The following is a 144179-nucleotide window of genomic DNA, read 5'->3' as shown; positions in this document are numbered from 1 at the left end:
TGCCCTTTGCGACCGACCCAAAAGTATGAAATTCTACGGTCGGCATTTTAAAAAAAAATTTTTTTTTTAACCGTTTTTTTTTTAAATTTATTTTTTTATTAATGAATAAAAAAAATATGTATTTTGTTTGTTTAAATAGGATATAAATGCATGATATGAATATTCCCAAATTCTCACTTGTCTTCTGCCCTAGTTTCAAAATCCTTAAATAGAGGAATGATGACGCTGAAACACATGTATTAGAGCAATAAAAATTGAGAAATATCAGCCAAAAGAGAGCGGAGGAAAAAAGCACGAAAAAACAAACAGTCAAATTGAAAAAGAGAGGGCGACAAAAAAAAGTTTAAAAAAATAAAAATTCCGACCGATCGACCCTTTTTTAGGCATCTAAAGGGCAATACAACAAGTTAACTAAGGCACCTGCTAGAGATTAAAAAGGGCACTTATGAGAATGGAAAATGGACACTGCAAAGGAAAATGGGAGCTTGTCGAAGGAAAAGGGGCACATGTCCAAATAAAAGGGGCACTCATCAGAGTTGAAAAGGGGAAGAGGCACTTTTACAAATTAATAGGGGCACTTGTCAAAGTAAAAGGGGCACTATTCCTATGTAAAAAGGGGCACTTCTTACAAAGTAAAAGGGGCACTTTTCGGGTGCTTGAAAAAGTGGGGTGGCACTGTGCCCCCTCCCATGCCCCCGGGAATGCCGCCTCTGATCGTATCTATTTCTTGTGCGTTTGAAATTCCCAAATAGGCCTTTCATAAGAATCTTCAGTCAATTTGAAGGAGGCAGACTTCATCATCAGAAGAAGAAAGAAAACAAAAACAGCCAAGTACAAACATACAAAATTATTGATCGACCTACGGATCTGAAGCGATTTGGTTATTTAATACTTTTTTGTAATTGCCAAAGCTCAAATCCGTATGAGCAGATATGTTCTAGGCTAGGTAGTTACGGGAGAATCCAAGGAAGGGTCGACCCACCCCCCCCCCCCCCCACCCCCTTTCTCTCCCCGAAAGAAATACAAAATATTCGCAATATTATTTTCAGTTGGATTGTAGTCTATGTATCTAGGCCCATCATGATTTCTTTCTCTAATCGGTTAATTGTTATTTTATGTTCAATCTCCTTTCAAAGAAGAAAAGATATCTGTTATAATTTTATGTAACATTCTCTTTCAAATATTTTTTAAAAATAAATATTATGTTATGTAAAATTAAGATAAAAATTAAAAACCATTTGGCTTTTCTGTACAAATTGGGAGAACTAATAGGACCTGTAAGATTAGACTAGAAACTCATTCCCGGAATTAAGTAAATCGACCCGAAACGACAACCGACGCTGAAAACCTGACAACGCAACGTTTTCAAAAATTAGACGAGAAGAAGATAATGTACTAAAAGAGTAGAATTAAAGATGTTTAAAAAGTCTACCTCCAGAAAAAAAGGGACGGCAACCTCTTCGAGACATCGCAAGGAAGTGGAAAACAGAGGCCATCATGGAAGAGGTGTCCAATCAACGATTCAAACTCGTTCGATTGAAAGGGCTCTTGCTCCGATTGCAGCACAGGTACGATCAGCGAGCCACAAAGAGGATTTACGCCCGGAGCGTAGGGGACGCTGAATGCCATAAACCCGCTATGACTAGGCATATGGCTGCGCTGCGCTGCTCCTGAGATGCGCTAGCCTGTCGCTAGCAAAATGGTTTTAATGCAATGACTCTCAAAAAGAGACTGAAACTCAATTTATTAAGTATTGCACTATTGCAGTAAATGTTTCATTGCTTTATCAATTTTTTGATCCTCCAAATATGAGAAAAACTACCGCTTGCCTTTATTCTGGCTTTTTTTTTTTAAATTGAAGTCTTGAATTATTTAACTTGTTTAAAACTTTAAGGTTAGAGTTAGGCCTACTCTAGACCGAATTTTCCGTCTCTTTCGTTCGTTAGCCTCTTATTGGGGTAGGGTCGGCTCTCTCTTTAGAGACGGAAACAGTCTATACACATTCCCTTGATAACGCCACGGCCATTTCAGGTCGTAGCGTTTTGCCCCCAAAATGTCATTTTACCACATGCATTGATTATTTAAAAAATAGGAGAAAGTTATACTACATCGGTTCCACTTACCAACTTGACTGAAATAATCCGTTTAATGGTCCCTTTTAAGGAAATTATGGGTCAAAATCGACATCCATGTTGAAATCTTGCAAGCCGTGTTAAACTCTCGCTGCGCACGGAGTCATCTAGATCTAAATCAATCTCATCCCTTCTAGTCTACGCCGAAGGCAAAACGATTATGAAGGAAAAACTGTGATAACGCCATTACGAACGTGTAGATGGCGCACAGTAAGTGGAACCGATGTAGTATAACCTTCTCCTTATTTTAAATAATCAATGCATGAGGTAAAATGACATTTTGGGGGATTTTGGGGGCAAAACCCTACGACCTGAAATGGCCGTGGCGTTATCAAGGGAATGTGTATAGACGGTTTCCGTCTCTAAAGAGAGAGCCGACCCTACCCCAATAAGAGGCTAACGAACGAAAGAGACGGAAAATTCGGTCTAGATCTAGGCCTACTCGGGCTTCAGGGCCGGGGCATAGTTTCATTACAAAGTGAAAATTAACCAATATCCCATTAAAACATGTGTTGAATTTAATACATGCATTTCAACAAGTTGTCAGTTCACTTGTACTGTACATGTCTAATGACGGTTTAGTGAAACGCTGCCCAGGCCCAGTTTGATAGTGAATGTTTGTCCGGTGTGTGACTGAGCTGAGAGGGTGTATGCCTGTGTGATAATCTCTCATTTTGTAGAAGTTTAATCTTGAGTTGGGTATGGAATTATGATTTTTATGTTTATTTTAAACTTGATTTAATCTCATGAATTCAAAATGGTAGCTGCTGATCTCCAGAAGAAGAAAGAAATGCTGTTTTAAAATGGAGATATTTTGCATGTTAAATGAATGGCAGGTGAATGTTAAAAAAAAAGGGGGGGGGGGATGCACAAAACTGCCCTGACCTGAGCATTATTCATTCAGTTACAGAAAAATGAAGGATGTCACATTCTATTTCTGTATGTGCTAGGAATGAATTTTAAAAGTTTTGGATAGGCACGATTGAAAAGCTGCTATTTTTTAGACCAACAGCACTGACGCTTGGCTTTATGCTACATTCTACATCGTTGAGTCCAGGGGTCCAGCGATTATCGGATGTGACACAGGCTTGAAACTGAAGCTGCTTACTCTACACACACGCATCAACGAGATCAAGCATTCAGCACAGATAAGCTCTACTGATGACCTAGTAAGGCAGTATCCAGACCAGTTTGACAAAATTGGCAACTTCCCAGGAGAATATCGTATTGTTCTTGATCCAGACGTTCAGCCTGTTGTCCATGCTCCTAGACGGTGCCCAATCCACCTACGAGATGAACTGAAGCGTGAGTTTGATGACATGGAAGGTAATGGCGTGATCACTAAAGTCATTGAGCCTTCAGCATGGGTCAGCAGCATCGCTGTTTCAAGGAAGTCGAATGGCAAACTCCGTGTCTGCTTGGATCCCAAGGATCTCAACCGAGCTATTCGACGTTGCCATTATCGCACTATCACGACAGATGAGGTGATACACAAGCTATCAGGTGCTCGACACTTCAGCAAACTCGATGCCAAGAACGGTTATTGGTCTATCAAGCTCGACCATGACAGTTCACTTCTGACTACCTTCAACAGTCCCTTTGGACGGTACAGATATCTCAGGATGCCTTTTGGTCTAGCAATGTCTCAGGATGTATTCCAGCAGCGAATGGACGAAATCCTCGAAGGTTGCCCCGGCACAATAGGGATCGCTGACGATATTGTTGTGTTCGGCAAGAGTGAAGCAGAGCACGATCAGAATCTGCACCACCTCATGTCCAAAGCTGTGAAGTATGGTCTGCAGTTCAACAGTGGCAAGTGCAGCATCAAGGTCAACCAGATTTCCTTCTTCGGTATGATCTACGATGCAGATGGCGTCCATCCGGATCCTCACAAGGTCGAGGCAATCAAGTCAATGTCTCCACCTGAGAACAAGAGCCAGCTTCGTGAGTTCCTTGGTATGATAACCTACCTTAGCCCATTCATACCAAATCTTTCAGCCCAGACTGCAAGCCTACGTGGTCTTTTGAAGCAGGACGCTGAATTCCAATGGACTCCAACGCACCAGTCTGCCTTCAATGATTTACGTGACAAGGTATGTCACGATGCAACTCGGGCGTATTTCGATGTTAACAAGCCTACGGTACTGCAGGTAGATGCTTCTCTGCAGGGCTTGGGAGCGACTCTACTGCAGGATGGAAAGGGTATCGCATTTGCATCAAAGGCCCTCAGTGATGCAGAGACGAGGTACGCCAACATAGAGCGAGAGCTGCTTGCAGTGGTCTTCGGCTGTGAACGATTCCACATCTTCCTGTACGGGAAAAGTTTCATAGTTGAGACGGACCACAAGCCCCTGGAGATGATCCAGCATAAGCACCTGGCAGCGGCTCCACCTAGACTCCAGCGTATGCTCCTTCGTCTACAGCCATACAAGCTGACAATTGTCTACAAGCCTGGTAAGGATGTACCAGTAGCTGACTGCCTATCCAGACGTCCTCTTGGTCCTCCAGAACACATCCACCTTGACCTGCAAATCAACTTTGTACAGTTTGCTCCAGACCGTTTGAGTCAGTTGAAGGAGGAAACAGCCAAGAATGCAGAGTTTGCAGCACTACAGACGGTGATTGTGAAAGGGTGGCCAGAGAAGAGACGTGAGCTACCACGGCAGCTGCAGAGATACTGGGCCTTTCGAGATCAACTTGCAGTTGAGGATGGACTGATCCTGAATGGTGAACGAATCCTTATTCCACACTCCATGAGGGAGTACATACTGAGCAAGCTCCACGAAGGTCATCAAGGTATCGAGAAGACACGACTTCGGGCTAAGGCTTCTGTGTACTGGGAATCAATCAATGACGATATCGAGGTCCTGGTGAAAGGCTGCTCAGTCTGCCAAGAGTACAAGCCCTCGCAGCCCCATGAGACTCTTCTCCAGCACGAGATACCCACACGATCCTGGCAAGTCTTAGGTACAGACTTATTTCACTTTGAAGGGAACAATTATCTCATCATTGCAGATTACTTCTCAAAGTTCCCTTTCATCCGGAAAATGCCTCAAGAGTGTACCAGTGCTGCAGTAGTCAATGCGACCCGTCAGGTGTTCGCAGAACAAGGAGTTCCAGAAAGAATCGTTAGCGACAACGGAAGACATTTTGACTCCTCAACATACAGAGACTTTGCTACACAGTGGGGATTCAGCCATGTTACATCCTCTCCCCACTACCCCAGGTCAAATGGCTTCATTGAGCGAATGATTCAAACTGTCAAGAATACGCTCAAGAAAGCTAAAGTGAGTGGTATCGACCCCAACATGGCTCTACTATGTATCCGTGCCACTCCAATTGACAGCCGCATTCCAAGCCCAGCTGAGCTTCTTTACGGGAGGAAGATGAAGGACAACTTACCAACTCGAATCCGCAACAACTCCCCTGGTCGTGATGATGTTAACCATCGTATGCAGCTTCGACAGCAGAGCCAGAAGTATCATCACGACAAATCAGCCCATGACCTAGCACCACTCTCACCTGGGCAGCTTGTGAGAGTCCAAGACCAGACATCACGTCACTGGATAACAGCTACTGTTCGTGAGCAATGCCATGAGCCTAGGTCATATCTCGTCGAGACGCCTAATGGAAGGGTGCTACGCAGAAACCGGCAACACCTCGCTGATATTGAGCCCAGGCGTATCCATCATGATGAGGAGGTAACCAAGACACCCGATCCTCATACACGCGAAGAGATGACGCTTGATCCAACGCCCGACATCAGAGGTTCTCCTGCCCCAACCCCTGCCCCAAACCCTGTCCCAATCCCCAACCACCAGCAGACCACCCGCAGTGGCCGGGTAATCAAGAAGCCAGAAAAACTGACTTATTGATAGGACTTCATCTTTGGATACTTCAAGTTTGGACATTATGGACTCAGTTTATTTTTCTGTAAGGGGGATGTAATATGTGATCTTATACATTGACTCAATGCTACATGCTATACACACATACACACAGTTAATGTACACTGTGGTGTATGGGCTCTTCTATACACAATATAACCAGTCATGCTGGATTGCAACTTCACTCTGATGTTTCTCTATGTGTCTTCATTTGAGTACTAACCATACAGCTAAACAACCCCACATTATAGATTGAGCAAGATAGAGTCTAGTAATGACTGGTAGTAATAAAGGTGCTTTGTCATGAAAGTACCAACTTGCAAGTTGCAATACAACTAATCTAAAAACTAGAGTAATATTTCAAGCCTGCCAGATGCAGAAAATGTTCCATTATACATAAGCTAATGTATATCGTGACCCGTCTTAGACTTTTCTTCAACCAAAATTGCTTAAAATACCCCTTACACTCGATATTGTGTAATCATTCTGGACCTTTATTAGAAAGAAAACAGATTTTCTTAAATTTCATGTCTTATCCCCTCTGTTTTCGATACAAGCTCGGGTTCAGGGGAAATGCTCCGCTTTTTTGGACTACAACATTAAGTAGAGGCCTACGCATAGGAGAGTCAAACCCTATGCATGTTAATAACACTTCTCGCAAAGAAAGATCTTTGTGATAGGCTGCATAGCCCTTTGAAGAATAACAAGAAGAAAAAGAATATCTTTAAAGGTGCAGTCATATTCCTTCAATAAGGTGTGTGGTGGTACTATTTATACATTTTTCTATTTTTAATATAGGAAATCTAGAGAAACGTTTCATTTTGGTTTATAAACATCTACTTGTAGGTATCTCAGCTTATCATCCTGAATGAGACAGCAGAGAGGGAGGGGGGCAAGTTGCCCAATCTTATTCCATTTGCCCAGACTGTCCTGAGAGCTACAGAAGAACTTGTGCAGGTTGGTCACAAAATGGCAAGAGATACAGATGATGAGGTACTTATATATTTAAATCCATTATTTGTAACTACAAAATGTTGTACAGTCCAAATTTCAGTGTATCACAGATTTATAGTTTATTTTGAACACTGAAAAGAAAGTTATATGAAGCAATTCAAAGCTCTGCCTAGACATGGAAAAAGAAATACAAATTTAATTTTTCCTCTTCTATAAGAAAAGAAAATGATATGTCTTAAATTTTCCAGATATACTGTGTATTTTGATTGAACTGAAGTTGTCATTCAGCCTTAATATAATCATAATAAAAATGTGCATGTTCTATAAAATGCATATCTGCTGGCAGAGAGAATTTTGGATTTTAAGAAAGTATTTGTTTGAAAAAAAAATATCCTGAGACAGGTGGATTACAATATTTAAACTCATAACTTGGGGGATTATCCAAGCTGGTTTGCTTGATCATCTAACACTAGTTCAAATTCTTCACAGTTGAAGAATGATCCATGGAAAATTAAATAACCTAATTAGCACAACCAATTATGGCTTTGCTTTGCAGAAACTACAGAGAGAAATGCCAGAGGTATGTGATGCAAGCATAGCTGCTGGTCGAAGCATGTTGATGGCAGTACAGCGTCTTCAGGCTGAACCCCTCTCGGAGCCAGCGAGAGACAACATGGTTACCGCAGCAAGGAGATTGCTAGAGACTACCATGAAGGTATGTACATGTAGAGGTAGTCCCTAGCTTAGGACTAAGTATGTAGGTTTCATACTTGTGCTAAACCTCTTTCTGACCAAGATAGAGACAGTATAGTGACTGCAGCAAGGAGACTGCTAGAGACTACCATGAATGTACACCTGATTATGTAAATATAGTCTCTAGAATAGGATTTATTGTGTAGGTCCCCTAATTGCATACATTCTGACATGGGCTTTTTTCATGAGAAGATATTTCATAAACTGAATATATCCTTTGTTTTAGGTCCTTCTTATTTCTGATGATGCAGAGGTTCATCGGATCCTAGATACCTGTGATTGGGTGACAGAGGGACTACAGAACATGAGAGCTGTAGGCTCCATGAAGGAATTAGTGACTACATTCAAGGTATGTTGATTACAAATATAATTACTTCTCCCCATCAATCATGTTTTTGTGATTTATGATGTTTGTTCTGTTTTTATTTTTCTTCAATTATTTGAACCACAGTGGTCTATGTACCCTGAGTATCATCTGGCATTGGTATATTTTTAACATCGTATTTTCTTTTCTTTTTATGCCTCCGCCACCGAAGGTGGTGCCGGAGGCATCATGTTTTCGGGTTGTCCGTCCGTACGTCCGTCCGTCCGTACGTCCGTCCGTCCGTCCGTCCCGTTTGACCGTTATCACAATATCTCAGGAACCATTTAAGATTTAAACTTAAGACTCGGGAATAGTATTTAACACCATAGGAAGACGATCTGATTAGATTTTGGAGTACATAGGTCAAAGGTCACAGGTCACAGAGGTCAACTTATGAAATTCCTTGTATTGAGTTTGTTAGCGCGATATCTCAAGAACCATTCGAGATTTAAACTTCAAACTTAAGGATAGTATGTATCACCATAGGAAGACGATCTGATTAGATTTTGGAGCACGTATGTCAAAGGTCAAGGGTCACAGAGGTCAACTTATGAAATTCCATACATTGAGATTGTTATCATGATATCTCAAGAACCGCTGGAGATTTAAACTTCAAACTTAGTGATAGTGTGTATCACTATAGGAAAACAATCTGATTACATTTTGGGTCACGAGGTCAAAGGTTAAAGGTCACAGGGCTCATTATGTATGCAAAAACAGCTTGTGATCGCGTTATCTGAACAACCGATTGATGGATTCCTGCCAAACTTTGGTCATGTATGTATCTTGCAGAGCTGATGAACTGATTAGATTTTGGGGTCACGAAGTCAAAGGTCACAGGGCTCATTATGTATGCAAAAACAGCTTGTGATCGCGTTATCTGAACAACCGATTGATGGATTCCTGCCAAACTTTGGTCATGTATGTATCTTGCAAAGCCAATGAACTGATTAGATTTGGGGTCACGAGGTCAAAGGTCACAGCGCACATTGTGTATGCAAAAACAGCTCGTGATCGCCTTATCTCAAGAACCGATTGATGGATTCCTGCCAAACTTAGGTCATGTATGTTACTTGCAGAGCTGATGAACTGATTAGATTTTGGGGTCATGAGGTAAAGGTCAAGGTCATGCGGCTCATTATGTATGCAAAAATAGCTTGTGATCGTATTATCATTAGAACAGATTGATGGATTCCTGCCAAACTTAGATCATTTATGTATCTTGCAGAGCCAATGAATGGTTCATAAGATCAAAGGTCATGGGCTCATTATGTATGCAAAAATAGCTTGTGGATGCATTCTCATTAGAACTGACAGATGGATTACTATTTAACCCAGGAAATCTTGCAGAGCCAATGAACTGAGTAGATTTTAGGGTCATGAGGTCAAAGATCAAAGGGTCATATATGTATATGAGAAATTGCTTGTAATCACGATATTCTGAGAACATGTTAATGGATAACAATTGAACTTGAATTTGAAAACTTTCTTCCGTTTCGGTTTGTAAAATTGCTCTATGACGGAGGCATCATTTTCGACTGCGCGCAGTCGAATTCCATCTAGTTTATAACTTGGTTGTAAAATGTGAACGACGCAGCTATTGGCTGCTAATCATAATTTTTGTTATTATACCATGATTAAAAAAATTAAGGGGAGCCCTTAGTGAATCCTTTTAGATGTAAGCTTTTATATGTCACATACTCAAGAAACATACATCGGACAATTACATTTTTCGCATACTTAAAAAATTCCAATACTTAGTAACAGGATGAATAAACATTGTGAAGATGTAGAGTGAAATTATATTTACACTTAAACTATGTTGAAACTTACATTTATCATTTACTCTGTTACAGCTGATTAAAAAGTGTTCATTGTATTTGTACTTAAGCCATAATGAAGCTATATTCAGAATCTACGTCACATTTTTTCATATTTTATGCTCTTTTTCTCTCTAGGACTTCACAGAGTCTGTTCTCACGCTATGTGATCTGTGTGACAAAAGGCAGCAGGATCTCAACGACCCTCAAAAGAAAGAAAGGATACTCTCCGCTCTGTCGGGACTCAAGAGGGCGATGCCTCTCCTCAACTCTTCAATGCAAAGCTACGTCAAGTACCCAACCAATGTACAGGCAAAGGTATGATGATAATAATAATAATAATACACAACATTTATTAGGCGCTTAACACGGGTGTTTCTTAGCGCACCATTGTCTGATTAAAATTTACTGACCAAAACTTATAATAAACAAATATAAATCTGTTCTTTATTCAATAAATCATGCATATATGATGATAAAAATAAAAATGAGATCAAACACATAAGATCAAGATCAAACAGACAAGGAATAAAATGGTGTGCACCTCCGTGATGGTCTATTTTGATTGGCTGTTTGATCTGTGCTTTAATCATTCATTTCAGATTACAGCTTTCCAATGAAGAAAATAACTTTATTATAGTTGTGCCTGCAAGATGATTTGATTCAAATTACTATTGAGATTATTCTCTTATTAGTAAAGGAGAGTGAATAAAAATGTTCTTTAATGTGCAATTATCTAAACTGCTATTTAATACACTATGGATTTCTGGAAACTTTGCAGAGAAGGACTTATCCCAATACCGTACTGTAGGTATTATTACGCAAAGATTATATTATTTGATTTCTTATTTGAATTTAAGAAAACGTGTATGAGCACTAGTTGAATTGTATTTACAAAGAGACACAGTCAGTAACAGTTAGAAGAATACACTAGATCAAAATCATGGATCATGTATGAATGAAGATTGAAATTAGTTTTGTCAGTTTGACATTACATTGTTAAATATATTTTGTATGCTTTGTATCTTTTTTTGGTTTTTGTTTGTCACTGCTTTGATGTAGTGATGTAAACATTTATTTATTTATTTGATATATTTTTTTCCCATTTGCTATGTTTTTCTTTATATATATATATATATATATATATACCGGGTATATGTTTTTGAATGCTTTTTTATATGATTGTATGTTTGATGAAAACTTGCATTTTTAGTCTTTGGACTTTTTGACGAGATTTAATAAAACCTAATTTGAGTTGAATTGAATGGAATTAATCGGTTTTCTGTTGATACCAGGCGAGTCGAGACTACTCATGCAAACAGGTTGGGGAGTGTGTGAGGCAGATCACAGAAGCTTTAACACAGGCTTCCAGCAGAGGGCAGAACACAGTTACTCATGAGAGACCGGGCCACTTCGCTCATAACATGGAAAAGGTATTGAATTGTTTGGAGAAGATCCCAAACATGTTGCTATTCTTTATTAGGTCTGGTCAATGTATTAGGGATAATTTTGTTTTCTGAGCTACCTCAGTAGAATTAGCTTCTCTTAATGTGTTTTCAATCAAATTCTTTTTACTTTGATCTTTTGATTATCATTTCCAAATTTCCTGATTTAAGAAGCGGCCAAGTTTCCTGTCAATGTCAAATCCAAATCCTTAAACCAGTACATGTATACATCTTTGTGATACCCATTTCACAAATATGGTTTCGATCAAGTTTTAGTGCTATACAGAAGAAATGTTGTGAAATCACTATCTGCACATAAGTTAAACTTAAAGTTTAGTTTAATGTTAGTGATTGCAACAGCGCAGCAATTATTGTTCTTTTTTCATCATTCCCATTAGAAGTATTGATACAGAGCAATATTTTCTTAGTAACTGTTTTCATACTAAAACCGGGGTAGTAATATGATTGCAGGGCCCTCAGGGAGAACAGTATGAACACTGATGAGGCTACCCTGGGTGAACAAGACATATTATTATTTTGTTAATGTATTTTGTTATTGTTATTATTATTGTTGTTGTTGTTGTTATTATTGTTGTTGTTGATATTATTGTTATTAATTTCTTTATAGTTAGTGGAGCTGCTGTCACCCAACATGAGATTCAAACTAGACAAAGGTTTTGATGATGTCTTGGAGCAGACCGTCAGACACGGCATGAGCATCGCTGCTTCTTCTCGAGAAGATATCAGAGATGAAATAGTCTCTGTTTGCAAACAGGTGAGGATGATGGTCAAGATCGAAAGTATGAACAGGGTGAAGGGCCAATGCCATGGGTTAGATGTATTTAGAAGATTGCTGCCTATCATAGAGGGTCTATGTGAACAGGGCCTTCTGGCTTATCCATACTAGATAGATCATGTTTGTGTGTGTGGTTCTGTAATTGGGTTTTTACAGACCTACATGTATATCAATCGGCCTCCTTGTATCACTTTCTTTTAAACGTTGTACACTAGATGTAGCACCTCAATTACCATCTCAAATCACACCCCTACCTTCCTGTAACTTATCTGTAGGTTCAAGGACATTATATCCTTTGCAAAAGATAATTTATATTATATTATCTGCTATGAGAGGCATCGCTGTTTCTATATAGGCTCAAGGGGAGGTTACATCCTGATATGACCCTGAGGCGAAAGTATAGAAACGGCTATGCTTTGAATATTAAAGCAGTCGATATATTGGGGCAATGGGCATCTTTTAAAAAACTATTGACCGGTAGGCGGGCATGGCTAAAATGATGACTCCAATTGCAACCAATCAGATGACTAGATTTATTTAACATACCGTACTAAAGAGAAGTAAAATCTATCTTTGGTCATCATTTTTGAATTTTTATTGGATTGTAGATATTACAACTCAGATCAGATGTGATGAAGGACCTTGAAGCATTACAAGATAACCCCTCGTACAGCCAGCTCAACTCAGACTTCAAGGAGTCTTGCGAGCGATTAGCCCATGACCTCTTGACCCTGGAGAGTTTAGCGAAGGGCGCCCTTGTTCATCAGGTGGTAGATGCCTTCACGGAGACGACGGAGCCGCTGGATCGGCTGGTGAAGACGTCCACAGTGAGGTTAAAGGTGAATAGGAATGTCTGACATTGGAAACAAAATTTCAGTCCCGTTTCATTTATCCCATTTCAGTGCTGTCATTGCATTGACACTTTTACCTGTCAATGTTAAATTATCCTGATGTTATAGGACAAGTCCACTCCAAAAATAACTTGCTTTCAATAGAAGCAGAAAAATCAGACAAACCAATCAAAAAAAGTTTGAGCAAAATCGGATATCTAATAAGAAAGTTATGATTTTTTGAAAAAGTTTGTAAAACTATAGAACAATGGAAATCACTACACAAATTGCCAATTTGTTTTTCAGTTTGTGACGTCATGTCCTCACTATTCATCAATTGCTTTATATAGTTAAATCCCATTAATTTCTCTTTTTATCCCCCAAAACTTGATTTCTCCATGCCTTTGCCCAGGTTATATGATTTCCATCATATTGCGTGCATGACATTACATTAAACATAATTCACCAGAACTAATGGATAGGAAGCAGAATTAACTAATATTATCCTGATTTAACCAATATTTTACCAGAGTCAACCTTGTATTTTATTCAGGAGAAAGGTCCATTGAGAGAGGACATCTGTACCAAGCTACTCCAGCCTTTGGATGATGCCTTTCATGATCATGCAGACGGACTACTTCAGATGGCTAGCTTTGTGGCAGCCAGCTGTGTGGACAGCAATCGTGAGTTTAAATTTTCATAAAATGATAGCTGTATACATATAGCATAAATTGATAATACATGTGGATCATTTGTTTGTCTAAGAATAGCAAGAAATATAGACGTACAGGTACTACAGCTTTTTGTCTTGCGCTCATCAGAGTAAATCGCAAGAATGAACAGAAAGCCAAAACCAGACAAAATAAACGAAAGCTGAAGGAGCAAAGTGCACAACAAAATTATTTTACTGTTTTTAATCCTATGCATGAATGTTTCTAAAAACTCAAATTGGGTTAAGTCCAAAAAGTGCATAAGCATTGGAAAATCAAAATGCTTTCTACTCTGTAAAAAGTAATGATGTAAATCTACAATATTTTTGGCTGCATGGACTGTGAGCTGTAGAATTCTGGTGGACTTTTATAAGATATAGGCCATTTTTCTTCAAAACTTTGTTGAATTATTGAAAACATTCTGATTCAGAGTACATGAATTCTGTTTAAACATTTATTGAGAATATAGCCTTTCTAAAAGTAGAGACTTGAGTAGGTACTAGAGTTGTGTTTTTTTCAAGAGAATTGTAAGTTCAGCTAGCACTTCTAGCAGATGATTTGTTAATTTTTACAGTGCTACTACTCTGAACATATGCCCTAAATAAACCAGAAATTGTGCATCTCTTACCTAAATGCAGAGGGACAGGAAATCCTTACTCTCGTCAGCAATATGGAGCAGTTGGATGCCGATGTCTTCCCATCATGCCTTGCAGTGCGTAGAGATCTAACCAATAAAGGAGCCGTAGAGCATCTCAAGTTGGTCAGACGGGAGTGGCACAGCGGCGTGCACCAGTTGGTGGACATCGTCGACGCCCTGATCGAAGCCAGAAGATTCCTTGAAGTATCGGGTGAGATGTAATTCTGCTTCTTAGACGTATGCCCTAGAGTAGAAGGTAAAGGTGTGAGGAGGGAGGTGCATCTGAATGGGCTGCAGACCCCCATCCCCCCCCCCCCCCCCCATCCCACCCCCCAAAAAAAAAAAAAAAAAATGTTCGGGCAATCACTACTTATTATTTTGGCAGTGTGGTGGATTATTTGCAATCTTGTGTAAGTAGTCATACATAACAGACTCCAAATTTTGCTGATATTTGTATCCTTTATCCTTTTATCGCTTATTGTATGTACTCAACTATCCAGTATTGTCTATCAATCTTATTAGGTAGACATTATATATTTTGAGCGTTTATAATAACAGCAATATTAAAAAAAAAATTGTTTTAATGAAATTTTAAATGAAGGTACATGGTATCAAAATACATGTACAGCCTAAGTTTGATTTCTTAGTATATAGGTCAAAGGTGAAAGGTTATACATGTAGCTCATTAAATATGCAAAAACACCTAATTATATAATTATGTGAAAATGTGGTTAACTTCCTTGCCTAGTAATATAAAAGTATAGGCCAATGGAGGTAACTTGTTCTGACGTACAGTGTATATAGGCCATTTGTACCCTGCGAGGGGATGCTACGCTTTGCGTTGACTTGTTCATTTTAAAAAGACATACTGTTTTAATGATATCAACTTGTCTGAATGACAATTATACATTGACTTTAGAAGAATTGAGCCATTTTTATGTGTAATATCTACCTTAATGCATTAGAATCCTGCCTCGAAAAGGACGTTGAGGAGTGTCGCCAAGCTGGTCTCATCAGTGATGCGGAACTCCTGTCCGAGGCAGTTAGTAATATTCTCGGACGGTGCAAGAGGGTGCTACAGGTTGCTAAGCAACACCAGGACCAAAATGAGGATGCGGTATATAGAAATGGTCTTCAGGTCTTTATCTCACAGCTAGAGAATGGTAGGTGCAAGAAAGTTGTTTCTGTCTTTTTGTTAAATCGTCTTCTTCAAAAAAAATTGACGAGGTAGTAGATGGAGTTACTGACTATAAAAGCCCAACAATGATTGATAATAATGATATTCATGTGATTATAATGACATTTCTGAAGTGCTTAAAACAAAATATTTCATATTGCTGGTACATGTAAATGTATTTCTAAGACTATTTTTGTATAGATGATAGCAAATCAAATTTATTTATTTCCACTCTAAAGATATTGGAACTTTACAAAATCATTGTGATAGGAGTGGTGGAATTGTAGAAGGTACAAATAAGGCTGATTATAATGCCAATAAACCTCAGTAATAAGAGAAAAAAAGTCAAACGGAGAAATCAGGGTGAAACAAATATCTGTATTTATGATTAAGGATTTCACTCCCCCCTTTCTCTTTCTCTCTCCCTCTCTCTCTCTCTCTCTCTCTCTCTCTCTCCCTCCCTCCCTCTCTCTCTCCTCACTCTCTCTCTCTTTTTCTATATTTCAAAATCCACTTCCATAACTTTTAAATTTGCTGTAATCATTGTATATCATGTGTACTCAAAGACAAGTGTTTAAATACTGTTTGTTCTTTATAGTCATGGTAAATGGGCTTCAGCAAAAACAATTAATTGACCCAATATTTGATAATAAGAGGCGAGGGCACATAACGGAGGCAGTTCTGTACATTGCGTTTTACTAGCCCTAATCTTTTCAAGTTCCTGTCATGCCCCTTCTCATTTGTGTTTATTTTCCCTCATTTGTTTTCCTCCCCGAATCATCAGCCCTCCCTCTAGTCAAGAATGGTGGCCATTACTCGGTGGGTAACATCCAGAACAAGAGAGCGATGGCGGCCCTGTCGGAACACAACTACCATCTCATGCAGTGCGTGCACAACTTGTGCTCTGGGTTAGACGCCTCTAACCACCCAGACATTCTCAGTCCGCTTAGAGGAGGGGTCAGGGGTCACCAGGCTACAGCAAATCAAGACTCGTTAGGTTAGTCCCAGGTCTGACAATTAAGCTTACTGACAATTACACAATTTAAATCGGTTCCCCCTTTTTTTTTCTCCCGATTTTATCAGATTTTCCCTTTTTTTACCCTTATTTTCCCAATTTTCTTGCTCAGAAGGGGGGGGGGGGAATTTGTTAGATGCCATTCCCACTCCCCCCCCCCCCCCCAAATCTTTTTTTTTTTTTACTCAAGGGGAGGGGGGGGGGGGGTGGGGGGTGAGAGTGGTTGAGGAAAAAGACAAACTATTTTTTGTTAGTGCTCACTATCACCCCTGAAGTCCTGAATATTTAAGTGCATTCTTTGTACATGTTGTAAGTAATCATTATTATAAACATTGCAAGTCAATAAAAAGGAAACAATATCTTAAAAAACCAAGTAAAATTGCTGGAATATGATAATGGTACACTGTATTATATTTTGATGATGTCTCCTTTTTTTAATAGGTTCCTCAACAAAATATTTCCAGATTAATTTTTCTTGTCATTCTAAATTTGCAATTTTTGTATAATTTTTTCCTGTTATTGTATTTTACTTGGATCTGTTTTTGTTCCCTCTGATTGTAATTTTTATATGTTTAAAAAAATGTAAATTCAGTGACAATGCAACCGAAAAGTAAATCGTATAAAAAAAAAAGAATCTGAAAACATGTTGACTAAATACTGGCCATTTTTTAAAAGCATGCCAAAATCATGGTTGTCCAAGTTTGGGATGAATGGTTTTCAGGGGTTGCTTTCATTGTGTGTGAGTGCATTCATTTCCTATGATTGAAGGCTACCATGTATGGAGATGTTACTGTATGTTATTTATTATTATAAGATGATGACGTAGATCCTAATCAAATGATTGGTTGAGAGCATACATGTGACCAGGCATTAATTTTGCCTAACACTTAATTTGGATAATAACCGGTCATTATCAAATCCTAATGACAGGTCATTATCAAAATCATGTTATAAAACATCATTTTATAAAAACAAATAAAACATAATCTTATAAAACAAATAAAACTCATCATTTTGTTCGGGAAGTAGTAAAATTACCCACACTCGGTACCTTCAAAACAGTCCAAACACACTCGGCTATCGCCTCAGGCGTGTTAGACTGTTCCAAAGGTACCTTGTGTGGGTACTTCTTACTAATGCCATCACTGCTGTGTATTGTTTGTATACTATTTTCCTATTTCAAGGTTTCCTATTTCCTATTTCAAGTGCAACTCCAAATATCTCAGAAGCCTTTCTCAACCACGCCTCTTATCTATCACACTTCAAGACTTTCTTAAAGGTCTTCCTAGTGAATCTCCTGCTCAAAGACTCCCGCTGACACCCAAGTCCAGGCAACATTCCAAAGACCACTCCCCGGAAGATTACTCGAGCAAGTCAGTCAGGTATCTGTCTCTCTTGGATTCCACTCCGTCTTTTCTCCTGCCCTCGGATGCGGTGTCTACTCCACATGGGGCGCCATTCGTTCGGCCAAAACGCAGAGATGCTGCTGGAATGGGCAATGGGATTCTCACCGAGGATCACCCACTACCAGCTAGGAAGATTACGAAAGGTTTGTTAAACTTAAGATCAGTCATGACTACTCTGACTTGGTTCAAATAGATTTAAAGATGGTCTGTTCCTTTTGCAGACCTAAAAACTTAAAGTTCCGTTAATCATGTGGTATATTGAAGAAGTCTATTATTAGGAACCCTCCTACCAAATACAAAAAATGGAAACTGGCTTCCAACAAATAAAATTTGAATGTTTACTTCCAGATATTTATTTCCTAGACTTGCTCTACAGCAGTATGAAAAAAAGGCTAGGTTTTCATTTCTTACAAAGAGGTTTCAGAACTGATGGTCGTAAAATTTCACACATGAAATTTGAAGGATATAATTTAAACACTCACAAAGTATCATGGAGTTTACACAAGTCTGCAAATGGAAATTACAGCCTTAGTTACAGAATTACAGAATTAGTTACAGCATAAAATGAAACAATATTATGATACTACGTATGGGAACTCATATATTCATTCCACTTCATCAGATATGATACAGAGGTTGGAGATGGCCTATCCAATGAATGAGCTTATGAGGGCGCTGTTCACAAGGCAACGAGATCAGGTAGCCTTGTTGTGTCGATACACGATGGAGAAAATGAACCAATACCGTCGTTTGATGACAAGGATGCACAGCCTGAAACTGGACAACCAAAAAGTCAGGTTAGTTTTGTTTTTAGAACACATTCTTGTTTTAAAGGGAGTGTAGCTCGGCAAATACTGCTTAACGCCATCTACGTCTTCTTTTGGACAACTGCACGTAAACGAATGGACTTGATTAACGGAAGTTAGTAGCAACTTAATCTCTACATGTTCAGCGTTCATGAAACAGACTGAAGTTCTCCTCACGCTTCGGTTTCGCATATGTTTCACGCACATGATTGCTGTGGTCGGGACGTCCATAGTCGTATTATACCCGATTGGCCCAGAGTTAGGCCACGAGAAAGACACATAGTCTCGTCAGGCTTCATTCCCTTTAACTTATGAAGCAGTTGTAATAATGATGATTGTTTCATCTTCTCATAATTATTATTATTACAGTAAACTGATCAAAGTCCTTATACAACAAAAACACGAAATTAACTTGGAATAATATCATATGTACATATGGGTTCGAATCCACAAAGGAGGTTTGTACAAACCTTGGTTTGAAACGCATCTTATGACGCACATAAACCTGTAGGTTTGTTGACAAACCTCCTTTATGAATTCGGGCCATTGTGTTTAGCAGTAAATGTAGTAAATATCAATGTACAAATGTTGGGCATAATATTCATTACAATTATTAAATATAGGGATATAACGGTAGCGACAGCATAGATACATGTATGTACATCACCTTGCCTTATGAGAACCAGAGACATTTATCACAGAGTTGACACCTCGCCATCTCATAGCAGCAAAACGATCAAACTTGACTTATTTATGACGGGAAGAATTGGGTTGTGAGTTTCTTTTGAAAGTTTTGTTGTTGTTGAAAGTATTTTGCCTAGGCGGAGATGTTGTGTTAAAGCATTCCAGATAGCCGGTCCTGCGTATGAGAATGAGCATTTGACTGCCTGGTGTTTGTGCATGGAATTTGAAGTAATGTTTTAGCTTTCTTTGAACAGGGATGATATTTAGAAATTGTAAGGGTTTTCTGGGGATCAGAGAGGCACTGCAGAGCAATATTCATCAAGCATCTATTGACCATAAGTGCCAGATTATATTCAATGGGTTCTTTGATGGGAATTAGCCAGTGCAGTTGTTTCAACGGCGGAGCACTGCGTTCTCTTTTCCCTGCACCAAACGACAGACGTGCCGCTCGATTTTGGATTGTCTGGAGCTTTTTCACATCGCTAGCATTCGTATTTGCCAGGAGAGAATTCCCATAATCAAGCCTGCTAAAAATAAGAGAGCGCTCTGCATGATTACATGCGCCATCCATAAGATACTTCCTAACATGGTGAAGTGTATTTACAATAAGAATTAATCCAGTGCATACGATGTATGCTTTCAGGCAATGGTGGTTGTTTACAGCTGTCTCTCTTGACCCAGATCGTTAGTAATTTCTAAAACTAAAATAGTTCAAAAGTTCATAGACCCAATTATATTGTCATTTAGCTATATTAGAACAATTTTGTCATTCGATCTTTTCAATCACTTTCATAAATCATGATTAAGTGTCTATATTTGAAGACAAAAATTTATTTACCATGACTTTGCCCTTCTTACCAGATCGACCGAGGCCAGGGTCACTGACCTCCAGGATATGACCTCTGACCTCATTCGCCACTTTGAAGCATCTCTCCATGGCAACGACAGCGACAAGGCAGACGCTGTGATCAGAGCAGAGAAATGGAGCAGTCACATGACCGAGGTGGCAGCAGAAGCGAGAGAGCTGATTGGTTGGTGTGGGGAATTAGGCAGTGTGGTACCAATGCATGATGGGAATGGTCACATGACTACCTTGCAGTCACAGGTATGAACCAAGCGTAAGATTGGATCATACTTGAAAGTGTCTTCTATTGCTATCTGCTTGAGAAAATCATGTTGCAAAAATAGTCCAAAATGTAATGGGATGCAAGATTATTTGTGGTTCACATTTAGAAGACTTATCCAGTAGACTTCAACACCTCTATATATTCTATATTTCAATAATTGCATGTGAAGAAATAAAAATGAATGAAACTTGAACATCTGGGGGGCGTTTCATAAAACTTGTCATTAGTGACAAATGACAGTTTTTGTTATGAGCTACTGAAATCCTTGCTTCTGATTGGTTATCAGCAGATTTGTCACTGATTTTTGTCATTTGTCATTGAGAAAAAGGCTTTTTGAAATGGGCCCCATGCAGACCTTCACTCCTTGTTTATTGAGCTTGAGATTTATTTATGCTTAATAAATTTGTGGACTTTTTTTTAATAGATTGATCAGGTCACCACTGTGAAGGCCGATGTCATGAGGTTGATTAGTGTCACCGTTGGTTGGAAGGAATCTCTACAGGCTGCAGATGGAGGAGACACACCCACTCATGCCATGCATATTCAACAGATGCAGAGCAGGGCCTCAGATTGGTCCAGGGTGACCTATGACCTACACTCATTAGCCAATGAGAGTTTGATAAGCCCAGGTAGGTTTCATGCTCTCTCTCTCTCTCTTTCTCTTTCTCTCCTTCATATCATTATACACTGTATGACAATGATATACACATATGTATAGATTTGTAAGACATTTTGTGTATATCCTAGAGTAGAAGGTACATGTATAATAGCATGTTTCATTCTATTCAATTTTTTTTTTTTTTTTTGCTGCAGATGATCGCGAGCTTGCAGACAAACTGGAGCGTCTCAGCTTGAGCTGGTCCGTAGGTACCAAGGAGCTCTTAATCACGTTTGATGACATCATCTTGGGTCAAAGGTCAAGGGAGTTTGTTGGCGTGGTGACGGCAATCAGGTCGGGGCAAGAAGATCAGGTCATGCAGGAGGTCAAAGGGCTCAATGTGAGATGTAAGAAGTTGAAAGAGCAGTCCAGAAAAGCAATTACAAGGTCAGTATTATATCTTTCTGCTTTATAAATAAATAAATAAATAATATTCTGCTTTTATATTCCGATTTCAATTGTCTCTCAGTGCTTTACAGATATAATATTATAGGCAGCTTGTATGAGTTTATTTACATGTAGGTACATCATTACCGGTATTACAGTAGTTTTGTAAAATTGTAAAATGAAGAACAAGGGAATTACTCAAAATTCCCATCAGCCTTGAGAATTTGTCCAAATCCTTGCCATACTTAAAAAAACAAAATTGTAAAGAGGTTTCCAGAAGTCATGGGGGAATGAGAGTCATTGTGTGTGGCCGATGAACAGACTGCTTGCAAAGTTGCAGAAGTTGTATTTTAACCATGCTTGCTGCAGTCAATATCCTACACTCAACAAATTATCAACTTCAACCATAGACTAAACACTGTACCCAACCCTAACCCCAAACCTAAACCCAAGTTTTAACTCATATCCTGTAACACAGAGCTAATGAGTTAATCAGGTATTTATAAGAAATGAAGCTACAATTATGGTTATGGAAATTGTCTTGATACTTTAGGATAAAAAGTATTTTAATCATATGGATTGAAGGAACTCTTATGCTTTGATCCCGAAGAAATTATCGTAATTTTGCTTACTATTTTTTTTAATTAAAAAAAAAGTTGTGGCGATGCTGCTAAAGAGTTGGACCTTAACAAGGCATTGCAGGAGATGGAGAATTGTACATCGTCACTCGCAACATCTTCCATTTCCATGGCAACTGCTTTGAAGGGTCAGGGGTCAACAGTCGATGGCTTCAGGCTCCAGAGGATTGGTTTACTACAGAGAGAATGGATCGTTAAGGTTTGTAAAGAAACAGTTAAATTCAAAATCAGAAACGCCATATTTGCACTGAAGATCTTGCTACATGTGATCTAACCGACATTAAGTTATCAGTTTGTTTGTTTTCAAACTTCAATTAAAACACTGTATGGTACATAGAATAAACAAACAAGTTTGGAATGCTATATGTATTAAAACTAACTACAAACCAAACTATACCACAATTGTATATATGAATGAAAAAGTCAAATGTCAAATACCTAGCAGTTTACAGGATTATTGCTTTTTGTTGAAATTCCATTTGAGAGCAAATATGTGATAATGAGTGTAACGGCCAGTTTCTACTTAGAAATTAGCATAAATTGTAAAATGCTTGATGAGGAGCTTCATGCTTTTGCACCCTTTTTTGCTCTTAGACACAAGTAGTGGAGTGCATGCTAGAAGGTCTAATCATTGAGATGTTGATACCGCTTGACCGACTGACCGGGACAGCTCTGGCCGCCAGACAAGCTCAAGGTAGGTAGCTGAACGTTGTGTGAATTTTTTTTAATACACTCAAACCTGTCTATAGTGACCACACAAGGGTCACTATAACACCAAAAGTGGTCTTTGTAGACGGGTTCCTTTAGTACCTGTTTCAATGAGAAAACATTTTCATCTTATGGTTGTCGTGTGTGAAATTGCATTTTGTTAATTGCTCTATTAAAGTGTCTCGGTAACATTGCCTCAGATTCTGCAATAAAATCCTGGATTTAGCTCATGCTGCGATCATAATTATAATTATTTTGCAAGCACATCGGCTGTCTGATTATCAAGATATTTATGATTGGAAATTGAAATTTAATTTTGCGTTTTCCTAGCTGTTTTTATAACACTACAGTCTAGTGTGGGGTATGCGTATGGTAAAACCGGTCACTCAATTTTTTAAAACTTTTTTGAGGCACTTCATGATCATTTTAAAGCGTAATTTATGTTTAGGTCTACAATATTACACCATATCACAGACACTGATAACAGGTAGGGCCATGCATCTCAGATTTAACATTGTTCCTTTAAATGAAATGGTAAACAAAGTTAAAATGTGATTTTCACAGGAACTATTCATAATTGTATCCATCTAATTTGGCATATTATTGATTGCTCTTTCATTTTCGTATGTTCCATCTTACTCCAACTCTTTTGTTTATAATGCAGGTGGTTTTATGTGATTTCCTTTTTCTCTTCTCACAAGTGCGCTTTGAGCATTTGATTTCAAATGGATTTGGCGTCTTACAAATCTCAGATGTTATTATTTGTGCACTCTTGTTTTATTTTCTGATTGAACTGTATTTGGAAGAGAACACGACACGTCCAAGAACAAAAGTGACATGATATGCAATAATCACTTAAAAATCAAACAAATTCGTCTCAAGAGTGGGGTTTGGGGTTCAGAAAAATTCTTCAACAATGTCCACTGATGAAACTACTAAAGAGGAGAAAAGACAGCATTTTCAAATTGCGTGTGGCAGGACACAGCTATGTAGGCCTTTGCATGCGGTACACACAGCCAGCTTCAGATCAAAACCCAAGACGTTCTTGTATATCTCAGTCACCTTCCCAATGACAGAAGACATCACCAAACAGACCATAAAGAAAGAATTGTAAAACATGAATTGATTTTAAGATATTGACATCGGTGTTCTTGTGCATGCAAGGATTACAGGCCCTGATTACTTACAACAATTGATAACAAAATATCGCCCGGCAAGAAAAAGCTCTCAGACGTTCAAAATCTTTGGTAGTTCCTTCCTCAATTTCAGCAAATTACTATGGTGCGAGATCTTTTCAACTGGCAGCTGCAGAGTTATGGAATACATTACCTGGTCATCTTAAGCAGGTTGATACAGTAGAAAATTTTAAGAGTCTCTGAAAGACACATTTGTTTGCTTGTTAAATTAGTACAATGTTATCACAAAGCAGTTATTCTTTCTCTTCTCTTCCCTCATGTCTGCTATTATTCCTTCTTTTCTTTTTTTCTGAGCGCATAGGGACTTTCATTTTTTTTTTTTTTTGATATGCGCTATATAAGAATGGTTTATAATTATCCCCTCGCTGACAAAGTCGGAGGGAATAAAGTAACGCTGCCGTGCGTCGGTGCGTGCGTCCGTCTGTCCGTCCGTAACAAATTTGGTTTCCGATCGATTACTTCAGTAATGTTTGATGAATTTTAATGAAATTTGATATGAAGGTACATGATTTCAAGATACAGGCTAAGTTCGATTTTGAAGTACGTAGGTCAAAGGTGAAAGGTCATAGCTCATTAAATATGCAAAAAACACCTACTTATATGTGAAAATGTGGTTAACTTCCTTGCCTAGTAATATAATAGTAAAGTCTAATGGAAGTAACTTGTTCTGACGTATATAGGCCTGTACCCTGCGAGGGGATGCTACGCTTTGAGTCGACTTATTATTGTTATTAATGTGTCTTTTTGTGTTGCTCTTTAGGAGCATCCAGACAGCAGATCATGGAGGAGTTCCAGGCCCAGGCCGAAGGGTTGACCCAGGCAGTAACGAAGATCAAGAATGACTGTGCTGTGCTACTCCAGGGAGTCTTCAACCTACCAGAGAAGGACACCATCCTGCAGAGCACCGATGCATTGTCAAGGATAACACCGGGGGTGGTTGCGAAGCTGAGGATGATAGCAGGTGATATTATATTGTCCATCTGTTTGTGTGTGTGTTTGTTTTAGACATTGTACAGTCAACCATGTCTATAGCGACCGTCCAAGGGAAACACAAAAAGTGGTCTTTGTAGACAGGATCCTTTAGTACATGTTTCAATGAGAAACCATTTTCAAGGGAAACAAAAAATGTGGTCTTTGTAGACAGGTGGTCACTAAAGCAGGTTTGACTGTATAAAATACTATCTTGCGATCTAAATCCGTTAGACAGGTCATGACATTCGCATGAAAAAGGAGCGCCTGCCAAAGCAAACCTTCTGCGGAGAATTGATAATAGGTAAAAAATCTGTTGCAGTACCCTTTCTTCATAACCAGGACACCTTGGAGAGGCAGCTGAAGCTTTACAATGCGTCACTGAAAAAACAGAATTATCAATGTTTTATCATAACTTAATAACTTTTAAAATTAGAAATGACATATATTTGTAAAGCTTAGATCCTCCTCTTTCATTTGATGCAACTCATATGATGCATATTTCATGCTTGAGTGATTAAATTCAATTCGAAGAGAGGGGACCAAAAAGTCATTCAAAGAGAAAATCACATTTCTAGAAAGTTCAGTTTCTGCCCTTTCCTATGACACCTCAATCAGGCAAAATGAGCCAGGAATAGCAAAGTTCTGTTTGTTTAAAGTAATGCTTGCATTTCCATAATTTGATATTAAAAGATCGTTTTCACTGGTTGCCTGCCGTAGCAACAAACAGAATCGACAAAAGACTAAACTCTGTTTCATAGACGATCAGACTTCATGCATGGCTGATTGTCAATGAAACGGAGTTAAATCTTTTGATCTCCCCTGACTTACTTGAGTAGTCGCACAGGATGGAGGCAACCTGTTGCTCCAGCAGCCAATACAGAAGAAACAGAGCGCCATCAAGCTGCTGAGAGCAAGAGAGATGCCAAGCATACCGCGGAAATCTGCCGTCTTAAATCTATTGAAAATCTCATGGTTTCAAAGTGTGTGGCTTCTGAAGTGCCAGCAGAATTGGACTGTGGAGCCCTGCAAGAAAACAATGAAGGATTTTTTCATGTCGTCATCATTAATGATGGACTGCCAACAGATTTACATTGCTTCTCAACAAAGCCATACAGTGAACATGTAAATTTAAAGGATTTGAAACGATTAAGATTATGATAAGAAAATAATATGAACAAGTCTCAAGCACTAAATAACATTATTTCCCTGGCCTTAATTCACCTGGAATTATATATTATTTATATATATATAATTATATATAAACAATTTGTTTTCCTCCTGGTTTTTATGCTGGTAGAGATATTTTTTCTTCTGTTTTGTCTTTTTTCAAGAGGGGCATGACTAGACCCCTAATATTATATGATGTACATTTTCTTCTTTACATTGACTTGAAAGCATCATTCATCTAATGATAATTTCAATTGTTCTTTTCTTCTTTCTTGTTATGATAGATCATTCTTCAATGAGTTCCAATGATGATCTGATGAATCAGAAGAGAGAATGGGCATGTAATGCCAAGGCTCTTATCCAAGGCCTTAATAATCTTCCAGGAGTCGATTATGCTTTAAAACAAGGTGAGACCATTTTAACTCTCTTGAAATGAAGATAACATCTTTATTCATAGTTACTTCTCTTAATACGCTTTAATTAATTTTTGTTTGTCATGGTAATATTTAAATTTTCAATCTAACTAAGATTTGAAAAAGAATCTTCTAAAATTGTCAAATTTCTGTAACATCACAGTGCTTTTTTCACTGGTGTGCATGATAGTAAATCTTTGATTTTAAACCATCAAATGAAAAAAACATACATTGATATCTTCAGATTTATAATACATTACTTAAGAAAATCTTTGTAAACATTTAACATTGAGAGAGATATATTTGGCAAAAGATAAAGATTTCTTTTTAATCAGAAATCTTGGGATTTTAAAAATATATAATCGAGGAAGATAATATTTTGCAAAGCAGATATTTGAAAGATTTGCATGTACAGGGTCAATAATATTCTTGAAGATGTTACTTGATCAATTTTAAGATGTATTTAACATGGTAATGTCACTAGTCGTGTTCATGATCATCATTTAGATAGTGGTAACTTTTTCCCCTTCTTTTCTTCTTCCATCCATCCTAATCTTGTTTACTTCTATCCTTCTCACAGAGATGACCCGGTCTCTGCTCCAGGATCATTCTCCGCCCCCCTCGTCAGCCTCCTCGACCATCATGTACCCCAGCCCAGGGGGAGGGGTGGGAGGCGGACTTGGGGGTACCTTTAACCCCCTGACCGTACCACAGCTCACCCCAGAGCAGTGGAGAGTCCTTCAGTCCTTACCCCAGCATGGTGAGTATACACCACTGGTTCGTTTACTTAAAGCCCGTCTGCACTAGTTTGGCCAGGGGGGATTAGACCTCCGTGAAGGTCACTGCCAGGTGGTTATCTCATCAAATCAGCTCTCAATTAACATAAGAAAAAGGGGATCATGGGGGACCAACAGGAACCGATTAGGCATTGTTTGCTATATAGAGGGCGCAAGTAGCTATAAGTAGTGCAGTGGGGCTTTAAATTATTATTATTGAAAGGTTGAGGGTTCAAATCCCAGTCAGGCACGAATGTATTTAGTGAGACAATTGATAACACCCAGGTACATGTACATGTATGAATGGGGACCTGCTATGCTTGATCATTACCGTTAGGCTGCTTGGTTTTTACTTTGCTAGTAACATTTGTTTGTTTGTTTGTTTTACCTGACTGCTAAGAAACAGTGTTAATGCTTGTAAAATTAAGCAACCAGGAGTCTGACAGCTTTAAGTCCTCTTTGAGGGACTAATGCAGAGATGCCAACTAGTACGGATTTCCCGTAATTTCTACGGGAAATCGGCCAATTACGGGCGGTACGGTTTTCATACCATAAATCCCGGATTTTGCCGATTTCAAAATTAGCACTTTAAGGTTTAGCACGTACCGGTACTTTTGACTATTGCAGCGCAGCCATCCTTGAATCCATGCATAGAAATCCCATAGCGCTTCCGATCGGACAATTTGTTATCTAGCACACCCCTTTCACAGCGCAGGTGCATACATGTGCTTCGCGAGCGGGGGCCGGGTGAAATACCTCTCTTGGCCGCGCCGCTACCGCCGGGCCAGCGCCAGGCCTCGCTACGCTAGCGCCGTGTACACTGTCGGATTTCTCACAGGCTGTCACAGCGTTCGTCGATTTTCGTCGACAATCTGAACTCATGTTGGTTGGATTTAGATATCAATCATCATGTCTTCCACAACTAAGAAGCGTGGCAAGAAGTTACAGACTTTTAAAGAAGAATACAGTAAGAAATGGAAATGCATCGTGTAACACCAACTAATGAACAGGTATGTTACTTTTATTTAACTTGTTGTGCTATCGCGCTTGCCTGCGAGCTGCGCTTGCCAGCGTGCAGAAAAATTTGCGTCGCGCAGAAAATTACGGATTTTGTCTCCAAATTACGGATTTTTAGCCTTACGATTACTGATTTGTGCTCTGAAAGGTTGGCATCCCTGCTAATGAGGATTAATGCCTCACCAAAGGACACTAGCTCATTAACCTGGTTTTGAACCCTGGACCTCCCGGGTTCAAAACCACTGGTCTACCACTGAGCCAATGCGCCTCATTAAAGTGTCAGGAACAGAATGGAGTGAGTTATCTTCTTGTAAAAGTCATGGGATTCCTGACTAACCTAAAGGTGTAAAATTATGGTTGCAGCATGAGTTAAATCCATGAATTTGTTTCAGAATCTGAGGCAATGTTACAGAGTCACTTTAAGGACTGGCACAGAGATGATTTGTGATCCAGTATAAAAAGCTTCTGAGGAAGATTCCTCATTTTGTTCTCGACCAGTTTGACAAATGTCCTCGTGTCCTTGTCCTCCTTTCCTCTGATAATCCTCCAGGCCTTCAGTTGATCCAGACACCATCTGGAGCGGCTTCACCTTATTACCATGGCAACTTCCATCATCATGTGACCTCTGGTATGACCACGCCCAATCATCCTGGAGTATCCCCGAGGCTTTTTGAACCCTCTTCATCACCAAGGTATGCTGGTCAGATATTTTAGCACTCATCAAATACACATACCTCTTGCCCCCGCTTGAAGAATCATTCATCAAATGCTACTTCTGTTTAGCAGAGTGATATGGGTTATTCCATAAATTAGGTACCCACTTTGTGACATTTTTAATGTCCCTGTTACATAAGGAACCCACACGTATTTGTGACTCTGAGTAAAGACTTCAATAAGAGAGTGAGATTTTAAAGTGATTTCCAAGCATAATATTGCATCCTCGTACCTAGAATCACTTAAACAATCATACTCCACTATTTAAGTCTTTACTCAGAGCCACAAATATGTGTGGGTTCCTTATGTAACAGGGACATAAAAAATGTCACAAAGTGGGTCCCTAAATTATGGAATTACCCATATACTGTGTCACAAATTATGATGCAATCATCATTTTTTAGTAGATGCTCGCATTTTTACCTCTTTACCGCTCATGTTTTCTAAATGAAATTATTTGAGTGGAATTTTATAATGTGTTGCAGATTGCATTATCTATTGATCCTTTGGAGTTGAAATGGATACACCTTTGCAGCTCCTGATTTGTCTCTTGCTCTCAGCTTACAATATCATGTTTATATATGCCTATGTTTATGTTGTGGAAAACAAATTGCTGTTTTGATATGGACAATCTCATGTCAGCTGTATGTTAGAAGCAGGCTGTATTAAAGGAATATTATTTATTGTATGCCAAACTGTATCAAACAACAGGTAACAACACAATGATGTCTAAGGTATTAAAACCCATGAAGTTGCAAAAAATGCAGAGTTCAAATATGAATTATACTCCAAGCATTGTTCAACACATTTTGTGGTATGTTTACAACAGAACTGGGAAGTGTTTCACAAAGAGTAAGATCGACTTTAAGTAGGACTTAACTATGGTAGCCATTCATGCCACTGTTCGCTCTCACCATTATGATCTTTAGATAATATTTTTTCCTTCAATAATGATTTATCAAAAAAATGTAAATTTTTTAGATTTGTGACCATGATTTGTACGTCCCTTGAGAGACCAATGCCAGTATATGGTGAGAGCAAACAATGGCATGAACGGCCTGCCATATTTAAGTCCAACTTAAAGTCGATCTTAGTCTTTGTGAAACACTCCCCTGATTTATTCCCTCACAAACGAAAACGAAATGATTCTTGTGCCTCAATCTTCTTTTTGCAGAGCAATTCTCGACTGCAATCAAGGTTCTTGTATAGAATTGTGACCAATGGTATTATATGGCTGCCTCCAGCTTGGTAGTTCTAGTTCAAATAATTTGTAAGAGCATCAAAAGTTGTGTGTATACATGTAGATTGAAAGTGAGGGGTCATGTATGCAGTGCTATAGGTACAGTGTTGAATTTTTGTTCTTCCTGTGTTTGATTTCTGCACAAATACAAGTTAGATATTTCGAAATACAAGTTGGATATTTTGAAATACACCTTAGGAAAAGTATCAATAAGTATGCGCATCTAAAAGTGATCTTTCCTGGACATGACATGAAGTCATGAAGATAATTGACGTGAAACTTGCAGTGATTATCAAGATATGATTGCATTGGGGGAAGAATTACTGTTGCACGTCCCATTTGTTTTCATTATTGTGTTCCTGCCTGCATGTAGCACTTTGGACCAATTTTACTCTGTGTTTCAAATACATTCAGCAAGGAGAACACATCACTCTGGGTTGTTTGCAGCCCTAAAAGCACAGAACAAGGTCAAAGTATGTGTGATATTGTATAAACACGCCAACATCATAACCGATTTGTCCTTCTAGGGAACTTCAAATTCTACATGTTGCAAGGTTGTCAAGCAAAGAACAGTTCTCAATTGACATAAGAAAAAGGGGATCATGGGGGACCAACAGGCACCGATTAGGCATTGTTTGCTATATAGAGGGCGCAAGTGGCTATAAGTAGTACAGTGGGGCTTTAACAAAGAAAAGGACTAGAAATGCGCGGAAAGGGGATTTAAGAACGGAAGAAATGGAGTGCAAAAGTAAAGAGAATTACCCTTGCAGCCAGATAAAATATTAACCAATGGACTGATCTTATTAACTCCTTTCACAAACTTTTATTTGGCTTTTATAATGTTTATCCAGACAACAAGTCGCTGCATCTCATGACCTTTCACCTGGTCGATTACGGTCTCTACATCAGAGTCATCTCAGTGGGAGAGGAGCTGACGATGATCAGAAGACATCGCCGACCAAGAAGTCTTCTCCCCAGTCGGAAGGGACACCAGGGTAAGGATGCTGACCATTTACATCAGTCATTAGGCCATTAAAAAAAATATACTTGTTTTAGCGTCCCCGCCCGCTTCATTTTTGGGGGCCGCCTCCTACTTTGATTTTTTTTTGATTTTTAAAAAAAAAAAAAAAAATGTGTAAAACACTGCTAAAATGGATCTATTTCTTATCTTAAAAAAATATTTAAAAAATGTACCGAGCGGCCATTTTGAAAGAAAAAAAAAGGGCCTCCTCCTTCCTATTTTTCGAAAAAACAGGACGCTAAACATGTTTGTTTTTTTTGGGGGGGGGGGCCTTAGGTATGTCTTCATCAGCTCAACATTGCCAAATAGCCTGTTATTTCTGATTTGGGAAATAAGCCCAAAGTTACAAATCGCGTCTTCATCCGCTCGAGACTCGACATCGAAACTCAAGCTCAAGAAATTAGCTCGAAATATTTTGCTCAGCATAGTAAGAGTCTTTGGGCTGGTGATGACGCACCAGAAAAATAGCGGAATAATTTGCAAACTAGCCCAAGATATCTTGGGATGATTATCTCGACCAAATATCCCGCTAATTGCAACTGCGGGTTGATGAAGACGTAAATTAGCTAGATAATTTGCGATCGGGATAGTTAAAATAGCGGGTGGCAATCTCAAGCTGATAAAGACAGGTCTATTGACATTTCACATCAAGAGATACACGTGAACCGTTGATACAGAATTTCAGACAGACGGCTGTTGTTTGAAGCGAAATGTATCAGTGGAATTAATGATAATTTTGTTTTCTGTTTCATTTCTGCAGACCCTACAGAAGTCGAACACTGGGAGTGAATGAGTAAGGAAAGCAATTATTTCAGTAGTTATCTTCAAAGTAGGAAATTCCTCCCATGTACAATTCAGAGCAAAATGAAGAACTTATTCCCTGCCTCGACCATACCATACTGTCACTAAATAGTGTCTACAGAGTGAGACCATGCAATGTAAATACCAATTTCTGGTGTGTAAGAAAGAGAAATTAGAAAGAAAAAGATCATTGAATCTTTGGTAGCTACATTAAATGCACTTTGATATTGGTAGCAGTCTTTCTGATGGTATTGTATGTACAAGTAGAATATGTTATTAAGCAACACAAACTCTGTTCCCCCTTCTTTAATGTGCAAAAAAAGCGTATCAGTACATCGCAGAAGACCGATTTTCAGACTTCTTCATCAACCTGAGTTACATATACACCTAAAGACTTTTTGTGTGTCTATATGGTTTAATAGACTCCCATGTACACTCTAATAAGAATTAATTATCTATGAGGTCTGTGAAACTGTAATAATAATATTAATATTCCACTTTTATATAGCGCTTAATACAAATGTCTCTGAGCACCATTACTCCAGTCATACCATTACTCCAGTCATTGGATTAAAAAACTGTTTGACCAACAATGACGGTCGCATCCTACCGGGTACCCATTTAACACTGGGTGGAGAGTAGCAAGTGCCGTGTTGGGATTCGAACCCTCGACCTTCGCATCTCCAGTCAAGCGCCTTAAACCACTCGGCCACGACACTCCTACCTGTACAGTAGTCTGTTTTAGTGAACATCTATCTTGTCATTTATATTCAGTAAATTATGTCGTGCGGTTCTTACATCATTCTCGTTGTGGTTTCTTTCACAGAATCACTAAATCTCTGAAGCTGAAATCTGCCAGTACATCAAGCCTTCATTCTCTAAATAGTACTGCCATGTCAGAAAGTGGATCGGTGAAATACTCCAACTCGATTACCGTAAGTAATCATGACTTTGAAGTGCTCATGATGTGACTTCTAATGAGGGTAGAGAGAGAAAGAAAAGGAAAGAGAGAGAGAGAGATAGGACGTAGAGAAAGTGAGAGAGAGAGAGATAGAGAAATGAGTTACAGATTTGTACAGTTATTAATATGCAGATTTCGTATATGACGTCTTTATTTGAGGAGGCAGCAGCACTAGCCCTATTACAAGAGACTGATCAATGGGAGGATGATGACAATGAAATTGTTAAGGTGGCCAGGATGATGTCACAGAAATGATATGAAGATTTTGTCCAGTGTATCCCTATATTTGTTGTTATGATTATTACTAGTACAGTGGGGTGTTTCACAGAGATCCTAGCTCAGTTGAACTTATCTCTATTATGGAAAACCGTTAGCATCTTTGAAAAAATTTGGAAAAGTTATTTCAAAAGGCATAAAATGTTAATTCAGATCATTCATATAAGAATGTAACCGTCTAGGTGGCTAGGATCCTGTGACAGAAATCAGTTCTACACTATATATTCATAAGTAAGGCCTAAAATAAAAACTTGTTGTATTGCCCTCTGCGACCGATCTGAAAATCTACGGTCGGCATTTAAAAAATAAAAAAAATTCAAACGTTTTTAATTTTTTTAATATTAATGAATAAAAAAAATATGTGTTTTGTTCAAATATTAAAAAATGTAAAATTTCGGCCCAAAGAGGGCGACAAAAAAAAAAACTTTTCTGACCAACCGACCCATGTTTTGGCACCTAAAGGGCAATACAACAAGTTTTTATTTTAGGCCTAATGATATTTCTTTGCCTCTGTCTCAGGCAGCAGCATTGGCATTACAACAAGAGACTGATCGATGGGAGGATGACAAGAACGAAATCATCAAGGTGGCGAGGATGATGTCACAAAAGATGAAAGTACTGGCCACGTTTGCTCGCAGACACTGCTGCATGGAGGTACGTGTCATGTTCAGTTCTGACATTTTTGTACTTAAAGCCTGTCTGCACTAGTCTGCACTAGTTTGGCCTGGGGGATTAGACCTCCCTGCAAGGTCACTGACAGGTGGTTATCTCATCAAATCAGCTCTCAATTAACTTAAGAAAAAGGGGATCATGGGGGACCAACAGGCACCAATTAGACATTGTTTGCTATATACACTGTAGAGGGCGCAAGTAGCTATAAGTAGTGCAGTGGGGCTTTAATACTTAAAATAATGAATCAGGCTGATACCGTGTCTTCGGAAGCAAATACCGTCCAAGAATTTGAGTGGTGAACAATTCGTTGAGATTAAAAGTTGCCAGGTTTCTTCAGGAAACAAAAAAAGTTACCAATGGTTTAATTGTTCCCATACATGTATGATATATCCAAGTGTAAGAGTAATGCTTGCATGATGCGTGCATGTAAGAATAATGGGTGGTATTTCAACAGCTGACAGCTGTTAACATCTTTAAATAAAGACTTTAATTTCTAGCCTAATGTGCACTTGAAATATGCTCTGCAATTTTCTTGAATTTGCAGGATAAAGAGGAACTGGTTGCTACAGCTAAAGCGGTCGCTGCCAGTGGCTTGAAGATTGCCAAGTTTGCTGACATTATTGCCAGGAACTGTACTGATAAGAGGTGAGTTAAAGGAAGGCTTTAGGATCAAACTGTTTGAGCAAAAATGAAATGGAAGCATTTATTACCAATCATGTGAAAAAATATGTTTTTACTAATACGTGATGATACAAATTTTGCGGTGAAACCGTCTACTAATTGATATATTTGGTAAATTATTATATCTATCTGGACCGGATAGATATCTCGCACATGTTGCTTAGTCCAATATACATCTTTCTGTGTACAGTGCTTGTAACTTTACCAAGACTGGGCCAAATTTCTTATCATTTTGATGATTCTAGAACCTTGCAGTACACACCAATACTTATATGCTAGATGATCAACTTTTTCTGATCAATTCCACAACGTTTCTTTCACAATGCAATCGCATGACTAGAACTGGTCTTTACCTTTAAGCTGTCACTGTATAGCTTGTATGCAAAAGATGAGAGCAGCACAAAATTACAGTCTGCACTTGGCAGCTTCATTGGTGCTTCACATCATCAATGTGAAGTAGTTTGTTCTTACATTTAACTTGATTCCGTGATCAATGCTTGCCCGAGGAAAGAAAGTACACTTGTTGCACAACTACCTGGTACTTTTTCATACCTATAAATGTAGATAAATGAAGATGTATGTTACAGTACCCTTTTCAAACCCTCTTTCATTCATGCACTAGATCTAAAGACTACCTAGTCATTTGTAGTATACATGTATGATGTATGTTCTGTATAGGCAGTATGAGTGTGACAGAAGTCAACAGCTGTAGACGGTTGTCTGTTTCCAAAGTCGATCAAAGTGAGAAAAAGCATCAAAAGAAACAATCATTCCTTTATGTTATGATAAAGTCAATTTACAGTAGAAAGAAATTGAACCGTTATCTTTACTGGGACGTCTCATGTATATAGGTTTGCCGAGGAGCTTCGAGACGAAGCCCAGCACATTCCGACCTTTAGCACCCAGCTTGACATCATTGCCAGCGTGAAGGCCTCGACCCCGGATGACCTGACCTCTAACGCTGCCCTGGTCAAGAATGCTGAGAACCTCATGACTGCGGTAGTCAGGACATTGAAGGCTGCTGAAGTTGCTTGTGTGAAAGTGAGTGTCAGATGGCAATCAGCGTTTTTATTTGTGATTCTAGTGTAGTGGTACGCTGATTTGGGCAACACATTGACCTAAAGGGGGCGCTATAGCAATAGAGGAGTTGGGTTGAGTTGATCATATACTCCTGACTAGTCTATCTACATTTAGGTGAATAAAATTTGAATTAACAAGGCCTCCAAGCCGGGGGAATATCTAGGAAGGGGTCCTATCATATCTTTACTCTCTCTCTCTCTCTCTCTCTCTCTATCTCTCTCTCCCTCCCTCTCTCTCTCTCTCCCTTTGCCCCTTTCTCTCAATCCCTATGTCCTTCCCTCTCTCCCTCCCTATCTCCTCCCCCCCCCCCCCTCTCTCTCTCTATATTTTATCTGTCATTTGGAGGGGTTTTGTGCCTCCCTGTTGCTTACACCACAGCACACTCCATCGTTAGAAAGTGATAGAATGGATTATGGACTCATTATACCAAAGGATAACAAGGTCAGGCCACAATTATATATTTTTTTTTCCTTCTGCCAAGTAATTGTATAAAATAGAAATAAGGTGAAAATGTCATGAGAGAATTTTAAAGTAGGGGTTAGACAACAAAACCACAATTTACAGATATTGGGATTTGATGATACAGTCAAACCTGTTTTAGAGACCACCTGTATAGAAAGACCACATATTTTGTTTCCTGTGAAAATGGTTTCTCATTGAAACATGTACTAAAGGAACCTGTACATAAAGACCACCTGCCTATAAAGACCACTGTTCTTGTCTCTCTTGGGTGGTCTTTATAGACAGGTCCGCTGTATTTCATTGCCAGTATTTTGTTTTTCTTTGAACTAATGAAATTTGTGTTTATATACTTACAGGGCCTAAGATCTGTGGAAAATGAGGATCAGAGCCATGACCCTGAAGCACAGGAAGCCAAGGCTCTCACCATGCAATGGCAGAGAAAGCTCCATCGTCATCGACTCATAGAGGCTTCTACCGAGGATACAAACCATCTCGGTCTGAGAAAGATCAAGAAGAACATTTCTGCACCCTCACTGAGTGAAATTGTGATGTCTTAAAGATCGTCAATACTACTGGGCCAGAAGGGATTAGACCACACAGCGAGGTCACTGACAGGTGGCTATCTCATTAACTCAGCTCTCAACTAACATAAGAAAAAGAGGATCATGGGGGACCAACAGGCACCGATTGGGGAATTTTTCTTTATAGAGGGAGTAAGTAGCTACAAGTAGGACAGTGGGGCTTTAATGATCGTCTGCAACTGAGGAAGATTTAGATTAGAAGAACCTCTTGTTTGCCTTTTGCTCACTTTAATAAATCATTTAAATTTAATAAATAACCAAAAGAACATTTACACAGAGAGTGACTCATAGGGGATTCTCAATTTTCAGGGTCCTGTTTCATAAAAACTTGTTATCAATAACAAGTTACAATAACTGTTATAAACTAATGAAATTGTGGCCTTTGATTGGCTGAGAGCAAATTTGTCATAGAAATTAGAATTTGTTATTGATAACAAGTTTTTTTTAAACATTGTGCTGGTACTGAGAAAGGTTTGGAACACACCCACACTTACAGATATTATGATGCCACAATGATCTCAAGATGCTTTTTTATCCAGTTTCATTTTTCGTCATGGACTCCCAGAAGCTTCTACAGAGGATATTAATCATCTCGGTCTTAAGAAGATCAAGAAGAATGTCTCAGCACCTTCAATTGTAATGTCATGATGATTTCAAAAGTATATAATGGTGGTTATGTGGTGGTTATTTTACCTGACTGCTAGAAAGCATGAATGCTTGTTAGTAAGCAACCAGACGGCCGATGGCTTTAGGTCCTCTCTGAGGTACCTGGTAATGAGGATTAATGCCTTACCAAAGGGCACTAGCGCATTGAACCCGGGTCACCGGATTACGAGACCACTGCTCTACCGACTGAGCTATTGCGCCTTCTCGAGGATAATGGTAATGGTGGCTTCTTAATATAGCGCTGACATGTCCGTCACACCGTGATACTCCCAACATCAAACCTAGGTGGAGAGTGGCAAATGTGGATTAACGTCTTCCCATACTTTTCAAGGAAATATTGTCTGATAATCTCCATGAATTAATCACACTCGACTGTGCTCAATAAAAGAGGATCTATTATTGAGTTGCATAATACATAAATAATCATGATTGTATTCATTAATTAGCATTCTTCAATTGTCATTCAACTCACCGTGTGAATTTGATGTTTCTTTTTGTCAAGACACAGTCATTTCTAAGTTATTTTACCACATGAAAACTGAAATTTACTGCATTGAAAATTATTTTAATGTACTTTGCTTTCATCTAAATGTAAGGTTTGTTTCTATGAATTCTTTTGTTTGTTCTGATGTCCTTGTTTTTATCACCTTGAGATACTTTTGAAGCTGCATCTCTTTCCTATGGCATGATATATCTTCTATTCATTTGTTTGTTTTTTGATTGGATGTTGATTTTGTCTATCAACTTTGATTAGATTAGGAAAAAAAGTGATATCATGTATTTGTCATCTAAGTTAATCCTTCGTCTCCTGTGTGTGAACAGAAATTAATAGTCATGTCAAACAAATGTACATGTACATCATCTATTCAGTGCATAGTTTATATAATTCATATCTTAAATGAATTTTCTAGCAGATATGCATAATGTATAGTATTGTGAAAAGATCAAATTTAAAATTAGACTATAGTAAGTTATCATTCCATCATGTTTCTTGTAATTGCATTCCAGAAATGTATAAGTATTATACAAATGGTGCCATTTATTCTATGTGATTTTGAATTAAAGTCTAGGCTGTCTTTTATGGAATGTTTATATATTATAAGTAAACTATAATATGAATTGTTATAATCCTATCATCTGGTTGGTGCCAGATGGTTATTAAAGATGAACTTGAGTTCTGGTAAAAAAAAGAAATGAATTCTCACAGAATCTAACGAAACTTACACTGAATGTTCAAGATTACAAATAAATGTCATGTGCCAAACAATTTTAGAAGAAAATGTATACTGGCTGAGTAATGAGCATAGAAAGATAAGAAAATCAAGGTAGTACTAGCTCCGACACCATTTGTAGTGTCCCATATACATCTTTCTGTGTACAGTGATTGTTACTTTACCATGCAAGACTGGGCCAAATTTATGATGATTTTGATGATTCCAGAATTGCAGTACACACATGCTATATGATCAACTTTTCTGATCCATTCCACACCTTTTCTTTCACAATGCAATCACATTACCAGAACTCACCTTTATCTTTAGTCAATATCATTTTATACAGTTAAAGTATTTCTGGCTCCAAACGGATCATTCTTTAAAAACGAAAATCCTTAATTTGAATATCCTTTGAAAATCATTGAATACACATTTTTTTTTTAAAGGTGGCAGTTTACCGCTTCGTATTTGTATGGTATAGTGTATGTGTGTTATAGTTTGACATTGCACAGCAAGAACTAGACAATCAAAAACAATGACAAATACATGTATAAGTATTACGATGATTGGCAATTTTAGTCTTCTAAAGAAAACTGATAAAAGACTAGACCATATGTAAATGTCAGTTACATTTTCCCTGTTTTTTTTCCCTTCTCATTATGAATAGTAGATTTTCATTTATATATTGTGTGGTCACTATATTTTACAATCATTAAAACCAACACAAGTTTGTTAGTATGTCATTATGTTTGCTGTGACACAGATATGAAAAATAAAAACCAAACCTCAAATTTTGCTATAGAATGTCTTATTTATTGGATAATGTGATTGCAGTATTGTTTCTATACATACAGTACTACAACAAATTATTGCTTTGTATTCATCATTCCAAATGTTTATACATAAATTTTGTAAGTCATGCATTTTTCGTATTACATTTAATACAATACAATTTATATCTATTTCAAACTTATTTACTTAGTCCTCTTTTATTGATATGAATATCCTTAGATATTTTTTCTGGACATATAACAATTGCCTTTTGTATTCATTTCATACTTTCTATATGTAATTAATATTTCTCTTCTATCACTCTTATTGGATAAATACTGGCACTCATTCTTTCTCACTATTTCTTGTACTTCTCATTATTCTTATTTACTATCCATCCAATTCTCTCCTTTAGTCCATTTCATTTTGCGGTCTTTATTCAATTTCATTACTTTTCTCTCGAAAATGTCTCCCTTATTTCTCTCTCTCTCTCTCTCTCTCTCTGTTCACCTCGGGGACATGAACCCCTGATCTTACAAAAGCGTATCTTTCTCTCTCTCTCTCTCTCTCTCTCTCTCTCTCTCTCTCTCTTTCACACACACACACACACGCACACACACTCGCTCTCCCTCCCCCCCCCCTCTCTCTCTCTCTCTCTCTCTCTGTTCACCTGGGGACATGAACCCCTAATGTTACGAAAGCGTTTCTCTCTCAAAGTTGTGTATCTATCTCCATTCGCTCTATATTTCCAACCCCCCTCCCTTGCTTTCATTAATACCCCTTCCTTGAGTTCCGTCCCCTCTCTCTCTAAAACGGAAAAAGACCAGGCTCTGCGAATTGTGGTTGATGGACCATCGGCCCTCCTGCGGGCCTCGCAGTGGTTCCCCTGTCCACCGGCTCGGGATACGAACCGCGGATCTTCCGACACAGAGCAAAGTCCTCCCTGGGTGTGGCCGCTCTGAGGTGCTCCCTCAAGAACTTGCCCATCGCTCTTTCGGTTTGGGGATCGAGCTCCTGGTCCAGCTTTGCCTTCGCTTGTTCCAGGGCCTCACGAGTGCTCCTTAACTGGACACGAAAATAAATAAAAAGATGATAAACTCTTTTTTGTAGAAATAAGACCACAAAGCTAGAGGCGATTTTCCCAATACAAGTAGACCACATAATATCGAGATTTATTCACTTCTGTTTAACAAAATGATCTAGATTGTTTGTAACTTATTTGGTGATTTCTTTATTTTCTTTCTAAATCATCCATTGAAAGTAGTGGCCCATCTTTCAAGTTTATATGAATATCAGTTTAATGAAGACATTTTTTCACGCGTTGCAGGTGCCTTTAAATTAGACTGCAACACTTATTTGCGTTTGGTCTTAAAACTGGAAGAAAAGAAAATTCTTGCCATTATCAATCATAAGCTATCATCGAACAAAGTCATAATATAATTGTACCATTAATATTTTACCTTAATTGTTAGAAAAATAAAGTCGACAAGTTATTGAAGAAGGATGCAAGAATGCGGAAAAAAGAAGACGAAGAAGAAGCGATTTAGATGAAAATGGTAAACAACATATAGGTCTATATTTCTAAAAAAAACCTTAGCTATGGAAAGAGGACAAACTATACAGCTTTCAAAACACATAAGACAGAAATAACTGTCACTAACCTCTCGATTCATCTCCTTGATCCCGTGTGCCACTCCATCCACTCTGTTGAATGTGTGCTGAAACCCCACAGATGTCTCTGACACCATTTCCCGAACCTGCCCCAAACTCTCCACCAGACACCGCACCCTTCCTCGTAAATCCTCCAAGGTGAGGCTCGAATTCGGACCTGGCGATCCTACGTCACAGTCCTCGTATTCTGCCATGTCGATCAAATCTTCTCTGGGTAACTTTTGCAGTGATTTTTTAGGGAATTACAAGTGCATCCAAAATTAGAAGCAATGGGCACAATAAACACATTTTAGTTTAAAGCTTAGAGGCGTTATATGCGCATTTCGCGTAAAATAATGTTTAATACGCGCATCTTTAATTCATAAAAGAGGGAGAGAACAAAAAAGAGAGAAGGAAGATAAGGAAATAAAGAAGTAGAAGATGAAAAAGGAGGAGAAAAAAAATAGAAGAAGTAAAACAGAAAGAAAGAAAGTACAAAAGCCTGGAGATGACAAGAAACAAAACATTGTCTATTGTAATGTTTTACAAACTAGGGGGTACAACGTACGCAATCAGACCGTGGACCATTCCTGCATGAGAAACTTCCTCATAATTATACATTTTTTATGATGGGCTGAATTGGGTTGGGACATAGACTTAGATCTTGAAGAAATAAATCGCGGTGCATCCCATCGAACAAGGAGGAAATGTAATAAGTAGAAACCTACAAGTCTATGTGACCGATCCGATTCGAAACACTTACAGAATGAAGAAACAGCCCCCCCCCCCCCCCCCCCCCATCCACTCCGCTATCGCGGTGCATGTTTCCCGCCCAGAAAGAGGGAAAGTATAGCAAAAAAAAGCTGCGGGAAAGTTCCTGAAAGCCTCTTAACATATCGGCTGAGTTTAGCTAGCAAGATGTTCAAATAGCTCACATGATAGCCTACTAAAACTTAAAGTAACATAAACAAGGGCGGTGGAAGTCTTTAGAGATCATTAACAATTTAACATCACTCTCAACATGTTCAGTAGATCTCAATCAATTCAATAGAAGTTCTTCAGAAAGGAAGCCAAAGTGATGGAGTCGAAGACAGTCAGTTAGAGTGACTTGGTACAATATCACCCAACTTGGCATAACGATGCATAATATTAGGGCAAGTGAGATAATCGTGCATCGAGTTACAGAAAGAAAGCACAAGGAACCAAATGGATAGCCCAAAATGATGTCATGTTAAACCAGAAAGAATCTTCAACATAACAGTCGAAATAATGTATATAAGATTGAGTCACAGTTGATGATAAAGGAGAATGCAATAAGTCAAAAAGTTGATGAGCCAAAACTATTAAAATAAAGGAAATTCCCGGAGTAAATTGAGCCGATAAACTCACACAACAAAAAAACAAAAAACAAATTGGGAACCCTAAAAGAATCCGCATCGATTAAGAATCCAAACAGATATAGTGCGCCAAATATTTGAAGGCAGAACAAGAAGAAAAAGCAATAAATTCTGAAATACATTGAAGCAAGAGTTTGATGTGGTTTGAGTTTCATTGTATTACAGTGAATTTTTGAAGTCATAAACTAAAAGGTGTTAGAAAGACTTTTATTGCGAAGTTAGAAATGTGAAATAATTTCCTTTAGAAAAGTTATGTTATTCGATTGATATAATTTATTACAATCCGATTGATGGGATTTACGAGGAGATAGAGCAAGACTAGATAGATAGATGGATGGTTTTAGATAGAAAGATAGATATAAAGACTAAAGAAAGAAGAGAGAGGGAGTCGGAGAGAGCTAGAAAGATAGATATAGATAGATTGGAAGCAAGAGAGAAGAGAGAAAGATATATAATATATATAGAAAGTGAGAGAGAAGAGAGCGCTAGAGAGAGAGGGGGGGGGGGGGCTACACACCGGAGAGACAGAGAGAGAGACAGAGAGAGACAGACACAGAGAGAGACAGACAGAAAGAGACAGAGAGAGAGAGACAGACAGACAGACAGAGGGATTTTTTTTTTAGAGTATACGATTTACCGGGAAGATTTATCGATAAGCATGCACCACTTGAATTATAAATATTTTGTTACTTTTTTTTAAAATTCCGTTATTCATTTCACATCGCCAGGCCAGCTGGGTCTTGCTTTACTATAGGCCTAGGTTATTATATCACACACTTTTTTGAAGAAAAAAAACGTTTTATTTTGGATGTGAAATGTAGTTTAGGAAACCAAACTTACCGTACTTAATTTTCTCATTCCGTTATTGAATTGATTCAATAATGATTTATTAAATCATTATTTCTGTTGCCTTTTTGAAAAATTTCACCAAAAAATATGCTGGGAACTTTTTTCAATGAAAACAAAGATCTGAAAGAAGACTACGTTTGCATGCCATAGCACAGTGATAACGTGTGTGTACGTGTGTACGTGCAAATTATATGTAGCTAGATTGCTCAGAAAGACTGACCTAGGAATAGCTATTGAATGGAAGTTGGCCGGATTCCAGCCGGAAAACCAATTTGAAGAATGTAAAAAGTATAAGGGTCTTTAATTAAAATTTCATTAATGCAACTAAATAAATTATTTATTAACCTGATTTTAAACAAAAACGAATAGTTTGCAAAAATAATAAATTATATTATTTTTTATATCAAACTAGAAAAATTAAGGTTAAAATAGACGGTCATTTTCCTATAACTCTCTATGGGTCATTATGGAAAATTTGGAGGGGGGGGGGGGGTAACTTTGGATCGGTCCGCTAGCGCTCAGAGAAAATACGTATTAAAGAGATTAATGGAAGTTTAAGAACAAGGTCTAATCTTTCGAAAAAATGCTATTTTATCAAAAGTTAGATGGTTCTTCGATAGCGGACTAGTCTTCCTGCAGACAGTCATTTTCCTAACTCTAAGTGTACAACATATGGAAAATTGGAAGGGGATGGGGGGATAACTTTGGATCGGTCCGCTAGCGCTCAGAGAAAATACGTATTAAAGAGATTAATGGAAGTTCAAGATTAAGGTCTCATCTTTCGAAAAAATGCTATTTTATTAAAAGTTAGATGGTTCTTCGATAGCGAACTAGCCTTCCTGCAGACAGTCATTTTCGTAACTCTAAGTGTACAACATATGGAAAATTTGAGGGGGGGGGGGGGTAACTTTGGATCGGTCAGCTAGCGCTCAGAGAAAATACATATTAAAGAGATTAATGGAGGTTCAAGAACAAGGTCTAATCTTTCGAAAAAATGCTATTTTATCAAAAGTTAGATGGTTCTTCGATAGCGGACTAGTCTTCCTGCAGACAGTCATTTTCCTATCTCTAAGTGTACAACATATGGAAAATTGGAAGGGGATGGGGGGATAACTTTGGATCGGGCCGCTAGCGCTCAGAGAAAATACATATTAAAGAGATTAATGGAAGTTCAAGATTAAGGTCTCATCTTTCGAAAAAATGCTATTTTATCAAAAGTTAGATGGTTCTTCGATAGCGAAGTAGTCTTCCTGCAGACAGTCATTTTCATAAGTCTACGTCTACAACATTATGGAAAATTGGAAGGGGGTGGGGGTAACTTTGGATCGGTCCGCTAGTGCTCAGAGAAAATACGTATTAAAGAGATTAATGGAAGTTCAAGATTAAGGTCTGATCTTTCGAAAAATTGCTATTTTATCAAAAGTTAAATGGTTCTTCGATAGCGAACTAGTCTTCCTGCAGACAGTCATTTTCCTAACTCTAAGTGTACAACATATGGAAAATTGGAGGGGGGGGGTAACTTTGGATCGGTCCGCTAGCGCTCAGAGAAAATACGTACTAAAGGGATTAATGGAAGTTCAAGAACAAGGTCTAATCTTTCAAAAAAATGCTATTTTATCAAAAGTTAGATGGTTCTTCGATAGCGGACTAGTCTTCCTGCAGACAGTCATTTTCCTAACTCTAAGTGTACAACATATGGAAAATTGGAAGGGGATGGGGGGATAACTTTGGATGGGTCCGCTAGCGCTCAGAGAAAATACGTATTAAAGAGATTAATGGAGGTTCAAGATTAAGGTCTCATCTTTCGAAAAAATACTATTTTATCAAAAGTTAGATGGTTCTTCGATAGCGAACTAGTCTTCCTGCAGACAGTCATTTTCATAATTCTTCGTGTATAACATATGGAAAATTGGAGGGGGGGGGGGGTAACTTTGGATCGGTCCGCTAGTGCTCAGAGAAAATACATTTAAAGAGATTAATGGAAGTTCAAGATTAAGGTCTCATCTTTCGAAAAAATGCTATTTTATTAAAAGTTAGATGGTTCTTCGATAGCGAACTAGCCTTCCTGCAGACAGTCATTTTCGTAACTCTAAGTGTACAACATATGGAAAATTTGAGGGGGGGGGGGGTAACTTTGGATCGGTCAGCTAGCGCTCAGAGAAAATACATATTAAAGAGATTAATGGAGGTTCAAGAACAAGGTCTAATCTTTCGAAAAAATGCTATTTTATCAAAAGTTAGATGGTTCTTCGATAGCGGACTAGTCTTCCTGCTGACAGTCATTTTCCTATCTCTAAGTGTACAACATATGGAAAATTGGAAGGGGATGGGGGGATAACTTTGGACCGGTCCGCTAGCGCTCAGAGAAAATACATATTAAAGAGATTAATGGAAGTTCAAGATTAAGGTCTCATCTTTCGAAAAAATGCTATTTCATCAAAAGTTAGATGGTTCTTCGATAGCGGACTAGTCTTCCTGCAGACAGTCATTTTCCTAACTCTAAGTGTACAACATATGGAAAATTGGAAGGGGATGGGGGGATAACTTTGGATCGGTCTGCTAGCGCTCAGAGAAAATACATATTAAAGAGATTAATGGAGGTTCAAGAACAAGGTCTGATCTTTCGAAAAAATACTATTTTATCAAAAGTTAGATGGTTCTTCGATAGCGAACTAGTCTTCCTGCAGACAGTCATTTTCATAAGTCTACGTGTACAACATATGGAAAATTGGAAGGGGATGGGGGGATAACTTTGGATCGGTCCGCTAGCGCTCAGAGAAAATACGTATTAAAGAGATTAATGGAAGTTCAAGATTAAGGTCTCATCTTTCGAAAAAATGCTATTTTATTAAAAGTTAGATGGTTCTTCGATAGCGGACAAGTCTTCCTGCAAACAGTCATTTTCCTAACTCTACGTGTACAACATATGGAAAATTGGAGGGGGGGGGTAACTTTGGATCGGTCCGCTAGCGCTCAGAGAAAATACGTATTAAAGAGATTAATGGAAGTTCAAGATTAAGGTCTCATCTTTCGAAAAAATGCTATTTTATCAAAAGTTAGATGGTTCTTCGATAGCGAACTAGTCTTCCTGCAGACAGTCATTTTCATAAGTCTACGTCTACAACATATGGAAAATTGGAAGGGGGTGGGGGTAACTTTGGATCGGTCCGCTAGTGCTCAGAGAAAATACGTATTAAAGAGATTAATGGAAGTTCAAGATTAAGGTCTGATCTTTCGAAAAAATGCTATTTTATCAAAAGTTAAATGGTTCTTCGATAGCGAACTAGTCTTCCTGCAGACAGTCATTTTCCTAACTCTAAGTGTACAACATATGGAAAATTGGAGGGGGGGGGGGTAACTTTGGATCGGTCCGCTAGCGCTCAGAGAAAATACGTACTAAAGGGATTAATGGAAGTTCAAGAACAAGGTCTAATCTTTCAAAAAAATGCTATTTATCAAAAGTTAGATGGTTCTTCGATAGCGGACTAGTCTTCCTGCAGACAGTCATTTTCCTAACTCTAAGTGTACAACATATGGAAAATTGGAAGGGGATGGGGGGATAACTTTGGATCGGTCCGCTAGCGCTCAGAGAAAATACGTATTAAAGAGATTAATGGAAGTTCAAGATTAAGGTCTCATCTTTCGAAAAAATGTTATTTTATCAAAAGTTAGATGGTTCTTCGATAGCGAACTAGCCTTCCTGCAGACAGTCATTTTCCTAACTCTACGTGTACAACATACGGAAAATTGGAAGGGGGGGGGGGTAACTTTGGATCGGTCCGCTAGCGCTCAGAAAAAATACGTATTAAAGAGATTAATGGAGGTTCAAGATTAAGGTCTGATCTTTCGAAAAAATAATATTTTATCAAAAGTTAGATGGTTCTTCGATAGCGAACTAGTCTTCCTGCAGACAGTCATTTTCATAAGTCTACGTGTACAACATATGGAAAATTTGAGGGGGGGGGGATAACTTTGGATCGGTCCGCTAGCGCTCAGAGAAAATACGTATTAAAGAGATTAATGGAGGTTCAAGATTAAGGTCTGATCTTTCGAAAAAATACTATTTTATCAAAAGTTAGATGGTTCTTCGATAGCGAACTAGTCTTCCTGCAGACAGTCATTTTCATAAGTCTACGTGTACAACATATGGAAAATTGGAGGGGGGGGGGATAACTTTGGATCGGTCCGCTAGCGCTCAGAGAAAATACATATTAAAGAGATTAATGGAGGTTCAAGAAAAAGGTCTAATCTTTCGAAAAAATACTATTTTATCAAAAGTTAGATGGTTCTTCGATAGCGAACTAGTCTTCCTGCAGACAGTCATTTTCCTAACTCTACGTGTACAACATATGGAAAATTGGAGGGGGGGGGGGGGTAACTTTGGATCGGTCCGCTAGCGCTCAGAGAAAATACGTATTAAAGAGATTAATGGAAGTTCAAGAACAAGGTCTAATCTTTCGAAAAAATGCTATTTTATCAAAAGTTAGATGGTTCTTCGATAGCGGACTAGTCTTCCTGCAGACAGTCATTTTCCTATCTCTAAGTGTACAACATATGGAAAATTGGAAGGGGATGGGGGATAACTTTGGATCGGTCCGCTAGCGCTCAGAGAAAATACATATTAAAGAGATTAATGGAAGTTCAAGATTAAGGTCTCATCTTTCGAAAAAATGCTATTTCATCAAAAGTTAGATGGTTCTTCGATAGCGGACTAGTCTTCCTGCAGACAGTCATTTCCTAACTCTAAGTGTACAACATATGGAAAATTGGAAGGGGATGGGGGATAACTTTGGATCGGTCTGCTAGCGCTCAGAGAAAATACATATTAAAGAGATTAATGGAGGTTCAAGAACAAGGTCTGATCTTTCGAAAAAATACTATTTTATCAAAAGTTAGATGGTTCTTCGATAGCGAACTAGTCTTCCTGCAGACAGTCATTTTCATAAGTCTACGTGTACAACATATGGAAAATTGGAAGGGGATGGGGGGATAACTTTGGATCGGTCCGCTAGCGCTCAGAGAAAATACGTATTAAAGAGATTAATGGAAGTTCAAGATTAAGGTCTCATCTTTCGAAAAAATGTTATTTTATCAAAAGTTAGATGGTTCTTCGATAGCGAACTAGCCTTCCTGCAGACAGTCATTTTCCTAACTCTACGTGTACAACATACGGAAAATTGGAAGGGGGGGGGGGTAACTTTGGATCGGTCCGCTAGCGCTCAGAGAAAATACGTATTAAAGAGATTAATGGAGGTTCAAGATTAAGGTCTGATCTTTCGAAAAAATAATTTTATCAAAAGTTAGATGGTTCTTCGATAGCGAACTAGTCTTCCTGCAGACAGTCATTTTCATAAGTCTACGTGTACAACATATGGAAAATTGGAGGGGGGGGGGGTAACTTTGGATCGGTCCGCTAGCGCTCAGAGAAAATACGTATTAAAGAGATTAATGGAAGTTCAAGAACAAGGTCTAATCTTTCGAAAAAATGCTATTTTATCAAAAGTTAGATCGTTCTTCGATAGCGGACTAGTCTTCCTGCAGACAGTCATTTTCCTAACTCTAAGTGTACAACATATGGAAAATTGGAAGGGGATGGGGGGATAACTTTGGATCGGTCCGCTAGCGCTCAGAGAAAATACGTATTAAAGAGATTAATGGAAGTTCAAGAACAAGGTCTAATCTTTCGAAAAAATGCTATTTTATCAAAAGTTAGATGGTTCTTCGATAGCGGACTAGTCTTCCTGCAGACAGTCATTTTCCTAACTCTAAGTGTACAACATATGGAAAATTGGAAGGGGATGGGGGGATAACTTTGGATCGGTCCGCTAGCGCTCAGAGAAAATAAATATTAAAGAGATTAATGGAAGTTCAAGATTAAGGTCTCATCTTTCGAAAAAATGCTATTTTATCAAAAGTTAGATGGTTCTTCGATAGCGAACTAGTCTTCCTGCAGACAGTCATTTTCCTAACTCTAAGTGTACAACATATGGAAAATTATGGATTTGTCTTTGGGCTTTTCTTCGAAAAAAATCACCCAAATGACCCTTAAATGGGAAGGGGTTTCGAGGCTAATATGAGTACACCCCCCCCCCCCCCTCTAAAGGAGTAAAAATTGTTTGTATTTTTTAACCAAAAAAAAAAAAAAAATAATAATACCTGAATTTAATCATATAAAAGTTATATTCCATTCAAAGAAAAGGAAAGTAAACAGGAATTAAAAAAAATTCAAAGCATTCCGCATTCCCCTTTATTTATAAATGAAGGACTATATATATCGTGGAAATATTGTGAGAGGATGGGAAAGCGTGCGTATTTTTTCATTAAAGGGTCGATAAGACATGAGGCCCTATGCACTGGTGTACTGATTTTTCTCATTTTGGGGGTAAATTATGCGTTTTTATGCTTCTGTTTGAAAATTTCAAATTGCCTAACATACAGTCAGGAAAAAAATATGCCTATCGAGAAGCCTACATGTCAGGGACTGCAGAACGGGGGGCTCGGGGCTCGAGCCCCCCCCCCCCCCCAACCCCCACACTTAAACAAAAGTATGTTAAAAAGAAAAAGAAACAAAGAGAGAAACTAAGAATAAATGACCTGCCAGTGTCACAAAAAACCCTGAGCTTACGGGGGCTCGGCCCCCTGGACCCTACCAAGGGACTGAGGCGGGCCCCTGGATGCTCATCTGACCGTAATAATAGTACCTAAAGCCTCTGAGCTTCCGGGAGCTCTGCCCCTGGAGGAGGGACCCGGATGCTCATCTGATCGTCATTAAAATAATGCCTAAAATCCCTGAGCTTCATGGGGCTCGGCCCCCTGGACTACCCGCCATTAAGTGACCTGCCAGTGTCACAAAATATGGTATCTGAATATGCTTTACTGACCGTAATGTTATGCCTAAAAACCCTGAGCTTCCGGTGGATCCGTCCCCTGACCCTCGCCAGAGCGAGGCCACAAGCCTATGCAGGCTCGGGTCATTTCGCTCGCTACGCTCTACCGGATCATTAATACTCCACTCTGAAAAACGTTCCGCGTGGCCTGCATGTAACATGTAAGAGTGGTGGTGATGCATATTTTTCTTCTGCCCCCTAACGTTTTCGCTCATTACGCCTGGAAGGTGAGCCCCTCCCCCTGGAATATTTGCCCCCCCCCCCCCCCAATCCCAAAGTTCTTCCGGCGCGCCCGGCCATGCCCGCAAACTCAAGGGTATAAGACTTTAAATTACGGTCAGATGGGCAAATTTCTACCACTGTCAGGTCAATAGTTGGCGTGGAGTCCAGGGGGCAGAGCCTCTAGAAGCTCAGGGGTTTTAGGCATAAAATTATGGTCAGTTGAGCATATTTTGATACTTCATTTGTGATATTGGCAGGTCACCTTTCTTTCTTTCTATTTTCTTTAACATACTTTTTCAAAACAGTGAGGGGGGGGGGGGGCTCGAGTCCCCAGGCACCGCTGTTCTGCGGACCCTGACATGTAGGCTTCGAAATAAGCATACTTTGGGCCTGACTGTACATTTGGGAATTTGTCATTTTCAAACAAACGCATAGAAAGTTTCGGCAACATTAATATTGTAAATCACTATAGTATAAATTGAAAATAAACCTCGATTGAATTTTATTTGAGACAACTGCCCCTGAGGCCTCCTCCCCCCCCCCCATCAGTACGCAAGTGTGTATGTCCTTGTATATTTCGTTTCTTCCAAAATACAGACCAGGGGCCCCGTCTTATTGAGAGTTGTGATTATTTAAATCAATCGCAAGTCCTCCAAACAATCGCAATTTCAACCACTCTTCTGCAAGGTTCTAGATTGCATAAAAGTCAAGAGGTTATTGGTGTCTATTACCTGTAAATCCTGGCAAAGGCTATGCCCCTTATTCCCGTCATATAAGGTCTATGACGGGAATAAGGGGCATAGCCTTTGCCGGGATTTAGGCCCCTGGACCCTACCCGTTAGATTACAAGTGGTTCCCAAGACAACCCTTTATCCTATACAATTATCTTCATGAGAGCATAATTATGGTTGTAAGAGAGAGCGAGAGAGAAAAATAATCCGGTAGGGCCAGTGCAAATGTTGATGGATAGATTTCTATCGCTCAAGACGACTATCTTAAAGGTTCTGAATTGCTAATACTCAAGAGCAATAGCGGCACCGCCCGAAGACCCCTCCCGGAAAGGTTTTAGAGTACCTTGAGATCACACATCTTTGTCCCGTTAGGGATGGGTTAAGCAATTATTTTTTTTAATTTCGAAATGGGAAGGGAGATTTTCTAAATTTTCCTGGGAGAGCCGCCCCCAATTTCACTTGAACCGAAAACCCTGCATTTTGTTGCAAAACCTAGACGCTCTATTGGCAATCTATACCACTCGTGACGGCTATCGGGAAAGGTTATGAATTGTTATAACAGGGGGCTTCGCTCTCGGACCCCAGAAGGGGCTGCAACTCTCCATGGGGCTGCAGGTGGGCCCGCGAAACCCAAGACACTCAAGACAGCTATCATGAAGGTTCTGAATTGCTAAAAATCAAGAGCTTCAGGGGGCTCCATCCACTGGAGCTCCGGAATTGACTCTTCCCCTAATATAGACATGGGTAATAAACTTCTTTTTGGGGGGGGGGTGGGGGTGGGGGAAATGTTAAGCATTATCCAGGGGGAGCCGCCCTCCGTCCCCTTGAATGAATGCTTTATGAAGTTTTTGAAACCGAGAAAAGAGCCATTCCTTCCTTCTTCTTTTCTCCAGTTTTCTTTTCGTTTCTTCTAATTTTCTTTCCTTTTCCTCTCTCCTTTTTCTACCTTTTGTGTGTGTTGTGTGTGTTGTAAAGTTTGAGGGCAGTACGCAAGTTTTACAATTACCATAAACAGTTGGGAAGACCCTAAACCTACGCCCCCACCTCCAACAACCATGGCTTTGTTTCAAAAGAGCCGAACCATCAACAAGGAGAATAAAAAACAGTCCCTTATAGGTATATAGTGAGAGTTTTTTGTTTAAAGGGTTTTAGTATGAGTTTAAAAAACAAATGGCTTAATAAATCAAAGCAAACGAAGTGGAAGAGGGGGTAACCTCGCTATTCGTAAGGACCGCTATTCAAAATATAGGTTTTCGCGTTATGTATAGCGTACAAAGAGGTAATGCGATCCGAATATGAACCAAACATTTACATCCTTTTTGTTGGGATGTGGTTGGGGGTAGTGGACGTGTGGTCAGGGGCGTCGCTAAAAGGGGTGTGAGACACCCCCCTCCCCCTCCCCCCACTTGTCAAGATATTGTCGGTAAAATCGCGCTGCTGTCGGGAAAAATGAGAAAAGGGTAGGGGGAAATGAGAGGGAAAGGGAAAGAAAAGAAAAGAAAAAAAAAGGAAAAGAAAGAAAGGAAGAGAAGAGAAGAATGAAAGAGAAAATAAAACAAGTGGAAGGAGAGAAAACAAAGGAAAAGAAAGAAAAGAAAGAAAAGGAGAAAGGGAAAAAAGAGAAGAAAACAAACGGGGGATGAAAGAGAGGAGAGAGAGAGGAGGGGTGGAAGTAAGAGAGAGAGGGGATGTTTGGTGGAGTCGCCACGTCCAGAGATCAAGAATGATGCATACGCATAGATATGTTGCTGTGTGGGGTCCGCTGTTTCGGTATTAGGGACTTTTAGATTTGCGTGGACTAATACGTGTGACGTCCATTCAAGGCAGTGCTAAATAAGGACGTCGAGCGTAGCATAGACCTATTGTCTTCGTGCGAATCTAAAAGTCCCTATTCTTGCTCGATCCTCGTGTACTATATCAATGCAGAAGTTAATTCGGTGGGATGTATTATGTCGGTCGGCCGGCATTTTTTCCCCCTACGAACTGTGACTTTTCATCGGACAAAGAAACATTTTTGAAAATTCAGACAATGATTAAGAGTCGTGCAACGAATCGTCTTCTTTCTAAAATAATTTAATGAAACGTTAAAGCTTCCGCGCTTTGCGCGGGAGGGGGCAACCGAATTAAGACTAGGATTAGAAGTCGAGAACGGTACAACCAATCGTCTTCTTTCTCAATGATTTAATGAAGCGGCAAAACTTCCGCGCCTCGCGCCGTAGGGGGGAAACTGAATTCAGACAAGGATTAAGAATCGAAAACATTATAACGAATCCTCTTCTTTCTCTAATAATTTAGATAAGATAAGATAAGATAAGATTTTATTCGTCTTTCTTTCAAATGACATACAGAGCATAACATTGGAACATAACACATTTACAATGCAAAATAACAAATTATGGCAATGATAAAAACAAAGTTAACTAAAAGAAAGGCGAGGAGACCCTGGTAAAAGCAGAGCTTGTAATTATTAGGGTCCCCTCTGAGCCGGATAAAACATGATGAATAGATATTTGTGACTACCTAAGAATACAATAGGGAAAAGGGGGTATAACAAAACAAGAAGTGTACACACACACAACAACAACAACAAAACGAGAGACGAGACTAGACAAGACGGGAGAAAATAGAAAATATGAGAAATAATAGAAGACTACAGGACATCGACAATAGGCACAGCACACAACGGGCACAAGACAACAGGGGGAGGGAATAAGAGGTTGACAATCTGAAAATATTCAGTTAGACACATATTAATATCAAGAAGAAAATTTACATTTATAGTAATACATAATATATCTTGGCACCATAATAACTACAAAAATGAACTACTCTATGAGTCACAGTATTTATCGAGAAGATAAACCTTAAGTTTACACTTAAATGAAGAGAGACTAACAGATTGCTTAACGCTAGAGCCTAGAGAGTTCCAAAATTTAGGTCCAGTAAAAACCAAAGTATTAAAAGTTAACTTTGTCCTTACTTGGGGTAAGTGAAACGCAGAGGCATTTCGTGTAGCATGGTCATGAACTTGACTATTTTTCTTAAAAATGCTGACTAGAGCCTGTGGAAGGACACCAGAATCGAAGTCGTACATTAAAGAACCCAGTTGAATTTAATGAAATGTCAAAGCTTCGCTCAGGAGGGGGGCAACTGAATTCATGCAGACTAGGATTAAGAGTCGAGAACGGTACAACGAATCGTCTTCTTTCTCTAATAATTTAATGAAATGTCAAAGCTTCAGCGCTTCGTGCGGGAGGGGGGAACTGAATTCAGTCTAGGATTAAGAATCAAGAACGGTACAACGAATCGTCTTCTTTCTCTAATAAATAAAAAAAAACGGCAAGGCGGAAGAGGCCGGGAACTGAATTCAGACAAGGATTAGGAATGGAAAACTGTACAACGAATCGTCTTCTCTTTCTAATAATTTAATGAACTGTCAAAGCTTCAGCGCTTCGCGCGGGAGAGGGGGGGGGGGGGGTGAATTGAATTCAGACTAGGATTAAGAGTCGAGAACGCTACAACGAATCGTCTTCTTTCTCTAATAATTAAAAAAAGGCAAAGCGGAAGAGGCCGGGAACTGCGATTGAGAATTTCTTTCTCTAATAATTTAATGAAATGTCAAAGCTTCAGCGCTCCGCGTGGGAGGGGGAAAACTAAATTCAGAATAGGATTACGAGTCGGGAAAGGTATAACGAATCGTCTTCTTTCTTTAACAATTTAATGAAATGTCAAAGCTTTCGCACTGAAAAAAAAAAGTAATGCGCACATATCCACCCCAAGAGAGACTCAAGGCGCCTAACAAGGTAAGTACATTGAACGAAAATAATTTAACATAATCAAATATAATTCAACAACGTTAATTACATCATATTTTGAAATACACTACGTCTTAACTAAGGAACTCAGACATTAGATAGGTTTTCAATTGTTTTTGGAACACATTTTGATTGGCTGACATTTTGATTGAATGGGGTAGGGAGTTCCATAACCGGGGTGCAGCAGCTGTAAAAGCTCTGTCTCCCCAACTCCTCTTTGTTCTTAATTGTGTTAAATTTGTTGAATTAGAGGAACGAATACCTGCACGAGAACTTAAAGAGATATTAAAAAGAGAGAAAATATATTCAGGGACTGATCCATTTAGTGAACGGTAGGTGAGTAGTAGAATTTTATATTTGATACGCTGTTCTATTGGAAGCCAGTGAAGTTTCTTGAGTATTTGAGTAGTATGGGTCGATCGTTTAGATTTAGTGACAAGGCGGGCAGCTGCGTTTTGAACCTTTTGTAGTTTGTGAATTTGGTATTTAGGAAGTCCATAAAGGAGAGAGTTACAGTTATCGAGATGAGATGTTACAAAAGCATGAATCAATTGTTGAGTGGTTTGGGGGGTTAAAAATTTCCTTATAGCGCGAAGATTACGAAGATGATAATTGGCAGCTTTCACACATTTTGAAATATGTGCATCAAGAGACATGCTTGTATCGAAAATGACACCAAGATTTCTTGCCTTATCTGAAGGAGCAATGTGCACAGAACCAACACGTATATGAGTTATAACAATCTTGGAAAGTTGTTGTCTGGAGCCTAACAAGAGAAATTCTGTTTTATCGTCATTTAGTTTGAGATAGCAATCATTCATCCATTTTCGTACATCATGAATACAACTTTCAAGATCTTTGACACGTTAATTTAGCTCTTAGCCCCGTGTTTATAGGGTGAAATGTGTTGATATTGGGACATTGGCATTAGTATATTTGTCGGTAATAATATTGGTGGCTAGTTTTGTCGATAATCGGTGGCCTCTACACCCCCCCCCCCCCCCCCCCTCTCCGTCCCGTTGAAAAAAGGTCTAGCGACGCCTTGTGGTGATGGGTCAGAAGGTTTTGATAAGGTCTAGTGCGAAAAATAAATAAAAATAAATGCCGTGATGAATTTGTTTTTGTTTATAATTGGGGTGGGATATCTAGCCCTCCTCGTAGCAACAAGGGGGCAGGATATAATGATGAATACATAACAAACACAAAAAAAAAAACGGAATGTAAATACAAATGTGCATGCAGGTTCAGGAAAGTTAATATTAATTAATTCGAGACCTGATAAATCCTAAGCAACAGATAAAATACACGTATTAATTATTCAAATACACGTATGCATCCATACAGGTTCACACACAAAATATAAAGAGTCAATGACATTAAATAGCCAAAACAAAATAAAAAAATACAATAAAGGGAACAAAACAAACGAGGAGTAAGGCTGACGTGAATTGTCATTAAACAAGATAGATCATTATAAAACAAACACATCTACATTATGAAATATTTCCCCTCGCCTTCTACGCTTATGATGACGACTCGGACAGTCAGATGTCAGACATTCATATTTATTTATATGGGCCTGATGAGGTGGTTTGCTTGTAAACTATCTCGTCTTGTCACGAAAGTAAATTTTCATAATGTTTGCGACAAATATTCGGGGCCATGTGTCGCCCCCCCCCCCCCCCAGAGCTACGCCACAGCCAACATTTCCCTTTCTTATCATTTTGTTTGCTATGTGATTTTTATGACTAGCAACCCTCTTCTCGTATTAGCGACCCTTATTTCGTATTATGAATAGGGACCCTTAGGCCTATGAATTTCGACCCGATTTTGTATTATAGCGAGTACGACCCTCTTCTCATAATTATGATGGCAACCCTCATTTTCGATTATGAATCGGGGTCATTAAATATGAATGATGACCCTTATGAATAATGACCGTTTTCTAAAATTAAGAATCAACAACAATATATCCAAAGAAATCTAAAGAAATCGGGAATACAAATAATAATGTTGATATTAGCAAGCTTGAAGTAAATATCGGAATTAGAAGAAGAACAAATATTAATACGTGCTATTTCTGTTTTTAGAATCCCCACTGTACTACTTGTAGCTAATTGGCCCTCTGGAGAGAAAACAACGCCTAAACGGTGCCCGTTGGTCACCCATGATCCACTTTTTGTTATGTTAATCGAGAGCTGAGTTGATGAGATAGCCACCTGTCAGTGACCACTCTGTGTGGTCTAACCCCCCCCCCCGGCCAAACTAGTACAGACGGGCTTTAACATCCTGACTAAAATGTCGCAAAGTTTTCCACATTATTTTGCGTGGCAGCCCAAAAGAGGCTGACTGAATTTAGAATGATGCAGTGACATTATTTTGTTTAGATCGAATTTGATAATGGTGCATACCGTGCAGGGGCGGCGATTTCCTTTCACGACCGGGGGGGGGGGGGCAAAATGCGAGGGACGAGGGAGCAGTGGCGTAATGAGGAAAAACGTTTGGGGGGCAGAAAAGAACCCGCATCACCATCACTCTTACATGTTACTCAGGTCCTGGCTAAAGTATTTACGATCAGGTAGATCAAGCCGAGCGAAGCAAGTGGACCGTAAGGTCCAGGGGGCAGAGCCCCCGGAAAGTCAGGGAAAATGCCATTTCAGCAACATTTGTAAATCACTGGTATCGAATTAGAAATAAACCACGTTTGAATGATTTTTTTTGAGGGGGGGACTTCCCCAAAGCTCCCCCCCCCCATCAATATTGCGAGGGAGCATAGTGAATGAGAGGGACTACCCCTTACGGATTTTTGAAGTTTTGGTTTTATTAAAAAATTACATTTCTTAGCAAAACTATAGTATAAAAACAAGCAATAAACTTTTTTCACACTTCGTTTTGCTCAGTAGGCCTATTTACTTATACATTTAGAAGGTTATTATGCAAGGGAGCGTAGCTTCCGAGTGAAAAGATTTTTGCATTTTTATTTGTCTACACGCTGCACTTTTGGGCCCTCCAGAACCTAAGTTTGTTGCAGTCTTTAGTATTTGCTACCTTTTTCGGGGGCACATTTTCAAATTTTGAGGGGGGAGGGACGATCCCCCTTAAAAAAAAATGAGGGGAGACGTGTCCCCCCCCCAAAAAAAACGTTCCCCGCCTCCACCCCCCCCCCCCCCCCCCCCACCGCCCACCGCCCCCCCCCCCCCCCGCCCCTGATACCGTGCATGAAGCCAGGATTTGTTTACTATTACAGCACTCGACCGATGGTCAACACAAATCCGAAAAATACTCTAACACTGAAGCAAACAAGAAAGGAAAAATTTAGAAACAAAAATATAATAATGACCCTGGATGAGAGACTACGTAACTTGTCCTGTAAAAAAAAATGAATATACTTCGGATACGTTTTTAGAATAATGCTCTTTCGCACCAGTGGGATTCGCATTCGGCGACAATCTCCATGCCTTTTACACTATAATGAATCGCTAGTTTCATAAAGTCGTCATTAAATTGGCACCGTTAAATTGGCCTTTTTCGGATACCAATAATCTACGTGATTCCGGCCAGGATCAACGCACGGGAATAGCTTCCGTCAGCTGCAGAGTTTGCCGGTACGGAATCTTGAGCTTGAAGGTAATTTTTAAACCCTCTGTTTTGTGACTGATTCGTTGTTTTATATTGATGATGTTGTTTATTTACTGTCGTTTAGATATACTATATCTTATAAACGATTCGTTTAATCATAAATGAGTAACTTTACTTAGACTTAGACTTAGAGAGAGCTGTGACTGTGAGTGTGAGAGCGAGAGTCGGTAGCTCAGGCTCGGGCTCAGGCTCAAGTTTGTTTTGGCACCGGACAACGCCAGTCGTTTCCCGGGTTCGTATCCGGGATAACTAATCTGGAATATCGCTGAACCTGGCCTGGTGTGAAGTGGTTTTGGTCCTTTTGGTCGATCTATAACTTGAAACGTTGACTTTAATCAGATTCCCATTTTGATTTTATAGAAGTTATGACATGCCTGCAATATTCATGCTTCTGACTTTCTGTATGGTTTCAATATCTAGTCATGATTGTGCTTGGTTGGAAATGGAAATTGATGATTGATGTTGCACTTGCATTTCACTTTGGCTTGATATTGCTTGATAGTGATAGTGCCTTTAGTGGTATACTTTTAATTGAATATTGAATGTTTTAATTGAATTCTAGATCTAGACTAGTCTACATGTCTGTTTTTCTCTTTTCTGCAGAGTGTTTTGCTGATATCAAGACATCATGTCGAATGTCTGTCTGGTTGTGATTGATGGCTGGGGTATCACAGATGACCCAAGAGGTAATAATTAATTATTCAATATTCACCTGATCATCGTGATGTTGGCATTCACAGAGATGTAGAATGTTGTTCAATCACCCAATGATCTCTTACATGTAGCTTTCCCAACACAAAGCTGTAAGCTGAATGGCACATTTACAAGAGTTATCCTCTGTAGCTGTGCCAAATTTCAGGTGCTTCCTAGCGACTGTACAAGTACAAGCTCGGTGTTTTATGTTTTGTTATGTTTGTTTAGGTATCCTTTCATCAATTTGTTACATACTGTATTTTAGCGAATCTATTGACTTTTAAAAAAAGATAATTTTTAAAAATGATTTAAATAAAAATATAGTTAAATTTTAAAAATGAAAAATATAATAGGTCTAGACTATGTAGAATATATGTTAATGCTAACAGATTAACAGATATTTCATCATAATGGGAATCCTAGTGCAATGTAGATGTAGTAGGCCTATTCTTTCTTTTTGCATGACGATTAAACACGCCTCTAATCTTCCTGTACAGGTAATGCCATCCTGAATGCCAAAACCCCAGTCATGGATGAACTCCAGACGTCCCATCAGTTCATCTCCCTGGACGCCTCTGGCCACGCGGTCGGTCTGCCAGAAGGCCTGATGGGTAACAGCGAGGTCGGTCACCTGACCATTGGAGCTGGCCGTGCGATGTACCAGAGTATCGTTAAGATAGACCTAGCCATCAAGGAAAGGACGCTTTTCGTTCAGAAGGCTTACCTGAACGCTTGTCAGAGAGCCAAAGCGGGTAACGGCAGGATGCATTTGCTTGGTTTGGTAAGACATTGATCTGCATTTGAAGAGCTTAATTCCCAAAGGAGCTAAATCCATTTTTGATGAAAATTGAGTTATCGAAAACATTGTTCACTTAATATATGTAAGTACCCGTATTTCAACAAAATTATTTACCTAAATTTTGGGAGCTATTATGACAAAATGTACCTTCTGATATCACTTTTCCATAGACGCCTGTACAAATCTGGTAAACAATTTCTTTTTTCTATGAAGTTACAAAAATGGATTAGCTCCTTTTGGAATTTACCTCTTTATTTGTACATCTAATCATTGTGCTCTGAGCCTCTGACAATTGCTCCGGCAACAATCCGCAACAGGCTTTATTTTATAAGGTCAAAGGTATAAAGTTATGATCAGCGTTGCAGTCTGGGTTTTGTGTTTAAGGTTTAAAGGCATCGTTTAACAATGTTAAATCTGAGATGCACGGCCCTACGTGTTATCAGTGTCTGTGATATGGTGTAATATTGAAGCCCTGAAGAAAAAAAAATCGCGCTTCAAAATGATCAAGAAGTGCCTCAAAATAGTAAAAAATCTTTGAGTGACCGATTTTACCTTACTTATTTTCCCCAACGGACTGTAGTGTTATAAAAACTGTCAGGAAAACAAATTCTGACATTTCTAATTCCAATTATAGATATATTGATAATTAGACAGGGGATTGGCTTGTAAAAGTCATGGAACATGTACATGTATGACCTAAAGGTTTATAACTATGATTGCAGCATGAGCTAAATCCAGGATTTTTTTAAGAATCTGAGGCAAAGTTACCCAATCCCTTTAATTGCAACAAGCTTTTTTTCGTCAAAGGTATAAGGTTATGATCAGAGTTGCAATTCAGGTTTTGTGTTAGGTTTAAGGAGGCACGTACACAGGGGGGGGGGGGGGGGGGGTGTTTGGGGGTCGACCCCCCCCCCCCTCAATTTTTTTTTTTTTGTGTGTGTTTTGGAGGAAACCCCCCCCCCCCTCATTTTTGTTATAAAAATAAAATAATTTATAAAAAATTAAAAATGTGTACATGGGTGACCCAAAAAAAATGTGCTCTTACCCCCCCCCCCCCTTCGCTTATTTATTGGCTGGCTGAGTCATTGCGAAATTGTCGGCACGATATTCAAATTTAAACCCCCCCCCCCCCCTCCCCCATATGATTCTAAAAAAAAGAAGCTAATCCATGCACTGAATATCCCCATATAAATACGATATTCTAAGCCTTAAATTTCCCATTTTTGACTTAAAAACTTTATATTTCTAATATATGTTTGAATCATATGAACAAGCAAATTTTTTTTTTTTAGGGGGAGGGGGGTACTAAATCATTAATTATTAAATATATTGTTGCTCGTACCCAACTTGAGTTGTGTTGTGTTCATACATACTAGGTAAGCGATGGAGGAGTACATTCTCACATCAATCATCTGTTTGCTCTGCTTGGCGGTATGAAGGAGGCTTGTGTTCCTCAGACATTTGTTCATTTCTTTGGTGATGGCCGTGACACAAGCCCCACCAGTGCTGGTAAGTGACTGAATGACTATTATTTGAGCTCATGACATGTTGAATGTCATGATTACTTTTTAGTTGCTGGTAGCTGTCCTCATGCTGAACTATGTGATTTTATAGCATTGTACTCGAGCCTGCTTTAAAATAATAATAATAATAAGATATTTGTATACCACAAATTGCAAATTTCCTCTAAGCGGTTTAGAAGAAAATAGCTGATAAGTAAAGGAAACAAAATTTGCATTACAAATTATATCAATTTAAATTACCATTAAAACTTTGCAAATGAAAATAATTCATGTACATAATTACAAATCACTTACAACCAAAATACAAATAGTTCATAAATTAATAGTATCCTACGGTTATCTACACAAAATATATTAAAAGGCAAAAGGTCAAAAGAGCTATTCAGGAACAAGACTTAAAGAGGTGTGTTTTTAGCATTGTTTTAAATGAATTTACAGAGCTAGCATTGCGAATTTGAAGGGGGAGATTGTTCCAAAGAAAAGCAGCTGCATAAACGAAAGAACGTTGACCGTATTGTTTGTATGAAATAGTGTGAGACCGAGAGAGGAGAGATTGAGAAGCAGATCGCAAAGTCCGGACAGGAGTGTATCGAGGAAGGAGTTCAGAAAGATATGAAGGAGCAAAACCATGATAAGTCTTGAAAGTAAGGAGGAGGATTTTGTAGGTAATGCGAGAAGTGGTAGGAAGCAAGTGAAGATGGGCGGCAGTTTTGAAAATGCTGCCTTCCCAAATATAACTGATTAATTTTCATTTGAAACAAATTCAATATCCAAAATTCTTTAAATTAAACCTAGTTAAACTTCCGAATATGAAACTTGGGAAAAACATTGTAGGTGAAGTAAAGTGCTCATTTAACAATTTACTTTTCATATGTCATGAATTTATTTGATAGATTTGATCATTCAGACATTTGAACCTAATGTAGTTTATCGTAGTCCATTGATTCACGAAGCCACCAAGTGTCTCCACTCTTTATGCTGTACAAATACATATCTCCCTGCCTTCAATTCAAATGAAGTAATAAAGAAGAAGGAAAAGAAAGAGTGCAGCTTTGTTTTTGTCTTGTTTTTTCCTGTCATGTCTTGTTCATCTTGTCCTGTTATAAATTGTTTTGTCATGTCTTGTCTTATCTTATTATGTCAGTTTTCTGTCCTTTGTGTCCCGTTTTGTCATTCTTTTCTGTTTTGTATATTTTGATTATTTAGATACTTTAAAATGGTTTATGGAAATGTTATTATATTATATCTATTTTACTGTGATTATTAAGACACTTTAAAAATGATTTATGAAAATAATGTTCATATTATATTTATTCTTGGGAACCTACAAAAACAAGCCATGCTTTACAGTAAGTTCCTGTTTCATTTTCATAATTTTTATCGTATTTTGTCAACTATGTTCTTAATTGTGCAAACAATTGTTATATGAAAATGAAATAAAAATCAATCAATCAGTCAATAATCTCCAATTTAATTCTGGATTTGTAGTGAAGTACCTGAAACAAACCCAAGACTACCTCGCTGAACTACAATATGGCTCCCTAGCAACGGTCATGGGTCGTTACTATGCAATGGATCGAGACAAGCGAGATGAGAGGATAAAGGTTGCCTTTGAGGGCTTGGTGCAGGGTATTGGTGAAGCCACAACCAAAGAAAATGTTATTCAGGTATGAAAATCGTCCGTCTAGATGTATTCATTCTTTAAAGGTAAAGACCAGTATTGGAAACGCCCCAATTTCAAAAAATGAAATGGAAGCTCTTTATTACCAATCATGTGACAGAATATGTTTTGACTAATACATGATGATAAAAATGTTGCAGGGAAACCGCCTACTAATTGATATATTTGGTAAATTAGTTTATCTATTGGACTGTGAGAGATAAACGCACGTGTTGCACACATGTGCCTAGTCCCATATACATCTTTCTGTGTACAGTGCTTGTAACTTTACCAAGAATGGGCCAAATTTCTTATCATTTTGATGATTCCAGAACTTTGCAGTACACACCAATACTTATATGCTAGATGATCAACCTTTTCTGATCGATTCCACAACGTTTCTTTCACAATGCAATCACCAGAACTTGTCTTTATCTTTAAAATCGTTTCCCAATCAGAGCGAGGGATTTTGTTGTCTGTTTGGAGCCAGAAGGGCACTAACTCTTATATGTTAATACAGAGTATATGCCCTTTTAGCACTGAGCAGATGATGTACATGTACGGTTGTAACTTCGCCATCATCAATGTCCTAGGTTTTCATTTCTTTGAATTTTTAGAGCAACCTGACGTTTTGACTCTTAAAATGTGTGTGCTATGTATAAGACATTAATGACAAAATAAAATAAATTATTACCCATTGATTTATTTTTGATGAAAGGAAAAATGAATGATCTAAATAGTTCAATAATATATGAATATTGGCCCATTCTTTTACACAACAGGCAATACTCTATTTATCTACTGTTTTTTTTTTCTGAGGGAAATAATCGAGGTCATATTATAGTACAATGACCATGACAAATATTTGTGAGATTTCAAATCTTCTTATATCTGGTTTACTCAAAGTGCATACAGACAGTAGCACGAAGGGGTTACCAGGGAGGTGTTTCATAAAGTTGTTTGTAAAGTTATGCATGGCTTTACGAACGACTTGAGGCGCCAGATAGGATGCCCAAAGTTTTTCTTGATATTTCGAATAAACTCAATTAAATTATGGCACAAAATATACTTTGCATTGAAAATGTTTGTTATGATAATTATGTTAATCTACATCTGCACAGTTCAACTTCAGTTAATGCAGTTAATAATGATTGAGCATCCCATTTGGCTTTTCATATACAAGTCGCTCGTAAAGTCATGCGTAACTGTACGAACAGCTTTATGAAACACCCCCCAGTACTCGTTTAATTGCACAAAGGCTTATATGCAGTACAACTCCAATATTTCTCCATCTACCTTTTCCCAGTTGGTGCAATCTCGTTATGACAAGGAGGGCAGTGAGAGACAGACGGATGAGTTCTTGACACCCATCATCGTCGATAAGGAAGGATGCATTCGAGATGGGGATACTTTGATGTTTATTGACTTCAGGGCAGATCGCATGAGGCAGATTGTTGAAGCAATGGCCATCGAGCGCAAGTTTGAGACGAGCGTCGTCCCCCAAAATATCGTAAGTAAAAAGAAAATGTGACCTTGTCTGTATTTTGATATGCATATGTAATCCATCAATTATATTGTGAAAAAATTAACTTTTTATGAAGAGAGACTTAAAAAACACTTTTGTGTGGGATTATTATTATTATTTTTTTCTTCAGATATATATTAGCTTGAATGTGGGAGTTACAGTGTACACATTATATCAGGCCTGATAAAAACCCGATTTAAATCGGTTTATCAATTTTTTTTGTGTGATTTTTCCCGATTTTTTCCCGATTTTTTTTTCTTCTTCCCGATTAATAAAAAAAAAATTAAAAATCCAGATTTTTTTTTTTTTTTACCAGTTTTTTTTTTTTCCTTCCCTATTTTATCCTGATTTTCCCGATTCCCCCCTCATTTTCTCTATTCTTCCCTATTTTGCCCTATGTTTTCCCCAATTTTCTTGCTCGAAAGGTGGGAATGTTGCTAGGTGCCATTTTTTCCCCCCGAATCCTCTTCTTCTTTTTTACTCAAGGGGGGCGTGGTTGAGGGGAAAACAAAAAACCTATTTTTTTTTAGTATAGTATTAATGACTGCTTTGAGAGAAATAGTTGTTTTTATACGCTCAAGGGAAGGTTAGAATTGTTCTATTGCCCGAGGCGTGCCGAGGGCAATAGCCCAATTGTAACCTTCCCGAGAGCGTATAAAAACAACTATTTCTCGAATATTAAAGCAGTCATTAATACTTTTATATGCCGAAAACAAAAGAGTCAACTAATGACACCACCTTGGCCTTTCTCTAGTTTATCTGCACAGTTGTTTTTTATGAGTGTATCTTTGAGAGTAGACTAGATCTAGATTCTAGTCTAAGCAAGATATTTTTACAATTTTGGGGGTGGGCCGGCCCTGTGAGTAATATGGAGAAGAACCTGCGCTTTCATATGACACCTCACTTATTGAGTATCACCTTCAGGATCACAACAGATAAAGGTTTGAATCTCGAATTGAAGAAAAAAAAAACTTGACTTTTTTTGCATGGTCGCGCAATGCACGTAGACTGCATAGCAACTGCAATTGCGTGCAAACTCTATAAGAAGAATTGTAACACACAACATCGGGTGCGCGATCAGACACCCTGACAACTAGATCTATTTTCGTCTAGAGTCTACGTCTATGCTTTTTCAGCAACTAAACGAACATGTTTATGGATAATTTCACGTACCCTTTTTGTTGTTCTTGCTGTCAGCGAGTCTTGCATTTGATAAGTTGAAATCTTGGGAGAGTTTCTTGAGCCATTTTTGTCTTGTTTGGAATTGTCTTGTCTTGTATGAAAATACCGACCAATTCTACGCACACGTACGGTATCCTCAATCGCTCAAACCATTTTTTAACATTTAAACCTATGGGGTAACCATGGAGACTGAACTATTTTCTCGGTAACCATGGTTACTGGGATTTTAGAACTGTTTTAACCGTGGTTACTGGAAATTTTACAGAAATAGTTAATGTTTATGAATGCAATTTCGACCAATCAGATGGCTGGATTTCTTAAGTGAGGTACATGTATATAATGTTCACTATCACCCCTGATTATATTCATAAGCGACATATCTTTGGTTTTAAGCTAGTACATAAATTGGTTGCCTGCAGGCAATTTGAGAAATCAATCACTATTTGATCAAAATCCATGCTCTTTTCTACTCCTAGGAAGCAAATTTATACAGTGGTTAAGATTTTAATTTGATGTACCGGTATATAAGTGATTGGAGCAATTTTAGGCATAAATAGTCAATGTTGACTGAATTGCCTTAAAACATAATCTAACAACAACAACGAGCTCTGCATTAATATGCATGTAATCATTTGCTAGCCCCAAGGCACTCGATATTTAACGTACCATTGCTGTGTACCTGTGCATTGACTATTAAAGCTAATGTACAGTATAGCCACACATTGTTCTCCTGACATGAAAAGATATATGTGTATACATGAGATCATTGGCATTCTATTCATGATTTCCGATGACTTTTAGTGTAAATATCTGCAAGAAATGCAAGATAACAGCTGTACACTTCGGTATGCTAGGACTCTTCCACCCTGATGGCTCCCTGCAAAATAATCTCAGCACTTTCCCTGGAGATAGCACATATAGACACAGTCATCATAATTTTACACTTGTTTAGTGGATTTACTGTCGTTGGAATTTACATCCAGGCTTGATATGTACAGTGTAAATCATTTTTTTACCTCTCATTTGTGTAATATTTCGCTTGAGGAGAAAAACACTTTACAGAAGCTTGGTATACATTAACTAGTATTTGGTATTTATGATCTAAAATCAAAGAAATCTGACAACAGTTTTTTCAGGGCTTACCAAAATTATACATGACCTTTAAAGAATCATATTGTTGACTGTTTGTTTGTATGTTTGTTTGTTTCTTTGATTGTTGTTGTTTTTAACTCTTCAGAGTGTGACTTGTATGACTGAATACAAAGAAAGCTTCAACCTTCCAGTCATCTTTCCACCTGAAAAGGCTAAGAACGTCTTGGCAGAATGGTTATCAGCAAAGGGCATACCACAGTATCACTGCGCAGGTACACTTTACATGTAAAACTCACAGATTGTATCAGCTTCCTTCATATTGCTAGATTAATTTTCTTTCACAACTGTAGATAAAGAGTAGATGGAAATGAATAAGATGGCTGTCTATTTGTGTCAGTCAGCCGCTATACATTGACTTTAACAATGAACACGATCTGTAATGAAACAAATAGAAGATGACACTCTTCATTAGAATTACAATATAACAATCCTCTAGAAAATATGGATGGTATTGATTAATGTATGTTTACTCTGGTTTGGTGCTGTATCTTTTTCCAGTGATATTCCTTGTCTGTAGGATCTTTGCGTGAGTCAAGTCACTCAGGTTTCTTCAGTGAAGTGAACTGATGCCTCTCTTTGATATGTTTCTATCATCTGTCTCTTACTATTAAAGGGAACAACATTTTATTCCATCCTTCTAAAGGGTAACCACATAGAGCCATGTTAGAATATGATCCTTGTTTTGTGCGATGTATGGGCACTTTAACTGTGGTGTATCAGATTTACCGTAATCAGAAGAAAAAAGCCATACATTTATGTTATAGTTTGCTTGTACTTGTAAGTTTGCCAACCACCAATTGCAACGCGTGTTAATTGCAACACACACGTTTCAGTGGGATGTCGTAAAACTTGTACTTTTTATGTGGGTACTGACTCAGTTGTACGATTTGTGCTTTGGCAACAACTGCTCCGCAGTCCAGTTCCTACACTAAGCAAATTCTCAACTTCAATTCTTGACCAACATTATAAATGTACCTACCCTTATCTTACAAGGTACCTGTTTATCATTATTTGTATCATTATTAGGGACTGTTAGATTTGCACGTCGACATAGTGGATTGCAGTGCCTTAAAAGGACGTCACACGTAGCAATCCACTATGTTGACGTGCAAATCTAAAAGTCCCTATTAAAGATTTGGCATCACCTAGCTTGGCCCAAGTAGGGAGAAGAATACTCAATCACTATGGCCTCGGGTCTCTCCTCCTTTTAACCTAAATATAACCTAAAACCCAATACATTTAACATAACAACGCTAACCTAACCCGATATCTTTTGATCAAATAAAGCCCAAAGAAATTCTTGTTGCCAAAGCGTATGTCAGAGCACCACTGGGTATAGTGTACAGTGAAACCTGTCTATAAAGAACATATAGAGACAAGAAAGTGGTCTTTATAGGCAGGTGGTCATTATGTACAGGTTCCTCAAGTACATTTTTCAATGAGAAACCAGTTTCAAGGGAAACAACAAATGTGGTCTTTGTAGACAGGTAGTCTTTCTATACAGGTGGTCGTTAAAGCAGGTTTGATTGTATGTTTTATCTTTTGATTGCTGTTATAGAGACTGAAAAGTATGCTCATGTCACCTTCTTCTTCAACGGTGGTGTGGAGAAGCAGTTTGATGGGGAGGACAGGAAGTTGGTCCCTTCACCCAGGGTCGCGACCTATGACCTCAAACCAGAGATGAGCGTTCAAGGGGTTGCAGACGAGGTAAAGAAGATGTCTGCGCTGAATAAATTAAAGAGAAGGTTGAGTTCTGGGAAGAGATGAAAAATAATTTGTGAGCGTCATCATTCTTATTATGCAAGTGTGGAAGAACATCAGATGAGACATGTTCCCTGAATGGCTCTTTAAATGCCTTTATATTCTAAATATGTCATGTAACATCTTAAAACTCGGGGGGGGGGGGGGGTAGGTTTTTTACGCCACGTGTTCGTGTAGTCCCATATACATCTTTCTGTGTACAGTGTTTGTAACTTTACCAAGACTTGGCCAATTTCTTATCATTTTGATGATTCCAGAACCTTGCAATACACACAATACTTATATGCAATCGCATGACCAGAACTCAACTTCATCTTTAAACTTCACTTGCTGTTGAAATTTAATAGTTAATGCACATTGACGTGGGCCCTGCTTCATAAAACTGTTTCATCAATAACAAGTTACGACTACTCTTATAAGCTACTGAAATTGTGATATTTGATTGGCTGACGGCAAATTTGTCACAGAAATTCAGCATTTGTTATTGATAACAAGCTTTATGAAACGGGGCCCTGTACCTTAATTACCATAGATGAGGTGGCATCATTTGTACACAAAATTCAAGGTTGTTTTATTACACAACGCATGGACAGAAATATCTTCAAACTATTTGCTCCACTTGTATCAAGAGTTATTATGTACAACAACAAAAATTGTTTCTACCTCATATTTGTAGAGTCTTTGTATTTGTAGATGCCTTGCAGCTAATTTCACAGTGTTTGCACAGACAATTGTATTATTCATAGAAAACTGTACAAGTCCATAGTTCAACAAGATGCACAAGTCCATAGTTCTTTGTAGTGTGCTCTATGGAAAGTAATACTAGTAGAAAAGGTAGATTATAGTTTGAATCAAAATTTATTTTGACATTATTTTATGAAATACATTTACGAACATACTGCATACCAGCTAAGTTCATTTAGGATACGAAGTTCAATTTTAAATGGTATTCACTTGTTGTGGAAGTTGCTCTCATTTTCCTCCCTCTCCCGCTCTCTTACTTTATCTTCCTTCGATCCCCCTCTCTCCCCTCCCTCCCTCCCTCCCTCCCTCCCCCTCCCTCTCCCTTCCCTCCCTCCCTCTCCCCACTCCCTCCCTTCCCTCTTCCCTCTCCCTCCCTTTCCCCTCTTCCCTCTCCCTCCCTTTCCCCTCTTCCCTCTCCCTCCCTTTTCCCTCTTCCCTCTCCCTCCCTTTCCCCTCTTCCCTCTCCCTCCCTTTCCCCTCTTCCCTCTCCCTCCCTCCCTCTCTCCCCTCCCTTCCTTCTCCCCTTCCCTCCCCTCTCCCACTCCCTCCCTCTCCCCTTTTCCCTCTCCCTCCCTTTCCCCTCTTCCCTCTCCCTCCCTCCCTTTCCCCCTCCCTCCCCTCCCTCTCCTCCCTCCCCCTCTCTCCCCTCTCCCCCTCCCTCCCCTCTCCCCTCCCTCCCTACCTACTGCTCTCTCTCTCTCTCTCTCTGTCCTCACAGGTAGCAGCTACAGTCAAATCAAAGCGTTACCCGTTTGTGATGTGTAACCTCGCCCCTCCTGATATGGTCGGACACACTGGAGTCTATGAGGCCACCATCAAGGCTTGTGAAGCAACAGGTAACGCATACGCTTTTTCATACCTGCCAACCTTTACAAAAAATCCATAATATCTGATTTTGGGGATTTTTAGGACCTTGAAATTTGGAATATTCTGATTTTTCAAAATTTTGATTTCCTTTTCTTTTTTTTCTTCTTTTTTTTGTGGTGCTTAGAGCCAAATTAAGCTTTTTTTATCATGTGCCGCGATATGAGAGTTCACGTATTGCGTGCCTTGAATGGCTGCATGATAGAGCAGTGAATTTGTATTCGCCTTTGGTACAGATTTACCGCGTATTGCCAGTTACACTTCACTGCAAATGTGAGTTCTTATTTTCGGAGGCATACCGTGCTAAAACTTCCCAATTCTTATTGTCAAAATATGAACCCTAATGACCCCCAGTGAGTCATGACCTTTAAGTTAAGAACCATTTTATGGTAGTGCCATTATGTCATGACTTTGGGAAATAGAAAGCAGGTTTATAACAATAGTTATGTAGGTTAATTGGTGGGGTGGGTGTTGGGGGAAGGGATGGGTATCTGGGAGGTCATAGTTCAAGGGGTAGTCTTCCTGATACAGCATGAATGATAATGAATCGTTCATATTTTTGTATTCTTAAAGCCAAAATCTCATCAATCTTGATACATAAATAAATGGTGGTGGTGGTTATTTTACCTGACTGCTAAGAAAGCATAAATGCTTGTAAGTAAGCTACCAGACGGCCAACGGATTTAGGCTCTCTCCAAGGGACCTGGTAATGAGGATTAATGCCGTACCAAAGGGCACTAGCCTTGGTTTCGAACCCGGGTCACTGGATTACGAGACCACTGCTCTTCCAACTGAGCTATATTTTTTCAGCTTTTTTTGCATGTCGGAGGGTTAGTACAGTAGAAGGAATATAGTAGGTAACATTTTATACAAAAATTAAGCAATTTTTTTCATCAACCTTCAACAATGTTACCAAGTCACTTTAAGCTTCAGGTAAAATATTTAGCCAAAAGCTTAATCTGAATATTGAAGTTGGCTCAGTATTTTCTGAGCCGAAAGATGAATAAAATACTCATAATTCTGACAGTAAAGTACAGTAAATCTCTGTGTATAAGACGCACCCCTATTTTGGGGGGCCAAGAAAAAAAGAAAAAAAATGTTGTTTTTTCCTTTTTTGCCGATGGTCCTTGTTAAAAACCCGACCCGGGAAGGACTTTCATTTAACTGAGAGGTGCAGGTGAAGGCGTTGATTTGTGTTTGTGAACTTGTCACAAATAAATGTCACAATGTCGTTTTTTAAAACTAAAGACAACAGACAAATTTTCTGAGTGGTGAGTCAACACACCGACTACTGAGCTGAGAGACATTGCCAGGTGGAGGGGCGTAAATCAAAAAAAAATTGTACCTGTGTATAAGACGCACCCCGACTATTTTTTTTTTTCGGCGGCAAAAAAGTGTTCTTATACTCAGAGATTTACAGTATTAAAGTTAGTAATGGCCCTGATCTTTCAGTGAGAGCTGTCTGAGTAGACCACACCCAAAAAAATTTGATGAGTGTAAATTTTGCATGCTTCTCTTTTCTTCATTACAGATGCTGCCATTAATACCATGAAGAATGCTTGTCAAGAGAGTGGCTATGTCCTCCTAGTGACAGCTGATCATGGCAATGCAGAGGTCATGCTTGCCCCAGATGGTAGCCCAAGTACAAAACACACAACAATGAGAGGTAAGAGTTAAACACTGTGCACCCCTGTCTACCCTTATCCCCCCCCCCCTCCCCTCTCCCCTCTCCCTCTCCCCTCTTCCCTCTCCCACTACCTGGCAACACAGAGGTCATGCTTGCCCCAGATGGTAGCCCTAGTATAAAACACACAACAATGAGAGGTGAGAATTAAACACTGTGCACCCCTGTCTTCCCTTACCGCTAACAGCCCCCCCCCCCCCCCCCCCCCCCCCTCTTCCCTCTCCCCCTTCCCTCTCCCACTACCTGGCAACACAGAGGTCATGCTTGCCCCAGATGGTAGCCCTAGTATAAAACACACTACAATGAGAGGTAAGAGTTAAACACTGTGCACCCCTGTCTACCCTCACCGCTTAATAGCCCCCCTCTCCCCTCCCCTCTCCCCTCTCCCACTACCTGGCAAGGCAGAGGACATGCTTGCCCCAGATGGTAGCCCAAGTACAAAACACACTACAATGAGAGGTTAGAATTAAACACTGTGCACCCCTGTCTACCCTTACCGCTAACAGCCCCCCCCCCCCTCCCCTCCCCTCTCCCCTCTCCCCTCTCCCACTACCTGGCAACAAAGAGGACATGCTTGCCCCAGATGGTAGCCCAAGTACAAAACACACAACAATGAGAGGTAAGAGTTAAACACTGTGCACCCCTGTCTACCCTTACCGCTAACAGCCCCCCCCCCCCTCCCTCCCCTCCCCTCTCCCCTCTCCCACTACCTGGCAACAAAGAGGACATGCTTGCCCCAGATGGTAGCCCAAGTACAAAACACACAACAATGAGAGGTGAGAGTTAAACACTGTGCACCCCTGTCTACCCTTACCGCTAACACTCCCTTCCGCCCCCCCCCTCCCTCCCCCTCTCCCCTCTCCCACTACCTGGCAATGCAGAGGTCATGCTTGCCCCAGATGGTAGCCCAAGTACAAAACACACTACAATGAGAGGTAAGAGTTAAACACTGTGCACCCCTACCCCTGTCTACCCTTACCGCTAACAGCCCCCCCCCCCCCTTCTCCCACTACCTGGCAACGCAGAGGTCATGCTTGCCCCAGATGGTAGCCCAAGTACAAAACACACAAAAATGAGAGGTAAGAGTTAAACACTGTGCACCCCTGCCCCTGTCAAAGCTATGCTAAAATCCAGAATCTTTTACTAGTAGTTCATTAGTATTGTTCACATTATTATTATGTATATCATCATCATCGCCAGAGAATTACATTTAAATATTAATGATAGTCTACAAAGCTCTAAATGGTCAAACTCCTAGTTACGTTACTGAATTGTTGCATATCAAGTCTGAAACTCATGGTCGTAACCTTCGTAGTACACAAGACACGTCTATGTTGCAAATACCCCCATATAAAACCAAAGTAACCCTCGGGACCGGTCATTTCTCTGTGCTGCCCCTAGATTATGGAATAAATTACCACTAGAAATTAGGAAAGCCCCATCACTAGATAATTTTAAATCAAAACTGAAAACTCACTTGTTCATATAGTATGTATAGCACAGCATTTACGAGCTCTTGCAGCGCAGTAGAATATATCCACATAGTTATTGCGCTTTACAAATGAATATTATTATTATTATTATTATTATTATTATCATCATCACCATCATCATCAGTTATTCTCGTTGCCAATGTGCCTAAATGAATCAGACAGTGATTCATGTCAATAACCTACGGCATTTGTAAATGACCTGTTTTTTTTTTAAGGAATCTGAATTTATGATGATGAGCCTTTCTGTGTTCATATTTAAAACATAACAGTTTTGACAAATTTTTTCAATAAAATAGATCTTTTTTGTTGTTGTATAGAAATAAAATTGAGAATGGATGGACAAATTATATACCTGTATCTTTTAACCCCATTTCCCACCTCTTTCTTTTCAAAATGACAGTACCTTTCTCCATGTACAACTCTGGGAAGAAGTACATTGACCCTTCCCACAATGCATCACTCCAGGATGTAGCACCGACAGTACTCAAGCTAATGGGTCATGACATCCCAGCTGATATGACGGGCCATTCGCTCGTACAATGAGAAAGGCATTGAACCCGCAACCTGCTGAATGAAGTGTACGCCATAGACACATTTTTTTTTTTTTAAATGAAGAAAATGTATTTATTACACATGCTATCCTTGAATATTTTCAAGGCTATGTTATTGAGAAGGTCAGCCCCAGATGTGATTTTGTGAGCTTCCTGTATGATTGTGGAATGATTTGCTTTAGCGAACGGGATGTTTGATACATGCATTTCTCTCAACTTTTGTATTACAAATCAGTGATACTGCATATGAAGTGAACAATTAGTATGGCAATAGTATGTGTATTTACTGTTAGAGAAGACCTATATTAAAGATCATTGAAATACAGAAAGCTGCCAAATGACAATGTCTGAATTGTTATTTACTTTTTCTTATTTAGGAATAAATAAAGTATCACAAAAGTTTTCCTTTAAAAAGAATGAATAGTCAATGTTATAGTATGTTATCCTCCACTCATATTTGCAAATAATTTGCAAATAATTTGTATTCTGTCATAGGGGTTATGCTTCTCTATTTTCTTCACCCTTCTCCCAAAATGGAAATTAAATATAAATACTATATACATGTATACACTGCATTACAGAGTACCTGCGACCTAGCAACATACTAGTGGATTAACAGAGATGCCAACCAGTACGATTAAATCGTATTTATTACGATAATAAGAGTGAAATATGATATGATATCATCTCTTATAATGCAATTTTTCATCTTTAAAAAAAAATATTAAAAAAAAAAAATAATAATTTAAAACCCCATAAAAACAGCGGAATCGCATAGAAACATGTACAAGTAAACCCCCGCAACCCCAACAAAAACTTTGCTTTACAATTTTCTCATTAAATTTTAATGAAAGAGCAAACATTTTACTTGACCATAAAACCAGTAAAAGATTTTTCTAAATTTTACTTGCTAGCTGGGTCGACGGGCCAGTGGTAGTGTCGAGTTTTTGTGAAAATCTGATTTTTCTCTCCAAAATCTAATTTTTTTTTTTAGGATACTCCGTCTGTTTTTTTGTGTCAAGAGGTTGGCATTTCTGGATTAACTGTATTTCAAACAGACCTTGTGCAAGCTTATTTAACTTTTTTCTTCTTCTGAAAGTCATTTCACAGAGGTTTTAAGGTCAAGTGTATCAATGTTATGTATGGGTATTTGCCAGATCTTTCAAATTCCTCCATCAAATTCTCAAGTATGAAATACCCATTTGATTACTCAGACGACATGTGGTCAAAATTGTTTAAGGCTTCCACGTTTTAAATGGAGAATAAATCTAGAGCTTTTTAATGCTATTTTGTACCAAACTATTTTCAATAGTCATCATCTTACACAATACAGGGTTGTTAATGTTAGTCAGTAAATAATAAAGAAAAGGAAGTAATGTTTCATTTCTGTTGCGAGTCCCAGTCACATAAGCAGTATTTTTTGTAATTACCGGTATACAATACCTTGAATGTTTACTGGTGTGAAATATATATATGAGGACATGACAAAGTGGAAACTTAAATATTTCTAAATTAGTTTTCATTACAAGATTGCCTATTTACGCATGTGAATAATCAAAATAAAAGTAATTGAATCGCCCATGCTGTATCAGCCAGCACATTCAAGTGGTATCACCCTAGCATGAAGTGGTAGGTCAATAGCATGATTAAATGTTATCCTTATTAACTGCCATTCAGCTTAATGGACCCTTCTTTGGATAGCACATCTCTGAATTTCATTGTCAATATATATTTGTTGAAGGAGAAGTTGATGAGTTACTTTACAGTATGGAAGTAAGATGTTTTTATAAGCAACGTGTGTGCTTTTAGAGAGTTTGTGCTGTGTCTGTGCATGAGTATTTAATCCTTTTGCTACTCCAATCCCAAATGATATTATTCTACTCACATTGGTAAAGCTAATACATAGAAATTACACATGTTCCCCTAAATATGTACTCCATAGCTGAAATGTATTTTTTCATCAGTGAAAAAAAATGTGTTTGCAATATTTCTGTATCTTTAGATTTCTATTTTATCATCTTTGTAATCTGATAAAACATGTGATAATCCATGCTATGTTGCATTCACCATCATGCAAAATGAAAAGGCATATACTTGAAGTACAGTGCTACAGATTCACATTGTGAAAGATTTATGTCCTTCACTGGATTGAAGTAATTAACCCAGGATTGCATCTGAAGTGATGTTGTGTTTAGAGTTGTGATGGTATGCACTTTATATAAAAGAGCTATATGAATATAAACATAGTATAATGATGAAGTTTGGTGATTTATTGTTGTTATTGACTCCATTTTTTTAAGTGTGGTATTAGTAATTCAGGCCCCAAGGTAGAAATATGCATTGGAGAAGATAAATAGGCTTTATACCAAAGTTTTAATAAGACTTACAAATATATTCATACTGAATACTGCACCATCTTTGTACATAGGTTTTACTTTTAAGAGTACGATCTTCATTTGATAAGATAAAGGGGAATCCAACCTTGATGGCAAACTACTCCAGAAAAAAATGAGGAAGTTATGAAATTATTTAAAAAGTTGCAATCACTAAGTAGTGCGGTATGGTATGTATGTAATCCCGTAGGATTTTTTGCCAAAGTTGATTTTTTGTTGTTGTTGCGTTTTGGCTTCAAAAGGGTCCCAATTGGCCAAAAATGATGGGGTTCAAATTTTCAGGCCCCTCCTTCACTTCCATGGGGGTCCATATTGTGCGCCAAAATGGCTTATATTAAGCGCAATAGGGAAATTTGGTGTCTTCGGGAAAATTTGAACCCCATCAATTTCTGATAGCTTGGACCCCAATTAATCCAAAAATGCAACCCCCCCCCCCCCCCCCAAAAAAAAAAAAAAAAAAAAAAAAAAAAAAAAAAAAAAAATCAATTTTGGCACAAAAGTCCTACGGCAGCTGTTTCAGTGACGTACCGTACCACACTAAAAGGTATGGGCTCTTCAAATCAGCTGACTCTGGATGCCTTTTTCTTTTTAGAGGACCTGTCGTAATATACTCTCCACAATATATTTTGAGCAATGCCACAAGGGTAAAGGCACTTGGTAGAAAAACAGAAATTAGTAAAACTTTTGTACTTGATAAACGGAACAGTTTTCCGTCGCTATGTCATAATCTTCAGATTTCAGATGTTTTCAAATATTCATAATTTAGTGGTCCCATTTATTTTAAACTTCCGCCATTCTTTTCTCTGATATTTCTGCTTTCATTCAAATGACTTATTACAAGGGTTGGATTTCCATTTAACTATACTGAATACCAGTAGTCATCTTCGAAAGAAATGTAAAAATGAAAAAAATGTAATGAACACACTGCACATTTCTTCTGTTGGAGACTTTCGCAAAGAAAATTATTGATTTACACAATTACACTAGGTCCATATACATTGTAACTTCTCCATCTCTCATCTTCTATACCACTACACACTCGCAGATCAAATGACATCGTAAACCAGAGATCTCATTTTTAACAATAGATTTAATATGCTTTCGTATGATAGGCTGTAATTGGCTGGATACATTTTAGAAATTAACAATGTATTGAAAAAACGATGCATTAAAACAAGGATCCATTTTTAATACTTCTGATCCCTGTATCATACTCCATTCTCAAGTCTTTAAAACCGATATAGAGAGTATTTTCGCTCTTTTATCCACTCTAGCTCCAATAAACCGCCCTTTCAATCAAATACACGTACGAGCATCAAATACAACAGCTTCATCATATTCCTATCTTAGATAAAACTTCTGAGAATTACTTAATTCTCGTCATTTCTACAACAACAAGTTCTTAAAAGCTACATGTAATTTGAACAAGGCTTTAGAAGGTGAGCAATAAAATGGCAATATGGGCATTTCTGACCCATGTCAAAATAATACTTGACAGAAAGAGATGTCAAATTTTAAAATCATGTATTTCTTCATGTCACATGTACATGTAGTATTGCCACTATACAGTATACTAATATGGGCGTAATGTGATCCTTTCTTTAATGCACTTTTTATATTTATACATTTCCAATTTTCAACTAAAAATGACATTGCAGGTTCATCTTAGAGTACGTGTAGATGATCCAAATCTTCAATACTGGCAAATTATCAATAATGACTATAACAAATATACATTTTTGCCAGTCCTGTGCAAAAAGCAAAACAAAAACATGTCCTGAAGATAACTCTGTTATGGTGAGGAAGCCCCTCTGACTAAAGTGGATTTATTTAATTTGCTTAAGACGACCCCTTTTATGCTTGAGATGACCCCTTTTCTGTATATACCATGTCATTATCATACATCTAGATAATGTAAATGTATATAATTATGTTGATGTATATGTCTTGCATATACATCAAATAAAATAAAATGTATACCTGATGCAAAAAAATAACTAACATTTGTTTAATTCATGTAAGGTGTACATTGGGAGCAAAAACAAAATACCATATAAGTCAAAGTTGCATGTAATACGTGTCCAAACAAATAATTTGCACAGAATGTCAAACTGGGACAAAATACCATAAAACATGTGATCAAGTACTTGTGGAATATGTAATACTTTTCAAAATCATAAAAGCAGCTTGCTTGTGGCAGAAGCAATAATCTTGAACAGGTTAGAAACAAATAGCATACAAACAGTGCACAAGAAATTACTAATAATCTGTAATAATTTGGTGTCTTTGGGAAAATTTGAACCCCATCAATTTCTGATAGCTTAGACATTTTAATCCAAAAATGCAACCCCCCCCCCCCCCCCCCCCCCAAAAAAAAAAAAAAAAAAAAAAAAAAAAAAAATCAATTTTGGCACAAAAGTCCTACGGCAGCTGTTTCAGTGACGTACCGTACCACACTAAAAGGTATGGGCTCTTCAAATCAGCTGAATCGGTAATGTCTCTGTGATATAGTGATGCAAAACTTTCCAATTTGTTCCAACACACAAAATATGACTAATATTTCAGTTTTCCAAAAATGTTGTGACTCAGGAATCTGGATGCCTTTTTCTTTTTAGAGGACCTGTCGTAATATACTCTCCACAATATATTTTGAGCAATGCCACAAGGGTAAAGGCACTTGGTAGAAAAACAGAAATTAGTAAAACTTTTGTACTTGATAAACGGAACAGTTTTCCGTTGCTATGTCATAATCTTCAGATGTTTTCAAATATTCATAATTTAGTGGTCCTATTTATTTTAAACTTCCGCCATTCTTTTCTCTGATATTTCTGCTTTCATTCAAATGACTTATTACAAGGGTTGGATTTCCATTTAACTATACTGAATACCAGTAGTCATCTTTGAAAAAAATGTACATGTAAAAATGAAAAAAATGTAATGAACACTGCACATTTCTTCTGTTGGAGACTTTCGCAAAGAAAATAATTGATTTACACAATTACACTAGGTCCATATACATTGTAACTTCTCCATCTCTCATCTTCTATACCACTACACACTCGCAGATCAAATGACATCGTAAACCAGAGATCTCATTTTTAACAATAGATTTAATATGCTTTCGTATAATAGGCTGTAATTGGCTGGATACATTTTAGAAATTAACGATGTATTGAAGAAACGATGCATTAAAACAAGGATCCATTTTAATACTTCTGATCCCTGTATCATACTCTATTCTCAAGTCTTTAAAGAGAAGGTTGAGTTCTGTGAACGGGTAAAAAATAATTTGTGAGCGTTTTCATTGTAATTATGCAAGGGTGGAAGAACATCAGATTAAACATGTTCCCTGAAAAGCATGGCTCGTCAAGTGCCTTCATATTCTAAATATGACATGAAACATCGTAAAAATCCGGGTAGGATTTTTTCGCCATGTGTTTGTGTAGTCCCATATACATCGTTCTGTGTACAGTGCTTGTAACTTTGCCAAGATTTGGCCAAATTTCTTATCATTTTGATGATTCCAGAACCTTGCATTACACATTAATACTTATATACTAGATGATCAACCTTTTCTGATAGATTCCACACCGTTTCTTTCACAATGCAATCACATGACCAGAACTCAACTTTATCTTTAAAACCGATATAGAGAGTATTTTTGCTCTTTCTTCCACTCTCCAATAAAAGGCCCTTTCAATCAAATACACATACGAGTAGCAAATACAACAGCTTCATCGTATTCCTATCTTAGATAAAACTTCTGAGAATTACTTAATTCTCACCATTTCTACAACAATAACAAGTTCTTAAAAGCTACATGTAATTTGAACAAGGCTTTAGAAGGTGAGCAATAAAATGGCAATATGGGCATTTCTGACCCCGGCATGTCAAAATAATACTTAACAACAGAAAGAGATGTTAAACTTTAAAATCATATATTTCTTCATGTCACATGTAAACCTGTACATGTAGTATTGCCACTATACAGTATACTAATATGGGTGTAATATGATGCATTCTTTAATGCACTTTTCATATTTATAAATTCCCAATTTTCAACTAAAAACGACATTGCAGGTTCATCTTAGAGTACATGTAGATGATCCAAATCTTTAAAAATGGCAAATTATCAATAATGACTATAACAAATATAAATTCTTGCCAATTCTGTGCAAAAAGCAAAAAAAAAACATGTCCTGAAGTATGATAACTCTGTTATGGTGAGGAAGCCCCTCTAACTAAAGTGGATTTATTTAATTTGCGACGACCCCTTTTATGCTTGAGATGACCCCTTTTCTGTATATATATATATATATATATATATATATATATATATATATATATACCATGTCATTATCATACATCTAGATAATGTAAATGTATATATGTTGATGTATATGTCTTGAATACACATCAAATAAAATAAAATGTATACCCGATGCAAAAAAATAACTAACATTTGTTTAATTCATGTAAAGTGTACATTGGGAGCGTAAACAAAATACTATATACGGTAAGTCAAAGTTGCATGTAATACTTGTGTAAACGAACAATTCGCACAGAATGTCAAACTGGGACATACTACAATAAACATGTGATAAAGTACTTGTAGAATATTTAATACTTTTCAAAATCATAAAAAGCAGCTTGCTTGTGGCAGAAGCAATAATCTTCATCAGATTAGAAACCAATAGCATGCAAACAGTGCACAAGAAATTACTAATAATCTGTAATAATTGCCTAAATATGATCTACTGGAGACTAAATAATTTTTAAAAGATAATAAATATATATCTATTTTCAGGGTTTTACATAAAGGCTTTGCCGAATTGGGCTTTTGGCAAATGATAACCAGATAATGGACCAGCATGGCTAACAACTGTATTTGCCCAAAACATACATCTAATCTAAGTCTTGCAAAAATTGTGACTTTGAAGGACAAATTTACATTTACAGCAGAAGAAAATGTTCTATTTATAACTATTATTCTCTCCTCTTACCCCCCCCCCCCTCGCAATTTGAACAAGCACCATATAAATAAAGCTTTTTTGAGTGTTTTTTTTTTTTTTTTTTTAATTGGTGAGTATAACCTTCTGTTCCTTTATACCATTTTGGAACAAAACAGGCATGACAAAGATTTAGATTTTTTTCCCCCTTCCATTTACATGTTAAATCAATCGGGTCATCAAATTCTATAATAGACAATCTTACCAAGTACATGGTACATAAGTGTATACAGTATTAACTTCTTTTAGTAAAAATTAAAATCACATATAAGTGCATTTCATTATGGTATCTTCTCAAATTACTTTCAAATAAATAAATCTTATTGTATACATTCTGTAACTATTGTATGTAATCTCTACATACATTTAAACTTGTAACTAAAAGATGTTTTTTCTGTGGGGGGGGGGGGGTAGTTCAAAGAACATAAACATTATGGTATAGAAATTGGAGGATTTGTATGTGGAAAATATCTAATTAGTACAGGAGCAGAACTGTCTCGTATTCAAATTGGTCTAAAGCAATATTCATAATAATATTCCGCTTTTATATAGCGCTTAATACAAATGTCTCTAAGCGCTCTACAGATATACTATTACCCCGGTCATTTTGCGCACAATCTCCACTCCCTGGGGAGCATTCCTACCAGGCATTACTTGACGCTCAAAAACTGTTTGACCAACAATGGCGGTTGCATTCTACCGGGTATTTATATTCATAAATGGCATTATTCATAGAACTTCTAGTAAGCTCCGAAGAGAAGTAAATAATACCATTGTTGAATAAGGGTTACGATCAGGATAACATGTCTGCAAATATTTCATGAGGGTATTACATTTTTATCATGGCATGAACATAGCCCTAAAGAAACTCTATCCAGTAAAGTTTTTGATTTTTTTTTTCTTCATTTGTTTCAAGACTAAGAATCATAAAAAACTATATTAACATGAGATGTAAAGTAAACATGTTCCTAGCTTAATTGGATAAAAAAAGAACAAGAATATGTACGTAAAGTTGTCTTCAGGCCCGGACATTATTTCTACATTTTAGCTTGATTCAATGGACTACAGCATGTACAGGAGATGTGATGGCCCAGTGGTAGAGCAGTGGTTTCATAACTGGGAGGTCCCAGGTTCAAAACCAAGTCAATGCGCTAGTGCCCTTTTGTAAGGCATGAATCCACATTATCAAGCTCCTTGGTGAGGACTTAAAGCCATTGGTCCCCTGGTTGCTTTCTTGCAAGCATACATATGCTTTCTTAGCAGTCAGGTAACACAAACATACAAACTAACAAATAAATGGACAGTAATAATATAAGTATTCCTTCTTGGAGCTCAGATTACAGAACACATGTATGAACACAAGCAGGGAAGGGGAAATGGACATTGCCGAAATACCGTACATGTACTAGTAGCATGATATCATTCCTATTTTGGATCAAAGAATGGGTGCAGGAACAGATTACTTGGACCAGACTTTATCCACTTAGCTCAATATTATTCCTATTATGGATCCAGAACTAAAACTAGTACAGTCAAACCTGCTTTAGTGACCACCTGTCTACAAAGGCCACATTTGTTGTTTCCCTTGAAAATGGTTTCTCATTGAATCATGTACTAAAGGAACCTGTCTACAAAGGCCACTTTTTGTGTTTCCCTTGGGTGGTCGCTATAGACAGGTTTGACTGTACTAGAAAGCTGTCTACATGGCATGACATTATCCCTCATATGGATAAGTGACTTTAGAACCAGAACAAAAGAACTAGAAGCTTGTATGGTTATATTCTCAACTCTGATCAAATGTCATGACAAGAGCACGAACAGGCACATGTACAGACCTAAACATCATCTATATGGCTTAATAATGTTCTGAGCTTGGAACAATGAGTTCAAACATAAAAAAGAACAGACACGAAACAGTACCAACTTGACATGCAATCATTCCTGGGTACTGACAGATTAAGAGCAGGACCAGGAATAGGTACTGGAAGTGGTCTACATTGCTTGATACTATTCCAAACTGGTCTAAGACCAGACTTAGTATCTGAGAGGAGTACTAGGTGCTGAGTCTGATCTTGGTCCAGATATTTGAGGGTAGATTCCTAGGACTCCGTAGACCTCCTTTAGCACCAACAAGACTGTGTCCTCAGATTCCCTGCAGGAAAGGAGAAAGAGAGAAAACATAATTTAAGCGTGTTGTTGTAGACCGGAATTTCATTTCCAATGTGGTATTATAAGTACATTAACTTATACACAGGTTCTTAAATCTTAACATGACTTAAGGTAAGGTAAGGTAAGGTATTTATTCATCAACATATCGCAGCCAATGGGTGACTTGCATGCATGATTTACAGATATTTGGTTTAAATATATAAAAAAACAGATCATATCTACAATTCATTATTAAACAATAATTCAACGAAAAACTCAGTAAAAATCAGAAAGGGAGAAAGAAATAAAGGCAAAAACGTGGAGCAGGAAAATAAGGAGAAAAGGAAAGGAAAGTTGAGGGAGAGAGAATGGAGAAAGAAGAGAGAAGAGAAGGGAGAGTGAGAGAGAGAGAGAGAGACAGACAAAGAGAGCGATAGAGAGCGAGAGAGAGAGGGTGAAGAGGAACAAAGAGAGAGATGAACACGAACACAGAGCTGGTATAATATAATACAAATTAAAAAATTAAAAATGTAATTGAAAAAAGTTTATTTCATTCACGTTAGTGGGAATCGACTTCAAAGAAATTGATTAACAAAAAAGTAATTTTGAGGCAAAAGAAAAAATACATTTCCATATTTACAGGCAACATTCAAGGTCAATTGTTGATTCCATTTGTATCATCAAACCGGAGTAATAATATGATTGCAGGGCCCTTCGGGAGAACAGTGTTATCATCATTAGTATTATTATTATCATTATTATTGTCATCATTATCATTATCATTATCATTATTATCATTATAGAAAAACTTGTTTCAAACATGGAATCTCCCAGTTTCAACATCAACACTCTATGAATCCGGCATTTTACAAGATTCCCAAACTACATTGCCTTGACATCTTTGCTTAGCATCTTCTTACCAATAACATGCATGACTGCTCATAGCAAAGAGATATTCATTGAAGCTTTCTAGGGGAGCCTCTTGCAGGACATAGTCAATTCGCTTTCCTCCGTTCAACTGGCCAAGTCGTAGGTTCTCTTCTGTAAAAGGAAAGATAAACATAAACGTTTAAAGGTATAGACCAGTTTTGGAAACGCCCCCCTCTCAAAAAATGAAATGGAGGCTCTTATTACCAATCATGTGAAAGAATATTGTTTTGAATAATACTGTACATGATCATACAAATGTTGCCGAGAAACTGCCTACAAATTGATATAATTGGTAAATTATTATATCTATTTGGACCTGATAGATATAACGCACGTGTCACGCACATGTCACATAGTCCCATATACATCTTTCTGTGTACAGTGCTTGTAACTTTACCAAGACTGGGCCAAATTTCTTATCATTTTGATGATTCCAGAACCTTGCAGTACACACCAATACTTATATGCTAGATGATCAACCTTTTCTGATCGATTCCACAACATTTCTTTCACAATGCAATCGCATGACCATAACTGATCTTTATCTTTAAAGTTTGTTCTACTTTGCACAATCAAATTGTCTTTATGAAGTCACAAAATTCTTATGAACAACTACAATGGAGAGAATAATCAAAAGATATTCAGAACTAGATCTAGCAAAAGTACATTTTGGTACTTGGATCTGAATAAGTATTAAAGGTGAAACAATACTTCTCCATTATATAGGACTAAATAATATTTTTAGAGAAATGAGCCACCGGTACATATACATCAATGGCTTCACATACCACACACAGCTCAGTTGTGGGGACTGTAAAGCATGTACTTAGCATACAGGGGTTCTTTTCAACGCGAAGCAAATATTTCATTCATGACCGTCTGATATAGTTTCGAGTTTTGAAAGAGGGGAACAGAAGACAAAATAAAAGCAATCCAAAATACATTGATATAAAAATGTGCATCATATTTCAGATAGCACACTTAGATCTGATGAGATGAAACAGATCCAGTCCATCATTTGAGACATAGTTTATTTCTGAACATTTAAAAAGCTACCTTGATCTCTCGACTGTCCATCCGCTTCTGCTTGCTGATTGGCTTGCTGCTGTTTACTCAGTTGCTCGGCAACCGCTTCCATCTGCTCGTCCGTGACACTATTGGGATCTTCATTTTCTTCGTTTTCTTCTTCCGTCCGATGAGCCAGGGCAAACTGATGCAGGGTGGCCCACGTCTTCTTCATCGACTCAAGCAGGCTACGCTTGAGGTCGGAGCCAAAGTGGGACAGGCTCTCTCGAAGTTCTGTTTAAAGAAATAAATACAATTAAATCCAGCAGTGGTCTATACCAACTCTTTATTTTTGTTTTCTTTACAAGGGATCAGAATTGAAAGTTTTAGGGTCTGTGAGCATGGCCCTCTGATTATACTTAAAAATGTTGGGGTCCAGAGTTTTGGAGGTCCATGTGTACTAGCTAGGCCACTGTTAGAGTTGAGCCCTACACACAGTAATGATAAATATTAATGTTGTCAGTTAACCATGTAATAAACCTGATATAATTATGACTGCGAAAGCACTAAAAGTTCTGACTGTACAGACCAATAAAGGGTATGAATGCTGCATTGATTGATAGTGAATTAATGATTCAAAATTGAGATAGCTTGTTACTGTCTGGCTTGTTAGCATAGTTCTGTTTCAGAAAATTCATAGAGTTGATACATCACAGCAGTTGATTTAGTAATTATTGTCTTTAATTTCTCAAAAAATTGGAGGCCAGAGAGAGCCAGATGATTAGACACCTACTAACTTTGAAATTTGAATTTACCACAAATTATATGACCCAAATCAGGCCATCTCAAGAAAATTTGAGTTCAACAAACTCCTTAAACAAATTATCTCTAGGGTAACAAACTTTCTGAGTTTATTACATCACCTTTGAACTGGTTTAATCTGGTTTATGAGAGAAGTAGGTCACACAACTTTGTTCATGACAATGTTTGTTGTATATTACACAGGAAATACCAAAAGTGAAATTGACACAAAACAGCTGCACAGGAATTGCAATTGACCATTTGTACATTACAGACGAGGAGAAATCTACATGAAATCAACAAGGGAGTAATTTCAAGGCCAGAATTTGTAAACAAGGAGGAATGCGTAATTAACAAGGAAACCTACGGGCCTGTATAAATGATGGCTATTGCAGTGAGTGTAGGATAAATGCTAAAGCTGCAGAGACAACTTCAAACATGAATTTCAGAAAATGCTTACATCTTAATAATAAAAGATATTAAATGTGAAGTTTGAGTACTGGCCAGGCAATTCCACTGTAAAATTGACTATCATGGAGTTGATACAAATAGTTTAATATGCAGTTAAAGATAATAATTGTACGACCATTGAGGTCAATTTTTTTTGTGTGTACATGCCAAAAGAGGGACAGACTTTCATTGAGACCTGCTTAAGCATAGAGATGTGTACTACTGACAGACTCAAGAAAATTAAAATTAATTATCAGAAGACCAAAAGGTAAGAGAATGATCATAAACAGTGAGAGAGAAAAAAGACATGCATGCCAAAAAAATAGAAATAGAATAGAAAGAATGAGAGAAAGTGAAAAAGAAAGACAGACACACAGAGATTGAGAAAAAAAAGAGAGAGAGAGAGAGAGACAGAGAGACAGAGAGACAGATACATGGATTGAGAAAGAGAGAGGCAGACAGAGAATGAAAGAGAGACATAGATTGAGAAAGAAAGAGAGACAGACAGACAGACATACAGTAGATAGATTGAGAAAGAGAAAGAGACAGACAGACATAGATTGAGAAAGAGAGAGAGACAGACAGACAGACATAGATTGAGAAAGAGAGAGAGAGAGAGAGACAGATACATAGGTTGAGAAAGAGAGAGATAGACAGAGATTGAAAAAGAGACAGAGACTTGATTGAGAAAGAGAGAGAGAGAGAGACAGACAGACAGACAGAGAAACAGAGACAGAGATTGAGAAAGAGAGAGAGAGAGACAGACAGACAAACATACATAGATTTAGAAAGAGAGAGATAGAGAGGTAAAACAAAAGGTAGATAGAGAGAGAGATAAATAAGACGGAGGGGTAGAGTGGCTAAACCATAGCTCACCTAGATGAAGGCGTTTTCTTCCTTTGTGATGAGGCATAAGAACTGGCTTGATATCTGTTAGGGTTGGGTGGATCAGGGGCTCAATACGGTATGCCACAGGGTCAAGCTAAAAACAAAAGATGAAACAACATAGCATTCAGTTAACAACTAAATTATTCATAACCTTTAATACCAAGTTTTGTAATTGTTTAAGTATGTGAAAATTTGATATGTCCCCATTTACATATACCGGTAATACTATTAAATAAAGACCTTAATTCAACCAGTCCATCTTTTATTCTTGAGGTACAACACAACACAACATAACCCCCCCCCCCCCCAAAAAAAAAAAAAAAAAAAAAAAGTTGAAATTTACAATGGGTATGACTGTAACTAATTTTTTTTTCATAATACTAGTTGTTCTATGGCACAGAAAACTGAAATACCTGTAGCAACATAAGAAAATCATATGGATATCAAATTCAAATTTCTTGGGTGAAAATAAAATAAAAATCATAAATGCCTGGGTTATTAAAGTCAGGAAAGAATGACGAAATAATCAACTTACAGGGTGGAACACGTTGAACATGAAAGGGCAGGTCGGTAGTCGATAGTTCTCGCCCACTCTTCCTACACCTCTAGTTGTGAGGAACATACCAATGGGAGAACCCAAGGCAAAGAAACAGGCTGGGTTGAAGTCTAGCTGCGGATAGTTGACAAATGGCTGCCCAACACCTGGGTAACATAAGGAATCAAAATTCATTTAAATCCCCACTGCACTTCTTATAGCTACTTGCGCCCTCTACATTGTAAACAATGCCTAATCGGTGACCATTGGCCCCCATATGATCCCCTTTTTCTTATGTTAATTGAGAGCTGATTTGATGAGATAACCACCTGTCAGTGACCATATGCAGGGAGGTCTAATCCATCCTGGCCAAACTAGTGCAGACAGGCTTTAAGATCATTCAATTTGGAACACTAATCATCAGTTAAAATGTACTACCAAGTACTGTTCGACAAATATAAACACAGGTATGGCTTAAATAAATGGTGATAAAATAAGAGTGACAAATGGTTGGGCCATATCTTATAAAGAGTTGTGATTGATCCAAAACAAATCCACTAATCAATCAACTTGCTTTGCAGCCCCCTATCTCTTACACGTATGTCTTAGTTCTTTAAATGACGGGGCCCAGGACAAGTTTTATGAAACAGACATAATTGAAGTTCATTTGAGCTCATTAATCAGCAGATAATAAAATATAACAGGTACCAAGGGCAGCCGGCATCTGAGATTCCAAAGAACAGGGGGGTGTTTCACAAAGATCCTAAGTCGAAGTTGACTCTAAGTTGGACTTAAAAATTCTGGAGAGCCATTTGTAGCCTTAAAAGCAAAAATTCCAAGTATTTTAGACTTTTCATAAATTCCACATCAAGAACATAAAATCTCCTTGATAATAGAAAATATGAACGATTTGAATCAACATTATAGGCCTTTTAAAATAACTTTTACAAATATTTTCAAAGATGCTAACGGCTTTCTATAATTGTTAAGTCCAACTTTAATAGAGATAAGTTCAACTTAGGATATTTGTGAAACGTTCCCTTGTACTCACCCTCTAGCCCTGGTTCATAGTCGACATGGACAGACATTGCAGGATGAAGACCGTCCCTGGATGGTTGTACTGCTGTTGAAGCATTCAGCTCTTCCCGTCTCTGTCTCTCCTCCTCCACAGCCTTCTGTTCAGCCCTCGTCTGCTCCTGTTGCATCCTTCCTTCCTTCCGCTTTGCCTGCAATGCAAACAGGTGTTATGCAATGTTTCTTACTGACAGGCCTGTGAACCAACGGATTACCAACTGTCTTTCAAGGAATTGTGGGAACACGCTTAGTGGAAGCATGACATTACACAGTTTCTCAAAGGGATAGTTGAGTTCTCTTGCAGAGGGCGCTACACAAATTTTTTTTTTTGTGAGATAATAAAAAAATGAGTGTCAAATTTGAAAAAACATACAATGTAAATGACAAAATCTTCTTTGTTTGATCAAAAATCGGTTCAGAGACGGCTGAAATATCCGTAAATATAACGATTTCTAATATTTGTGTACCAACACAAATATTCAATGATTTGAAAAAGCCGTTGAAAAAAATGAAATAGCGCCTTTTACATTGTATTTCAGCCAATGCTGATGTTGACTTTTTCGTGTTGGTTTATATTACGCACAACCAGCCGGCCCATGTACTCTTATTTTTAATTTATTCATGAATTTACGGTCACCTTATTTTTGTGAAAGTGGGGCTGAATTGGAATGGTCGTATTGGCTAAATTTCACACATTTTGGGGTCTAAAATTACCTTCATAGCAATTTTAGGTCCTAAAAGGCCACCAGAAATAACATAGATAAGAATAAGAGCAATAACCATGCACTTTGAAGGCATTTGCGGTCTGAAAACAGAACTCAACTATTCCTTTAAATTTGAAACCTCTTTCTCTTCTCTGAATGACATGTAGCTGGTTTTTATTAAAAGGTAGAATAGACCAGTTTAATAAGATATTCAAATGTATGGATGTTTCTTTCCTGGGGACCTAGTGACAAGGTTTACCATCAGCCTGTTATTAATGAATGAACAAAAATACTTGGAATCCAGTCTGCATACATTACTTGTTGCTATCTCGGGCAAGCCTTAAACAAGCTTACATGTTGTCAAGAACAACCTTTCTTTAAACAGTATGCATAAAATTTGAACCTGTCTATTGTAATTGATACAATAATTTTGTCTTTTAACAGTCTGAGAACTAGAAAATTAGTAGATTCATACTCAATGGCATCATGCTCATTATTTCAAAGTCATGCAAATCATAGATCTCTGTTAGTTGCTGCCTAAGCATGCTATCGCTCATAGAAATATATGATTTCAAAGACAACTGTTAGCTCAGCTCAGCTTATTTCATTTCTACCTCATGCACACTTTTTGTAAGACACAAAAGTATTAAAGGTATTAAACAAAGACCCTAATTCAACCAGTTCGCCTTTTATTCTTGAGTTAAGAAAAAAAAATTAAAAAAATTAAAAGGGGTATGAATAATTTTGTTGTGAACTGTATGTTTTTTCTTCTCTTCAATATTTAATGTAAGAGCCCCAATCTTACAATATTTTACAATCAATTTTGTTATGTTCTAAAAGTGTAATTTTTCATTATAATTTTGGATAACAGGATCTTGTCTTTTAGAAGCATAGTTTCCTTTTAACTCTAAATGTTAATTTAGTAAGAAGACATATCTTGTATTTTTTTGAAGAAAAGTTACCTCTTTCGTTGCCTGATCTCGCAGGAAGCCCCCTAGCTTCTTCCTGGGGCCGAGGGGAATCCCCATCTCTTTCAGATCCGCATCACTGCACATGAGCTGGTGTTAGGGATAAGATCATATACAAGAAAAGCGTTGCTAGGATCATTTCTAGTGCAGTGTTTCGGTTTTTAACACCAGTGTTATACTGATTTGATGTCATTTTGATACAAAGCAGCTTTCAAGTACTATGGTGCTAATAATAAAATGGGTTATAATTGCTCTACCGGTAGTCTAAATTCATGTATAACAATAACACAAACACCTACGATTAACACCATCACAAACACCTACATTGACACCATCACAAACACCTACATTATTAACACCATCACAGTACTACACAACAATCATAATGCACAGCACTAAATTCAACTTTGCTTGGATTAACAATTGTACATGCAGGGAGAATGCATTCAAAATATCATCATTACTGTACTAACCGTTAATAGCATTCTCATGAGTCTTTTACATTCTACATTAACTGCAAAGCAGCATCGTAATAGGAAAAGACTGCTGTTTTTAACATGCAATTTTTTTTCTCCGTCATACATGTGGCAAGCAACAGCACTCTAATTTGTCTTGAATCACTTTTCTTTAATTTCTCTTTATATAAAGCAAATATTATAATTCTAGGGCTGGATATGCAATCCATAGCATATATACATGTACATGTATATCAGGTTAAAGAAGGGCGAAAAAAGGTCATACCAGACTCTCCATGTCGATTCGTTCCTCCTCGAACTTGGGTAGCAGGTCCAGTAGGCCCATAGATTCCAGGGACTCTTCCAGAGATATCACAGCAGGCCCATCGTCCAGTGCAGCCCCACTCAGTAGAGATGCATTGCTGCTGGAGGGTGTAAGAGATTCCGCAGATGGGGCTGGAGTCGGGGGCTTGTCCCTGAAGACTTCCGATTTGATGAGGTTCTCTTCGGACTCCGCCTCGTCGCCGTCCCCCTGGTGCTTGAGAAGGTCGAAAGCAATGAGGGAACCTAAAGAAGAGTTACAAGAATAAGCAATAGTTGATGCTGTCTGCTGAATCAGTTGTGAAAAGGCAGGTGTACATTGTAAGTGTATCTTATTTAAAGGTATAGACCAGTTCAGGTCATGCGATTGCATTGTGAAAGAAACGTTGTGGAATCGATCAGAAAAGGTTGATCATCTAGCATATATGTATTGGTGTGTACTGCAAGGTTCTGGAATCATCAATTAAAGAAATTTGGCCCAGTCTTGGTAAAGTTACGAGCACTGTATACAGAAAGATGTATATGGAACCACACAAACGTGTGGCATAGAAATCTGTCCTGATTTTTATGATGTTTCATGCCATATTTAGAATACTAAAGCATTTTTGAAGATCCATGCTTTTCATGGAACTTTTTTTTATCTGATATTCTTTCACACTTGCATAATACAATGGTAAAGCTCACAAATTATTTTCACCTCTTCCCAGAACTCAACCTTCTCTTTAAAACTTTGCAACTCTTCCACAGAAAAATCCTCATGACTGTCAGCACAAACAGCTTCTTATATTCCACATACATTCAAGGTCACTAACACACTATACTTTCATACCTTCCAACATCCACAGCACTGCAGACAATAATTCACTTTAACATAAAAAATATATTTTAAAAAAAATTATATTTTATCCGATACCAAACATCTAGACAACAGAGACTAATGAATAATAGTGCACGCTTCAAAGCCACATTTTGTTTCTAATGTGTGACGTTGGGAAGTAGATAGAATAATCCTAAAATTGGATGAAAAAGGGTCACAAAAATGGCCTAAGAAACGTGCTCTGAAGATATTTGCTCCACCGTCAATATCCTATACTATCAAAATCACTAAATTCAACCCACAACCAATCACTATACCCAATCTTAACCTCATACTTAAACTTAAAACTTGACAGCAATCCAGACCCTAACCCTATACATTTCATGCAATACAGACTGCAGGGGGGTGTTTCACAAAGACTAAGATCGACTTTAAGTTGGACTTAACTATGGCAAGCTGTTCATGCCACTGTTTGCTCTCACCATTTACTAGCATTGGTCTCTCAAGGGATGTACAAATCATGGTCACAAATCTACAGAATATACATTTGTTGATAATTCATTATTGAAGGAAAAAATATTTATCTAGATATCATAATGGTGAGAGCAAACAGTGGCATGAAAGGTCTGCCATAGTTAAGTCCAACTTAAAGTCGATCTTAGTCTTTGTGAAACAGTCCCAGCAATTGTCAGATCATAAACACACACACACATCCACAGAGGGACAAAGAATAATCATCATTAACTCACCTAAACTATGTCCAATAAGGGACGCCTGGCCACAGAAATCTGGGTTTCTCTCTTGAAATTTGGCATACAATTTGTTGATCTCCGAGCACACCACCTCGGCAATCTGCTGGGCGTAGATAGGACTGGTGTAGAAGAGAATGTCTAGAAGTGTCTCATTGGTGAAGTTCCGTAAACGGTTGATGCTGGGCAGAGTGATGCGCTTTAGTCGCCTGTTGCAAAGAAGACAGAAAGCATGAATAACAAGATGCCTGGTATGCTGGGGACTGTGTGTACGGACTCTAAACAAAAATAAATCTTTTTCTTTTGCCTCTGGATTTCATATAGTACTGTCCAACACAAATCTTAACAGATTTGTGAATATTGCTTGTCATCTTCTTAAAATTAATGTTTGATAACAAATGTCCAGGAACTAACCTGTCTGGACAAAAGACTTGTGGGTAATACAACAAAGTCAATGAATGGCCGTGGAAAGGGAAATTTTTACAATTTTAGAGTATAACTCAAACATCAAACAAGATAGCCAATTCAAGCTATATATGAGTATCAGACATTCAACATACAAAACTAACAAGCTGAAATTGGTGACTGGCAATAATAACTGACTGCTGAAATAAGCTTGAGGTTGAAGCCAGAACACCAAAGCCGAACAGACACTTTCTTCCAAAATAGAGCTGTGAACCAAACAGAGCTTCTCGTGCAACATTTTAAAGCAATACACTTGCCTGTCGACTCCTGTGGCGTCCCCATGGAGAGCTGCATACCAGTAGACCGGTAGGAACTCCACACGCCCCGCCCTGCCTTCATCCTGGGCCTGCTTGAAGTGGCTGCTCATCAGACCCAGAGACAATGACCTGAAGTCATCAACTAGACAGGAGCAAGAATGAAAAGAGAAATCAAAGTGAAAACAATGTTCCTACAAATTTGTTTTTATGTTTTCAATTAACATAAGAAAGAGGGCATCATGGGGATCAACAGGTACCAATTAGGCATTGTTTGCTATATAGAGGGCGCAACTAGCTACAAGTAGTGCAGTGGGGCTTTAATACACATAAATTAGACTTTAGTCTGGACTTACCACATTCTGTAATGGTTCTAAATCTCAAATCACACACGGGTCCTATTCCATGGATCACAAAGACAAGGTGGTCCACTTGACTTGGTTCTCCTGTACATAGACAAACAAATGATAAAATTAAAATATCATATTTTATTTACACACAAGAAACACAATCAGATTACCATAACATAACATAGAGACTTCATAGTCAAGTGATTTACACACTTGACTGAAGATGCAAGAATAGTGGGTTTCAAAAGTTGAAATATTGTATCTTCTTTACATCTAGAAGAAACACAATGTGAAGGTGACATATAGATTTCATACTGGTTGAGTGGTTTAAACATTTGACAGGAGAAAGTCGCAAAAGTTGCGAGTTCCATCCCTGTCATGGCACTAGGGACCATGTAGGATGTGTACATCATTCTTTGCATCTTTAATAAAGTCCTCAGACTGATCACAATTTTATAAAGTCATCAGATTTATGAATTTACAAAGGTAAACAAATATTAGAGGTTCTCAGATCTAGATGCATGAGCATAAGACAAGAAAAATTAAAACTCATTGAATTTACTTTTGGAATATCATAATTAATAATTATAATAATAATAATAATGTCTTGTTAACCCAGGGTAGCCTCATCAGTATTCATACTGTTCTCCCTGAGGGCCCTGCAATCATATTATTAACCCGGTCATCGGATTCAGGCTTACCCGCACACAATGTATGCACATTCTCCACTCCCTGGGGAGCGTTCCAGCCAGGCATCATCTTTACGAGCGCACATTTGCTAATCTAAGCACATTAGCTTTTGCATCCTACCAGGTATTCAAGATTTTCTTTTTTTTAATTGTCAACCAAATTTAGACACCCTTGGACACGATGATTGAATCACCAACCTTGTTGGATGCTGTCGATATCATCGACACCTCTCTTGACCACCCTAGGTCTCATCTGAGTATCCGGCGACGCCCCCCACTCGTCGGGTCTGGTGGAGGGTCGAAAGTGGACGATGACGTTGGGGTTGTGCATGATGATGGTCTCACCGTCGGAGAGTTCCAGTCTCCGGTGCCACTGGTTCTGCATGGATGCAGTACGGTATTCTTCCTGAATTCAGATAGATATATTGGTATTGAGTGGATGGTTTGCTATTGCATGGAAATTGGGGGATCAAAGTCCTTTAACAACATTTAAAGATGGTGTAGCATGACAAGACTACGTGTCTTTCCCGTGGCCTGACTCGGGGCCAATCGGGTATAATACGATTCATACGACGCGACCGCAGTATTCATGTGCGTGCAACATACGCGAAACTGAAGCGTGAGGAGAACTTCGGTCTGTTTCGCGAACACTAGCGCGCTGACCCTTAATCAAGTCCATTCGTTTACGTGCCGTTATCCAAAAGAAGTCGTAGATGACGTTAAAACAGTACTTGCCACGCTACACCCCCTTTAAATGGCAAAAAATAAATAAACCTGGTTGTCTGATCATGGGTCATCTCTGTCATACAGTCATAACTACCTAAAGTAAAGGCAATATGATTCACGGGCACAAGAAGCAACAGATACTTTCAGTTAAACTCTTGGCCTAGTAATGACTGCATCTTAATCAATGAGACTCTGTCAAATTTCAGTTAATATGTTCACATCATTTTTCATATTCAAAGGAAGCTCAACACATCCACGGAACATAAAACTTACAGAGAGTGGTTTTCCTGTACTTGTATATTGAGGCCTAAATACATTAGTTTTCACTCTGTGTAATCTTCAAAAAGCCCTACAACAAACGTTTAGCAATCAACAAATAAAGGTTTAAAAAAATGAAAACAAAGGCCATATCTTACCTCCAGCATGTTCGCCATTTGCTCCTCATAAGGAATGAATCGATTCTCACTGTCGCTCTTATAAAACCATGTGCATCTCCTCACTGGGGAAGGCTGCTCGTCCCAATAGATGGCAAAGCGCAATCTCTCTGACAGACTCACGTCATAGCGCCCTCCATTGGTGGAGATGATAATGTTGCTCTCCGATGAAGTTTGTGCTGTGTGATAAAAAAACAGAATGTGCAAATGTTGGTTAAATACAATCAGTAAAGTGCGATTCATGCACCACCTAAACCCTAATAGTAATGTCATTACAATAGACACAGAAAAATTGGTGCAACGGATTGGTGGAAGTTTGAGCAAAATCCAGTGAAGAAAAAAAAAATTGACAATGCTGTAAAGTTATCTCTCAAAGTCCTCTCACATTTGTTCTGTTCTAAACAAATTATATAATTTTCAGTCATACATGAACGTAACATACAATAATTGCAAAGTATTTTTACACAACCCTGCATGAAACAAATCTATTTATTCCTTGATAATTAAGAAAAGGGAAACTATTTAGTACAGAGCAAACGTCACAGAGTTGCCCATTTTTACTTCATTGACTACAATTTAAACAATTCATAACCTACCTACACTGTATCATTAATCAGATTTTACTCAACCTTTCACTAATCTGTTTTCTATCATACTTTGTATTTTTACAATCAACTATATATCAGAGTTGGCTTCCTCTATATCTGTATTTCAAGGTTCTACAACCAAAATGCAATATCATCACAAGGTAATTAAGAAAAAAATTATGATTTCATGGCTTGAAATATGAACAGACTGTGTCTCCTGATCCTGATTGTAGGTATTATGTAACTTCTTCTACCCTCTCATGCTAAAAGGTCACATAACTAACAGGTCAGGGGGTGTTTCACATAGATCTTAAGTCGAACTTTACTCTAAGTTGGACTTAATTATTACAGAGAACCATTTGTAGCCTTAAAATAAAATGTATTCAAAAGCAATTGATTTTTCATAAATTCCACATCAAGAACATGAAATCTCCTTGATAATAGAAAATATGAAAGACTTGAATCAACATTTGTATGCCTTTTAACAAAAGTTTTACAAAATATTTTCTAAGATGCCATCGGCTTTCCATAACTGTTAAGTCCAACTTAGAGATAAGTTCAACTTAGGATCTTTGTGAAACACCCCCCCCCCCCCCCCCTGGTTGCATACCTCTGAGCATGGCCTCCTCCAGCTTGATCGAATCGATAATGCTGAATGGCACCCAGACGCTCCTCTTCTCCATCTCCTTGCAGTAGAACCAATGGGGCTGGATGGACTGGTAGGCACCCCCAGGTCTTGGGGATTCACCAGGGGCTGGTTGCGTCTGCTGCTGGACCTCAGCTGCTGTGGGTGGAGGTCTGCTCGCATCATACTGGGATTAGAAAGGGAATGATAATAGACATTTCAATAGTGCCGTCTATCTAGAAATTCTATTCCGAGGTGCACTTATTATTACCCCAGCTTTATTACAGCGCTCTAGCATTTCAAGGAATTAATTCCTGCCAGGTACCCATTTACCTCACCTGGGTCGAGTGTGGCAAATGAAGATTAGTGCCGTATCGGGGATCAAACCAGGACCTTTGAATTTCAAGTCAAGTGCTTAAACCACTCGACTACGTCACTTCTACAGGAAGAGATGATTGGATTGATAAGGCCACAGAGATTTAGCTGAAATAAGGTCAGAGGTTAAATTTTTCGCCTGGAAATTTATTCAAGATAAGCCTGCAGTTTATAGTGAGAATATATTTCGCATTCCAGGAAAAATTGTCTAAAGACATACAATGCCTCAAACCTCCAAAAATGGCTATATTTTGACTGTTGTCTCCAAATTGTCTCAAGTTATTTTATTATCACGTTATCTTCTTCTGTATGTATGAGGCACGGTGGCTCAGTAGTAGAGCAATGGTCTCGTAACCAAGACGTCCATGGTTCGAAACCAATTTCATGTGCTAGGACCCTTTAGGAAGGCATTAATCCTCAGTCTCCTGGTTACTTACTTACAAACATACACCTGCTTTCTTCGCAGACAAGGTAAAACAAACAAACCAACCTACAACCAAAGATACTTAATGTAAGAGCAATTTTGCTTGGCTACAGTCAAATAACCATTGAATTAAGATATTAATGGTAATTTTCTTTGCAATTTGATGTATGTTGCAAAAATAAGTTTATATTTCTATGAAAATGATATTATATCTTCTATTTACCGATGTGACATGAATGAAATTTGGGTATTCAGTAAAATCAACCTCCTCCAGGCAGTTCTTCCCTTTTAGTTATTGTAATTTTTTCACCATCGTTAGCGTGAGGGCATACAAACTTCAATACTTATTCTATAAAAAGTCTAAGACCTTTGTCCCTACCTGTTGTACTTTTGGAGGAGGTGCTAAGATGCCTGGTGGTAAGGGTCCACTTGCTGGTGTGACACCCCCTGTGGGGTATGGCATGGGCCTGTGTTGGTACCCCTTGATACCAAATTTTGGAGCAGCTTGTCCAGAGGGAGGAGCACCAGTAGGTGGAGGAGCACTTGGAGAATAACCAGTAGTTGGTGGTGGTGGCCCTGTGTTTTATAAAATGTATAAATCATATACTGATGTAAAGTTAATTATTATTTTCAAACATAAATTTGATATATAGTTTGTAAATTTGAATATCATTTTGCAACCTTATTCACATTATTTTACAAACTTTTTTCCTCCAAAATTCATTGGTTTAAAAAACAAAAAGATGAATTTTTATTGTGTCATTTTATATAAAAATGGCAGTAATGAATCAGAGATTGGAGAAGGCATTACATTTTTAATTATACCCCGAAAAAGCCAGAATTTTTTTTCAAATCAAGTGAGGATAATAACAAATTATCAAAATCTAATAGCAGGTATACTATCAAAATGCCTCAATATGAACCCAGTGCTATTAAAGAAATATACATTATATGGTTTGCTAAGAAGCAGAAGAGTGTTGACTCAATGCGTAGGGATACGAATGAATACCCTTCTGGATCTCAGCAGAAGAAATAAGATGGGGAAATATGAGGAACATACCTGCAGATGGCTCATCTTGAAAGTGTACTGCGCGAGGCTGAAGGGGTACGTTTTGTGGCGATGTGAACGGCACCGCTTGGGGTGGGGGCGGCCCTGCCTGGAGCGAGGGGGGTGAAGCAAACTGGTTGTTTGGTGCATACGTTGGGATAGTTGCTGGGCCTGCTAACGACGGGGGTTGAGGGGAGGGAAAGGGGGACGGACCCTGGGAGGATATCCCCGCAAACGGGTCTGACTGGGGAGGACCGGACAGCTGCTGCTGCTGCTGGAAGTATGAGAATGTCGAGGGTGCGGCTTGTTGGTTAGAGGGTGGAGGGGGAGCCCCTACATGTAGGTCAGGAGGATCATTTTGTCCCAAGAAACTATCTGCCTCGCCATCTTCCTCTGTTGACAAAAGAAAAAATGAAGGCAGGATGAATGAATAAGTCTTCATTTTTTAGAGGCGCTGGTAGGGTGTTACTCAAAGTTGGGGACAGAACATTGAATTTAAATTCAAAACAAACTTTTTGAAATAAAAAGAAAACTATGAAGGGGTGCCCAAACTTTTTTAGATATCTAAAGTTTGGAGACATACATGTACCCATAGCACCATACCATAGCTCATATCAGATGGCTGACTGAGTTAAAATATACAAAGGGACATGAATCATGCACAAACATTTTGAGGTAACTGGGCAATGAGAATTATCATAAAGGCTTGACAAAAAAATTAGTTATTTGTATCAATATCTTGCCACATTATCATTACAATCAGAGTGAAATTGAAAACAGTCTAATGCAAAATTGAGCTTTGGATTTACTAGTTTGTGTATTGCTTAAAGATAAAGACCAGTTATTGTCATGCGATTGCATTGTGAAAGAAACGTTGTGGAATCGATCAGAAAAAGGTGATCATCTAGCATATAAGTATTGGTGTGTACTGCAAGGTTCTGGAATAATCAAAATGATAAGAAATTTGGCCCAGTCTTCGTAAAGTTACAAGTACAGTACACGGAAAGATGTATATGGGACCAGCACACGTGCACGACACGTGCGTTTATCTCTCACAGTCCAATAGATAAACTAATTTACCAAATATATCAATTAGTAGGCGGTTTCCCGGCAAAAATTTTATCATGTATTAGTCAAAACATATTCTTTCACATGATTGGTAATAAGAGCTTCCATTTCATTTTTTGAAATTGGGGCGTTTCCAATACTGGTCTTTACCTTTGAATTAAGGACTTATTATTTTGGTGATTTTTGTCTTACAGATTATACAGACATCGATAATGACTTGAAAAAAGGCAATGATACTTGTTTTGTTTTTTTAATTATTAGATCTAACCCATTTAATAAAACTTCAGAATAGACTAGAGTCTAGATCAAGATTTTTTTCAAGATGAAAGAATTTTTGCACAAAAGCATCTAGCCTATATAAAATTGTAACCTTTGAAAACAAAGCTTATGATGCTCCTTTCCCATCATAATGATATTAATTCATTCTGGGTTTCGCCTTCTTTGTCGCTAATCATTACACAAGTTGATGCTGACTCATCTGAGATAGTTTGCGTGAAGTTAGCGATCGTAATGATCATCATCAAGTCATAATGTGAACTTCTTGCATGAATTTAACGAGGATCTGAGATAACAGTCGCTAACTTCACGCAGGCGCATGCACCCGCCCTAAATCCACCATCAATATGCACTTGTATTGTCATCTGTTTGATGTGAAACCTGTGAGAAAGTGTACATACTACTAAAGTCCTCGTTTTTAGGAAAAATACTCCAAAAAACATTAGAAAATTGACACGAAACAGATAAGAAAGATAACGGCTTTGAAATCATGAACGTTATTTAAACAATTGTGAAAGATCTATATGATTTTTGGAGTGTTATAGTATGGTATCTCCACGCCGGAGCTACGGGTCCAAAGTATGGTCACAGTTGTGAACAAGTGCCATTTTGTTGTAAGGGCTTAGGCATTCAGACACACAACTATCACAACTCCCTAGCACTCCAGCAACTCATAATACAGTGGTAGGTACGTGACTATCCATGCGCCCATGGTGCATTGATTTGGCACCACGTTCTTAATTCCTGATCAATTTGTAATGCACCGACAGGACTCTATTCAAATCGCTATAGCACTGCTAATTTTAGCACTTACATCATGAATACAGTATCGATCGACATGCAGGGAAATTCACTTCGTATCGTTCTTCAATTATTTTTGTGCGGGTGCGATGATCAGAACCGGAGCTACGAGCAACCGAAGATTGACTAAATATTCCAATCGTCAGATGTGAATGAAGGAATTTAAGTACGGTTTCAAATTGTGTATCTCTCGATAGAATATTTATTTATATATTCTAGTCTACCTGCATGATTTGATTACGCCTTTAGTTTACGGAAACAATGTTTTTTAGCTCCGAAACTTACACGAAGTGTGCCAAGAAAAAATTGGCCGCAACATAACTCTACAGCATTCTACAATCAATCCAATCTTTAACACTATACACATAATGAAGGTAAATTAAAAAAATTAAACAAAAAACAAACAAATTCACAAATCAGTCACACATGCACAACACAAACATCCCAAATGCAAAACAACATTCACTTAGCTTGACATCAGAATGATGCAATGGGACTGTAGTAAACACAGCCGCCCGGTTTGATTGCTGAAAAAATACATGAAATATCCACCAAAAATAATATTTAAAACTTCGTACCTGTAGGAAACAAAGATGCTGTTGCGGGAACGGGTCGAAAAATCCCGGGTGTGATGCTATCATTAGTCGAACATAACAACAATGGAGGTGGGCTGCTCCCTTTTTGGTCTGCCATATTCGCCGGTTCGGTTCTGTTCGATGTGTACACGTCACGTTTACGCGTACTATCCGCAAGGTCAAAGGTCGATTTAAATGTCCGGACTTTCCCGCGCCACAATGCAAATTTCGCGCGATGAATGGATCATGTGCGTGAAGGCATTGTTGTGCAGTGGGACATTTAAATTGTGCATTTCTATTGCGACTCGCGTGTACTATTTTAGTGGCTGACCTACTGCTGGCTCACTGCTTCTTTGTTTTCAATTCTTTATAAGTTGGAGAAATAGCTCCTCGATCTTAATTTATTGTGTTTGACAGTTATCAGCATCATCATGCCGGGAATAGATGACTGGGTGAATTTACCTCTTGATATTGTTCAGAGTTTATTCGGTAAGTAAACACTAAACTTTTTGAACTCAATTAGATTCAGAACTGTTTAAACTTGAAGTTTAATGTAGATCTAGACTATTCCCTAAATTAGGCAATGGCATAATCATGATAATCCTGTCTTAGATCAATTTGAGAAGGAAGAATAAGATTATAAGAAGAAGGAGGAAGAGGTGAAGGAGAAGGAGATAACGAATGAGGAAGAGAAACTGAATGAGAATGAGAATGCATGAGAAAGAGGAGGAGGATGAGAAGAAGAAGGAAAAGGAGGAGAAAGAGAAGGAGAATAAGGATGAGAATGAGGATGAGAAGGAGGGGAGGAACAATACGGTCTAACTCTAAATACACATGTTGTCTAGCTCTAAGTTAGGCCTCGATCTAGACTAATTCTAAGTTAGACCCGCTCAAGTGTCAAACAGGGAAAAAGCCCATCTTAGTCTGGACTTTTGTATCTTTTTCTTGACACGTTTTCATTTGAAATTTTGATTCGTCTACAGATGCCAAAAATAAAGAGTGGAGTAATAATGTTGATGGGTTCTTCAAGAATCGTCTAAGCGACTTCACAGCGTGGCAAAGGGTGAGTGAAATTTTTTTGTGGTTGTCAAATGATTCTTCATTTGGAAAGAGAGATGATTTACTCTTGACAAGTGGATAATATCTTCCTTTTCTTTCAAGTTTTCTCCTCTTTTTTGATTAGTTTTAAAACATTGTTAGTTTCTAGCCATTGTCCACTTTAAAAAATTCTTTTAAAAGATGAAGTAATTCCAAAGCATTTTGTTGAAGATGTCTATTGTTTATTTTTTATTAAAGATTTGAGATAACAAGTATGTCCAAGACTGAAAAATATTGTATGTCAATGGTAAATCCCAATTATCAATCAAATAGGTCTCTTTTTCATCATATCCACCTCTCTCCTACATTTCTCTTTTCTTTCATCATTTATTGTCATGATGCATTTGATTTCAGATTCCGTCCCTGAACCACACCCCCCTTCACACCCTCAAGCCTAACTCACTGGTCCGATTTCGATGTATGGTCCAAGATATGTTTGATCCAGAGTTTTACCTTGGTGTCTATGAAGTCCAAAATAAATCTAGCAACTCAACAGTAAGTACAGATCAAAATTAGGAGTACAGCAAAGTGTATGACAGACTAGAAGAATATTCAGCAAATTATGGTCAAAATTAACGTTATAGTCATGCCGGCTAGTTATGCCAAGAACTTAATGTATCTTCTCTGTAACAACCTTTTTCTTTATGTTCTCCATGATGTTGAAATAAGATACATGTCCATCACAGTGTAGAGAAGAGAATTTTTCCTAAATTGATTTAGCATGCCAATTTTTTTTTTTTTTAATTTTGATCAAGTGTACATTCCAATGAGTTTAAATAGAACCATGTATTTTTGGCAAAGTCTTGTACATGAAGCAAGTGACATGGCAGTACTCCATGATTAACTTGCTGATGTTGATATATCACAATTTTGAAAGGATAATCATCTAGCAGCATTAGTTTACAACATTTTCTGATTTGATCAATAAAACTACTTCAATTATAGGAAGATGTTTATTATTTTCCTGTAAGACATCTCAACTTTGAGTAACTGGTCATGTTCTTAGACATAATGTAGACAAAAAACAGGAATGCACCAAAATCAGTTTGAGGGGTCAGTGACACAAAGACAAAACAAAAACTCCATTTTGGCCATTTTGAGAAAAAGTGGTATATATCACTGTGCACTTGGGCCTTAAACTTTAAAGAGCTAAGTCTATGTTTCACTAGCCATTGACTTCATGGGGTGTTGGGTGGAGTTAAGTCTTTGTGTTTCCTGGAAAGCCCACATTTTTCTGCACATTTTGATATCAAATACTCATTTTGGCAAAATATGGAGTTCCGTCTTTGTGTCACTGAACCCTCAAGTTTACATGTAGATAGTTTTGTGATTTCTTAATCCTTTGATACTTTTTGAAAGGGAATTTATGAGTGTAGAAAACTTATTTACTAACTGTATGACATTTATATTTCCTTAAGTTTTTGAAGACGGGGAAGTACCAGGATGTAGCAGAGTGCAGTCGAGATCAACTTATCAATTTGGAATCGAGACAGAATGTAACCTGGGATCGTCAGACGCTCTACTGTGTTCCTATACCGGCAGAGAATGAATGGATCAAACAAATATCCTTTTTGTTTCTCATGCAATTTTAGTCTAAGTACAGTCAAACCTGTCTATAGCGACCGCCCATGGGAACACAAGAAGTGGTGGGTGTAGAGAGGTAGTCTTTGCAGACAGGTTCCTGTAGTACATGTTTCAATGAAAAAACATTTTCGAGGGGGAAAAAATTGTGGTTTTTGTAGACAGGTGGTCACTTAAGCAGGTCTGACTGTACTAGGCTTGGAGTACAAGTCATATTGTATAAAACACTCACATGCACACACACACACACACCCACATGTGTGTCCAAAATCTAAGTCTGGACTCCCAAAATATAAACATTTGACAAGGGGTTCATGCATAAAGACCCTGATTACTGAGAAAATAATTACCTGGTAGTGGAGTACCCTGCCTTTTATAACCAACCAGTGTCACTTGGTTTTTGTCTTGCCTTTAATCAAAGTACAATTTACAAATATGGACTGCTCACCTATGCACATTATTCATATTACATTCGCATTCTAACATGACATAAAAAATGAGATAATTGTTTAGAAATACATTGCTTTTGATGAAAGTACAGTTAATTTACCTTCTTGAATACTGTATCAAATTACAATGTAACACACTATTTTTCTTGATTCACCAGTTATTCTTACATGTGTGCATTTTACTATGGTAAAATATATCAAGATTTAGGCATGAACGGGCTGAGATTTTATTGATGAAAAGTAAAAACTAGTTCTTAAAACATTCTTATATTGTATTATGATACCTTAACTGTAAGTTAACGGCTATGCAGAGACTAGCCAACAGATGACCTGCCCTCCACTTGACCCCAGCTCGAGTTCTACTTCCAGGGTCAAGCGAGCTCTCGACATCGACGAGTCCTCGCCCTCAGCATCACAAGATTCCTCGGTTACCCCTCATCAAAATGGTGGCGAGGTTGCCATGGAGAATGGAGGAGATGCTGAGAAGAGGAGCAGAACAACAGATGGAGATGAAGGAACAGCTGGAGGAGGAGCCAATACGACAGTAGATCTTAATTTCCCAATTCCAGGAGAGAAAGGAACTGCTTGTCTTGTCAAAGTAAGATTTTATTCAATTTCTATACTCTCTCATTGTATCAGGATGTTAGCCCTGATTGTGTATTGCCCCTGGCCCCCTACCTTAGGACAGAGGGACCGCATTTGTGTTCCCCAAATCTCTGGTAAAGGGGCACTTTTTACGCAACAAAGTCTGGCACGTAATACACAAAAATCTGGCCCGTATTGACTTTACACCAGAGATAGGAGGTGCTTTCAAAGGGAGAGAACATGGATACGCGTACCCTAAATAACACTGAGTGGGGGGGGGGGGGGAGGGCTATTGGCACTACCAGCAACTACCCATCCTGCACACCTACTTCTGAAGGACACTATACCCTACACCCCACTAGGAAAACTCCATCCATAGTGATTATGCTTTGATTGTCCATGTACCTTACTAAGGTTTAGATGTTACAGTAGTTTTCTGGGAAGTATTTGTCACAAATTACTTGTTAGGTTTTAACATAATACTTTGGTTAATGTCCTCATTTATCACAATTTTGAATCAGTTCTTTCCATTTTTTACTAGAAGGACTTTACCAAGATGCTATTTTTGTATGTAGTAAAAATGATTAAAGGGTTCTCTTAGTTTGTCTTGTATATAGTGGAAGTGCTTTTGTATAAATAATAATTTGTTTGGTTTACTTTAAAGGTGTATGATCAGATAGATGTCTTCAGAGTAGCAGAAATGGTGGAGTTCGTTGGTGTCCTCTCAGTTGATCCTTCATTGGCCCATTTTGCAGATTCAGAGCAGGAGTAAGTTTGGGGTCTTTTTCTCATTTCAAGCAATAAAAAACATGTATTTGGGCAGGAGGAGCTGAAAAAAATAAATGAAAGCATTTCTTTTAAAGGCTCTTCAAAGTTAAGACATTTGAAAAGAAAGAACAAATCTATTATATATAGTACCTGATTAAATATTATCTTTGTCACATAATCTGAGGGGCCTTCTCTTAACAAGCTGTGCTTCAACCAAGGTCTGCTCGTCTTTCTTTATTCTACATTGTACTGTTATGATTATACTCTATTGTATTTTGTTACATGTGATTTTTGGAAGGCAAATAAACTTGATACTTGATACTTGATTATATGTAATAAATCAGTAATAGGAAATTCAATCTGAGCTTGCCTGCAGGAAGATTTGTATTATGAATTTAAGAATTTCTTGTGTACTAAGCAATATGATAAGTTGCATTGTTTCAATTAGATGTTTTTCTAATCTACAAACAGGTCAGGTTTGGGAGATGCAGTTGAATCTATGGAATGCATAGAGGAGCAGAACGCGCATTCTCCGCCTCCGTCCCTGGTTCCTAGGTTACACGTGATCGCATCCCGCAAGCTCTCTCACAACAACCCTCACATCCCGGATGACATCAACTCCATCATGGGAAAGTCATGTAGGTTTAGTTCATACAAGTAAGGTATCTTCTCTATAGAGTACTGAAGCTGTGACATCATAAAAATCTATTTTTGGAATTTCTTCATTTTTTCTTCATTTTCCGAAAGAGCATAAAATAAATAAAAAGATTTTGTGTAAGGAGCTCAGTGTTATATTACTCTGACTGGTAATGTGATGAACCAGAGCATATAACACCGAGTTCCTATAGGAAATCTTTTTATTCAGATGGTCATATCTCAGCCAATATTTAACATATTCAATTGGTTTTCGACATTTGGACATTATTTTGTATGCTCTTTCAGAAAATGAAGAAAAATTAAATAAATTCTAAAAATAGATTTTTATGACGTCACAGCTTCGGTACTCTATAGCTAATTTATTAACCACCCTTTTCAAATCGGTATTGGTTCTTTCACTGTAACTTCATCAGTCCAATCTTCAAATCTGCAACTCCCTGTTACAGATTTTTGTTTAATTTGGCCCTAATTACCTTGTTGACTTTTCATCTATTGATTTTATCAACTTTTTAGCCTTTTGCTTTTCAGCTGTTCTTTCTATCATTTTGTTCACTGATTATTGAACATGAGGCAATTCAGGATTACAGCCGTGTTAATCCATTCTCTAGTCCATTTTACAGTGGTCTTCAAACTCAATATCTACTTCTAAAAAATGGTGCTTTATACAACACTCTAGCCTACAAGACCTTGTCTGACATATCAACAACTAATATGTGCATGGTGTTTTGTTTTCCATCCACAGAGATTCTATCCAAAATGTGAAATGGGGAGCGTTTCACAAAGATCCTAAGTTGAATTTATCTCTAAGTTGGACTTAACAATTATGGAAAGCCTTTGGCATCTATGAAAATACTTTGTAAAAGTTATTTAAAAAGGCATAAAAGTTGATTCAAATCATTTATATTTTCTATTATCAAGGAGATTTCATGTTCTTGACGTGGAATTTATGAAAAGTCTAAAAATATTTGAATTTTCGCTTCTGAATATATTTTATTGTCAGGCTACAAATGGCTCTCCATAATGTTAAGTCTAACTTAGAGTTAAGTTTGACTTTAAGATCATTGTGAAACACTCCCCTGGTATGTTTGTAAGGATTAATATGTAAATTTAAAAACAAAGCATAAAATGGTACATCACCCCTTGAGTGAAAGTCATTCTGATACATGTATTTATGGCAGACCATGTATAGTGGTTGCAATACTACAGTTTTAGTGACCACTTTTATAGAAAGACCACCTGCCTATAAAGACAACATTTTGCATTTGCCTTGTAAATAGTTTCTCATTGAAACATGTACTATTTAGGAACTTTTACATAAAGACCACCTGTCTATAATGACTACTTTTCTTGTCTCCCTTGAGCAGTCTTTATAAGTGACGTAGTCGAGTGGTTTAAGCACTTCAAAGGTCATGGTTCAATCCCTGCTACGGCACTAATGTCCTTTGGCAAGGCATTAATCTTCATTTGCCACACTCGACTCGGTTGAGGTAAATGGGTACCTGGCAGGAATTAATTTCTTGAAATGCTGGAGCGCTGTAATGGCAGCTAGGCTAAAGCCGGGGTAATAATAAATGCGCCTTGGAATAGAATTTCTAGATAGACGACGCTATAGAAATGCCTATCATTATTATTATTATTATTTATATACAGGTTTCACTATATTAATGTGAATTCTCCTTATATCCACAGTGGTAGAGAACACCTTGAAGGAAGCTGGTGTGATCAGAGACCAGCTGAGATGGCTCCTGAGTCAAGTTCTGTTATGCGATGCACTCACAGCCGACTACCTCATACTCCATCTTCTATCATCGGTGTAAGTCGCTTGAACATTCTCAAAAGAGTGCCTCTGAACTAATAATATTGCAAAACATATGTAATGTTATATTGTTTTATGAAAAAAGGATGATTACTAATCAGAAAAACTTTGCCTACAGTACTCATGTCACACCCCCAAACCAACTCCACTCGGACTCAGTACCGGCCAATTTTCAACTTTTCAATTACAATAATAATATGCCGTTCTTGTATAGCTAGGACATATCACATTACAATATAATGTCTCTATGTGCTTTAAAAGGACCTTGGATATTATTATCCCAGCTTTAGCTCTGGCAACCGTAGCGCTCGGTGCATTCAAGGAATGAATCCTACCAGGTACCCACTTACCACACCTGGGTCAAGTGTGGCAAATGTAGATTAATGTCTTGCCAAAGAACCTTGTTTCACAGTCGCGAGACTTATATCCACTAGATCACAACACCTCTACCCGTCTTTTTTTATCAGTCTTTTGTTGGCCAGGGGGGGTGTTTCACAAAGATCCTACATGTAAGTTGAACTTATCTCTAAGATGGACTTAAAAATTATGGAAAGCCATTAGCATCTTTGAAAATATTTTGTAAAAGTTATTTTGAAAGGCATTAATTGTTTATTCAAATCATTCATATTATCTATCATCAAGGAGATTTCATGTTCTGGATGTGGAATTCATAAAAAGTCTAAAATACTTGAATTTCTGCTTTTGAATATATTTCATTTTAAGACTCCAATGGCTGTCCATAATTTTTAAGTCCAACTTAGAGTTAAGTTCTACTTAGGATCTTTGTGAAACACCCCCTGGTGTCTAAGTTGGTGGTGTGACTAAGATAATGATTATTTTATTTAGTTCAAAATGACTATAATTGGATTTGAATTGTCTCGGGTCATACACAATGACTCTCTAATTGTTCTCTTTCTCCATCTATATGGCCTTCCAGGTATGCAAGGAGAGAGGTCTGTGCTCTGGGAAAGCTGAGTCTGAATCTAACGGGAATACCTCAGGATCCTGAGTTTGTGGCGACCCTCTACGCATTGATTGAACAGCTAGTCTCAAAGGTGAGTGTGGCCTTGTTTCATAAAACTGTTAACAATAACGAATGCAAAATTTCTATGACAAATCTGTTCGCAGCCAATCGAATGCCACTATTTTAGTAGCTTATAACAGTTATTGCAATAACAAGTTTTGTGAAACAGGGTCCAGATACGAATGTCATTTCCTGATGCACATGAGGTTTCATTTTTTTCTTGTTTAATTATAGGGTTTGATCAATCCTGTGAATGATTTAGCTCATATTGCAGTAACACAATACAGTGCTTGCAATTTGAAAGTGTTAAAAATATAAATTGCGAACTGGGTTTGTATGTAAATTCTTCATTTCTGTTTTCCTTATCTTGTGTAGCAAGTGTCTCTGTAACAATTATTTTTTTGCTTGAATCTAGTCACATTACACATTAAACAATATCTGACTTTGACTTTAATGATTTTTTTAAAACTCAGTCTCACCTACTGCCTCTGACGTTAAGCAACATGAACAAGCTGAAGTTAACACCCAAGAAAGACTACACGGCCAACAGGTTAAAAAGTGGCTTACTTCAGCTCACAGACCGGACACATCTTGTCTTGGATGAGACTGCCTTGCAGCCAGGCCAGCTCGATGCTAATGGTGAGTTGAGGATTTTCAACTGTCTTTGGAAGCTATTTTGTTATAAATAATGCTCCTGCATTTGTACATGTACATTCTGAGATGCAAAGATTCCCAGTGAACACTGGGACATGATATTAAAGAAGCTGATATGGCAGTTTGAGGTCTGTGTTGTTGCAAATGACCTACAAATACTGGATTTTGTGTCCACTGTAATCAAAATGATGGAGTGAAACTTATAAATTATTGAGTTTAGGGTTTATAACTGTCTTGGGAAGTAATTTTGTTTTTTATCTTCCAAATAGTTTTTGTGCATTTGTACATCAAATGAAACTTATTATATTATAAATGTGAGGTTACACAAACAGATAAAGGTGTAAAGGCGCAATTTCCTTGTACAGAATTTTCTAGATAAATGTAGATAGCAGGGTATTATAATTAGGTATCATTCTCTTTGTAGTGTATGAATAATGACTTTCCAAAACCTTTTTTTCTAACATTGAACACAAATATACACTGTACGCATGACAAACACATTGCAAAATTTTGTCACAGAGATTTATCAAACCGCTACACTTTGTTTTTATGAATATCTGATGTGGATTTGTGAAAGGTTGCCTGTATCAATCAAAATTTAATAAAAGTTGTAATGGGTCCTTACCGGTATTTGTGTTTTTATCTTACAGGTGTAATGAACCTGGCTGCTCTCGGCAATATCATCTCGTGGCAGAAGGTGGATTATGACTTCAACTATCACAAGACTGAATTCCATACTAACGTCGGGGTCCTGGTCCTGTCGGATGCCAAGTCCATTCTTCCAGTGAGTACTATTTTCAGGATTTGTAGATGAAAGAATTTGTACGAAGTACAGTCACAGTCAAGGACTCCACCAATTTGCATCCCTAAAAACCACAGACTTCTAGCGTTGTGTGTGCTTGCATTGTTTTGCAATTTTTATAAATAGACCCGTTCACAGTTAGCACATGTCCCAAATGACTCACATATCTTCTAAACACGAAGAGGTCCCACTTCCACATGAATAGTAGTTGTTTTTTTAAAGTCAAGTTTTGTAACATTATGAAAGAAAACCATCCAAAATATCTTGTTTCAAATGCATGCAACACGGAACCAATTGACATATTGTTCTGTATTTCTCCTATGTAGACTGACTGTCGGGTTCACCTGCAGCCGAAGCGAGACCAGGTCAACATGACCGAGGTCAAGGCCTCTGTTCAGGAAGCTCTGAAGTCTGGAACCATCAACCTGGATAAGATCAGGACCTTCCTAGAGGTCTTGCCTCTCCTGGAATACACCATGTCAGAAGACGTACAGAAGGTAGGTCATTAGGGATCCGGTAACTTTGTCTAAGATTCTGAAACAAATTCCTGGATTTAGCTCATGCTGCAATCATAATTATAAACCTTTAGGTCAGTCAGGAACCCCATGACTTTTACAAGCCGATCGCCTATCTGATTATCAAGATATTTATGATTGGAAGTCAAAATCAAAATTTGTGTTTTCCTAATGGTTTTCATTGCACTACAGTCTATTTGGGGAAACAAGTATGGTAAAACCAGTCACTCAAACATTTTTACTTTTTTGAGGCACTTCTTGATCATTTTGAAGCACAATATTTTTAGGGCTTCAAGAGTACACCCTATCACAGCCACTGATAACACATAGGGCCGTGCATATGAGATTTAACATTGTTAAACGATGCCTTTAAAAGGAGATGGTCCTCAGTTTTCCTGTGCAGACGGTCATAATTTCGCTGACACCAGACATTGTGAAATTTCCATTAATGGGTGTAGAGTCTCACACACAGCAAATTCGTGGTCTAATCAAGAAATACATGTACCCCTTAGTCTTTTAGGGTGCGTTTATTGACCCATTTTTTGCCTAGAATCAGGTTTCTCAAACGTCTTTCAGGCAAATTTGTAAGGTGATAAACGCAAAGCCTTTTTCAAACGTCTTTAGATATGGGCATATTAATTGTAACACTGAAAAAGGTGAGTTTTGAATGTGACATACAGCCAGAATCACGATTCTGAGACATGATAAACGCAAAACTGTTTTGAACCCCACATACGAATCGGACCTTCCCCGGCTAATTTCCGGTTCAGCGAAATAGTACGCACCATGTGCTATGCCCTAGTTGACCTCCGAGCAACTCTCTGCTTCCCGGGTCAAACGGCGCAAAGCAGTTGCGCAGAGACAAGGCCTTTATTTTTAATCATTAAGAGACGATAAACGCGACATCCCGAAAATCACATTCGTATAGTGGGGCTCGATATATACATATCTAGTGGCAAGACCCGATAAACGCACCCTTAGAGAGTCTTCAGGTGAGGGAAATGATGATAGCGTAAGAATGTATAAATGTAAGGATTCATTCGGTGTAAGAATTGACTGCAGACTAAATATGTCAATAGAAGAGTCCCTTTTAATTTTGTTTTGTGTGAATGTCTCGGCATGTTAGCTATTAACAGAAGGCTATTACATGTATGTATGTCACAATGTTTGGACCCCATCCAACCCACCCTCTCTGTCAAAACATGGCATTTTGAATTATGTGTTTGAAATGAATAGTGTCAAGGATCGGTATTTGGTTTCTATTCTCTGTTGAATCAATGTCCTTTCTTTTCTTCACAGTTTGTTGAAGAAGACTTTGTTGAAGCTAGGAAGGGCGACCCAAACAAAATGACCCCTGAAGACTTCCAACATCTTCTTGTCATCACAAGGTGAGTAGATATGAACTTGAAATCTCAAATTTGTGAACATCTTTTCTTTAATTGCTGTCTCATATACACATCAGAACAAATATAAAGACGTACATGTATCCAATACTTTGCAAAACTGCATGATCACCCATTTTGAGGAGGCGTCATGGCTCAGTGGTAGAGCAGTGGTCTTGTAACAGGGAAGTCCTGGGTTCGGAACCAAATCAATGTGCTTGTGCACTCTTTTAAGGCATTAATACTCTTTACCAAGTCTCTCAGAGAGGTGTTAAAGCCATCAGTCCCTACTTTCTTAGCAAGCAGTCGGGTAAATCAGTCATCATCAAACTTCATTTTCAATTAAAAGATTGACACAAACGTGTACTTGTTATATGCATTCATATCATTCACTAGATATCAGTGCAATCTGCAGACAAACATTGATCTATTGTTTTCCTTTTATGGTGATAGTTAACACATTGAACCCTATTATGACTGATTTCCTTAATGAACATTACCCAATATATGCAAAATATATTACAGACTTCAAACATAATGATGCAAAATGGATGTAGGTGAAATTATTCATCTTTTGAGGTAAAGCTTTCACGGATTGGCATTTGGTATGTAAGTTGTTTATTTTTTTGCTAGAAAGGATGAAACATGCTTTTTGTTTGTATTTTGCATCATGCAGGTTACTGAGTTTATCACTTGGTCAGCCATCTTTGACGAGGCAGATCTGGGAGAGAGCCAAGAGGATGGAAGCAGAGCGAAAGAATCGCCTCCAGAGCGCAACCCTTCCTGCTTCTTCAGCCGCCACTGCTGCACAATAAACAGACACGATTAAAAGGACAGTTTCCATTGCAAGAGCACACTCGTGTACAAAGACCGGATGCATCGTGATTGACAACGGGGATGAATTGAATGGAGATTAACTCTTCACCTGCTTTGCTCGACCATTGGAACGAAACGGGAGTGCCACAGTCGACCTTTGTCACACACACAATGTACATGTATATGTTGAGTTGGATCTTGGCTGTTACTGGAGGATGCATTGAACTGGACAAGGTGGAGCTTAACTCTTTACCTACCTTGGTTGACAATTGGAAGAAAACTGGAGTGCCACAGTCAACCTTTGTCACACACACACACACACACACAATGTACATTTATATGTAGAGTTGCATCTTGAGCAAAACTGGGGATGTATTGAACTGGATGAAGTGGAGCTTAACTCTTTAACTGCTTTCGTCAACCATTGGAACTAAACGGGAGTGCCACAGTCAACCTTGTGTGGCAGTCCAGTGCCATCATAGCAAGCATCTTTCCACATTACCCCATTTATGTGAGCCTCGACCATTGCTGCAGATGTGGCAAAGACAGTTCCGATTTTCAGTATGGCAATGGGATGTGTCTTTTACATTTATGTGCTGCAGATAAGATATGGGGAACTAAAATATACAGGAGTGAAAGGACTATTTCTATTGTCATAGCATGGACTTGTGCTACATGTGCCCATGCCTCACTTATACTGCAGATGTACCACAGGATTGGCGTGACTGTTTCCGCTGTTCTTGTACAACAATACAGTTTATCTACTTACTATTGTTATAGACTCACTATAATGGTTTTTACAGGAGGATCGGAACCCTCTGGATTGCTACAGTTTGCCCTTGTCCAACATTCCCAATTTCACATATGTCGCTAGAATTGAATTTAACTTCATAGCCCTAGACCGAAAGCTACAGTCTCTGATATCGATGGTCAAGACTATATCAGGCTCCATGGACCAAATTGTCTTGTGTCTAAGAAGAGTAATATCTGCGTTGCCTAAAAGATGTTTCACATAGCAACGAAAAACATCTATGTAGAGTTCTGCAGTTAATTTACCATCCTCCCCATCCAAAGTCATGAACATGTTTTGCTGTTTTCAATGTTGATAGCTTTGAAGTTACATATATACATGTATAGTACTACATACATCTACATGTATCTGGTTTTGATTTTTGTATAGCATTTTTCAATGCAATTAATGACTTTCAGGTATTAAGATTTGCTATGATCATCCATTGGTGTCGTGGCAAATTAATTAGTACTTGGAATTTGTCAATTGATATCTCAGATTTCTAGGAATAGAAAATAGATCACTGATTATTTTTTATATTATATAAGTTCCTCAAAAATATTGAGGAAAACTCTTTTTTATAATGGTATTATGCTTAGAAATTTTAAATATATCACATACTTCTCTCCAAATATAGCATTCTTATCAACCTGTAATTTAAGAAGGTGCCTTTGGTAGAATGTTATTAGTTTCTCTCTATGTTTCTCGAAATCAATGAAATTGCCCTCAATGAAACAGGGAGTTGGGATTTGAATGCCTCAATATTTTGTACAGTGTTTTCTATGTGAAAAGGTACTGACACAACAAAAGATTGAATGTGTATATTTGAATATTCATCAAATAAAATGTATAGTCTGTACATAGACTTGTAGAATTGGCTTTGTAATGTGTTGTTCTTTAGTATGCAAACATTTAGGTCCATTGTTTCTGTGTAGAATTTGCAGAGTGTGTGATTGAGTGAATGTGTTTCTAATTTCATCCACAAAAAAACCATAGCTGTCATACATTGTTAATTCATAGGGGGGAAATAAGTATAGTTTCCAAGAGCTCTCTTTTACCTGTATTTAGTAAGAAGGTGAAGTTTCCTCAATCTTTTGTCCATTTTTTATTTTGTATTGAGCTGTGTAGAAGAAAAAAACGAGGACTTAGACATAGTTTGGGGGAAAGAGGAAGAGAGAGAGGGTGAGAGACTGATGATAGAGTCTAGCAATAGGTGACACAAGACCTTCGAGGAGTGAAGAAAGAAAATACATATATACACAAAACACAACAAAATAGTCTCTGCTGGGGGAAGAGACATGCAGGGTGGAAGGAAATCAGGGGAGAAGGGATGGAGACATTAATGGAGAGATAAATGGGAGAATGAGTAAATGAGAACCTCAAGGAAAGAATAACGGGATATAAATAAGAAATGGAGGGGAAAGAGAGAGGGGTGTGTAAAGAAGCAAGCGAGAGAGAGAGAGGGGCGGGGCGCAAGGAGACTAAAGAGAGAGGGGATATAAGGAGGCATAAAAGAGAAAGAGAGAGAGATAAAGAAAGAGGAAGTTGTAGAAAAGCGGATTGATGTTTGATCGGTAGAGAAATAAAGAACGAGAACGTCCGAGCGAGACAAAAAGGATGCCCTCCATATCACAATGGATGACTAGGCATCTCTCTCTTTCCTCTCGGGCTATCCGACGGATACCAAGGCTCATGCCCGCGCGCGAAGGGAGAGAATGCCAGATTAGATACTCAAGTGTTTCCCCATTTCTACGTGGTTGAATGAGGGCTCCAAGCTATATTATTGGGCCGATATTGATTCGGAAAAGATCTTTAGCATTTAGGTCGAGTCAATGATTCCCTGTCAGAAATTTGCCCCCATCCTTTCAACGTGTTTTGTTTTTGTTTTTGATAGGGCATGTCGAGTTTTTGATTGAGATGGGTTCATATTAAGTTCCACCGAGGGAGGTTTTCAAATCTTTTGAACATTTTATTCAGTCAAGAAATCGTATCTATCTTTCTATCTACAATTATACATATTTATCTATAACTTTATACATTAGGCTATATCTTTTTGTAATTCCTAGTAATCCCTCCCTCATTCATAAATCATAAATATAATTATTATCCCCATCTCTCCGCCTGCCCCATTCTTTTGCTCATCAAAATAATTATATGCTAGAATAATCGACCTCAAAGAAACAACAACAACAAAAATCATATTTTCTCCTTCTCTCTCTCTCTCTCTCTCTCTCTCTCTCTCTCTCTCTATGTATATAATTATCTACAATGTAAATATCTATACATCTATCTGTCTATCTACCTAATTTGCTCTCTTCGTTGACTGGAAATTTTGAGGAATGAACCTCCGTCAATCAAATAACAGTAAACGGGACAATATTATCTACATCGTGTAGAGCCTGCTAACTTCGCAATATAAGTCAAACTTTCTAGTTTAATGCATTAATATGCACTACATAAAATATCAAAAAGAAAACGCAACCATATCAAACGCATGCTTCAAAGTATTTCATAATGTTATTGTTCTTGTTGTTTGCCGTCACAATAATTTTTCTATTATTTGGTGCATGATCTGATGGATTCTTGCATATAATTAGTGCGGGTTCTGTTTCTGTTTGGGGTTGTAATTTCTTTCTGTTCTTGCTGTGTTTAGTGGCTCAATTTCGTTCATCAAAGAGGAATACCGATCCACAACCTTCTAGTTGTTACATTGCCCTCTTGTTAAGAGGGATGTAAAGCGATTGTTTTTTTCCTTCATGATCTATGTTTCTGATTATTATTGTTTTGAGTAAACTCAACTCAACCGATATGTTCAGAACACATTTCGGGAATTTAATATAGTCCATGGCTTTCTCTGCGTTACGTTTCCCTCTTTCAGGGCGGGGTGTACAGCGATGAGATCCTTCATGATCTGTGTCAAAACTCAAGCAACTCGCGGGCATGTGAAGCTCAACATTGAAGATGGCTCATAATAATATGAACCTATTCTGTTGTATTTGGCCATGTTTCCCAGTATTTTTCTGTTGACCGTACTTTCTTACCGAGGTTCACTGCGTTATTTTAACCAAATATATGCTGAATGTATCTATCATGGCACAAAAGCAGTAGCCAATGGTTGTAGTCATGGCAATATAGGGTAGTTGATTACCTAGACCTGTCGTGGAGTTGATGGGCATCATAGGTCCTGCTCTGTTGTTTTAAGTTCCCTGTAAAATAGTCAAGTAAGAAGAAATAAGTGATTAATTAACATTATACACGTGGCTAAACGGTTCAGTTTTATTTTAATGAATTACTAAATACTGTTTGAATAGTTTACTCTGTCAAGTTAATCTTACAGGTTAAGGCTAAATTATAAGGTGTTCATATTAGATTAGTCCACCCAATCTTATCTTATTTTTGAAATATTCATATTAATATTTCGACTTACAAGAAAAGTTTTAAAAGAAAACAGTTCGATTATTTTTCTTCTGCTTACCATGAAGTTTTCCTCATCTTTATTCCGACATTGCAACAGACGACCTTGATGATACATGTACCATCGATATGATCCTCATCACCGCGTTTATTACGTAGGAATGAACTTGAGATGCATTCCGATATCATTCATGCATTATCTCTCGAGACTCGGCTGTTTTACATCGCTGTGATGCACCCGATTTACAGGGGACGGGGCTGGTGATGATGGCGGCTTGCTCATGCTGCTATTTCACTGTTCAAATAAAATAACAAAAGCAGAGTAGGGATTACGAACTTGTTCATGTTTTCACTTACAGTTTTTGAAAGCTTGCATTGACTACTAGGACGGTGTTTTATGTACATGACTGTGTTAAATAAAGCTATAGTGTATTATTCAATAAAATGAATTTGCATATTTCTCATTTTATTTTAAGATTCAAATATAGAACATTGAGAACGATAATGTATAAATAACGTGCAAAGATCAGCCTATATGGCAGTTCTTAAATTTAAACATGTCAAATCAAATTTTATGATAATATCAATACTGCCGACCACTCTTACATATAAGTTATCTTAATTTAATCAAAGCCATATCACGATCAACAATGAAGGGGGAGAATGCCCACTGGTTCTTTCTTCTCACCAAAAGGAGCTTCTTGGTGATAGTTGTATAAAGTTCATCGCTATCATCCTCGTCCCATTATATTTCCTTCTCCTTTGTCCATTCCTCCTTTGAACGAACCTTAGGGGGAGTCAGATCTCGTATTTCCCCAGTGACTGCTCCATGCTCGTCGACGCTAACCTCCCCCTTATTCTCCGTCTCCTCCTCCTCCTCCTCCTCCTCCTCCTCCTCCTCCTCCTCCTCCTCCTCCTCCTCCTCCTACTTCTCCTCCTCCTCCTTCCCCTACTCCTCCTCCTCCTCCTCCTCCTCCTCCTCCTCCTCCTCCTCCTCCTCCTCCTCCTCCTCTTCATACTACTCCTCCTCCTTCACGGTGTCATAGATGAACTGAGAGACGCTTAAGCTGATGTTGTTGATGAGACGACCCCAGGGATGTAGAATCTGTCTGTGTCTCAGGGCAAGGCCCGTAGCTACGGGGGGGGGGGGGGGGGGGGGAACGTGCCCCCAAAAAAATTCCAAGATCGGTTGAACTTTTTTAGACCCCTCCCCTGCTCAGGGCAACCTAAAAAAGGAAAATTAATTTATATCATCGACTATCATTCTGAAGGTATGATAAAAACATCTTTTAAATCTTTGTTGGCCAAGGGATTTCATAACTGTTTACAAATTATCAGTATAATTACTGATCATCTGTTTAACAACATTCATACTTATTGTGGTGTCTTTTTCAATTCTGCCCTTTTTTGACAAGACACAGTTTATATGTTTTGATTTGTTGTTGTCTTTGCTGTTGTTGTTTTTGTTGTTCTTGTTCACGTTGATAATGCAGTTGTTTGTTTGGTTGTTCGTTCGTTGGTTTGTTCTTTAATTGATGTTATTAGTCGGTCGACGGTCGGTAAGCTGTTTTAATTGATACATTATTTTGTCTTTATTTAATCACCGATAAATACATAATTTCTTCACTAATTCCCTACTTCTCTCGGGCCGTATCAGGACAACTAAACCCCCGGAAAAATCACCCTACCCCCGAGGACAATTACCGCCCCGATCCCAGAACAACCAAGGAAAATTACCGGGGGGCGGTAATTGGCCTCGGGGGTAATTGTCCGGATGGGTAATTCTCCGGGGGTGGTAATTTTCCGGGAGGTAATTGTACTTAGGGGGGGGGGGGGGTAATTATCGTCGTGAGGTAATTTTTCGGGGGTAATTGTCCTTGGGGTGAGCTTTTCGGGGGGGGGGTAATTTTTCGGGGGGTGATTGCCCAGGGGGTAATTGGTATTGGTATTTATTTTCCATATCACAATATTAAAAACAATACAAAGAAAATGCATGTACATAGTAAAATCTAGAACCCACTCAAGCTTATACCAACCTGAGGTTGTGCGATCTTCTGCTTCCTCAGTACCGACAACGGTGCACCCCTAATCGACGTCCATCTCATCCTCATCCTCCCCAATCAAGATATCCTGGACGAGATGGAGCCCGTTCTGGTAGACGCTATCGCAAGTTCTTCGGATGTAGTCCCAGATATCGTATGTGAAGTCAGGATATTTTTCTTGGGGGGCTGATTGAGATTAAATTTGGTATAATAACTTTAATTAAAAATGAATAAAATGATATTTAATAATAAAGTATATCTCTGGCACTTAACATTAATTCATAGGAGATGATTATTGCGTATTTATTGTATAGATTCTCCTTCTTCTTCTCCTTCTTCTTCCCCTTCTTCTTTTTCTCTTTCTTTAGTGTTCTTGTTCTGTTTCTTTTTTCATGTTCGTTTGTATTTCTTTTTCGTTCTTCTACTTCTTCGTCTCCTCCTCCTTCTTCTTCTTCTTCTTCTTCTTCTTCTTCTTCTTCTTCTTCTTCTTCTTCTTCTTCTTCTTCTCTTCTTCTTCTTCTTCTTCTTCTTCTCTTCTTCCTTTCTTCTTCTTCTTCTTCTTCTTCTTCTTCTTCTTCTTCTTCTTCTTCTTCTTCAATTTGTTAGGCATATATGAACAAACCTTTGGGAGTACGATCTTCTGTCTCCTCATGGACGACCACGGCACTCTCCTCGTCGATGTCCATCTCATCCTCATCCACCCCAATAACGATATCCTCGATGAACTGGAGCCCCGCCTGGAAGACGCTATCGCAAGCGTTGCGGATGTAAGCCCAGATACCAAATGTGGAGTCAGGATATATTTCTGGGTGGCCTGAATGAGATAGTAAATTGGAAATAATTGACTGAATGACAGGGAATAATCGCTTTAAACAGAAATGAATAAAATTGTATTTGATCATTAAGTTATACCATTATGAATAGTATATTTTGATATCACTGAACATAAATGTATACATTTTTTTTTAGTTGGTCTTCAATTAACTCTTCAGTTTATTTTATTTTATATTTCACATTAACATTCATTACATAGATCATAAACAATAAGAGAGAAGAATTTAAAAAATATTCTTTCAAAGTTATAAAAAAAAAATACATACAACGATATCAAGCCCTAAAAGTAATAAAAGAGTCGGAATAAAATACAGATATACACTGACATATATTTGCAGTGAAATATGAGGGAATCTAGTAAAAAAAAAATAATTGCTTGTAAATTGTAGATTCCCTTATAAATAAGAGTTAAAGTGCCTGTTAATTATATAATAAATTATACTTTCTTCTATGCAGTAATAAAAGACAATTAGAGGGCATACAATATACATACAAATATAGTTTTGTTGCAGAAAAGAAATCGCAAGAATATAATTGTGGATAGTGAAATATGAACACCACCAACATACAGATCAATATTCTGTTTATTCAGTAGGCTTGCGGGTTCAGCCATAATGAAAGACTCGCCAACGACCATCTGTCGAACACCAAGGTAATCGTGGCCGAGCGGTTAAGGCGATAGACTAGAAATCTATTGGGGTCTCCCCGCGCAGGTTCGAATCCTGCCGATTACGAGAATATTTTTTTCCCTTTTTTTTCTTCTTCTTCTTCCAGTTACAGTGTATAATGAATTACGCTGTATACAGCGATATAAACTGGTGATCAAAATCTTGTGGGGGTGGGCCGTCTAAAAATAAAAACATTTTGTTTGTACACGCTGATGGCATAGTTAAATTCAAGGATATCGTTCAGGCGACCCTTGAAGTTCCATGAAGTTTAAGGATAATTATGACAGTACGGGAATTGCGGGAAAAGGTCAGTTTATAGATTGTAGGCCCCAACTTTTATTAAAAGTGTATGAACAAAAATGATGAAAAGAGTATAAAGAGAGTACAATATATATAATGCGCGTTGTAGGGGGAGGGGGTGCTTACTTTCCAGTTGAATGTTATTTTTTTCATTATTGTATAGATCCTTCTTCTTCTTCTTCTTCTTCAATATTTCATCATAATTATGAACAAACCTTGGGGAGTACGATCTCCTGTCTTCCCACGGACGACCACGGCTCTCTCCCCATCAGTGTCCATTTCATCCTCCTTCCCCATCACGATATCGTCGATGAACTGGAGCCCGGCCTCGTAGATGCCAAAGAATTTGATGTGGATGAAGGTCCAGATCAGAGAGATTACAAAAATGGCTTTAATCTCATCAACGCAAACAACATCATCCAGTAAGGTCGCCTCTTCGTCACTGGTGACGTCATTACCTGACAGTCCGCTAGACAGATAGCTGCTGTTATCTTCTTCTACTTAGGATAATTTTTAAGGTAAATAACACAATATTAAATAATCAGTTTGCACCTATAATATATAGCAGTAACAACAAAACTATTGGAAACAAATAAATATATTAAAATAAAAGATAGATATTAATTAAGCAGAAGAACAAATATACAAACAAACATTACATCCTATTCTACATTACTGTGGTGTCAATGTGCACTAAATATCACTGTTGTCGACACAACAAAAAGATGTTAATGCAACCATTTTGCAATGTCTTTTAAATAATTTTAAAAAACGCTCTTCAGAGGTAGCAATCTACTTTCCTCGATCTTGCTTTTCTGTTATGCAGTAATAAAAGATAATTAGAGGGCAAAATATATGTTTCACTATCCATATATTTGGATAGTGAAACGTAATCACCATCAACAAACAGATTAATATGCTGTTTAATTAGCCATAATGAAGCATGTGCCAACGACCAATTATCCCATATCAAGGTAATCGTGGCCGAGCGGTTAAGGCGATAGACTAGAAATCTATTGGGGTCTCCCCGCGCAGGTTCGAATCCTGCCGATTACGAGATATTTTTTCCTTTTTTTTCCAGTTATAATGAAATAGGCTGTACAGCGGTATAAACTGGTGATCAAAATTTGGAGGGGGTTGGGTGGTTTAAAACTTAAAACATGTTTTTGTTTGTGTAAACGCTGATGCCTTTTAGGCGATCATTGAAGTTCCATGAAGTTTAAAGGTAATACAAAGTTTTTGGTATGGGGTCCGAATTTGGTTCAAATGAATATATTGGAAGCATATGCAATTTTACTATATTCAACGATCGTTGTCGCTGTTGAAATCGAGTCTTAAGTGATGAAATTGTAAAAAATAATAAACTCTTTATGTTGTATATAGCGCTCTCTCAAGATTGATATTAGTTTAGCTTTCAAGCAATGTTTCTTGACTATAATCTACCGATTTGATATTCCCGTTTGGAAATTAAATATCAGAACTGCATATTTTCATTTTCATGGTCGCAGCTACCATGGACATTTAAAATATTTGAAATTTACCGGGGAGCACCGGTAAATTTTTGATTATTCAATTTCTCAAAAGCAGCAATGTTTTAGGGGCTAAATTTTCCAGTGCTTATAAAACATCCACAGGGCATCCAATTTTTAAAATTTTAAAGAATTACTATCCATCCAATTTTCAAAATTTCCCAAAACTTTGCATCACCTTTAAAAATGCGCGTTGAAGGGCCGAGGGGTGCTTACTTTCCAGTTGAATGTTTTTTTTTTTAAATTATCCTTCTTCTTCTTCTTCTTCTTCTTCTTCTTCTTCTTCTTAAATATTTCATCATAATTATGAACGAACCTTGGGAAGTACGATCTCCTTTTTTTCCACGGACGACCAGGGCTCTTTCCTCATCAATGTCCATTTCATCCTCCTTCCCCATCACGATATCGTGGACGAACTGGAGCCCGGCCTTGAAGATGCCATAGAAATTTTCGCTGATGAAGGTCCAAATCAGAGAGATTAAAAACATGACTGTGATGTCATCAACGCAAACACCATCATCCAGTAAGGTCACCTCTTCGTCATTGGTGACGTCATTACCTGATAGCCCGCTAGACAGGTAGCTGCTGTTATCTTCATCTATTTATTTAGGATAATTTTTAGGTAAATAACACACAATGTAGTGAATCAGTTTACACCAACAGTAGAAATGACAAATTTATTGGAAACAAAATGAATTTATTAAAACAATAGATAGATAGAAATTGTGCAGGAAAAAAAATACACAAACAAACATTACATCCTATTCAACTCTACTGCGATATATTATGTCAATGTACAAAATATCACTGTTATCGACACAATAAAAAGAGGACCAATTACATGTAAATGCAACCATTTTGCAATGTCTTTAACAAAAACACTCTTCAGAGGTAGCAATCTACTTTCCTCGATCTTGCTTTTCTGTTATGCAGTAATAAAAGATATTTAGAGGGCATAATAAATGTTTCACTAACCATGTGTTTCACTATCCATAATGTTTCACTATCCATATATTTGGATAGTGAAACGTAAGCACCATCAACATACAGACTAATATCATGTTCAATTAGCCATAATGAGGCAGATGTCAATGACAATCTATCTAATACCAAGGTAATCGTGGCCGAGCGGTTAAGGCGATAGACTAGAAATCTATTGGGGTCTCCCCGCGCAAGTTCGAATCCTGCCGATTACGAGATATTTTTTTCCCAGTCACAGTCAAACCTGCTTTAGTGACCACCTGTCTACAAAGACCACATTTTTTGTTTCCCTTGAAATTGGTTTCTCATTAAAACATGTACATGATTGTACTAAAGGAACCTGTCTACAAAGACCACTTTTGTGATTCACACTGGGCGGTCGCTATAGACAGGTTTGACAGTATTTCCTTACCTTCATTACCTGAGAGTCGGCTAGACAGGTAGCTGCTGTTATCTTCATCTATATTTACGATAATTTTTAGGTAAATAACACACAATTCGATGAATCAGTTTACACCTACAGCAGTAATGACAGCAGTAAGTTATTGGAAGAAAATTAATTTATTTAAATAATAGATGGATAGAAATTAAGCAGAAAACATTACATCCTATTCAACTCTACTGCGATATAATGTCAATGTACACAAAATATCACTGTTGTCGACACAATAACAAGAGGATCAATAAGTTGTTAATGCAACCATTTTGCAAATGTCCTTTAAATAATTAAAAAAAAACGCTCTTCAGAGGTAGCAATCTACTTTCCTCGATCTTGCTTTCTGTTATGCAGTAATAAAAGATAATGGGAGGGCAAAATATATGTTTCACTATCCATAATGTTTCACTATCCATATATTTGGATAGTGAAACGTAAGCACCATCAACAAACAGATTAATATTCTGTTTAATTAGCCATAATGAAGCAGGTGCCAACGACCATCATTTAGATATCAAGGTAATCGTGGCCGAGCGGTTAAGGCGATAGACTAGAAATCTATTGGGGTCTCCCCGCGCAGGTTCGAATCCTGCCGATTACGAGATTTTTGTTTCCATTTTTGTTTCCACTTATAATCAAACCTGCTGTAGTGACCACCACCTGTCTACAAAGTCCACATTTTCTGTTTCCCTTGAAAAAGTTTTCTCCTTCAAACATGTACTAAATAAACCTGTCGACAAATGAAATACGCTGTATATAGCGGTATAAACTGGTGATCAAATTTGTAGGGGGTTGGGCCATTTAAAACTTACCTGATAGTCCGCTGGACGGGTAGCTGCTGTCATCTTCATCTATTTCGGAGAATTTTAAGGTAAATAACACAAAGTCTGATTAATTAATTAGTTTTACACCTACAGTTGTACACAACATGCAGTAACAACAAAAGTATTTAAAACGGAATTTGGAAATTAAGCGAACGAACAAACACACAAACAAAAACCATCATCCTATTCAACGCTACCACAATGTCAATGTACACAATATGTCACTGTTGTCGGCACATTTAAAAGAGGAACAACATGACATGTAAATCCAATTATTTTGCCAAGGTATTTTACATAATAAAGAATTGATCTTCATAACTAGAAATCTGCTTTTTTCGATGTTCCAAATTGCTTTCGTCTTGGTTCCATATTGATAAGGTTGGAGAATATGGATGAATATGACTTTCGAGAAAGTGACGAAAGTGGAAGAGGGGGGGGGGTGTGCGAAAGTGAGAGTATACAATCACTACCTTCAAAGGTGATCTATTGAATAAATGTCTAACTGGAATAAGAGAGAGAGTGAGAGAGAGAGAGAGAGAGAGAGAGAGAGAGAGAGAGAGAGAGAGAGGAGAGAGAGAAAGGTGAAAGTGTGATTATACAATCACTACCCTCAAAGGTGAGTTTTTTATAATTATATCTAACTGATACATACCTTGATAACTAATAATCAAATATAGAAATGATACATGTACTTTGAAAAAATAAATGAAAGCTAAAACAAAACAATAACAAATAAGAAAAGAACCCCCCCCCCCCCCCAATGATATTCAGCTCACCTGTCTGGTACATGGCCTTGACCTTGGTCACATGAAGAAGGTCAAACCTCTTGACCATCACGATCTGGTCACTCTGTGAGCTGCTCTCATCCTCACTGGACTCTTCGATTGCATCCTTGATCTCGATCTCCTCCTCCTCCTCCTCCTTCTTCTGATCAACACTGCAATCATCGTCGGTGTCTTTTCATCAAAGAAGAAACACGAAATAGAATCAACTATCTATGACCATGAGACTATTTAAAAATGTAGTGTAGATATTATATCTTTTGCTCATCAAAATAATTGATAAGCTAGAATAATCGAACTCAAAGAAACAAAAAATATATACTTTCTCTTTCTCTCTCTCTCTCTCTCTCTCTCCCCCCCCCCTCTCTCTCTCTCTCTCTCTCGCTCCCTTAATTATCTCCGCCATTTATCTACATCCTATTTTATCTTTCCTAGTTTTCGCATTCAATTTTTTGTCTTTCTGTCAATGCTATCTCCATATTCTAAACAAACTAAAAGCATAGGATACTGTCAAAAGTTATTTTTTCTAGTCCTCTTTTTTCTTAGTAGAAGTAAGTTATTATTACTATTATTTTCCTCGTCTCTTGAACCGTTTTCCAACAAAATACTTACATTCATCCTCAGAATACACAAGGCCAGGGACTGGGGTCGTATCGTCAGCGTTTGATTCGACATCGGCATCATCACCAACCTCATCCCTGCACTCGATGTCGGATGTCACCGACTCGTCTTCCTTCTCCTCATCGTTGATGTATCGATCTATAAGAGTCAAATCGAAAATTCAATTTCAAATAAGCGTTTTTCCTCTCAAGGTATCTATTTGTCCATCCCTTCGTCATTACTCTTCCCTCTGTATATTTGTGCTTCTCTCCCATCTACTTAAATATTTTTAAAACCTAACCAGCAAGCTTATTTTATTATGTTTTTATCTTATCGTCCAAAATTATACGTTTTACCTCAAAGTGCCTTCGGTTTTCAAAGATACTTGGTAAAACAATAACATGAATCATGAAGAAGTATGTTCAATTTCAGTCACCTATATATTACATTAATAATAATTAATGTATACACGATATTCTACCCCCCCCCCCCCCCGACAAAAGTGTGTTGTTTAAACCAAATATAAGCCTCCAATTTATGTAGACGTTTAGTTAACAGGTAATTTCTGACGATTCTCTTCAAATTGATTACAAAAATGAAGAAAAAATAAAAAGACATGTCCATTGTGCAACTTACGGTAGAACAGAAAACTTTGGGAGGATACCCTTACGTCCTTTGAATAGGACGTAGAGGGCAGCTCGTCCTCGACCTTGCTCTGTGCTGCTGATGGCATCATGGCCTGGTGGCGATCTTGCCCAAGTACAGCAGGGGCAGACCAAGATGTCTGAAGTGCCCATGGCTCGAGGGCAGTGACTGAATGGAGGGAAGCAGCAAATGGCTTGCTGGAGTCATCGACAAGGATGACGCTATCGGTATCGTCGTCACTGTCCATTTCGTCTTCCATCACGTGCATTGCCATAGATTTGGACTATTAGATAAATACCATAAAATGTTATTAATCATGATTATTATAAATCGGGGCTATATTCGATTTATTTGCAATTTATGTTAATGTTGTCTCTCTTTTGCTTGGTCGTCTCTGATAAAAACTTCTGGTAGTCCTTTGATCCCAATGTTTAATGGCGCAGAAAAGAAACAAACAAATAACAAAAATATAAAAATCATCAGGTCTAAACCTTGACGTATCTCATCTACCCCTCACCCCCCCCCCCAATATCTCTCTCTCTCCCTCTCTCTATCTCTCTCTCTCTCTCTCTCTCTTTCTCTCCACCCCTTCTCCCCTCTCTCTCTCTCCCTCTCTCTCCCTTCCTCTCTTCCCGCCCCGCCTTTCTCTGTAGACCTACTTCCTCTCTCTGTCTGTCTCTCTCTCTCTCTCTCTTTACGAAATCAAATTTAAAATTTAATGTTACAAACTACTTTAAAGAAAACCTCTCAAATTCCATTTTTGTCTAAATCACCTTTTTCAGATATAGACTAGTAATAATCGCCGGTCGCATTCGTAATTCTGCTTGATAATTTTTCCAAAACAAAGTACATTTTTTTTGTATGTTGATGTATTAATATGTTTTTTGCTCGACTGTCAAAAAGATACAGATTGAATTCAAACCCTAATCGAAATCGGTAATCAACGGTGTATTAAGAAGAATTACATGTATATTGATAAACATGATAGGGCATGATAGACCCCAGATAGGAAGGAAAGAGGAAGAACTGCTTATTTTCTAGACCATCAAACTGAAGATACGTCAACAATTCTATAAAATTAAAATGGGGAAGATTCTCCCAATATTTGTCCTTACCATCTTGCTCTTGGAGAATAATTTTCTGATTCCTGTCCAACAGTAGGTCTTTGTGGTCTCAGTATGATCTTCAACTTCCCCCTCGAAAGGTAAAGATCGGGGTCTGGACTTAACAGAACCCATTTTGAAAATTAACAAAAGAATTCCGACAGAATTTCCGAAAACAGCTCAAAACTCCTGAATCAAAATATCAAGAAAGAGATATGAACAGAGATTGTCATAAAAACTGTATATTATGGGCAGTTCGTGGTTACCAGAGCTGCGCGCATGCGCATTGTAAACCATGTATCGCGTTTGCATCTACGTCAACAATAGTTAGGATGCGCGCGCAACAAAAGTTTAGAAAGTTTGTCACGTGAAAATCAGAATAGTGCATTAAAGTAAAACAAAATCTGTCTCAATATGGTCTCATGCCTCTTTTTCAATTTTAGCGAATGAATAATTTTACTTTGGCTTTAGCCCAGCTGTCCTAAGGCGCTCAAAGCATTAAAGAAATAAATCTCTACCAGGTACTCTATAATCTACCTTAGTGGAGAATGGTAGTTGGAGAATAATTTCTTGCCAAATGCCGCGAATTGCGAATCACCCCATCCACAGTCCGGTGACATATCCACTAGACCACAAAACCTCACTCATTTTCTCATTCTCTCATTCTCTTTTTATTATCCACATTCCACTCCCTCCCCCTTCTCTCTCTCTCTCTCTCTCTCTGTCCTTCTCCATCCTCCCCCTCTCCCTCACCCTCTCTTCTCCCCTTCTCTCTTTCTCCTGCTTACAATTACCTCTGATCCCTAATCTTCACCCTCGGCTCACCTCACCATTTTCTTCCAAATAGCTCAAATCGATATCACTTTCTAAGGTTAAAAATAATGACTAGGAAGATATCCGCCATTTTGACAAATCGATTCGGATTTCTAACCCCCGACGATATTTACTAGACTGAGCATTGAAGTGAGATAATGGAGTCGAGTATTTATTTGCGGTCAAACCGCTGTAGGTTTCCATCTTAAAGATAAGCATTTTCAGGCGACAGATGACATGGGATGTCTTCAAGGCTCTAGTCGATATCACCTAGCTCTTAATCATGAATGAGATCAGAAGTTTAAGGACTACTTTCTCCCCTCCGATTATCTTCATCATGTTCCCTCGGAAAGTGACCCCTGTATAAACAATATCAAAGCTTCCATGCTTCCTTCCGGTCAGTTTTCTTCAATATTATTGAACACTTCTGATTAATATATTTTACAAAATATATTAAGCGGATATTTTGTGATAAGATTTAAACAAATATATTCTAGGCCTATATTGATATAGCGCACTTTATAAATGTGTAAATGTCCTTATTATTTATAAAAAAATAAATAACCCTCTTGTCACTTTTTTCAAACTTCCACGCAAAATGTGCACCGTCTTCATCTCAAGTATACAACGAATTGTAAAGCAAACGCATATACATTGGCCACTTATCTTCAATGAAATTTAACTCTCAATATCTCGAATACAGTTCAATATCTAATAAATCATAATTATGTTACATGAGAAATCACGGATTTTATTACTGTTTATTGTCATGATGTAACTTCCTCTTTCAACACGGAGGATAAGAGTCACGGCAATCGCAAAAATAAACTGTAACTGTTTTGTTTACTGATTTACTTGACTCTATACATTTCATCGCACATGAATCCATTGCTCCTACCGAATTTGTCACATATTTATTTATACAAATAGAATGATGACGTGAGCGTTTTTACATGAACCAACGTAAACGCTTGCTCGGTTTTATCCTCAGCATTATAATAAACGGTTTTTGAAACATTTGATTGGCAAGAATTTAGTAACTCTGGATCATACTTGTTTGTATGCTTGTATTTTGCTTATCAAACTTGTAAACATGTAATTGTTACGACTTTCTATTCAATGTTTATTTTTTCCGCGGAAAGAAGATGACAGCCCGTTTAACTGATTTTTCGATTTTCTTTCTTCCTCTAATCCTCTATTCCATCTATTCAAATTTTGTATACCTAAAGCGTAATCGTGAGCACTTTGGAAGGTCAATTCAAGGGCAATTTAGAAAATCCAAAACTCTTTCGTTAATTATACAAAAGATATCATATTTGCTGATTACTGGTACAAATATACAGCGTTATAGTAAGGTCCACAACCATAGCGTCTTGGAAGAAATAGTTGTAACAATCATGGAGCTCCAAAGTCCAAACGGTTCCCTCCTATAATAATATCTCTATGGGAGTGAACTTATCGAAGCTCCGTGATATAACTGACCAATCAGAAGCGACCTCCACTGTCGTCACCCTTTGTAAATATATAAGCTCTGGACATGACAAGAGACATTGCCTTTAGCTGTTTGTTTTTTCCTCGAAATTCTTTGCGATCACGAATATTTATAACGAACGGCTCCCAGCCGACGACTTTATCTTATACCGACACCCAGCCCAAGACATGGATGTTTGGATAATCATATTAAACTTTGTAATGGTTTGGTATACCGCAAGTATCCCAACTGATTTTAAGTGACATGATGAAGAATATAACGTTTAAATAATATACTTATCATACATCTTACTTGTCAGATCACATCTAATTCTAGAATAAATATTATTTACAATGTTCGTCAATAAAATATACAAACGTGTATCTACATTTCTCAAAATGTTTGCTGGGGGTGGATAAAATGTGTATGATCACATTTTAAAACGTGGATCATTTCGAATAAATTTCACCTTTGTCGATTTTTCTCTTTTCTATCAATTTCTAAATAGAAACAAAGATATGCAAGGGTTTATGTGATGTACTGATTAAAAAAAAAAATGTCTTCTGCAAAACTTGCGCCTTTGGTATTTTGTTGGTTTATACCTGTGAGGTGTGCCGGAGAGAGGTACTATTCAGGTCACTCCCATTTTGTACCCCCTCCCCTGCAACAAAGAAAGCGCATTTTCCCCCAAAGAAAACATCCTGCAGATTAATAGAGGCAAAGTCTCTGAGCACGTCAACTTCTATTCTTCTAACTAATGAAGACCATCAACCGTTGAAACGCACAACAAAGTCATTTAAAGTCGAATTATCTACTACATGTAGTTCAATTCAGTGAAGAAATAATTGTCTCGCAGGTAGATTTGGATCATGTCCTATATTTCAAAGTCTTGAAACGGCAAACATAACACTTTATAAAATCTCTTTGCACAAAGTTTTCAAAATGACGGCATCACTGCGGCGTAGTGGGTTGGTACTGAGTGCTCTGCTGCATGTAGTCCAACATGAGATCGGCTGTTTGTTGCGGTTGCTGTTGTTGTTGCTGCTGCTGCTGTTGTTGCTGAAGCAAATGTTGCTGCGACTGGTGGTGATGTTGCTGTAGAGGTTGCAAGGATGTTGTGTACGAGTCGATGGAGCCGGTGCCTACCATGCCGCCGTTGGTTGCCGGGTCGTGGGCCATCTCCATCCCGGGCTGAACACCGCTGTAGTCGTGCATCTTTGCCTGTGATACGCAAGACAAAACAGGAGGAGTTAATGGGCTATAACATCAATACAATAATGGTTATGCGCAACATTCTAAAAGGCTTTTGATTTCCAAATATACAACTATATACGATTTAACAAAATTGTCTCTTCTCCTGAAAATTAAACGAGGCTCGGTGATGTAAACTGATGACGGAGCGATACCCTTCAAAGTAACGAATCTTTAATAAAGATAAATTTATTTGGGATAGTGATGATTTGAAATTGGAGAATCTTAAGGATAAAAAACTCCATCATCTTTGGATGAATAAACACTCCATTCGGATTCCTAAACTCAGCTTGGAGGTTGATGTATTCATTTTCTACATTTACCTCGCTTAAAATTCAATAAAAATTTGAGGGGGGGTTCAGCCCCCAGTCCAAACTCTGGGACCGCTACTGGATCTGGTATATTTTGATGGCGCATATAATGAAATGAGCATTTTGCCAAGCATTTCTTTCAAATATAGTGCGACCTAAAAAATAAAAATGTCTCAGATGCCAACAGATATAATTGATTCTCCCCCCCAAAAAACAAAAAGACAAAAATGTGTGGGTACCTTTTCGCGTGCCCAGATGAACCCTCTGGCCCTCGCCCAGTGGTAGTACGCCCCTCCAGTCGTCGGCAGCCGTGTCGTCATCGTCAGTGTCTCTTCGAGATCGTTGATGTACTCGATGGCGAAGCGGAGTGCCTGGATCTTGGACATCTTCTTGCCCGGCTGTTTGCGATGGGCTAGCTTGATGCGAAGAGTCTCGAAAGCGTTGTTCATGTCACGCATGCGCGACCTGGATTGGTGGGATCAATAGCGAGAGAAAGAGAGGAAATAATGATGAGATTTTTATTCTCAATTTGATATCATATATTTATAGACCTACTAACAGTCTATCACCTTTTAAATTTGAAAACTGTATGAATAACACAGTGGCGTCGGTTCGTTTTCACAATCATCCTTTTCATCATCACGTGACGGCCGACTCTGCAACGCCATTCACTTATTTCCACCGAGATCTGAGGCTTATGTATCTCAACATTAATGTTATTCTGTTGTGAGACATGGCAGCCTCTTAAAGATGGGGTGGGAAAGTATTGATCAAAGATTCTTGCAACACCAAAGTACACATATTATTCCAAACTCATTAGCACAACGCTCTAGCCCCCACCCCACCCCCGAGAATTCGTCGTCCCTGACATATCTCGGTAAGGAGATCGCAAAGTCTCTCGAAAAAATTAACCTATATAGGCAATTTCAATAGTCTTGTCGATCACGATTTTTGTGGGAGCTACAATAGGATATTGTTCTTCGCCCTCGAGATGATACCTGCGACTGTGTTTTATCAACCTATGTTAAATCATTGGCATAACTGACATTAATATAATACATATGTTGTTTCATTTTTCAGGAATATTAAATCTATACGTTTCTACTTTGCTTCCACATAAATAATACTAAATCCAGTCGCAAATAACGCATTACAAAATATATTGATTATTCGGTAATAATTTGACGTTAAAAGTAATAAACAATATTATATTCCACTAAGAATCTTGTTTTACGATTGGTCACGATTTTTGTGATATATGGTACATGGACTCCATCTATGAAACTTTTTTACCGTCAAAATTTGAACTGTCTCGTTATAACAACTAAATCGCGACATCCTTGTTCCATGTCGACGATTAAGATCTATCACGAGGGGGCTACCATCTAATTAGGCACGAGTTTCAAATTGATGGCCAATGAAGAGCATTGCTGAGGCGAGATAACGCTGAAGTGCTTCCATTAAAAGATTGTGCCGATATGAGGGGAGGGGAAGAGAGGAGGGGGAAGAGAGGAGGGGGAGGGGTTCTCAATACACTTTATATATAGTTTTTAATTTCTATTAATTTTGGCGCAGCTTGAACATTAAGAGGAAAGGTTTATGAAGAACGAAGGCTATTTGGAGTTGCAGTTGTAGTTGTTGTTGTAGTTATTGTTGTTGTTGTTGTTGTTGAAAGAGGAATCTATTTAGGTTTATACTATCTTGCAATAGTCTATTCCTCTCTTTCTCTCTCTCTCTCTCTCCCTCTCTCTCTCTCTCTCTCTCTCTCTCCATACCACCTCTTTTCCTCTCTCTCTACTTCTCTGCTTTCTATGTAATCCGCTCAACTACAGTGTTGTATTTCATTGTTCCTTGTATAATACCCTCAATTAACTGTCTTCTTATTTTATACCAGAATTATATGATGTTGTTAAAGAATTAAAAAATAAAACAATAAATCAGGAGATTGATGTAACACAAAAATTGGCGTAACAATATGAAACATATATGACAATCTTATCATATCAAATACCTCTCTCTGTCGCTGGCAGTCTTCCGCTGTAGCAATTCCCGTGTTTTCTCCTCCTCCGAAGCGAATTCGTCGGGGCTCCCGAGGGCGATGCAACCTGTCTCGTTGCGCTCGCTTCCCGAGATGCCTTCACCTTCCGAAGCAGACGACGAAGCGAGCATCCCGGAAATATTATGGCCTGTATTTCCCGCCATTGGGTCGTGCAGAGAGACGATGCCGCCGTGAGAGTACGAGTGGTGTTGGAGATCGTGATGCTGGCCGATAGAGGCGGCTGACGACGAGCTGAGCTGCCGGTGGTGACGATGCTGCTGTTGTTGGTGTTGATAACCATGACAGTTCTCGTATTGCATCTGTTGCTGTTGCTGATGGTGATGGTGGTGGAGGTGGTCGTTAGAATACTGTTGCTGATGGTGAAGTGGCTGCTGTTGTTGTTGCTGCGTGTGAGGAGGGCTTGTGTCGTCTGCAGAGCATAGTTGAGAGTTGACGCCAGGAGTTGTAGGACATTCTGACTCTGAAAGACCGTTCAACTGGTCTTCATCGAGAGGACTTTGTTGTAAAACGACATCATCATCATGCTCCTGCTTTAGCAACAGTGTGTCCTCCATGGTAATCATATAGGTCCAGTTTGATCAAAACTGAAGAAAAGAAAAGAGAAAAACCATTTTTAGTGTCAGACAAACGGAGAAGTCTCACGTCTCATACAGTTTCATTATTCCTTTTCCATGTCGTCGCTTGAATTAAGACAAATATAATTATACTTAAAATCCTTTGACTTCATTTAGTATATAAAACCATCATACCCCCTTAAAAATACAAACGCGTACATTTCATTGAATTACATACACCCCCAAAAAATAAACTGTAAAAGAAACAAAGAAAGTGCAACATGACCAGGAAAGAGATATTGAACAGGGACGCATTGGTTGATGAATTTTGCTTATTTGATAATAATTCAGGCTGTATGGCAACATCGCTTTGAGAATCTTTAAAAATTAAAGTTGTGTAAATGGTGATGTCGATTTGAACCATAAAGATGATGGTGGTCGGATTAGATGATGATGATGGGTGTGGTCTTTTTCTCCCTCTCTCTCTGTCTCTCTCTCTGTCTCTCTCTCTGTCTCTTTCCCTCCATCAAAATCATTCTCTCGTGCCGTCTGTTCACGTTTATGATTCGCTCTCCCTTATTTTCATTTTCCCCCTTTCCATCCTCATCTTGTTCTCTTACTTTAAACCAAAATTAACAAACTAAGCAACTGAATAACATGAAATTACCTTGTCGCAGAGGTGTTTAACACATGGATCCCAAGTAAAAGAAAATCTACAAACTGAACCGTTGTATCCTCATGCAATAGGCCTAACTGACGACGGCAAAGAAATTGGTTTATAATGACGTTCTACCATGATATCTCCTCAAGCAATTTTTAATTTCTGGATTACCTATCCACGCATCATCTGATCATCAGTCTCATCCTGCAGAAAGTATCCATCACCCCGCCACCCTCTTATGGTTTTCATTCGCACAACGTAAACGTAGCGTGTAATTCCCGCCAAATTTGTTTCTTTCCCTTTATTTCTAATTTTTCTCATCACTTCTCTCTTTCTTTCTTTCTCTCTGACCTTGATTTTTAGCTCGGAGGGAAATTCGAAGGGATACGAGGAGCGGAGAAGCATCGCGGGCCAATCGCTGAAACTTGAAAAAGAGAGCGCGCTTCACCTCGGCAAATTATACGGCGATTAGAAGGCAAAAACGCCCTACATTGCCCGCGGTCAAAATCATATTTTTGCGAGGAATGTCTGCTCGCCCTTGAGGCCGGATTCAAAGTCACTGCACTATTTTATTCGACCGATTGCGTTAGCTATACTAGGGAACACCACAGTGCGTTCTGTTTTCTTATATTAATGATTTGTATTGTTTATTAGATCCAGAATGTTACTTTTATATTTTCAAATTTGAACTTTCTAATTAAATTGTAGATAGTTTAATGAACGATCTTGTTCTTGCGGCCGGGGGCTGGATGGTTGAATGATTCGGATGTAATGGGATTATTGAATTCAGTTGTAGATAAAGTTTTTAAAATGTTCAACCTGTACCCCTAGTTTTATCATGAAACTATAAGAGGCTTTTAAGTTGAAAAGGGACATAGTCTGATCAATGTCGGGTCTAGTAAATATCACCCCCCCCCCCGAAAAAAAAAGGTTGTATTACAGGCCAGCAAGACTAAAGTTTTGCTTCAATGGAAAGTCGGCTCGAGAACTTTATCGGTCTCACGTGCCGTTATTCTCCTTGGTTGTCGGTTTCATGGGCTGAAGACGATGTTGGATAACCTTTTTGTGCCGACTTCTGTTCGGGATGTATTTCGTTAATTGTACAGGATTAAGGTTAATATGTTGTAATTGCATTCAAGTTTTAGGTTTACATGGATTAGGGTAAAAGGTATAGGGTACAGGTGTTTGGTCAAAAGTTGTATGAAATTTTATAGCTGCGGAGAAATTTTTGCCGGAGTAACCGAATATTGATTTTGTAGAATGTATTAAAATATCTGTCTTTGATATACAGAAATACAAATGGAAAAGATAACGAGATGAAAAATGTAATGATTATACATGTATTCCTATAAACATCACACTTTCGCTGGAGAAAGGTGCATGTTGGGTTTAGAACTTTAAAAATATGTTTATCAAAATGTATGATTTATGTTTTGAACAGCCCTGTGATGAAGTAAAACTTTATACCTTTTTTTTTCTTCTCACGGAGGTGGAGTTTCTCAATCAAGGAAACACAACTTTAAAGAGCAAATGCGATTCGACTTCAACCAATAGAATCGCATGGTAACGAGTTGCTTGCTATTAATCAATTCATTTTTGCAACATCCCATTATTATGTGGATGACTGGTTGCGGTCTCATTTTGCCATTAGCCTACTTGACACCGCTTTCATTTTCTATCCCCCATCCCCCCCCCCCCAACAAAATAGATGAAATATGCTTCAAAACCATGGATACAACATTAATGAAAAGAAAGGTTAATAATAGATACTTTGTGGCTTTGTGGCCAAAGGCTATCGAGAGCGTGCGCGGGGGGGGGGGGGGGGGGGGGGCTGCACCCCGAGATTTGTTAATTTAATTTTAACTAGTAGCAATAGTCGGGCACCAATAACCTTACAGTTTATGTTTCGTTTCGTCAATTATATTCTATGACAACATTATACTTTGACACTGTGTCAACATTTTAGAATTTAAAAATTGATATTCGGCCAAGCATCCGCACCCCGGCCCGCCCCTCGAAATCATGCCCGTTCGCCTTTGTTTGTGACCCTCAATTTCATCGTAGTAGGTCCATGTTTTCATGCAGTCAATTATAACATGCAGTAATTATGCACCCTGCTCTAATTTAGCTTGCACGAATTCCGACTTCAGTTCCCGCTTCAGTTACCTACGATGAAATCATGGATTCGTATCGCACCCATTTATTTTGTTTATTTCACTTTGGGAGCTCGACATCAGATAGTATTTCCATTATCGTTTATCCTCCTTTAGTTTGTTATTAGACTCGATAACATCCATTGCGTAATCTGTATAGCGGTTAATTGTGTAAAGAGAATTCGATTTCATTAACGGTATAGTCTGTCAACACAGGCTTTTATTTTCACGTTTAGACTCGATTGACACACCCCATTTTTTATTTTTAATGAATAGAGACATGAAGAGAATATTTTTAACCTCTCTCGAGACAGACATTTAAAAATATTTTAAAAACAAGGGATAATTGACCGTCCGCGAGTATTGGATGAAATGCTTGTGTGACTATTCAAACTTTACTTATCTTTGCATTATCAAGTTGAATTCTGAAAATCGAACGACTCTCTTTCGAATTGTTCCATTTTCACTATTTAATCTTAGTATTCTTTTTTCCTACAACTTATGAAACAGGATAAACACTGGAAGTGTGAGTGCCTTTTTGGTGATTGGAGTATATACTTCAATAGAAATGCTAACGAACATTGCTGCCCCCCTTCTTTAATGTAACCCATATCGTTTTAGACGCGAAATAACTATCCGTCATTTGCGTTGATTCATATATAAATCTTTATGTTCAAAAGACTGCTTATTGATTAATAATCAATCTTAATTAAGTCTTAATTTGGAACGTGCTTTTATCTCCCCTTTTGTCTTTGTAGTTCCCTCTCTCTCTTTCTCTTTATCCCTCTCGTTCCCTTTCATTGTATTTTTTTCTCGGAATGATTTTCTCATAGCTCTTTTATCATTTCATTTTACCAAATAGATTCCACTGTCCCCTTCGCCCTCTAGACCTATAGCTCCTGTACGCTAAAGTATCCAAACATGTGAGAAATCAACCATTTAAGGCTTTTGCAAGGCATACAAGTCATATTTCTTGTGGATTTCGATGGATTTCTGCTTTTTTTGTATATTTTTGTATTTTGTATTTTGTATTTTGTATTTTTGTATTTTTTTTTTTTGGGGGGGGTTATGGTTTGTTTTCACTTCTGCTTTTACGAGTCCTTCTATTTTCCCCTTTTCTGTCTCTTCGGGAAATACACCAAAATAGTGATTCCCGAGAATCGTTCTCACCCCTGAATAGGGTGTGAAACGTCCCCCCCCCCCCCCCAAGCGCCTTTGTCCAATCATTGGTCGCTTAAAAAGCCGAATGTTTAAAGATAAAGTTGAGTTCTGTTCATACGATTGCTTTTATCGAAAGACACCGTGTGGAAGCAATAGGATAAGGTTGATCATGAAGCTTTCTGTGAGGTTTTGGAATCATCAAAATGATAGGAAATATGCCCAGTTTTGCTGCAGGTCACAAACACGGTAGACAACAAATGAATGTGTATACGGGACTACACAAACATACAGCCTGAAAGTTGCAGTCGACAACCTTTAGTTTAGCTTTTACCTGTCATAATTATATCGAATATGAAGGCATTTGAAAAGCCAAAACTTGCTTCTTTTTTTCTTTCTTTACTTTTACTTTTACTTTCTTTCATACGTGACACGCTATTCGCGCCCTATACTCCCCCCCCCCCCCCCTTTCCCGGCTGCTATCGACTCAAGCATTCATGCTTATGATAGTTGGCCTCTGCATTTATCTTGATTATTTTACTTACCTCCATACTTTCAAGTTTCCAATTATATATAATGTGTGTGTGTATTTAAGTTGTCACTTTTTATGTAAATCAATCATAATATGTAGTATGTACCATTATTGTTATTTGAATGTTTTATATTTGATTTATCAATAAATGCATTATTCTGCTTTACAAAAAATCCTTTTGAGGGGACATTTTTCCTGCGACGCTCTTCCACACTAACATTAAAAAAATGAAAAAGTTCACAAATTATATTTCACCTTTCCCAGAACTCAACCTTCTCTTTAAGCTAGCAATTTCCTAATTACCAAACAGACGAGGGGCTCATAGCTAGTCGATGATGACAGTAAGATAAGATGTGAGATAAAACGTCGAATTAGGGAGGCACGCGAGAGTGGAAAGCGACAAGGACGATTGGTTTATTTGGTAGGCGGTAGGTCTAAAGGAATGAGATAGACCATCTTTAGACCCACCTCGCTGGTCTAGTCCGAGTGATTGGCCTCACCTGCGATAGAAAAACCATCTTATCAGGTCCTTTGTCTCCTCTTATCATTCCAAAAATTGCAGCTTTCATGATCTTTTTATTATTCTTACCACACCAAGACATATGCAGCATGATAATTTCGTTTCCCGCAAATATATTTCTATACCACTCATACCTACATGTGTTAATTATGTATTTCCAAGATGTTTAGTATTTTAAAAAAAAAATATTCGATTGAGTTCAATCTGAACGGGAAGCAATACAATTGCAAAGTAAGACCATTGACCAAGGTTAGACAAAGTATTAAATGAGGGTTAAACATTAGAATTGTGCACTATCAGAAAGCGTATTACAAAACAGTGTACCACAGATACCGGTGCGGTGTCATAATTATATAAAATAACATATATTTATTATCATCAGTATTTACTGAGGCTAATATAACATCCGACTAATGACTAAGGATATAGAGGAATAAAAAGAATCAGAATGTATTAAAGATGTTTCATCATACCAATATGGAGGTATATTTAAAAAAAACTGACTGAACTTTGGTAATAAAACATAACGGTCGGTGCTACAATAATCACACTTACTTCTCAAGATCAAGGTCACTCCCTCTGCTGACAACGGCGAAGCTGTCTTTAGACTTTAGCTATTTACTGCAGACGACGCGACGATTGAAGAAGTTTGTGTTCGATACGTAGTGTTCGATGACTTTCCGTTGATCTTGGCTCAGTCTGTTTCCTTTTCTCCCCTGTTAGAACTTTTCAGAAGCAGTCATAAATTCTTGAACGGTGATTTCAATAACTGAGAAGAAGTTCTCAGGTTGGTTATTGTCAATGTTGTGTTAAAATAGGCATATCCACCAGCACTCTCATCCTCCTGCATCACAATTCGATTGAAGTCCAGGAAGAAACTATTTTCCGCCAGGTAAAAACCCAAGATGCGTTTGGATATTCCAACACGAGAGATGTTATGTAACGCCGATTGTGATGACTTTGGTCAGACAGGACCAAGAAAGAGAAACTTAAACCACGCCCAACTCCACTTTCTTTAAACCAATGAGATGCCACAATGAGGATGATTGGCGTACAAAGTGACGCCGTGTCGCGGAAGGAGATATCTTTCGCACATTGAGTAGCCAAGATGAGGACACTCGGATATATAATTTTGTTTCGCCCCCTATACAGAAAGGTAATCATTTTTTTCAGAATTTCGAAGTGATACCAACTGGCATCATCACCATCGCGACCAATGATTACATCCTCCTCACCATCAACTTAATCGTCATCATTGTCTTCTTTCTCATCGTCATCACCATAGTTACGCATCATCATCATAATATCCTCAATCTCCTCCTTCTCTCCTCCCCTCCTCCTCCTCATCCCCTACCTCCTCCTCCCCTACCTCCTCCTCCGCCTTCTCCTTTCCCCCTCCTCCTCTATCCTCCTCCTTCTCCTACGATTTGGGGGTTGGAGTAGAATGAAAGATTAGTAGAACGAGTATAAAATCTCATTTCCTTGTATCATCATTGGTATTATTTCCTCATTTAAAAAAAATGAAATATCCCAAACTCCACAAAAGTAATCAAACTGCCTTTGTTTGGAATTAGAAGGGCCTTAATCCGCGTTAAAAGGGGGTCTGTTCGATATAATATAAGGACCGCTATTTATAAAAGACCGCTATTCATTTTAGTCACGCGTTATGGTTAGCGGTCCTTATGAATAATGGTCCTTATAAATAGCGGTCCTTATGGATAGCGAGCTTGACCCTTTAAAAGATACGAATTGACTCCTTGTTGGCTCTAAATGGGAGTCAAATGAATAATGGTGCGGAAATACAAATGTTAACGAGATACATAATCTTTAATCAACTGGACCACGCCAGAAACCCATCTCACCGCTCTCGTCAGGTGAGGAGGAGGAGGAAGAGGGAGGAGGGGAGGAGGGGAGGAGGGGGGGGGGGGGGGGGGTGATCGATTGGTAGGAGAGGTAAAGGGTTCGGCCGCGGGCTAATCTCACTCTCAAATCTCATTGTGTAATGTAGTGTGAGGGTACCGAGCGAGAGATGATAGTCCCCCAGGCGGCCCGCTATAAATTGATAGCTGAGGAGCGTGGTCTTCCTGCTAGCCACGAAGATGATTCCGTATCTTTTTGCATCATATAATATTCGTGTCTGGAGACCCGAATCGACTGTCCCTATCCCGCAATCACCATGCCCTTCAAGTTCAAGACCACAAATCTCTATTTTTGTTTTTGTTTTGTTTGTTAGTTCTGTAGCTTAGATATTTTTAAAATATATTTTTAATGAAATGATATTGGCCTACAATATTATGTCGACATGAACCACATTTTATGTGTGTTGAAACTTAGGGACATATATATATATATATATATATATATATTAGGGACAAGTATAAAAATACATGAATTAACTTTAGAATGGAGACCTGAATACGATTTATTATCATGAGTATAATTACGCAAAATTGAATTTGAAGGATGGGAGAAAAGTTCATAATCGCAAAAACTTTTCAAAAAAAAATCAACTTCAAACAGTTTTAGAAGCCTTTTTATACGTCATCTACTAAAATGTTCGAATGTGATATAATGTCATGATCCAAGTATGGCTTCTTATATTGCATTACAATAGAATATTATAATTTCTCTTGCGTTGATTCCTTAAAAGTTTTTGTGATCGTGTTTTTAGAATTACTAGAGTAGAAATGTGAGATCAATACCCAATTAAATTTGCTGGAACATCCTCTCTCTTAGGCCAATGGTTGAATAAAATGAAATTATAAGTTTTGTTAAAACTAAAACTGAAACATCAGACAAAAATGAAATTATAAAGTGAATGCATAGGCGAAAATGAAAAAGTACTTACTTAAAAGTACTCAGTTATTTATTTATTAATTAATTAATTTATTTATTCATTCATTTGTTCATTTATTGTTATTTAAATTATTAATTTAGCATTTGAATTTGTGGCAGTTCTAAATCATTGTAAATGCCAAGCAACGATTCGAGAAAAGTACTCGTCCCCTCTCTATATCGCATATAACTCAATAATCTTAGGCTATACGCCTATTTATCTTGGGGCATTTTAGTAACTGCTGTTCGCGTCTTGCATCATAACTTCATTTCCTTCTCCGCGATTAGCAAATAATGCATTTAGGTTCCTCTTAGTTCTAACTAATGCGAAAATAATGCTGAATTATCGATGTATTTCCTTTATATTGCAAGGTTTTTCACAATAC

The 144179-nt window shown here is 38.0% G+C and overlaps 7 protein-coding genes and 4 non-coding genes across 11 annotated transcripts; 8 read left to right on the top strand and 3 right to left on the bottom strand.

Annotated features, from left to right (window-relative positions):
- Nucleotides 1-1319: 1319 nt before the first annotated feature.
- LOC115924322 (catenin alpha-like) lies at nt 1320-16507 on the top strand. The gene is made up of 12 exons (XM_030986447.1): nt 1320-1568; nt 6866-7012; nt 7530-7688; nt 7953-8075; nt 10049-10228; nt 11206-11343; nt 11984-12130; nt 12760-12990; nt 13535-13664; nt 14330-14539; nt 15294-15491; nt 16290-16507. The coding sequence occupies exons 1-12, from the start codon at nt 1416-1418 to the stop codon at nt 16505-16507; spliced, it is 2034 nt and encodes a 677-aa protein (XP_030842307.1). The 5' UTR covers nt 1320-1415.
- Nucleotides 16508-17207: 700 nt separating this feature from the next.
- On the top strand, nt 17208-36997 carry LOC100889191. Its single transcript, XM_030986446.1, has 19 exons — nt 17208-17259; nt 17788-18069; nt 18549-18723; nt 20278-20521; nt 20968-21172; nt 21357-21588; nt 22245-22425; nt 22821-22920; nt 24891-25091; nt 26554-26676; nt 27263-27442; nt 29026-29167; nt 31281-31424; nt 32211-32243; nt 33078-33186; nt 34008-34142; nt 34705-34805; nt 35693-35882; nt 36740-36997. Exons 1-19 carry the CDS (start codon nt 17208-17210, stop codon nt 36938-36940), a joined length of 3030 nt encoding a protein of 1009 aa, XP_030842306.1. The 3' UTR covers nt 36941-36997.
- Nucleotides 36998-40422: 3425 nt separating this feature from the next.
- Nucleotides 40423-41606, bottom strand: LOC105445763. Its single transcript, XM_011681724.2, has 2 exons — nt 41277-41606; nt 40423-40680 (listed from the first exon to the last, which is right to left on the bottom strand). The coding sequence occupies exons 1-2, from the start codon at nt 41478-41480 to the stop codon at nt 40423-40425; spliced, it is 462 nt and encodes a 153-aa protein (XP_011680026.2). The 5' UTR covers nt 41481-41606.
- Nucleotides 41607-59406: 17800 nt separating this feature from the next.
- LOC591606 (2,3-bisphosphoglycerate-independent phosphoglycerate mutase) lies at nt 59407-74774 on the top strand. Its single transcript, XM_030985488.1, has 10 exons — nt 59407-59491; nt 59996-60279; nt 61674-61806; nt 63309-63487; nt 64787-64990; nt 67425-67551; nt 68898-69046; nt 70563-70680; nt 72240-72374; nt 74286-74774. The coding sequence occupies exons 1-10, from the start codon at nt 59434-59436 to the stop codon at nt 74426-74428; spliced, it is 1530 nt and encodes a 509-aa protein (XP_030841348.1). The 5' UTR covers nt 59407-59433; the 3' UTR covers nt 74429-74774.
- Nucleotides 74775-83452: 8678 nt separating this feature from the next.
- LOC591593 (phospholipase DDHD2) lies at nt 83453-102550 on the bottom strand. Its single transcript, XM_030985487.1, has 17 exons — nt 102384-102550; nt 99673-100053; nt 98992-99188; nt 97799-98000; nt 96584-96780; nt 95640-95847; nt 94759-94848; nt 94406-94547; nt 93684-93892; nt 92083-92363; nt 91336-91431; nt 89647-89821; nt 88596-88762; nt 88049-88154; nt 85973-86215; nt 84907-85027; nt 83453-83990 (listed from the first exon to the last, which is right to left on the bottom strand). Exons 1-17 carry the CDS (start codon nt 102496-102498, stop codon nt 83873-83875), a joined length of 3048 nt encoding a protein of 1015 aa, XP_030841347.1. The 5' UTR covers nt 102499-102550; the 3' UTR covers nt 83453-83872.
- Nucleotides 102551-102613: 63 nt separating this feature from the next.
- On the top strand, nt 102614-114994 carry LOC591146 (mini-chromosome maintenance complex-binding protein). The gene is made up of 14 exons (XM_011663947.2): nt 102614-102869; nt 103364-103443; nt 103833-103973; nt 104897-105040; nt 105810-106106; nt 106758-106861; nt 107333-107499; nt 109208-109331; nt 110272-110389; nt 110832-110997; nt 111663-111796; nt 112141-112311; nt 113629-113717; nt 114388-114994. Exons 1-14 carry the CDS (start codon nt 102812-102814, stop codon nt 114524-114526), a joined length of 1932 nt encoding a protein of 643 aa, XP_011662249.1. The 5' UTR covers nt 102614-102811; the 3' UTR covers nt 114527-114994.
- Nucleotides 114995-122259: 7265 nt separating this feature from the next.
- Nucleotides 122260-122341, top strand: TRNAS-AGA. Its single transcript has one exon. It is a non-coding gene; the product is annotated as a tRNA-Ser (tRNA).
- Nucleotides 122342-123549: 1208 nt separating this feature from the next.
- TRNAS-AGA lies at nt 123550-123631 on the top strand. The gene has a single exon. It is a non-coding gene; the product is annotated as a tRNA-Ser (tRNA).
- A 1587-nt stretch (nt 123632-125218) lies between these two features.
- Nucleotides 125219-125300, top strand: TRNAS-AGA. The gene has a single exon. It is a non-coding gene; the product is annotated as a tRNA-Ser (tRNA).
- A 740-nt stretch (nt 125301-126040) lies between these two features.
- On the top strand, nt 126041-126122 carry TRNAS-AGA. Its single transcript has one exon. It is a non-coding gene; the product is annotated as a tRNA-Ser (tRNA).
- A 6175-nt stretch (nt 126123-132297) lies between these two features.
- On the bottom strand, nt 132298-141882 carry LOC100893603 (DNA N6-methyl adenine demethylase). Its single transcript, XM_003727657.3, has 4 exons — nt 141514-141882; nt 135333-135964; nt 133561-133786; nt 132298-132980 (listed from the first exon to the last, which is right to left on the bottom strand). Exons 2-4 carry the CDS (start codon nt 135941-135943, stop codon nt 132711-132713), a joined length of 1107 nt encoding a protein of 368 aa, XP_003727705.2. The 5' UTR covers nt 135944-135964; nt 141514-141882; the 3' UTR covers nt 132298-132710.
- Between the last annotated feature and the right edge of the window lie 2297 nt (nt 141883-144179).

Source organism: Strongylocentrotus purpuratus, unplaced genomic scaffold, assembly GCF_000002235.5.
Source record: "Strongylocentrotus purpuratus isolate Spur 01 unplaced genomic scaffold, Spur_5.0 spur5_scaffold_15, whole genome shotgun sequence".
NCBI lineage: Eukaryota > Metazoa > Echinodermata > Echinoidea > Camarodonta > Strongylocentrotidae > Strongylocentrotus > Strongylocentrotus purpuratus.
Note: the sequence above shows the minus strand (reverse complement) of the source record. Positions and strands in the feature narration are given on the sequence as shown.

What these genes read in the sequence shown, in the direction of transcription:
- LOC115924322 (XM_030986447.1), top strand. Translation starts at nt 1,416, where the DNA reads ATGTTTAAAAAGTCTACCTCCAGAAAAAAAGGGACGGCAACCTCTTCG. An exon ending in CAAGAGATACAGATGATGAG is followed by an intron (nt 7,013 to 7,529) that starts GTACTTATATAT and finishes TTTGCTTTGCAG; the next exon opens with AAACTACAGAGAGAAATGCC. An exon ending in CGTCCACAGTGAGGTTAAAG is followed by an intron (nt 12,991 to 13,534) that starts GTGAATAGGAAT and finishes TATTTTATTCAG; the next exon opens with GAGAAAGGTCCATTGAGAGA.
- LOC100889191 (XM_030986446.1), top strand. Translation starts at nt 17,208, where the DNA reads ATGGTTGTCCAAGTTTGGGATGAATGGTTTTCAGGGGTTGCTTTCATT. An exon ending in AGAGAGAATGGATCGTTAAG is followed by an intron (nt 22,426 to 22,820) that starts GTTTGTAAAGAA and finishes TTTTGCTCTTAG; the next exon opens with ACACAAGTAGTGGAGTGCAT. An exon ending in CAGTCGGAAGGGACACCAGG is followed by an intron (nt 31,425 to 32,210) that starts GTAAGGATGCTG and finishes TCATTTCTGCAG; the next exon opens with ACCCTACAGAAGTCGAACAC.
- LOC105445763 (XM_011681724.2), bottom strand. Translation starts at nt 41,480, where the DNA reads ATGGCAGAATACGAGGACTGTGACGTAGGATCGCCAGGTCCGAATTCG. An exon ending in TCAAGGAGATGAATCGAGAG is followed by an intron (nt 40,681 to 41,276) that starts GTTAGTGACAGT and finishes TTTCGTGTCCAG; the next exon opens with TTAAGGAGCACTCGTGAGGC.
- LOC591606 (XM_030985488.1), top strand. Translation starts at nt 59,434, where the DNA reads ATGTCGAATGTCTGTCTGGTTGTGATTGATGGCTGGGGTATCACAGAT. An exon ending in CCAAAGAAAATGTTATTCAG is followed by an intron (nt 63,488 to 64,786) that starts GTATGAAAATCG and finishes ACCTTTTCCCAG; the next exon opens with TTGGTGCAATCTCGTTATGA. An exon ending in CAAGGCTTGTGAAGCAACAG is followed by an intron (nt 70,681 to 72,239) that starts GTAACGCATACG and finishes TCTTCATTACAG; the next exon opens with ATGCTGCCATTAATACCATG.
- LOC591593 (XM_030985487.1), bottom strand. Translation starts at nt 102,498, where the DNA reads ATGGCAGACCAAAAAGGGAGCAGCCCACCTCCATTGTTGTTATGTTCG. An exon ending in CTCCTCCAAAAGTACAACAG is followed by an intron (nt 98,001 to 98,991) that starts GTAGGGACAAAG and finishes TTCTAATCCCAG; the next exon opens with TATGATGCGAGCAGACCTCC. An exon ending in AAGAAAACGCCTTCATCTAG is followed by an intron (nt 86,216 to 88,048) that starts GTGAGCTATGGT and finishes TTCTTTAAACAG; the next exon opens with AACTTCGAGAGAGCCTGTCC.
- LOC591146 (XM_011663947.2), top strand. Translation starts at nt 102,812, where the DNA reads ATGCCGGGAATAGATGACTGGGTGAATTTACCTCTTGATATTGTTCAG. An exon ending in ATAAATCTAGCAACTCAACA is followed by an intron (nt 103,974 to 104,896) that starts GTAAGTACAGAT and finishes TATTTCCTTAAG; the next exon opens with TTTTTGAAGACGGGGAAGTA. An exon ending in TTTGCAGATTCAGAGCAGGA is followed by an intron (nt 106,862 to 107,332) that starts GTAAGTTTGGGG and finishes ATCTACAAACAG; the next exon opens with GTCAGGTTTGGGAGATGCAG.
- LOC100893603 (XM_003727657.3), bottom strand. Translation starts at nt 135,943, where the DNA reads ATGATTACCATGGAGGACACACTGTTGCTAAAGCAGGAGCATGATGAT. An exon ending in ACTGCCAGCGACAGAGAGAG is followed by an intron (nt 133,787 to 135,332) that starts GTATTTGATATG and finishes CCACCAATCCAG; the next exon opens with GTCGCGCATGCGTGACATGA. An exon ending in TCATCTGGGCACGCGAAAAG is followed by an intron (nt 132,981 to 133,560) that starts GTACCCACACAT and finishes TGCGTATCACAG; the next exon opens with GCAAAGATGCACGACTACAG.